The sequence below is a fragment of the Lemur catta genome, chromosome 22 (assembly GCF_020740605.2).
Source record: "Lemur catta isolate mLemCat1 chromosome 22, mLemCat1.pri, whole genome shotgun sequence".
Classification (NCBI taxonomy): Eukaryota; Metazoa; Chordata; class Mammalia; order Primates; family Lemuridae; genus Lemur; species Lemur catta.
In genome coordinates this window covers 24706175-24850353 of record NC_059149.1, presented here as the reverse complement: position 1 = coordinate 24850353, position 144179 = coordinate 24706175, and the positions used below count along the sequence as shown (strand labels likewise).

Below are 144179 nucleotides of genomic sequence, written 5' to 3'. Positions count from 1 at the left end.
CTAGAACAATGTTGAACCAAAGATCTGGGTACTATGGCCTGGCCAAGCTGATGCATAAAACTGACCAATCAACAGGTGCACTCACCTTCCGCCTCCCCAGGACTGCCGGGCATCCTCTGTCGTGCCTGTCCGAGAACCTGCTCCATTCTCTTCCACGCTGGGCATGATCCCGTTTCCTACTTTGCCATGCTGATGAATGCGAAGAGACAGTCATTGTTGTTTTAATTTGCATTTCTGATTACTAATGAATTTATGCATCCCTTCAAGTCCTTGTTAGTCATTCCCTTTTCTCTTTCTGTGATTATTCTCTTCATAACTGTTGCCCATTTTTCTATTTAATTTTTTGTCATTGATTTGCAGATTTGCTCATATATTCTGGATATGTTTTAAATGTTGGAGATGCCTTTCCCAGTCTCTTACGTTACTAATGCCTACTTATGTTATCCTCTGCTTAAAAAAAAAAAACTCTTTATTTTGATGTACTAAATCCATCATTGTTTTCCCGTATAGTCTGTGCGTTGGGGTTTTTTTTTTTTTTAAAACAAAGACATCATTTCCCTACCACTAGGCCACAAGGGTATTCTCCTATATGTTCTTCTATTAGTTTTACAGTTTTGCCTTTCACATTTATATTTTTAACCTAATCGAATACAGTATAATATAGAAATTTCAATTTATGTTTCTCAAAATGCTAAGCCATTTTTCCTAACATCTTTCTATCTTTGCCTCCTTGATTGGTAGTGCTATGTTTATCTTATATTATCCACCAAACATATTAATATAACCCCACCTAGACTGGGTCTGCCTCTGAGCTCTCTATTCTGGTCTGCCAGTCTATATTATCACTTATAGTATGTCTTAATATCTGGTTGGGTAGGGACCTCTTTTGCTCTTTTTTCCAACTTGATATAGCTATTCCTAGACCTTCATTCCTGCATGTGAATTTTAGAAAAATTTTGTGGAGGTCCTCAAAATATGTATCTTGAATTTTTATTGAGATTGCACTAAATTTATAGGTTAATTCAGAAAGAAATGCCATCTCTATAATGTTTAGTTGTCCCATCCATGAAGAGGAAAAGTCTCTCCACTTATTGAGACCGTCTTTTGTCTTCTTCAATAGAGATTTAAATCATTCTCCATAGAGGGCTTGTGTGTTTTTTTTAATATCATAGTTATGTACATAAAATTTGCTATAAACATTTTTAAGTATACAGTTCAGAGGCATTAAGTATATCTACATTCTTGTGCAACCATTACCACCAGCTCTTTCTAGAACTTTTTCATCTTCCCAAACTGACATTACAAACCCATTAAAAACTAACGTTACATTGCTCCCTCTCCCAGGCCCAGGCAACCCCCCTTCTACTTTCTGTCTCTATGAACTTGACTACTCCAGGGACCTCATATAAGTGTAATCATGCAGTATTTGTCTTTTTGTGACTGGCTTATTTCACTTAGCATAATGTCCTCAAGGTTCATCCACGTGGTAGCATGTGTAAGAATTTTCTTCATTTTTAAGGCTGAATGATATTTCATTGTAATGTATAGAGCACATGTTGTTTATCCATGCACCCTTTCGTGGACATTTGGGTTGTTCCCACCTTTTGCATATTGTGAATAATGCTATCAACATGGATGTACAAATATCCGTTTGAGCCCTGCTTTCAATTCTCCCGGGTACTGTGTATTCTTCAGTTTCCAGAAACTTTATAGCCTGTTTACTATCATGAATCACATGTCATTTTCTATTTTCTAGTTGACTGTCACCCTTGTCTCCTCTCTTTCTCTTGTGTCCCACACCCAATCTGTCAGGAAATGCTGTCATTTCTACCTTCAGAATCTGTTCCGAATCTGGCCATTTCTCGACCCCCCACCAATCGCACCAGTCTGAGCCACACACCCCTCACCTGCGCTATTGCACTGGCCTTCTAAATAGCTCCCCACCTCCACCTCTGCCCCGACAGGACACCCTCTTTCCCACAGAACGGTCAAGAGCTCCTTTCAAACACAAATCAGTTTCGTGTCACTCCTCTGCTCCTGCTCCGGGGCTCCCATGTCATTCTGAGAAACCAGAGTGCTTAGGAAGGGGTCACAAGGCCTGTGTTGTCTGCCCTCCTCGACGGTCCCGGGGCCTTGGCACTGGCTGTTCCTCCCTCCTGGGACATGCTCTGCCCAGAGGGCCAGCGGCTGTCGCCCGTCTCTCTTTGGCTTTGGTCGTGTTCCCCAGAAGCAGAAGGCAAGATAAAGACCTGCTGTGAGCGACTGGGGAGCGAAGCACGGGTCCCGGGAAGGCAGGAGGCAAACAAACTCCCCAGCAGTCTTCGGAGCCAGTGAGGGACTCCGGGTCTCCTAGGGACACACGCATGCGCGGTTGCGGTTCACCCCCGACCCGGGCTTTCAGAGAGGCTCATGGGAGATCCGCATGCGCAGTAGGACTCAGGCGCCTAAGTGTCCAATCAGGGTGGTTCCGTGGTGACGTCGCGGCCACCGGGAGGTTCTCTCCGGCCACTATAAAACAAGGCCCAGACCATACCCAAGACCCCCCCCTTTTTTCTGTTTTTTCTCTTTCTCGTTTGCTTTGACAACGGGTCGGGTCGTCGCCTGTGGCGTATTTATCTTGCTCTGTGAACCTGTATCTTTCCCTCCTCAATTAACCTCATTCTCCCACTTGCCTTACGTGGGTGCGTCTGGTCATTCTTCGGTCACGAGCGCACCAAGAACCGACACGTCAGACTGCGACCCCACAGCAGGTGACTGTGGCTCGCCCACACAGAGGAGCTCCAGAAACGGGGCAAGGGCTCAGGTGTCATGAGCACGGGAGGTCTGTGTCCTTGACCACGGAGCCAGGCACTGGTTAACTCATAGCTCCTGGGGCAGCCAACGTGCATGGACGTGGTGAGGGGATGAGAGGGGCAGTGGGTCCCCTCACCATCTGTGAGACCTCCCGGGGCTGCGTGACTTAGAGCTGCCCTCTCCCCACCCACCTCCAGTCCCCGGCTCCTGGGGTACTTTCCCCACTGCACGTGCATGTCCCAGCACGTCCCAGCACGCTGTACCATCTCTCCCCCAGCTAGAATATAAGCTCCCTGAGGGCAGGGATTTTTATCCATTTGATTTGATGTGGGTCCCCAGCACCTAGAAGAGGATCTGGCAAACAGCAATTGCTCATAAATAATCGTCAGGGAAATTATTATGCTTGGGCATGTCTAAAGGCCTGTGGGACTAGGCATGGTGGCTCAGGCTTGTGATCCCAGCACTCTGGGAGGCTGAGTCAGGAGGATTACTTGAGGCCAGGAATTTGAGACAAGCCTGCACAACATAACTAGACCCCATCTAAGCAAAAAAAAACACAAAAATTAGCCAAGCATGGTGGTGCACACTTGTACTCCCAGCTACTCCAGAGGCTGAAGCAAGAGGATCTCTTGAGCCCATGAGTTGGAGGTTGCAGTGAGCTATGTGACGCCACTGCCCTCATGCCGGGACAACAAAGTAAAACCTCATCTCAAAAAAAAAAAAAAAAAAAAAGAATAGAAAAAGGAGAGAGTTTGTTACTCACAGTTCCAAGAGGAGGGGGGCGTCCCACTGCCATGCAGGGCCACACAGGGAAGCACCAGTGTGGAAGGGTGGGTGGGAGGCAGAGGGGGCAGAGGGGAACGTGGGCAGGAGCCCTGATTGTGGCTGCCAGGGAGGAACAGGAGAGGCAGGTGAGCAGGTGTAGGATTGGCTAATTTGAATAATTTGACTGGTCCCTGGGGTGTAGGCACTGCCCCTAGTTGCATAGTAGTAGATTCTGGGAGATCAGAGCAGGGGAACAGTGACTAGAGTGTAACAGCCTGATAAAGGAAGTGGTGGGATGTGGGCCATACATTGGTTGGTTTGCATGTGAAAGGCCTGCTCCCAGGTGAGTCCTGTATTACCTCTGGGAACTGGCTAGCTCTGGGAGAGGCAGCCCCTCCAGTGTCAGCAAGTCCCCAAGATGTCAAAGTATCAGAAGGAACAAACATGCTTAATACTCTCATCCCCTCACTAACCAATGAGCACCGCTCGCCCCACACCCTGCTCTGAATGCCCACCTTCCTGACTGATGCAAAGTTGGATGTGATGGGAGCCCCCCACCCAGGAGGGATTAGGAAGACCCCACACCCCAGTTTCATCCCAAATCAAGCTCCTGGATGCAGCAGCAAAGACCTCAGACTTCCCACCACTTCCTGGCTGTGTGGACTTGGAAACATGAATGACCTCAGGGCAGCCAGAGATAATGGTACTCACTGACCTCCCAGGTGGTTGGGATAATAGCTGATTTCCTCCTTCCGGCACTTAGAGCTCCAGCCTTGGAAAGAGCTCTATCCAGTCTTGGAGTAGAAAAGCCTTCAAAAGGTCCCAGCTTTGCCACTTCAAAGTTTTGTGAGCTGGGACAAGTCATCTAATCACCCTCATTTTTAAAATGGGCTTATTTTAAAAATAAGGATTATTGCCAAGGGTTATTGCCAAGTCCAAGTGAGATGGTGCGTGGGAAGGCATTTGCAAAACACTCAATACTTTAGACGTGTAAAGAATGTTAAGCACTATAAATTCCTTCACTTCTATGAGTCTTTCCTTCTAATCTAGTCTAAATTTATCTGGAAAGGCATTAGCACTTTCACAGAGCTTGGAATAAGGGATTTAATAAGGCTTATCTGACTTTCAAGGGACTAGAAGACCTGAACTGTCACCTGGGTTACACACTTTATGAAAAGAGAACAACAGATGGCAAATAAGCATAGAACAGATGTGCAACACCCCATGTTATTAGGGAATTGCAGACGGAAACCACAATGAGATACCAGTACACACCCCTAGAATGCTGACATCCCCAAATCTGACAGTACCAAATGTTTACAGAGCAACAGGAACTCTTCATTCATTGCTGGCAAGAAATGTAAAATGCAAAATGATACGCTACTTTGGAAGACAGTGTGGCAGTTTCTTACAAATTTAAACCTAGTCTGACCATACAATTCAGCAATTGTGCTCCTAGGTATTTACCCAATTGAGTTGAAAACTTATGCCCATATAAAAGAACTACATACAGATGTTTATAGCAGCTTTGTTGGTAATCACCAAAAATTGGAAACAACCAAGATGTTGTTCAGTAGGTGAATAGATTAAACTGTGGTACATCCAGACAATGAATACTATTCAGCACTAAAAAGAAATGAGCGATCAAGCCATGAAAAGATATGGAGGAAAGTAAATGCTTATTGCTGATGGAAAGAAACCAATTTGAAAAACCTACAAACTGTATGCATCTAACTATATGACATTCTGGAAAAGGCAGAATTATGGAGATAATAAAAGTATCAGTGGTCACCAGGGATTTGGAGGAGCAGGGCAGGAGGGGGAACAGGAGATTTTTAGGGCAGTGAAATTACTCTGTGATACTACAGTGGTGGACTCATGACATTATACATTTGTCAAGACACATAGAACTGTATAACACAAACTGAACCTTAATATAAACTACCTGACTTTAATTAATAATAATGTATCAATATTGGTTCATTAATTGTAACATACGTACCACACTAATGCAAGATGTTAAAAATAAGGGAAACTGCTGGAGTGAGAGTATATAGGAACTATCTGTGCTGTCTGCTCAATTTTTCTATAAATCTAAACCTTCCAAAAGATAAAACTCTATTAACTAAAAAAAGAGCAAATTGACAATGTTTATTGCTTTGTGATAGAACTATGAGTGCCATTATTTTTGTTTATATTTGTCTATAATCCCAAAATTTCAACAGTGAGGTTTTGTTTTTATGTTTTGTGCATTTTCTTAGATCACATGATTGATACATTAAAAACTTCCTTATTGAAAAAATCTAGAATGCTAAAAAAATACGTAGAGTGAAAAGTCAATCCTGTTTCATTACTGAGCCATAACCCTACATACAATTTGGTATGACTCGTCACAAATTTTCTCTCTGCATTTACATAGATGTACCTATACCAATATGGGGTCGTATCAGTTAGGAATGTGTTCATCTAGAAGCATTCACTAAAAGTGACTTAAGTAATTGATATTTTTATTTGACTCAGAATCCAAGAATTCTGAACTTAAGGAGATCCAAGAGTTAGTTCTGTAGCTCACTGACGTTTGGTGGCCCCAGTGTCTGGATGATTTTCAGGGACTTTCCTTCACGTTTGTGACCTTGTGGCTGCAAGATGAGTGTCCCCCTCCCGCAGTCCACCTGCTACATACCTGTGTGTTCAAGGCAGAAAGAAGAGGAAAGGGCTCCTGTCTCTGGCTCTTTTATCAGAAAAGCAAAGATTTCCCAGAAACCTGCTAACAGACTTCTAAGTTTCATGTGCTAACTGTGTCCCGCCGCCCCCTCTGGTCGCCGGGGAAGCTAGGAAGGGAAGTATTTAACTCTGTCAACCACTAGAGGGAACAGCACCAAAAAAGGCAGTTGACAATTGCTTTTGAGATGGCCAACAGCTGTATCTGACAAAACAGCTGCTTTTCATTTGTATATGTTTTCAATTAACAAATATGTCTTAGAGAGTCTCTAAGTCAGTACACAATTCTGCGTGATGTCCCATGGTATAAATAGATGATCATTTGTTACGAGTTGATAAACATTTAGATTGCTCCTAATTTTCTGTGATTTCAAACAATGCTGCAACAAACTCTTTGCACAAGTTTCTTCAAGCAGATGTGAAAGTGTTGCCAAAGAATAACGATAAATGCAGTTATTCGTCAAAAGATAAGTGTGTTGGAAACTCTGATAGATTCTGCTGAATTCCCCTCAAAAAAAATGGAGCAAATTATATCCCCACCAACATTATATACATAAGTGCCTATTTCTCGCATCCCTATCAACAGTGGAAAATCTAAATTTTGTCAAAATAAGGAGCAAAAATATCACATTGTTTTATTCTTATTTATTGGATGACTGGGTGTTTCAGTTGATTCTGTAGGTTGTTTATAGTAGATAATTATAGTAACTGCAAATAACAATCTTATCTCTTTTCAATGTTTGTACTTTCTATTTGGACTAGCGCCTTTCTTTATTTTGGGGGTGGAGGGTGGGCTGAAAAGCCTTTTTCAGTTGAATGCTTAGTTCACTTTTGTTGCCTTTATTATTGTCTAATTGGTGCATTTGAGGCTGTACATTTACCCAGGCTTTCTCATCATGCACAGCTTTTGCTACATAATGATTTTTGTGACTTTATTTCCAAATAACTTTTCTTAGTGTTTTTTTTAATTGGACGAAGAGAGTTTATTATGTGTTCATTTGTTACTTTTTATACTTGTTACTTTAAACAATTCAAAATTATATACTCAATAATGAAAAATTCAAGCAGCTAAATGTAAAAATTCCATACTCATCTCCAATTCTCTTCCCTGAAAATAATCACTACTAACAATTTTGGATTCTTAAATTACTATATGCGTAATTTCTATTTTTTATTTTTTCTTTTGCAGTCTTTTTGTTGTTTTGGTCATCCTGCAATTTTGGAATGTGGATATTCTTTGTGATGCTGCCCGATTTTTATTCATGTATATTAAGTATGTAAAAATAATACAGTCTCAGGCTGGGGCACAATGGCGCCCACTTGTAATCCCAGCACTTTGGAAGCCCAAGGCAGGAGAATCAGTTTGAGGTAAGGAGTTCGAGACCAGCCTGAGCAACATAGTGAGACCCCCCATGTCTACAAAAAATAAATAAATAAGGAAAATTAGCCAGGCGTGGTGGCACATGCCTGCAGTCCCAGCTATACAGGAGGTTGAGGTAGGAGGATCGATCACATGAGCCCAGGAGTTCAAGGTTACAGTGAGTTGTGACTGCGCCACTGCACTACACTCCAGCCTGGGTGACAAACCCTCTGTATTCTTCCTTAATTTTTGTTTATTTGTCAATATCTGAGAGCAGTGAATTTTTTCCATCTCCCACTATGAATATGGATTCATACATTCCTCTTTGAACTTCTGTCAGTTTATGCTTTATTGTTTTGAAGCTGTGTTATTAAGTGCATACAGATTTATAACTACAGTCATGTGCCACACATCAACGTTTTGGTCAATGACGGACAACACATATGACAATGGCCCCATAAGATTATAATGGATAATGGAGCTGAAAAATTTCTAATGCCTAGTGGCCTAGTGACGTAGCCATTGTAATGGTGCCTACAAGCAATAGGCTATACCATATAGCCTAGGTGTGTAGTGGGCTGTACCATCTAGGTTTGTCCAAGTACGCTTTATGATGTTTGCACGACAAAATCGCCTCATGACACATTTCTCAGAATGTATCCCCTTTATTAAGCAATGCATGACTGAATTATTAATATAACTTCTTGGTAAATTGTACCTTGTATAACCAAAAAACAGAACTCTTCTCTTACAATAATTTTCATTTGGAACTTGATTTTTATCTGATACAAATAATGCTCAACATTCTTTTTATTAACATCTGCTTAAAAATATTTTTTTCATTTTTTAAAAGTTTTATTTATTTTAATTTGATAAATAATAATTTTGTATATTTATGGGGTACAGTGTGATGTTTCAATACTTGTTTACATTGTTTCATTCTCTTTTCATTTTTTTTTCAACTCTCCTATAACATCTTGTTTTAGGAAGATCTCCTATAAAATGTATAGTCTCAGATTTCCTTAACCCAATCTGAGAGATTTTAATAGAAAATTTAAACCTATTTTCAGTTATTGTGATTATTGGTGTACTTAGATTTATTCCAAATTATCTTTTATATTTTATACTTACCATGCTTTCTTATTCTTTATTTTATTTCTTTCCAACTTTTACTAGATTGCATTTTTCTCCTAATGATTTGGAAATTCTACATTATGGTTCTACATTTCTACTTGTACCCTGTAACTTTAAAATCATTGTAATCTATTAATATCTATTGCTAATCAGAATATATGTTATTCCGAATAAGTACTGTCAGTTTGTGTGGTAGGGAACTAAAGACTGAGCTTGAAGGACCTCCTTATTAAAGATATATTTAGATATAAATTATAATATATTTAGATATATTAAAGATATGTCATTTTATGGGATTTGGGATGGGAAGAGAAATAGATACATGTACTAGGTATGCCATTTTGATCCATTCTCTATTCTTCTATATAAGAGGAAAGTAATTGAAAAAACTTATTTTAAAACAAGCACCCAGGCATGGTAGCTCACGCCTGTGGTCCTAGCACTTTGCGGTAGGTGGGCAGCAATTGCTTGAGGCCAGGATAAAAGTGAGACCCTTTCTCTATAAAAAATAGAAAAATTATCCAGGTATGGCACCACACACCTATAGTCCCAGCCACCTGAGAGGCTGGGGCAGGAGGATTGCATGAGCCCAGGAGTTTGAGGTTGCTGTGAGCTGTGATGATGCCACTGCACTCTAGCCTGGGCAACACAGCAAGACCCTGTCTCAAAAAAAAAAAAAAAAAAGATGAGAAGAAAGGAGAGGGTCATATTCAAGGGAAAGGGATGATTTGGTGATGGGAAATAGTCAGACATCGGAGTGCAGTTTATTTGGTGACTTGGAGTCTTTCTAGACCAACTCAAATTACGCTGTGAGATAATTCCAATTGTACTCACCACTGCTTGTTGTGTCTGGTTTGACTCTTGGCCAGAGAGAAATGAAAGAAGACAGCCTGAAGAGTCCGATGACAGGGTCACCTTTTGGCTAAAGAGTTGGGGCCACTGGCAAGGAGACAAGTCCTACCCTGAGTGCCACCAGATGTTACCAAGATTTGAGCTGAAGAGAGGCCAAAAGTTGTTGTAAACTGTGTCCAGGATTTGTTTTAATCAGGTACAGTGAGACACGCAGACATGAAAATGACTGTCACGAAGGAAGAAGTGCTTTGTGTACATCCCTAGACACAGGAGGCGTGGTCCGCCACACGGTGCCACACGGGGCAATAGCAGGGTGGATCAGGGGGCAGAGGGAGCAAGGTTAAAAACAGGGGCAAGAGCCTTTATTGTGGTTTCCGTGGGAAAGGCCAGGCAAGGCAGGGTGAGCAGACTGAGGACTGGCTGGTTTGGGTAACTTGAGTGGGCTCTGGGGCCTAGGGGCTGTCCCTAGCTGCCTGGCACCTGGCCCTGGCGTGGTTGGGCAGACGCTGGCGTGTCAGACCTCCATCAGGGAGGCAGCTGGGGGCATGGGCTCTGGCTTGGCTCGTGTGCCCATGGAAGGCACTTGCAGGCAAGTATCTACCATCTCTAGAAATGAGCTGGCCCCGGGAGGGGCAGTCTCTCCAGCATCAGCAAGGCACCAAATGTCGAATCATCACAAAATACTGAAAATAAAACAGCATGATTAATACAAAAGTCTCAGCTCAAAGTGGGGACTCAGGATCAGGAAGCAGGAACAGGATCAAGGTGTTGGCAAATTGGAAGATAACTATTTATATGGGACCTACCAGCTCTGCAAAGAGGACCTCTGGGCTGCTTTCGGAAGGCTGCCCGCCGCTCTAGCCTTCTGATGTCGTATGTCTGATGTCCCAACGGCCTACCTAATGGCAATGCCCAACATTGCTCAGAAACAGAAAATCGTGTCCCCTAGTCTCAGTTCCCCGCAGCTCAAGTAACACAAAAATAAAGGCAAATGTCTGTGCAAAGGATTTTTTTTTAAATTGGTGAATTTATATGAAAAACTTTACAAAGATATACAATTTAAATCACATTTAACTGTCACATTTAGCAATTCATCTCCATTCCAAAGAATAAAATAACAACCATCTGAGCTATTCCAGAAAGATGCAGCATTGAGTCAGTCTGTTCCTGTGCGTGCTGGGACGTCTGGTTTCCACTAGGCAGTAGATGAGTCCGGCTCCCTGCCGACGAGCTTCCGAGGAGAAGGCCGACAGGAGAGAGGCTGCCAGGCCCGCAGAAGGGCACACGTACAGGACGGCAATGTGCAAACCCACCCACGAGGACCAGCCACATTCCCTGCCATCTCCAACGCGGCCAAGTCCAGCTGAGACATTAAACAGAGAGTCCGTGGTGACAGGAAGCCAAGGCAGCCCAGAGCCAATGCGTCGGGTCTAATTGAAAAGGCCTTTGGCTGGGGGCACTAGAGGCAACAAGTGCAGTTCCCTGCCATGGCCGAGCAACTCCTTTGTCCCCTTCCTCTGCCGTCCTGGCAACTGCACTTGCTCCAGCACAAACGCTGAAGCGGCAGGACGGCTGTGACCCAGGGGTTACCATTCATAGAGGGCGGGAGGAAGACGGGCTCTGTCAATTTCCTCTCCGCTTCCCACCGGGGAGGGAGGCAAGGAAGCCTGTGGCTGTGGTTCTCAGCCATTTTTATAAACATCAAACATGAGTGCGCCCCTCCGAGCCAGATCCTGGGCAACGCAGAGTGGGAGACGCAGAGAATACAGCCTAGACTGCCCTGCGATGAGGTCAGCATCCAAGACCCGGGCAAGGAGGGAAGGGGAGCAAGGAGCACCCCCCAAACCAGGAACTGCCACCTGCTGGTTGGACTGGACTGTGGTGGGATTGGAAATGAGACACGCCCTCCCCACCCTCAGGAATTCTAGCAGGAGAGCAAGGAAGGAACGTAAACAAACAGTTCTGAGCCAAAGCAGAGTAACGTGCTAGGAGTACGCAGTGAGCACAGAAATAGCAGTGGGGCATTTGAGCTGGGAAGTACAGGAAGGATTTCGACAGAGCAGAGAGGAGAGAAGGCTGGTGGTCCAGCCAGAGGGAGCAATGTCTGCAAGGGCAAAGAGGCAGGATGTTCAGCGCATACCCAGACTGGGTGAGCAGGTGAGGACAGCTGGAGGGAGGCTCCGCAGGGCCACGGTGCAACACCCGGTCAGAGCGACCAGGGGTGGGAGGGCCCTGAGAGCCAGGCCAGGAGGTGAGATGCAGTCGGTTCATCCATCGGTCATTTTTGAGTGGGGGTACGATGAGGTCCGAGCGGCACTTTGGGGGAATCTCTCTGGCAGCGTAAGTGAGATAAGGCAGACAGGTCCAGAGGCAGGAGATGGGGACAAGGCTTTGGCAGTGGTCACCCAAGAGGCAGGGACTCTTGACCAGGGGTCGTGGCAGAGGAAAGGAGGGCCAGGGAGAGGGAAGAGCTAGACATGACTGGAGTTGCAAGCACAAAACACTGAGAAAATAGGGATACAAGGAGAAAAACAGGAAGGCAGGAGGGAAGGCCACCGTGGGGAGGTTCTAAGTTGTGACAGGTGCCCAAAGGGGAAAGGTCACTGATAGACGCAGGGCAGGTGCCCCGAAGGGAGGTCAGCGCAGGGGACAATAAGGACACTCATCTCTAGAGCACTTTATTCACATGATGCCCTGACACACTCATGACACCTGATAAGGTCAGGCAAGCAGGTGAGTGATGAGAAAACAGGAAGTGCAGATAACAGGTCAAGGGCACATGCATGTCAGACCCAAAGCCTGGGTAAGCTCCCGGGTCTGGGTCTAGTCCAGCAGCCTCTTCCTTTCCTGAGTTAAAGAGACTTGTCTCGGACCACACAGAGGGTCCAGTCAGCCATTCATTCATTCATTCATTCATTTGACAATTTTTTTTTGAGTGCCAGGTAGCGTTCTGGGTGTTGGAGATTCACTGATTAACAAAAGAGATGGACGCCCCTGCCATCAGGGAGGGTACATTCTAGCGAATGGTAGAACAGAGACAGACCAGCTGGGCTTTTGGCAGTTTTCCTGGAAGCCCAGAGAATTCCCCAGGAGAAGCGCCCCAAGGCAAACCTGCGCCTCACGGATGAAAGCTGTTCTGCTACGTCTGTCATTGTAACTCAAGCTGGAAGTGTGTGCAGTCTTGGTAGACGGTTTTCAGAACAAGAGCAGAGGAGAGCATTGCCTAGAATGAGTGCTTAATGCATAGGCACAGAGGCTACCTCTGGCTGACCTGCAGGAAGAAATGTAGCATTCTTCTCTCTCTGTTCTCTTTCCTCCTATTCAAAACTTGCCAGCCAAAGTCTTTATTCTTCACTAAGCACCAACAATTGATGTCCACGAAGGGGGTCTCCCGCACACCTATCTTTACAGCAGCACTATTCACAATAGCCAAAAGCAACCCAAGTGTCAGCCAACAGATGCACGGATAAACCGAACATGTTCCACCCCTACAATGCAGCAGTATTCAGCCTTAAAAAAGAAAGAGGTTCTGACACATGCTACAACATGGATGAACTTTGAGGACATTCTGCTAAGTGAAAGAAGCCAGACACAAAAGAACAAACATCATACGATTCTACTCACACAAGGTCCCCAGAGGGGTCAAATTCACAGAGACAGAAAGTAGAACGGGGGTTGCCAGGGGCTGGGAGGAGGGGAAATGGGAGTTATTTAATGGGTACGAGGTTTCAGTTTAGAACGATGGGGAGAGTTCTGGAGACAGTTGCATGACAATGTGAATGTGCACTGTCCACTTAAAAATGGTTAAAATGTAAATGGTACATTTTATGTGTGTTTCATTACAATATTTAAAAAAAAAAAAAGAAAAAGAAAGGGAGATTTCCAGGCTGCCAGGAGGGAAGAGTGAATCTGTTCCCCTGTCTGGTCCTGAGTGTCATCATCTTCAATAAGAGGGGCCGGACTAGAGGCTGCCGGGTCTGCAGTCTAACGTTTCCATGGCAACCACAATAAGCAGCTGCCTGGCGGGCAGGATCTCACCCTCCCGGCCTCCTTCCCATCCCCTCCGTTCTCTAAGCTGTCACACACAGAACTCACATCTGTGTCAAGTCTTGCGCCTCTCTCTGCATCTCCTGCCACCACCCAGCAACGCCGAAGCTCGGCTGTCCACGCCTGCGCTGCCATGGTTTGTCTCCAGGCAGCCACACACGCCCTTCTCGCCATGCTAGACCCCCTCCTTCCTCCTATCACACCTGCCCTTAATCTTGTTCCTTTTCCGGCTCCTCCTCTTCCTGGGCATTCTTCAGGGCGCAGCTGGAATGTCCCTTCCTCCAGGAAGCCTTCCTTTCCTGACTGCCCAGATGACGTTACATCCTCTGTTACACACTCCTGAGGTACCCTGCCTCCTCCCAAGGAAGACAGTCACAGAACAAAACACCGTGAGGGTGAGAAATTTCAGGCTGCAGGAGAAGGGAGGGTCCTCCCCAGATGCCTTTTATCTAAATTAGAGAGATGCTTGCAAGCATCGACTTTGGACGCAGAACCCACAGGACTGGAAACCCCAGCTCCCCGGCTCTCCAGCTGTGTGCCCTTGGGCAAGTTACTTAACTGCTCTGAGTCTTGCTCTCCTCTCTGTAAAGCTGGGATCAAATTTCCTAACTCTCCAGGGTGTTGAAAAGATAAAGGGTGGTGGCATAGGAAGAGAACACATCCAGGCAGCTGGGGACATGGGCCACGTTCCCACCTGTTTGTCCTCACCCCTTCCTACCTAGACTCCCAGATTTCAGCCTGCACCCTGCTTTCTCTCCAGCTAACTTCCCACGTTGCAGCCAGAGCAGCTTTGTAAAATGCATGTGCCATAAGCCCCTGCTTGTCTCTAGTGTACTCTATTAATTTCAGGATAAAATCCGCATTCATGGCTGGCTCCCCACTGACCTCTCACGTCTCTCTGCTGGCCCCTGCACCCTGAGTTTGAGCCACAGTCTCCTGCCTGAGAGTCTGCACACACGTCTTCTTCCATATGAAATACCATGTCCTATCCTACCCTTCTTTGCCTGGCAACACTTGGTCCTCTTGGTCACCTCTTCTGAGAAGCCTCCCCTGCCCCTGCCACCTGCATGCACAGCTCTACCTTATGCCCCCATAGAGCTCAGTGGTTTTCATTTGCCTGGCCCTTATTAATTGCATTTTTGGTGTGCAATTTAATTTTTTTTAATTTTGGCTTTAGCAGCTTTATTAATGTACAATTGACATACTGTAAACTGCACAGAAGTGTACAATTTTATACATTTTGACACATGCACACACCCGTGAAAGAATCACAATCAAGATAAGGAATTTGTCTATCACTCCCCAAAATCTCCTCCTGACTCTTGGTAATCTTCTCCTCCTTCCTCCCATCCCTCTCTGTCATTTGCAAGCAACCATTGACTGGGGGTCTCTGTTACCAGACATTAGTTTCCATTAAATGTAATCATACACCATGTATTCTTTTCTGCCTGTTTTTTTTTTTTTTTTTTTTTACTCAGCATAATTATTTTGAGATTCATCCATGGAGTAGCAACAGTTCATTTTTTTTTTAATTGTTGAGTAACATTATAGTGCATGCATGTGTATACCACAATTTGTTTACTCACTTACCTGTTGATGAGCATTTGTGTTGCTTCCTCTTTGTATGAACACATGCTTTCATTTCTCCTGGGTAAATACCTAGGAAGGCAATGGCTGGGTGATAGGGCAGTATATGTTTAACTTTTTAACAAAATGTCAAGCTGTTTTCTAAAGTGATTTTGCCCTCTTACATGCTCACCAGTAGAGTATGAAAGTTCCATTTGTGCTATATCCTTTTCAACACTTGGTTAGGTCAACCTTTTTCGTGTTAGCCATTGTAAGAGGTGTGAATAGTGTCTTACGATGGTTTTAAGTTGCATTTCCCTAATGACTAATGATGCTGGGCATCTTTCATGTCCTTTTTTGTTATCCATGTACTTTGTTTGAAGTGTCTGTTCAAAAGAAGTGTAAAAAAGAAAAGAAATGGCAAAAGCTAAACCTGTTATGTCAATTTTTTCATGAACTTAATTTCTATGCTTTGATTCCACTATGTAAAGCTATTATCATAATTTTTTACATTTAAAAAATCATGGTAAAATACATATAAAATTTAACATTTTAACCATGTTTAAGTGTATGGTTCACTCACATTAAGAACCGAAGGCAAGGAAAAAATAACTTCCTCTCTGCCCTTCATAGTTCTTAGGTAGGACAGACCTCTGTAACAAAAGACAGATTAACAAGAGAAAAACAAACAAAAGTTTGATAACATGTATATGTGAAAGATGCCGGGAGAAATGAGTAAATCTCAAAGAGGTGTCTTAGACAATCAGTTTGAAATGCCATCTTCACCTGAAACAAAGAAAGGAGGATTTGGGGAAGGCCAGTTACGGGGAGATGCCCAGGAAAAGTACAGTAAACAGGGCTTGTACACTGAGTTAGGTCCTTGCCTTGTCCTCGGATAAGAGTCTCTAGCGATTTAGAATTACACTCTTCCTGGTATTGAGACAGCCTTGAAATGAAGATGTCTTGTATAGATCTAAATTTCCCTTACAAAGGGTAACTTCTACTGTGTTTTCAGAGCTTCTCCTGTGTCTGCATTTTCTCAAAATAATCAGCTCAAAATAATCTTTAAGCCAACGAGGCTTATTTTGGGATGGCTATACTATACCCATGTTGTTGTGCAATTATCACCACCATCCATCTCTAAAACATTTTTATCTCCCCAAACTGAAACTCTGCAAGCTTCAAACAATACTTCTCCATTCCTTCCTTCCCCCCAGCCCCTGGCAACCACCACTCTACTTCCTCTTTCTATGAATTTTTCTACTCTAGGTAGCTCATGTAAGTAGAATCATACAACATTTGGACTTTTGTGACTGGCTTATTTCACTGAGCATAGAAAGTCCCTCAAGGTTCATCCACGTTGAGGTGTGTGTCAGAATATGCTTCATTTTTAAGGCTGGATACTATTCCCTTGTATGTGTCAACTATGAATACATTCTGTTTATCCATTCATCTGCTGATGCACACTTGAGTTGTTTCTACCTTGTGGCTATTTCGAATAATGCTGCTATGAACATGGGTGTGCAAATATTTGTTCAAGTCTCTTATCAATACAATTTTTAATTTTTCAATTCCTTGCCTTTGTTAATGGAAAAGAAGCCAAATTCTGTAAAATAATTTAAAGAGGTTTATTCTGAGCCAAATTTGAGGGCCATGGCCCCAAGCCACACCCAAGAAACCTTGAGCAAGTGGATTGGCTGCGGCTGGGTTACAGTTTGATTTTGCACATTTCAGGGAGACAGGAATTACAGGTAAAGTCATAAATCAATACATGGAAGTGTACACTGGTTTGGCCCAAAAAGGTGGGACATCTCAAAGTGGAGGCTTACAAGTCATGGGTGGGTTTAGGGATTCTTTAACTGACAATGGGCTGAAAGAGTTAGGCTTTGTCCAAAAGACCAGGAATCAGCAGAAAGGAATGCTTGAGTTAAGATAAGGGTCTTCTATCTTTCCGATGATGGTCTACCAGAATCAGGTTGGGAAGCAAACCACATCATAAAAACCTGTTTACTGAGATTGGATCATTTGTAGGAGTGACTCAGTAGGCCCGCTTAGAAAGGAATTTGGGGGGGCAAAGAAAAGATCAGAGATCAGTCCTCACCTTTCATCGATGACAACAGTGCTTGACACATAGCAGGCTCTAATTATTAACAGCCAAATGAACGACTGAGTCAGTGAATGAAACAGCAAGTCCCAAACTCTACACCAACTCAGAGACAGAGCTGTGTTATTTGTCCTGTAGGTACCAGTCTAGGTCTCCCGATGCCAAGCTGCTGAGTCAGTTAAGAACCCGACTCTTTGGATCTCGTTCAAGAAGTTAGGAAAACAAACACTTCCCCTGCCTTTGTTTGTCACCCTTGCCTTAGATTGTTGTCTCGTGGGAGGCCCAGCTACTTGCAAGCTCTGGGTGAGCAACAAGGTGGTAACCTAAGGGGAGCACAGCTGAGGCTACTCAGAGAAGGAATTCTTTGCTCTGAGGCATTTGGGGCCCTGCTAACTACATTCCAGACCGTGCAAGCAATGACAACATTACTGCAACTAACATTTTCATGTGCTTCCTCAGGCACTCTGTAGGCAGTATATCATCCAACTGTTACCCCAGCCTGCATTAGGCACTGTGAGACCCCCACTTTTCAGGATTCAAACAAAGGCACAGAGAAGTTAACTTGTCCCTGGTCACCCAGTTGGCAAATGGCAGAGCCAGGGTTTGAATCCAGGCACACTTGACTCTAGCACCTGCCAGGCAGAAGAAAAAGGTACAACCAACTGACAGCAGCTTCCAATGAGTTAGAGTCCTTTTAAAATAAATTTTTTCTAAATCTGAATAATAAATATGCATTTCATACATTTTGGAAATGACATTTTTTTTTTCAAAAAAATCACATAATCCCACCCAAAGAGGTAACCACTGTTAACATTCTAGAGTGTTTCTTTCTAGTGGCTTCTCCAAACTTAGTTATTTTAACTTAACGAGTGTCTTTATTCCCTTAAGAAAGAGGCATCAGCCCCCCATCTTGGCCCACCTGCCCCTCCCACCCACTCCTCCTGTGTTACTCTCTTCCATAGGTCTGTGATGAGCTCCTGCTAGGTGACCCAGTAAAAATGCAGATGTCAACTTGTGATACGGTCTTGTGGTTTATAATAAGAAATACATACCTGCTCTTGGTCCTGTTCCTGGCACGGAGCTCCTAAAACACTTGGAATTTCCTGAGTTATTCATAACATGCCCCTTTCAACCAGATTTTATGCTAATGAGGTGACTCTTGGAGGTTGGGGGGCCAGTTGCCAGAGGAACAAACCCTGTGATTAGAGGATTGGAACTTCCAGGCCTCCCACCCCCAGCTGGCGGAGAGGGAGGAGAGGGCCGGAGATTGAATGCAGCCATCACTGGCCGATGATGTAATCAGCCAAGCCTAGTGAGGAGCCTAAACAAAAGGTGGAGTCAGAGCACTGCCCGGTTGCTGAACACAGGGGCACGGGGCAGGAAGCTCCAGCCACCTCCCCATGCCTTGCCCTGTACATCTCTTCCCTCTGTTTGTTCCTCAGCTGTAGCCTTTACAATAATGGCTCAATGTAAATAAGCCTGTCCCCTGAGCTCTAAGAGCCATTCCAGCAAATGACCTACTCTAAGGATGGGGTCATGGGAACCTCCAATTTGTAGCCGATCGGTCAGAAGCACAGGTGACAACATGGGTTTGTGACTGGCGTCTGAAGTGGGGGCAGTCTTGCTGGACTGAGCCCTTCACCTGTATGTAAGGTCTGTGCTAACTCCAGGTAGTGGCAGAATTGAGTTGGATTTTAGAACGCCCAGCTGGTGTTGGAAAATCAGTAATTGGGGGAAAGGATCCACACATTTAGTGTCAGAAGTGAAGTAGTAGAGTAGTTGAGAGTAGAGAGAAAAACCCTATGTGTGTTTTCTTTACACATTTAAACACAGCTCTTCTGACACCAGATTTTCTATTAGGAGAAATTTTTTTTTAACTTTTTGTAGTTGCTGTTGTTGAGACAGAGTCTCACTCTGTTGCCCTGAGTAGAGTGCCGTGGCGTCATCATAGCTCACTGCAACCTCCAACTCCTGCACTCAAGTGATCCTCCTACCTCAGCCTCCCGAACTGGTGGGACTATAGGCGTGCAGCACGCCTAGCTACTTTTTTTCTATTTTTAGTAGAGATGGGGTCTCATTCTTGCTCAGTCTGGTCTCGAACTCCTGACCTCAAGCGATCCTCCTGCCTTGGCCTCCCAGAGTGCTGGGATTACAGGCGTGAGCCACCATGCCTGGCCAGGAGGAAATTCTTAATATCTATCAAGACACTTACTTAACCTATGCCCCTAATGGACAGAAATTGAGAAAGTAAACTATTATCAGAAATGAAAGCATTGTAGCCTGACACAGAGACCACAGGATGGCACCAACAGTTGCTCACGTTGCCTCTGGTTGCCCCAGGAGCATTGGGATCCTGGCCTCTCTCATCTCCTTCCTTCTTCGTCTCGTCCTCCCATGGGGCCTCCATCTCGCCACAGCATCCAGCCAGAATCATGAGCCCTGGCTCAGGGCATCCCGCAGTTCCACCAGGTTTTCAGGCTGTAGCTGGAAGAGACACAGATCTGGCAAGCTGGAGGGGCAGGGGGCAGCGGGAGTATCACGTAGAGGAAAATGGACCCTTCTTGGCTACTTCAGGGTGGAATTCTAACAGACACACCTGTCTCGATGAGGTAGTTTGGTTCAATAAATGGCCACGATAATCTTTCCCATGCTGCAAGCCTTGTGGTATGACTCTTGCCACTCCTATAAATCAATGGACCCCACGTCCCTCCTGCTGAGTCCTGGCTGGCCCTGTGCCTTGCTTTACTCCACAGAATGCAGAGGAAGTGACAGCGAGTGACTCCCAAGCCTTGGCAAGAAAATGCCTCGCAGTGTCTGGTTTTGTCCTATTGGAACCCAGCTGCCACACTGTCAAGCAGCAGACTGGCCCACAAAAAGGATCGTTTTTCTGTGGATGGGAACCGAGGGGCTCCAGCTGACAGCCAGAGCCCCCGGCCAGCCGTGGGAGTGAGGCTGTCCCAGACTTCCCCATCTGGGCTCCCATCCAACGTCAGCCAGGCAAGTGGCCCCAGGCAAGAACGTGCAGCCAAACTGCCCACCTGAGCCCAGTGCAGATGGCAGATTCATAAGCAAAGAAACAGTTGTTTGAAGTCACTATGTTTTGAGGGCTGGGTGTTATTAACCTGCAAAGATAAGTAAAAACTTGCTGAACAGGAGTTTGAGGTTGCTGTGAGCTAAGCTGATGCCATGGCACTCACTCTAGCCTGGGCAACAGAGTAAGACTCTGTCTCAAAAAAAAAAAAAAAAAAAAACTTGCTGAAGCTGACTCCTTTTCTGAGCCCAGTTCTAATGTGTTATTATAGTAATGCCTTTTCCCCATCTTACCAAGAACCTGTCTTATCATCCTAGCTTGGCATGAGCCAGGGTCCCAGGAACGGGTGAGATACATGTCCCATCTCAGGAAGAGGGTAAGGGGAGAAGGAAGTGAATTCAACCTACCATGGTTATATTTGTAAGTACTGAGTGAGAGCCTGAAATACATTCAACATTGTTTTGGGTGCTGTAGAAATACAAAGATATTAATATATCTCACAGCATCTCTGCCATCAGGAAACTTAGGTCCCAGAAGAGAAGAAGTTAAGACTCATGAACCTAAAAATGGCAGGTAACTTACGATCACACGTGTGTGAAACGACTCTGAGTGCTATGTGAGCTCACAGGACAAACCTTAAGGATGGGAAGGATTGATTGAGAAGGGAGAGATTATTTTTAGGTCTCCTGTAGGTATAAAGACATAAATGAGCTCTCAGAACACAGATGACAAAGGCTCTCCCAAGCCATTCCACGCTGCCCTTAGGGGCCGCTGAAGTGTTTCAATGACATGAGAGCTGACACCAGCATTACATAAAGCTCTGCCCAGAGACAGTACCTCTAGGAATGAGCCTGTCATCAAAGCAGGGCCCCCTGGAGTAGGAAACCAGGCTGGGGCCAGGCCCAAAAGGGCGTGGCGACTGGTGCACTCACAAGGGAAGAAGGTGTACACACTTGTTTGCATTTCTGGTCGTCCTCTGTGGCTCAGCCACAAGTAGCTCCCTAACCAAGCTACTTCCTAAACCAGTTTCACATTTGGCACAAATGGAAGCTTCACCTGCCCTGGCCGGTGTCTGGGGCATTCACAGGGCCACACTCTGCCCCCAGGGAACCCCAGTGCGGTGAAGTCTCCCTCTGGGAAGGGTTGGCCACATCGCTCCAACTTCCCTCCTCCCCTCCCTTTAGGGGACGACGCCACCCTTCCTGCCAGGCTGCCTCCTGGGTCCTCTGTGTCGCTCCAGCCATACCAGGGCATTGATCTCACCAGCAGGCTGCACCTGCCCCATCCCACAGAGACAACATTCCCGCCCACCAACTGCCATGATTCGGGAGGAGCTATTTAAAATGGCACCTATCCTAAGGGAAGTTAAACAGCCAGTGTCCTCCCTCCCAAATTAAATATGGAGAAACTGAGTCACCACAATGACTTACCGAGGCATTCTCAACACCCCAGTGACTCAGGGAGGTCAAAATCCCACAACGCCTAACCCACAAGCTGTGTGCCTTCAGGCACGTCACCCTGCTCTGTGCTGTGTCCTGGACATGGGGCCAGGCTGGTACCAGCACTTGTGCCTATAGTTCTCCCGTGGACCCAACTTTCAGACCCTATTATGTTGTGGCCACTGAAGCTGGAATCCTGGCTGAGGGTGGGTCTATCTACCTAGGAGAGAGACGCAGCCATCCAATGTGTGTGTGTGTGTGTGTCCACTCTGAAACAGACAATATCAGTACGTTCCCTCTGTCGTGATAAGAATCCCTAACAAATAACCAGCAAGTCTTCCTCAGACCCAGTCTGTAAGGGAATTCTTATCCATCCCCCAAAAGCACCTGTTCTACCTGACTCTTGTCTGATGAGCTTGGGAAGTGCCAGCTAGTGGGGAGCATTAAGAGGTGTGGGAAGGAGAAGGGACCGCATTTATTCGGCAGCGCCATGCTGGGAGCAGCACTGCAGTGTCCCGTGGGCTGTGACTCTTCACCACACCGAGATGGGGCCCGAATTGCAGATGAGGACGTCGAGGCTCAGAAGGCCCCTCCCAGGCCGTACGGAGGTGAGGGCAGAGAGGCCTCCCCACTCCCCTCCCGCCCCTCTGTCCTCGTGCCTCCATCACCTCGGTCCCCCTCCTGGGGGCCCACCTCTCCGGCCACATCGTCCCAGCTTTCAAGGCTCACACCGACCACGGCCCCTCAACCTGCGCTGAAGCTCACACACCCGCAGTGGGGCCCCATCCAGGACCCCTGCAGGCAGCGGCCCCTCTGTCAGGGTCCTGGGGGGCCGGGTGTTCCTGCCGCTTCCACCATCCCGAGCATCCCGGCCGGCACCGAGCACGCGGTCGGTCCTCGCTCCGGGTCACTGAGTGTCCCCTAGCCCGCCACCTGCCACCGAGGACTGGGACAGGCCCCGACGTGCGGGGCAGGGCAGGGGCGGCTGTGAGCAGGGCCTGGGAGGCAGGAAACGCCCAGAAACGTGCCATGCCCGCAACCCGCGCGGGCCACTGCGCGCAGCCAGGGATGGGGCGGCTGGAACCTGGTCGCGGGCTCGCGCCCTCCCGGGCCACGCACCCCCCAGAGCTCGGGCGCCTGCTCTCCCCCAGGGGCCCACTAATCGTTCCCCAAGGACGAGGGTCTCCGTAGCCAGGGAGGACCCCCAGCCCCCGCCCCTCCCCTTCCGCTGGCCCCTCCCCCACTTCGCTCCGGGTCCCTGTCTGCCCCACCCCTCCCTTATTCTGTCCACACCCTGTTCCTCTCCCGCTTTCCTCGCCCCCACCGTGGGCTCTCTCCGCATCCCGCCGCTGCCCCTCCAGGTCACCCAGCCCCGCCCGCTCCAGGTCACCCCGCCGGTCTCCCGGCCCCTCTCCCCTCTCCCGGGTCCCCGCCCCGCCCCGCGCGTCACCGCTCGTCCCACCCTCGCGGCCAATCGGGCCTCTCCTGGCCGCTTCCCCCGGGAAAAAACCTGTGTCCCGGGATGCGCGATCGAGTCCCGGGTGTGTCCACGCGGTCACCGTGCGAGCGCAGCTGCGGGGGCAGGATCGAGTCCCGGGGATGCGGCAACTTCGGGCGCAGAAGACACCAGGGGGCTGGGGCGCAGGCGGGGCGGGGGTCCACGCGTCCCCCCTGGAGCCCTAATCGGCCAGCCGAAAAGTCGTCACGTGTTGAGCACTTTGGCACTGAGAGCTCGCCTTCCCAGAAATGACCTCACTCGGGCCTCAACACAACCCGGGGAAGGGTCCTTTTCACAGGGGAGGAAACGGGGGCGTGGAGAGGAGAGGTGACTCCACCAAGGTCGGGCTCATGTCGTCCTCCTCAAGGCCCAGGGCAAGGTGGCCACAGGCGATGCCTCTGTCCGCGCCGCCCGGAGCCGCTGGCCTGGTGGTGCGGGAGGGGACAGGGAGGAAGAGCTGGAGTGGAGGCGGAGTTTAGGCAGGGATGTTTAGACCGAGGAAGCCCAGGGAATAGGGTCGTCTTGGACTTTAACCTTCTGCTACAAGTGATAAAAGAGGAAATCACATTTTCAAAAGAAAGGCAAAGACAGAAAAGCCCCGGGAGCTGTGATGGGAGGGCAGAGACCCGGGTGCTGGCAGCGTGGAGCTCCGGGCATCCCGGGCCTGGCCGTCCCGCAGGGCCGCGCTCGGCAGGGCGCACGCACGCACGGGCCTGGGCAAAGACCTCGAGCTCCTGCCTCGGTGCCTGGGGGTCTTCGTATGAATATTTGCTACAGAGCTTCAGTTCCTCAACCGTCAGATCTCTGCAGAAAGGCCTCCCCCCGCAGCCAGGCCTTCCCCAAACCCAGGGCCAAGATAGACATTCCCTCCGGGTCTGGAATGGAGGGAAATGGGGAGAGAAAGGGGTGGACAAAGTCTCCAGGAATCTTCGTCCTAAAAGTGGGGGATTTGGAATCCGGGAGCTCACTGGAGTTTCTCCCAGCAGGTCAGGGAGCAGCTGAGCTATCAGCGGGCTCGTGCAGATGTGGGTTGATCTGCGATCCCCTGGGGAAACTGCCACGTGGGTCCCTTCCTCGTAGCCACTTGTTAACAACAATAACAAAAAATTGCTAGATCATATAGCAATTCTATGTTTAATTTTTTGAGGAGCTTTCAGTGTTTTCCATAGTGTCTGCACCATTTTACAGTCCCACCAGCAATGCACGAGAGTTCCAATTTTTCCACATCATCAACTTGTTGTTTTCCTTCTTTTTTTTTTTTTTTAAATAAAAGCCATCCTAATAGGTATGAGGTGGTATTTCATTGTGCTTTTGATTTGCATTTCCCTGATGATTAGAGATGTTGAGCATCTTTTAATAAACTTCTTGGCCAGTTGTATATCTTCCTTGAAGAAATGTCTATTCAAGTCCTTTGCCCATTTTTGAACCAGGTTGTTCAGTTTTAGTTGTTGAGTTGTAGAAGTTATTTATATATTTTGGATATTAACCCCTTCTCAGATATATGATTTGGGAATATTTTCTTCCATTCTGTGGGTTGCCGTTTCACTCTGTTGATAGTGTCCTTTGATGCACAAAAGTTTCTAAGTTTGATAAAGTATAATTTATCTATTTTTGTTGTTGTTGGCTATGCTCTTGGTATCACATCCAAGAAACCATTGCCAAATCCAGTGTCATGAAGCTTTTCCCATATGTTTTCTTCTAAGAGTTTTATAGTTTTAGGAACTCTGTATTTACTTTTACAGAGAATATATATTCTTTTTAAAAACTCGATACATTTCAAAAGTAGAAACTGTACAGGCTGCAATAATATCTAACTGCATTACAAGAAAACTAGTAATTAATGACAGAAGGTTAAAAACACTTGGAAATTTAAAAACCCTCTCTGGAACTCTTAGGTCAAGGAAAAACTCAAGACTAAAATGATAGATTGTTTAGAAAATAACACAGAGAACACTTACACATGAAAAATAAACCTAAGGAAATCAAAAAGAAGAAATTAATGGGGATAAGGAAAAAAATAATTATTTAGGCCAGACGTGGTGGCTCATGCCTGTAATCCCAGCACTTTGGGAGGCCAAGGTGGGAGGATCACTTGAGCCCAGGAGTTCAAGACCAGCCTGGGCAACATAGTCAGACTCCATCTGTATTAAAAATAATAATAATTATCATTATTATTTAGACAATTAAAAAATAAAGTTTTTTTTTTTAAGAAAAATGGATATAGGGAATAGGCAGGAATTTGGGGAGAGGCGTAGGTTGTGCAGAAGAGAAGAAAGAACATAATATTCATCCTCTTCCCCCAGCTGCCTCCACGGCTGAGGCTGCCCCACTTCTGGCTCAAGCAGGAGCTCACATATGACAGTGCTCACATGTCCTAGGCTCGGAAACGTGGACAGATTACTCAACCTCCCTCTGACCCGCAGGATGTTCGTGTGCACACCTGTCAGGTGGGACGAGTAAATGAGCTACTGATCCATCAGAAAGGACCAAATACAGGTTCTGGCCCAAACCAAGTCCTCAATAAGGGACAGCTGTTATTATTACTTTGCTGTTGATGATGATATTGTCAATGAGAATACTAATATTTTTCTTCACTGCATGGGGGGCCCTAAATAAAGAGAACATGGATAAGAAAGCCCAGGGCCAAGCCTGGGGCCCTGCATCACCTGTGACAATGACAAAGGGAAGAAAGGCATCCAAATGGGCAGCAGGTCCGCCCAGTCCAGGAGGCCAGTGCTGCTCAAGACACACCTGTGCTCCTCTGCTCCGCCCACACGGGCTCTCAGGTGGACTCTGGTTACAATGAAGGTCTCCCCATCTCTACAGGGAGGGGCCTGCACTCGATGTCCTGGGTCTTTCTCAGCTCTGCTGGCCTGTGGCCGTGGCCATCTGAGGGTGAACAACACTGCAGGGAAGAGGATTGCCGGCTTAGATGCTGACAGCGGTGGTGATGGGGGGTGTTAATGAAGTCACACTCCAGGCATAGACCTTGGGACGGTTTTAGCTTCCTGCTGGCCTGTGCTGGGAGAGGTATGAATAGGTGGTTTGGAGCCCCAGGCAACTAGGGGTTCCCTGCACCCCGAAGAGGCCTGTGAAAGGAGAACCAGATATGTGGCAGGTCCCAGAGAACATGGTGCAAGGAGCAACACCCAGTGGCCAGCCTTCCTCAATGCCATGGCCCCAGAGGCCAGAACAGTAAAGAAATTCAAGAAATCCAAGGTGCTGAGTCCAGCTCGCTTGCTTGGGCAGCCCGGCTCTTGTCTCTCGTGGGCAGGTGAGGAAACGGGGGCAAATGCCGGCTTCCCGAGCAGAGTGGTGTGAGGCCCGCCAGACGGGCGGCCACGGCGGAAGCAGCGCCTGTGCAGTGTGTAAGCCGCCCACACGGCCGGCGTCGCCAGGAAGAAGCTGGGGTTTCCAGCCGGGGCTTCCTCCCCTTGCCCTCAGTTGGGCAGCGGTAGAGAAAGAGCACCGCCTGGCATCGCTTTGGGAGACTCATCCCCACATTCCAGGATAATCCTGTTCCGCTGTTATGATTTGGACGAGGCTGGCCCAGGCCTCGAGGATGGGCACGTGACCCCTGCTGCCCGGCAGGATCCTGTGCGGCCCGGACACAGTGACCGGGTCAGGCTTAAGCGTGTGATGGGAGAGACCAGACCCCTAGTAAAGGGGTGCTATGGACTTTGGGGGAGATCTTTTCTTCTGTAATTAGCCAGATGTAACCAGGGGGTCAGAGGGTAATCTTAGCCACGTAACTCAGGTAGACTCAGCTGCAAGGCATGCAGAGACCTCAGGGACGTGGGATGGTGGGGAAATGCAAGAGGTGGGCAGACCCAGTCAGGGTTGTAGGGCTAGGCTCAGGTGTGGGCAAAAAGCATAAAGCCTGGAACATTCCAAAGGCTGGGCACAGTGGCTCACACCTGTAATCCCAGCATTTGGGGAGGACAAGGCAGGAGGATGGCTTGAGGCCAGAAGTTCAAGACCAGGCTGGGCAACACAGCAAGTCCCTGTCTCTACAAAAAAAAAAAAAATCTTTAAAAAGTATCTGGGCATGGGGACACGTGCCTGTAGTCCTAGATACTTGGGAGGCTGAGGCAGGAGGATCGTTTAGAGCTCAGGATTTTGAGGCTGCAGTGAGCTTGAGCTACGATCACACCACAGCACTCCAACCTGGGCAAGAGAGTGAGACCCTGTCTCAAAAAAAAAAAAAAAAAATTAAAGAGACTTAGCATGGGTTCCAAATCAATGACATGTAAACACTATTTTCTGTCTTCCTTTTCCTTCTCTCTCTGTAAGGTAAATGTGATCCACACTCGTTTCCCCAAGCTGCATCCCAGCCTCTCTGAGCCTGTGCTAACATGCTCTCCCCTGGGTCGTCGTTCCACAGATAATGACCTCCGGGGGCAGACGCGGTAAGGAGCCGATCTCTGCACACCGGGACAGTGGACTGTCGGGAGACAGCCCTGGCCAGGCCTCTGAAGCCCTGTGCTCCAGCGGAGACTCATCACTGCTCCACTGTGGGGCCCTGTGCGTGGCAGCCACGGGGTCGGTCACTTTGCCACCCGCGGACCAGATGTTGATTTTCCCGCGCTGATTATTCACATTCATGTGCCGAACACCAGGCCAGGTGACTCAGGACAAAGGTAAAACTGCCACTGTGCAGCGCAGAGGGGGATGAGGAGGAGGAGAGAGGCCTTGCGAAATGAGGTGAAAGACCATGGCCACCAGACTGCACTGTATGACCAGACGCTGTGCCCAGGCCACCGCGGTGTCACCAACACGGATACAAGGCTGACACCTGGCCTCAAAGTGCGTCAGCTCTGCAGCGCGGCTTATGTTCTGGAACCTTCCCTTTGTCTATTGAGCCAAACCTATGCTTTCCTTGAGGTTACACCCTTCTGGGCCCCAACCCTTCCCCATCTCTCCTGGCTTCTCTCTCTCCACGACAGCTTTTCCCCGGAAGGGCTCTTTCAATAACTCATTTTCGTATATGCCTTGGGGTCTGCGGACTTGATCTAAGACAGCGTGGTGCTTTCAGTCAATAAAAGAAAATGCCACCGAAGGATGAATGTGTGAGAGCAGACGTGTGTGGGCGGCGACCGTAAGACAGGGGCTAAAGGGAACTCAGATTTGTTTGAAAAAAAGAAAAAAGAAAAGGCTACAGAAGTCCATCTGTGGGGGTGGGGGTGCAGAGAAAGATCAGCTTCCTGTTTGTCCCCAGAGGGCAGGACGCCCAGCAGTGTTTTGCCTGGTTCATTTCCAAAGCCTTACAGGGCGGCTGAGACCTTCCCCGACACGGATGCTCCCATCTTCCCAGCCGGCCTGCTCAGTGCACTACCTGACTCGTGCCGGGAGTTGGTAGGTAGGTCCTCATTCTCATGTACTTGTCTTAAAATCCACATGACAAGGGAATGATCAGTCTCCAATAACGAGTGGGTCCTTTTCCTTTTCAAGGCCAGACTGATCTGTTGACAGTCCAATACAAACATAGCCACGGAGGCCAACATCACCCAGCCACCGCGGCCACTGAAGTTCCGACCGCGAGGACCTGGGGAAAGTCACGCCCAATAAAAAGCTGCTCACGTGCCGATCTCGGGCAGGTCCCTCGGCTATTCCGCTGTGCTCCTTAACAGCAGAGCTCTGAACCACTGCGACGCATTCCATTCCTGGCTCTGCCCTGTGGTGTGTATGTGGCCTTGCCTCAGTGTCCCCATTTGTCAAATCAGGAGCTGATGTGTTATTAAATGCATCAATACATGGCATTAGCTGAAAAGTGTCCAGCACGCGGTGAGGGTTCAATACATGTTAACTCACTATGCTAATAAGCAATGGCCCATTCAAGGAGGGACCTGGGTCTCCACCGTAAGTAGCTGTACCCACCTGGCAGGAACACTCAGGCACAAGGCTTGGCAGGATGCCCTCTGAAGTCCTTTCTGGATCTGAGGTTGGGTGAGTTAATGACTTACTAATGTTAACTTTGAGCTCAACAGGGTGCCAGGTCCTGTGCTGTGACTGAAACCAGAACATTTTCCTCATTTATTCGCGAGACACATCCATGCTCAACAGCCAAAAGACACTGAACCCCCAGGGATCTGTTTAGATAAACAAAAAGGTCAGGGGTGTTGTTCATCTTTTAAAAAGAGAGAGAGAGAAAAGCAGTAGGGAATAAACTTTGAACATCTCAATAGGTCTCATTGTTTTACAGCCCATCTTTGTCCGTTTTGTGTTCCTGTAACAAAACACTTGAAGCTGGGTAATTTTTAAAGAAAAGAGGTGTATTTAGCTCACGGTTCTGCAGGCCGGGAAGTTCAAGGGCACGGCCCTGGCTTCTGGTGCTGAGTCATAACAGAGTCGAGAAGGTCAAAGGGGAAGTGGACACGTGCAAGGAGACAGAACGCAAAGGGCATCTGGGTTTTTAACAACCCAGTGCTCGGGAACAGTCCACTGGGAACTCCTCCAGTCTCGCCAGACCCAGAACTCACTCATTACCAGGAGAAAAGCACTGAGCGGTTCCGGAGGGATCTGTCCTCAAGACCCGGGGGCCCCCCACCAGGCCCCACCTCTCAATGCATGGTGGGTGCAATTTCACCCTGAGTTTTATGGGGACAAATTCAAACCACATCCAAACCCTACATGGTGCATCTCTCCTTCCAAAGAGCTTAAGTCCTTCCCAGGGATGAATTCTTGCCACCTCGCTGGTGCCACGGCAGCCAAGCATTCACGGCTGACCTCACCTTTTGTTTTAAAAGGGGGAGTGTCGGGTGGCAGGAGGGCCCCAAAGCCCCAAAGTCCCTTTGAAGGAAGCTGCTCTTCCTTCAAACCGGGGTGCATTCCTGCCACCCACACGGCCTGAGCCCCACTTTTCCCTCCGTCGCAGGATCACAGCATCCTCCTCTCAGGAACGGTGTGAGGTTCGAATGACGGAATGCATGTATGTTGCTGCCCTGTGGCTGCCGCAACAAACTTCACCACACGCTTAGTGGCTTAAAACCACAACCATTTATTACCTTGCAGGTCCAGAGTTCATAAGTCTGCGATGGTCCCGTGGGAAGGCTGTTGGGCCCCTTCAGAAGGCGCTCAGGGAAAACCTGTTCCCCGCCTCACCCAGCTGCCGGACGCTGCCTGCATTCCTTGGCTCACGGCCCCACGTCCCTCCGACCTCTGTTTCCACCAGCACGTCACCTCCTCTCATGCCCACGTCACCTCCTCTCATGCCCACACTCCTTCTGCTCCTGATACGGACCCTTGTGAAGACACGGGGCTCCCCCGGGTGATCCAGGGTCACCTCTCCACCTCCAGATGCTTAGTTTAACCACATCTGCTGAGGTCCCTTCACCGTGGAAGGTCACAGACTCACAGGTCCCAGGACTTAGGAGACAGACATCTGTGAGGGGCCAATACCTGTCAAATACCTGAGCAGGTGCCAAGCACAGAGCAGGGGCCTGAGACATAGCCGTTACTTGGCAGGGAAGACACAGTCCTGCAGAATTAATGGAAGACAAGCAGCATTCAAGGTCAACTATTACACTCATTGCCAGACCCTGACATAAGGCTGGGCATTCGAGGATCTGCGGGTCACTGAGTAGGCTGATGCAGGTGCCAGCAACAGCAGTAACACCACTGGGGCTGTCACCAGGGGATCAGGGAGCAGGAGGAGGGCCACTGCCCGAGCCCGGCATGCCTTGCACCATCACCCAGCCCGAGCACTGCTCAAGCACCTCCGGCCCCTCAAGGCTGGCTGGGATTTGTTCCCTGATAGGGGACCCAGATCGCCCAGCTGTCCTCAGACCGTACAATACACAAGTGGCAGAACCACTTCCAAGTACTGTCAGCTGAGTCTTGGCTCAAGTTTTGTCCACAAAGCTGATTAATTTGTAACCAAGGTTAAGAACTCTTAAAACCAAGTTAACCAATTCTGCCTGTTTTCCTGGGGAGAATGAGAGACACTTGAGAATTAACTGTGGTGGCCACTGGAGGCCACATGGGGGCCGTGCGGGACGGCCCAGGTGGTGGCCTTCTGAGGACAGGTGTGCATCTCATCAACGTGAACGTGTTTAGGAAATAACACTCGCGACTCCCGGGCGCTGCTCCACGCTCTTGACACGTATTAGCTTAGTTCATCCTTACAATAAACAGGTACTATTACTATGCCCGTCCTTTTTTTAAATAGATACCACAACACTAGAATCAGAGAAAACATATGCTTTTTTTTTAGAGACAGGGTCTTGCTCTGTCACCCAGGCTGGTGTGCAGTGGTGCAATCATAGCTCCCTGTAGCCTCCAACTCCTGGGCTCAAGCATCCTCCTGCCTCAGCCTCCCGAGTAGCTGGGGCCACAGGCACTCGCCACCACGCCCAGCAGAAAACTCAGCTTAAGACAGCAATGAGATACGATCACTTGTGTAACCAAATGGCCGAGATTAAGAGGAAGGGACAATAGCCACGGGGAGGCGTGTAGATGTGGGACACACCTTCTGCAAAGCAACTTGGCGTGAAGTCCTTTAGAGTTCAGTGTTCCACGGGGTGGGCAGGCTTCCTTAAAGAAGTGACCCGGAGGGTAATTCTTAGTCAAGTGAAGAGGGACAGAGGAGGCGGCGAGGCAGAAAGAACAGTCTGGGTGATGGCCGGGAAGCCTGAGAGCACAGCGCCTTCCAAGAGCCAGGGGAGGACGGGGGGAGGCGCCTGACCACGCTGTCCCTCTCAGGGCACGGTCCCCACAAATGTCATCTCAACCTCCCCAAACCCCACCTATGATGACATCTACCTTCACATCTAGGACATCACCCTGTTTTCTATCCCTGACTGTATTTATCTCCTGAAATGGCCTTTGTTAAACAATGTATTGAGATTATCTGTTTATGTGCTTGTTTCCCCCGCGCCCTGTATACAAACGGCAGCAGTGAGCCCCCGGAGGGACGTGAGTGATTCGACCAGGTTTGCTCTGCAGAAAGATCACGCCGGCTGCCGCGTGCAGAATCCTGGCCGCGGGGGGAACGTGGAGGCAGGGGGCCCATCCGGAGGCTGCTGCGTAACCCAGGGCAGAGAGTTTAAGGACCAAACCGGGGGACGAGCAGCGGGGAGAGACGAAAGCAGACGGGCCCTGGAAAAACTGCAGAGTCAGAGTTGACAGGCTGGTGACACATTTAGACGCGTGGTGAAGGGACGAGGAGGAAGCGTGGGTGGCGCCAGGCTTGGGCTTGAGCAGGTGCGTGGCAGTAACTCCTCCCAGGGCAGGTAAGGAACAGGAGGAGGGACTTGAGGAGCACTGAGTTCCAACTCAGACGTGCTGAGTTTGAAGTCCACTGAGGGGCCCTCGGGAAGTCTCAGGAGACAGTACATTTTAAAGGTATTATTTATATGAAGTCAGAACGAGAGGCCAAAACTTATGTTGGGATGAGGTTGCCCACACAGGCTGTTAAGGACCTGCCCACGCAGCCCCAACCTCATAGCTGTGACCACTGGGGTCCCAGAGCATCAGGAATTAAGGCAGAGGTCACGCGTCTGCCCGAACATGGACATGATATGGGCTTCCCGGCGTCCCAACACCTTAGAAGTTGAGTGCTGTCCCTAGATAAGGCTGATTCTGAGGAAAGGGCTTTCACAAATATTTTGTAGGATCCAAAAATGATACTGGAGCATCTTCCGTAGAGGCCTTTCCGGGATCGTTCTTCCCCGCATCCCAACATGGAAACCACTTCCCCACGGATTGGAATCAGGGAGGGCGTCTTATAGGAAGAGGCAATTTTTTTCTCTTTGTCGTATGTGTTGGAAAAACTTTTCCCAGTTTATCATTGAGCTTTGTTTATGGTATTTTTCCTACACAAGTTTAATTTTTTTTGGCGAGCAAATGTAAGCCATCAAATATTCTCCTCGGGATTTTTGAGGTTAAGCCTGGGGCTCCCAATGTTTGACAAACCCCTTTTTCCTTTGTTCTTTATGAATCGGTTCTGAAAATCATACAAGATCTAGAACTCACGAGGACAAGATGGCATCAGCAATAACTTAGGCAAAAGATTCTATTTTCTGCACTAGCCAGGCTGTGGTTTGTCACCATTGTTTAAAAATTCAGTGTTATATTTATTTTAGGGATATTGCATTTATAGGACATTGTGGACTTTAACACCTCTAGAGAAAAAAATCTCTCAGGCATCACTAATCAGAACTATGGCTTGCTTTTAGATTTTTGGACGGTGTGAATGATGTATTGGATTGTGTTTGCCCCATTGCATTGGACACTAGGATGCTCAGACCAATTATTTTTTATCCTTCCTTAAACAAAAAGTATAACTTCATAAAGCTTGTGTTTGGGGAATTAATAATTATCTGCTCTGACTTTGCATTTTTTCTTCTTTACTTCCTTACCTTTCTTTCCAATTTATTTTTTAATCTTATACTCATCTTTGATATGGCATATCAAGTCCTTTTTGAAAGGGGATTGGAAAGAAAAAGAATGAGAAAGGGTGGACGAGAAAAACGGGAGAGAGAGAGACAGAGCGTGCACGAGAGATAACTATGAAAACATGTACTTAGCAATTGGATTAATTATTTACATTACAAAATTACATGTAACTTCACTGTGGGGTTCCTTTTTGTATAGTTTCCAGAAAACATTGACATTTTCATTTGCTTTATTAAAAAACACTTCCTCGTGTGCACAGTATCTCTTCTGCTCATCTACCGTGTAAAGTGAATTTTATCTGTATGTTAAAATAGAGAAAACCACCCCAGCCCAGCGGCGTCTCCAGTGTGAAGTCAGCCACCTGCACGGCCATCTTTGTCACATCTAGCCCAGCCCTGCTTGTTTCCCTTTATTTATTCCAGCTGGTGCTTGTGGTGAAGCGTTTGATACATGCCAGCTCCAGCTCTTTTACATGCATATTTCTTTTAATGCTCACTAGGAAGAGACTGAGACCCAGAGAATTTACAGGATTGCAATAGTCACCCAACAAGTCTGGGGCAATTAGGCTGGATTGTCCATGAGGTGGCGGAGGCTGGTCCTCTGAGGATCGCCTGAGGTCAGGAGTTCGAGACCAGCCTGAGCAAGACTGAGACCTCCGTCTCCACACAAATAAAAAACATTAGCCAGGCGTGGTGGCACATGCCTGTAGTCCCAGCTACTTGGGAGGCTGAGGCAGGAGGATCACTTGAGCCCAGGAGTTTGAGGTTACAGTGAGCTATGATTGTGCCACTGCACTCCAGCCTAGGCAACAAAGTGAGACCCTGTTTCTAAAAAATAAATAATAAAGGAATATTTGCAACGACATAGATTCAACACTTGCAAGTACACCACACCCCAGGTATAATTAGTATGTATATATTAAGTTTGTCCTCTCCATCCTTTTTTTTTCTTGAACAATTTTGTCAGGTGACTGCTATAATATAGCATCCAAAACTACCACTGATTGAGGTTGTTTCCAGTTCTCCAACCAGTATTTTGTTTTTTAAAATGAGGATGTGGGAATTTTGGGGGGTGATGGAGCTGTTCCGTATCTTGATTGTGGTGATGGTTACGCAACTATACATATGTCGACACTCACAGAACTGTCCACTACACAGAGAAAGTTTTACTTTATGTACATCTAAATTTTTAAAAATGGAAAAAATAATAAGCATAGGTTTCTCACGTGCTGTCTCCGAGTTACAGTTTTGACCCAGTTATGAAATTCAACGTCTCTTTGAGCGCACCCCAAATAATCCACTCTGTCTCTGGGATGGGAGATTTTGTGTGGGATAAAGAGAGGGAGAGATTTACGTCCCAAAGCCCTTCTCAGTTAGAGAGCATCTGTTGCTCTTTCCTCTTCCTGTCTCTTCCCTTGTCACTGGGAACCCTGATCTGACACCCAACCTCAAATTCCTCTCCCTGATTATAAAGAACAGTTTAGCTCCCTTGGCTTAGTGTTATCAAACTCACATACCAGCCATGGTCGTAATTCCAAGTGTTGGATGTAGTTGCAAATATGTCTTTAAAAATCATTTTACAAGCCATATTTATTGGTTTCAATGGCACGGAAAGTAAGCACATCACTGTTCATTTGCCTTACAGAGCCATTAGGGCCTTGGAGCTGAGGGTGCTCAGTGGAGGCTTCATGCTTCCCTGTGTCACAGGACTTAATGTGTCAAAAACCAAACAAAACCCTGTCCCCTCCATCCCTCTTCATCTTCAACACCTCTCTGTGCTGGTGAACTCATGTGTCAACTTGGTTGGACCCCACTGCCAATATTTGGTCAGACATTATTCTCGGTGTTTCGGTGAGGGTGTTTTTGGATGAGCATCACATTTAGATTGGTGGACTTTGAATTCAGCAGGGCGCCCGCCATAATGAGTGGGCCTCAGCCAGTCAGCTGAAGGCCTCAAGAGAACAAAAGAACTGAGGTGTCCAGAGCAAGAGGGCATCCTGCCAGCAGACACGGCTTTTGGTTCTTCCCTGGGCCGCCTGCAGATTTCTGACTTGCCGTTCTCCGTAATCATGAGCCGATCCTTTATAATGAATTTCTATGTCTACACAAATCCTGTTGGTTCTCTTCTCTGGAGAACCCTAATCCACAGCCTCCTCACTAATATTTAAATATGCTCAAATCTGTTCCATCCTAAAAAAACAAATCCTTCCTCAAGCTCTATCTCCTCTACTTATCATCCTATGTCTCCTTCAGGGCCACGTTTTCCAGAAAGGGCTGCTCGTTTCCGTGGCTTTCCCTCTTACTCTCACTCTAGCCTGGATCCCGTCCCCAGCAAGCTTTAGAAAGGGCTGTGGCTGAGATCAATGGTTTCCACGTAGATGAAACCAACTAATGCTACGCGGTCCCCCACTGACTATCTTAGGACATTTGGCATCACAGCTCTTGAAAAACACTCTTCTCTCAGTTTCCACGGCCTGGTTTTCCTCTCAGCCTTCTTTCAGCTTCTCCTCTGTGCCAATCCTTCATCACCAAGTTCCCTGGGGCTCTTCCTAGACCTCCTTTCTTCCCCTTCCCTCTGCCCCAGGTCACGTCATCTACTGTGTGGCTTTGCCTGCCACCGAGAGCTGATTGGGTCCAAAGTCTCCATCTCAGCCAGCTGCCTTCCGAATTCCAGACCCCGTGTCCGACCGTCTGTTCAGCAATTCTACTTGATCACCTGACAAGCCGATCCCGATGTCACTCTGGACCACCAGACTGATGTCCCTCAGGAAATGCAACCATCATCCAGAAGCAGCTAGGAGTAACCTTGGCCCTTCCAGGTGACATACCCCACCCCTCACTCAATCTACTGATTTCATTTCCTGGATATTTCTCAAATCCATCTGGGTTTGTTTTTTTTTTTTTCATCTCCACCACAAATTTAGCTCTAAGCCACTATAATCTCTTCCTCCTAATTGGCCACCTCACATCCACTCTTGTCCTTCTCAAGTTCATTCTCTAAGTTCAAAAGAGTGTTCTTTTAATAACGCTAATCTACGCCAATTGTTCTCCTGTTTAAAACTCTTCAATGACTTCCCCGAACTCTTGGAATAAAGGCCATAATCACTGGCCTGGCCTTCAAGGCCCTAATCCCTTTGCTGTCTCTCCGATTTTTCCCCAACGCTCAAAATGTCATCACTCTTGGGGTCTTTCAGTTACTCACACGTTATTTGTTTCTTACCTCAAGAGCATATACCGTTCCCTTTGCACAGAATGCTGTCCACCCTTTTCCCCGGGCAGCTGCGGGCATCTCAGCTTTCAGGGCTTGGTTTAAAGGCCACTTCCTGTGGGCCCTCATATTCACTTAAGTCCCCATGGTACAGGTTCTCAGAGTTTTCTTGAACTCTCCCTAACACTTATCCTAATACTTTGTTAGATTATTTATCTGTTTACTTTCCCTGCTAGACTGAAAGTTCCATGTCTGTTTGATCCAGTCATAGGCGACATTTACCTTTCCTTTCGGGCCACTCAGCATGTGAACTTCTTTCTATGCCAGACGAATCAAGCACTTTATGAATCCTGGTGGTGGGGCAGGAAGGAGAAAGACCATCCCAACTCCACTCGCTTTCCAAGCCTCTCCTGCAGCCGGGACATTAGCAATCCCCCCATCAGACGCACCCATAGGGAATTTTGGCTCAAGAACGGGCAACACAAGAGGAAAGGGTCGGGAAGCTCACTTCTCTGCACCCGGCGAGAGGAGGACGGGAGTGCTCCAGGGTGGGCTCCCAGGACAGAAGCAGTGGTGGCTGCAGCAGCGGTGGTTGCAGAGTGAGGTCCTAGGAGAAGCAGAGGGCCTGATGTCTGGAGGTCTCTATCCTTCTGCAGACCTCATTCTGTCAGCTCGTAATAAAGTTTCTCACAGACTCTTACGTACATCAGTGTGACCATACCAAATCCACTGGGCAGAGGTGACTGATACAACGGCTATACATCTGGTTTCCCATCAGAGCCCCTGCCATGTAGTACGTGCACAATGGATATTTGCTGGCTAAAAGAATGCATGAAACAAAGGAGTCACGTGTGCTTTTGTGGACTGAAGAAGATCCCTTATTCTTACACAGAACTAATTTTTAAAACATCTGTCTTACATTTAAATGGCAAAGATTACAAATTGTGAAACCAAAGTTTGGAAAACACTATTCATTGATATTGGAAATTTCTTTAAGACTGTGCTCCCTGCATTAATACATCATTTCTTTTCCCACTAGAAAAAGAAAACAAATCACATCCACCAACGAACGAAAAGTTGACCCAGCAACCAGGGAGAGTGCATGACGTGAGAGACAGTTGGAGGGTTACCCAGCTATGGACACAAACCCAGAGGAATTCGAAAGCTGCTCCACGGGAAAGAATGCAGGGCAGAAACCTGGTTCATTTTAATTTTCTCTTCCACAAAACCTCAAATGGTTTGGGTTGCGAGGATTGGAGAAGGTAAGAGCTCGAAACGCAAGGGCTGGCCCGGGGTAAGGGCTCCCTCAACGTTTCCACGTTTCCTTCCTCTCCGCTCTCCTCGGCGCTCGAAACGGTGGTTTGTTTATTAACTCACACGGCCCACACAGCACTGTTGAAGAAACCAGCGATACTGACGGTTTTTTTTCAGGCTCTTCTCACTCTGACTTACAGCCCCCCAAATATGGATTCTTTGGCAGGAACATTATAGCACTTAAAAAAGCACAGATGATATGAAAATTAACTTTCAGAAACGGCTGAAATGCATATGGATCTTTCCTCCTCAGATTTATTCCTAACACTGAATCTGGTAATGCCCAAATGGACAGATAGCTCGAAGCTCAAAATCTATCTTTACACAAGGAATATGAGTGTTGCCAAATATACATAGATCAAAATATGCCACGCTGACAACACTGCCTGGCGTTTGGTACAGGGCTGTTATCTGCCGGGTTTGCCATTAGAACCGCTGACAAGTATTTACAAGACTATTAATTACTGCAGTAGTTAATGTTTTGGTTGGAAGCTGTGATTTTCAGGATATAAATTGATACTAATGAATTGTTTTGGAAAAATGAAGAAATCCCAGATGCTCGATTTAAAAAAGAAAGACTGGTGCCTAGAAAGTGCTTTTGCTTTGAATTGGCATCGCAACTCTGTAATTTATTAATAGTGTGGTAGGGGCAAATTATTTAACACTGCTGAGCCTGCAGTCCTTCATCTGGAAAACTATCTATTAGGACTGTTCCTCTAATAGCTACCTTTGATGCTCAGCAAAAAGAAAGTTCTCAACAGATTTTCTCAACAGGCAGTGGAGATAACTTACTGGGAACACTGATAAACAAAAACCTTCAGGGTCTCCATGCCTTTCTCTGCAGGCTGAGTTTTAGTTCAAACACCTCCGATGTCCCATTTCAGGTCATCTGAGGCAACCCCAGCCCGCAGACGATGTTATATGGCTAAAATTAATCACAGTCCCGTGTTTAATGTCAGAACACAGATCAAAATCAGTTGAGTATAGGCTGGATGCGGTGGCTCATGCCTGTAATCCTAGCACTTCGGGAGGACAGGGCGGAAGGATTGCTTGAGGCCAGGAGTTCGAGACCAGCCGGGCAACATAGCAACACTCTGCCTCTACAAAAAAAAAAAAAAAAAAAAATTGGCCTAGCCAGGTGTCATGGCACAAGCCTGTGTAGTCCCAGCCACTTGGGAGTCTGAGGCGGGAGGCTCGCTTGAGCCCAGGAGTTTGAGGTTGCTGTGAGCTATGATGATGCCACTACACTCCAGCCTGGCAACAGAGCAAGACTGTCTCAAAAAAAAAAGAGAAAAGTTTCAGATCTTGGACCATTTCAGATTTCAGATTTTCAAGTTAGGGACACTCAATCTTACCTCCAATCCCATCATTAAAGAAAAATGACCACCCGGTACTGTTTTGCTTTTGACTATTCTAATACAAAATTCAATAGCAGATGGGACTACTCTTTGTAAACAAGGCACCTAGCTGGGATAGAAAGAAAAGATTCTGGATGTAAGCAGAATTTTAAACAATTAGTTTTGACCCAGGTGACTTCAGGAGATTTCAGGTTTCCATGAGTTCTATTCTTTTCCTTAATTGTTTCTTAAACATTTTCCTCTTCTCTCTCAAAAGTGAAAATTTTCACAAATTTCACGCCACTCTATGCAACTTGCCTTAGAGCTCAATCATTCCTGATTCCTAGGTTATCTCAAAATATCTAGCTATTCCGCTTCAGGTAAATCCAATAAAACTGCCTGAAACAAGTATTTTGAGGTTGCAAATAAAATTCAGTAATTTTCCATCAGTATTTTTAGCACGCATCACGTGAGCACTCAATTCTGGGATATGGAGGGCGAGACACAGCACTTACCTGGAGTGGCTCAGGGTAACTGGAGCCCGGTGTTCCTGGGAGGTCCCAGGAGAGGCACCTAACCCTGGTGGGGGTGCGCCGTGAGGGTCACCAGGGAAGCTTTCTCAGAGGACGTGACCTCTGAACTGAACCCTGAGAAATGAGAAGGGGTGAGGGCTGTCCCTGGCGAGGAGGCAGCATTTACAGTGGCGGTGCATTGTGGAACAAGAAGACATTTCAGTCTGACCTCAGTGGGCAGGAGTGAGGGGAGGGCTGAGGCTGGAGATGGGTGGGCCTGGCAGCCACTTTGGGGAACTTGAACTTTATCCCCAAGACAACAGGGACCCATTTAAGGATTTTAAGTGACACAGTGATAGGATCAGATTTGCATTTTGGGACGATTACTGCAGCTGCTGAGAGAAAAGTACAGCTCAGAGTGATCCCACAGAGGGGCTGGGGCCTGGATTAAGGCAGTGGCAGGTGGGAAGGAGGGGACACCGAGTGGTGTTTTGAAGGTGGCATTAACAGGCCATGGCGGCCGGGCCCATGTGTGAGTGGAGAAAAAGGGTAATCGGCGAGGTTCTGATCTGGGCAATTCGCAGACAGACGACATGGGAAGGGGACACCTGGGAGGAAAGAGGGAGTGAGCAGCGGGGGCAGTTCAGGACGTGGACATGTGGAGGGCAGGTCTGACAGGTCGCTGGCTGTGTGGGTCTTGGGTTCAGGACATCTGGGTGGATGTGCACTGACCACAGTCCCGGGCCTCATTCCCACGTACCTGAGGACCATGAGCCGCACCTTGGCTGGGCATCAATCACTCTCTGAATTCTTTTTCAAACTGTTTCCTTACTAACCATGTCCACAGTTTCTCCTTACTCATACTAGTAGGTGGAGTAGAGGACAGGACATTGAGTAAGTGGAGTGGAGGTAAAACCCATCGAGGTGGAGGAGATAAAGAGCTTTTTGGTTTTTGCAAAGCATTTCAAAGAATGAAGTAAGCCGCGGAGGAGGTGTACCTTTTACTAAGTGGTAACCAAATAACTTGGTAGGACGTTTCAAACAAATAATTTCTGATCTCTTCCCTCACCCCAAGTTTCCAAGCCTGTTCTGCTTTGGGCAAACCTCCAATTTGCATTTCAAAGACGAAGAACCTGACCTGAGGCTTAGCCATCTATCACCACTCACCCCAAACCCTTTGAATATTATTTCAGTTATTTACAGGACTTGCCATTGTCCAGCAACTTCTGATGAGCTCTGTTTTCTCAACCGGAGAAATGAGGCCTTTGGCAAATTTGTTTTTCCCCTGATTTGAATTTATAAACTGGCTAACTTCACGACCTTTATATTTTTATCACTCTAGGTAAGAAACAATAGTGAATTAAAAGACACGGTAATCTTTACAAATTCTTCCCCCCCTCCAAAAAAATTTCACTACATTTTATAATTAATCTACAAACGTGGTAATACCTTGAACCGCACACCTTTCATGGAGCAGAGATACAATAAATCACTCAAGGGCTAAAATATTAATACAGAAAAGTTAAAACAACAAGAATGGGGCCTCTTTGGGAGGCTGAGGCAGGAGGATCGCTGAAGGCCAGGAGTGCAAGACCAGCCTGGGCAACAGAGCAATACCCCATATATCTTTAAAAAAAAAAAAAAAGAAAGAAAAAAGAAAACATGAATGAGGGCCCACTGGCTTACTGAAGATTAAGCATTTGAGATTTGGAATCTCAGCGCATCTAACCCAAAACCTAGATTTTTCTCTGCATTCTGGTCCATCGTTTTGGTCCATTTACCAAAAGGCATAAAGCAGACATTTAAAATAAACATACACATTCTTGATCCACTATTGAATGTGAAGTACTATTTATAGATGTCCATAGTGTCCAGTCCCAATCCTGCTTTTTTAGCCTGACCCATAACTTGCTAACAGCAAATACAGAATTCAAAGGTCCTCAGAGAGCACCTCATCCAGCCCCTTGGCTTTAAAAGCATCAAGTGGACCAGGCTGCAAGGTGGCAGAGCCAGGCTGGGGCTTCCCGCCCGTCCACTTGACCTACGAGTCTGGTTGGGCTGGAGGATGAAGGCAGGAGCCATTCAAGGATTTCCACTTTCATTATGGCCTCCTCGATGGAAAACAGCCCCATCTTCCTACAGTGTCTACCACCATCCTCCTCTTCAGACGGTCCTCATGGACAAAACGGAGCCCCCAGGGGTGGATTTCCTCAACTTACCACTCCACCTCTCTTCACCCCTTCTCGCCCACATCTTCATTTCCTACTGTAGATGGGTGGGTTTGGGAACTCTCCCTTCCCAAGGTTCACCTCCCATCCGAGTCCTCACCACAGGCCCTCCGCTGCCTCCAGCAGCAGGAGGGAGTGTGTTCCACTGTGTCATTTTTCCTCTGCTCTGTGGCTCCAGTATTTCCCTTTGCTCTCTCTCCTTTGCCTATGAACTTGCTCCTGTCTCTTTACCACGACCTAAGCAAACAATCCTCTCCTCTTCAGAAACTCCCCCCTTGTGTTCATCACCAAGTTTACTCAGACAAGCCAACGTTTTCTTGCTGTTCACTCTGACCCAATGCAATCTTATCCGGGATCTCTCCTCTACTCCCACAGAAAATGCTCTTGCAATAGCACTGATCCAATTGCCACAGTCAAGGTTCTCTTCAATTCGTCTTACTTAGCCACTACATGTGACAGGGTTGGTCACCTCCTCCTATTTGGGGGGGGGGGGAGTGGTTCTCCTATGATATTAATTATATTATTTACCTTCTTGAGCTTCTCTTCTGCTCACTCTTCAAATGTCAGGCTTCACTGTTGTTTTTATTTCGCTATTATTTTAACAACTTTTCTTCGTTCCCGGTGGTCAATGTTTAAACATCATATAACATATAAAGCACATGCGTCTGAGTGTTTTCTTTCCACTCCAGACCTTTCTCCTGAGTTCTAGTTCTACGTAAGTGTCTGCTGGTTCTGTTCAATCAGATGTCCCCTCGACACTTCCTATTCAGTGCACTCAAAACTGAAATAATCTTTCCTCCCCTGACCCCATTTCTTCTCCTGTCCTCAATTAATGGCATCAATACACATACTCAGGCCACGCACACAGGCGGGAGCACCCGGCCCTCCTCCCCTCTAACCACCTTCTTACCTGTCTGCTTCAGCTTCATCCCTCACCTGTACCCTGGCCCACCCTGCTGTCCCCTGGCTACCGCCCAGGCCGGCCCTGATTCCTCACCTGGAGAACCGACTGGTCTCCTTGCCTCTGCTACTCTTTCTTCACTGGACAGCAAGACCATCTAAAACATAAGTCTAAATCATTTCCCTGTTTAAAAAAAGTAAACCCCCAAAGGCATCCCACTGACTACATGATGAAGTACTACCCCTAGTAGGGCAGGTAAATTTCAGTCTGGTTCACTAACCTACATTTTCAGTTTCCTCCCTATACATCCTGTCTTCTAGCCACACTGAACTCCCTGCTATTTCCAGAATATCTTTTCACAGGTGTCAGCAGCCGCCGCCATTCCCTTACTGGGCAAGCTCCCGCGTCCCTCCCGCCCTTGTCGAACGCTTACTCGTCTTTCCCTGTATCGTCCCCTCTGTACCATCCTGCCACTATCTGGGAGAACAAACACTCTGAATGTTACAGTCCCAGAATACTTCACACACGCTGCTACGACAGCACTTACAAAAAACCACACTGAGTGGTGACCGTCTCCCCGAGGGGAGCCCCGTCTACTCTGGGGCGCAGTCAGGCAGTCCAGCGCTGCGACCCTAACAGGAAAGCTTTGTGTAGGCAGGGCAGGCCTCGTCGCCACGAAACTCCCAGGCAACACGCGTGACATAAGAACGATATACTGACAGGAAAGGTTTTGTGAGAGCTTTAATGGCACAAATGTTTATAGCTACAGGTTATACATGTATTGTAAACTGTATATGATGATACAAAGTGCTAACGAAATAGATGGAGAATGCATAATCACTTTGGCTCAGTTAATTCCGATAATTTCTACAACTGGATCATTTAAAAATTCATCTGACTGGCTAAGTCTTGGATTTTCATTTTTTTAGAATAAATATTTTTACTGCAATCAAGGGAACTTGTTGCACTTTTCACTGTGCAAGTTTGTGCAGTTTTGCTTTTGATTCTATTTACAAATATATTAAGCTAGTTTTCATGAAACATATGAAAAATGAAGCCTGCCTTTTTGTCCCCAAATTGTAAACAGGTGTAAAGCTTTTTAAACATTAATCTTAAAATTTCAACTGTTAAATTGTTGAATTCTCCTTTCCAATCATACAATCTGTTTCCGTTCAACGCAAAGCTAAGCAGGAACAAAAACATCCAACCCATATGTTAGGGCTATCAATAAATACTGCATGATCTCATCGTACAGTAAGTTCTACTGTCATGATATATTCGTGTTTTAAGTAATATTCCATAATTTCACAGACACTTTAAGGGAAAAGCTAAACTTATTTTCAATGTTGAAAGAAGGAAATATACCCAAGTTCAATTGTACTACTGATAGAATTGCTACTGAATTTGGAAAGAGCGCAATGTGCTGCTTGTAAAAAGCTGCTTTTATTTAAAGTGTAATTTTACTTTTCCCTCCCATGATGCCAATTGTAATACAAATTGTATACTGTAGCAGTTTAGCTATTTAGTTCTCCTAACTTCATTAGCCTTTCCAACTTTATTCAGGATTTTCAAAATCAGTGGGCCATCAGGTTTCCTTTCTCCCTAAAGAAATTCATATATGAACACTTGAAATAAATAGGTTATAGAAGGCAAATCAAGTGTTACCAGTTTCAAGAGTAAGACAGAAACAAGGTATAATAAAAAGATATCCAAAATTATTTAGACATCAAATGCTAGAGGGAAAAATAAACCTCAGAAAACTACTTTGGATATATCATCTTTCTTAAAGATAGCCAGCTATACTCTTGAAAAAAGATAGAAAATTTTTTGTTGTTTAATCTGTATGTTACTTTCCACTATAACATCAATGTTACAAACCTTGATGTCAGAGAGAAGAGTTAAATAGTTTCTGCAAACTGGCAAACTTGGTTGTCATAGTGTTTTTATTCAAGTCAACCTGATGCACTTTATACATTGCTAGTTTTAAAATTAACAATGCTTTTCTAAATATTCAATAGCAATGTCTATACCATAAACAGTAATTATTTATATATAAAACATATAGTAGTGTCCTTCAGAGTCATGCCATGTGTTCTGAATGCCAATAAAATCTACTTGAGATAACTGGTAATCCTGATGCTTTCTAATAATTTGGTCCTAAAGCTTCACATTTGAGAAATAAAGAAGTATATAATTGAAGGAATTTGTTGAGTGTTCTGGAATTTCAAGAGTTTAATATAACTGAAAAGACAGCTACATAAGAAAACCAGCAGTTTCCGCAGGACCACCGGAATCACCTTGGGAAGACTGTAGAGCAAACACCAATAAGTGAGAGACTGGAAGGAAACAAATGGCATCTTTTCAGAACCTTGTCAGCTGTTCCCACCACCCAAGTCTGTTTTCCAAAGTTGCACAAGTGCTTGGAATAACTCTGAAACAATTATCTTCAGAGTTTAAAGGCTTCAGAGTATAAGTGATGCTTCCTAAAACAAGAAGCCTGTATTAACATCACAAATTGGAAAAGCCTCTTCTTAAAAGAAAAAATGAAGAAATAAAAAAAGTTTAAAGAAAGTCATGAAAAATTCACATGCAGCTAATAAACGTAAAAATACCAAACACACACACAAAAATCTCAAAAGCAATTTCATATATTTCTAGGCCTGAGACATTCCTTATCAGAAGAAAGATTCTACACCATAGAAAAGACAGCATTACAACATACTAGTATTAAAATCTGCTGATGTATTTTAGTTCTTATCCTATTTCATACCTATCATTTATACAGCTTGCCTCCTATAAATTAAAAGGCGCTACAAGGAGGCTTAGACAAAAAAGTGGCTCCAAAGCTGGTTTAAAATAATTTTTTTTATTGCCCAGGATATTTTTTTCTATGTCTTGCTTTTTTTTTTGTTTTTGTTTTATTTTTAATAACTATAAATTCAAGCTTAGGGAAGCTTGCCTTTGTCTTAAAAAAAAAAAAAACCAAAGCTTTTTTATATCATTTGCTAACCTGATCTCATTTTAAGGGCAAGATGATAGTTATGTTGCAAGAATAGAATTTATGCCATGAATGATACAGGTCTAAGTCTGGGGTACTAACTGGAGATAATAGCATTGTTGACAAAATTATAATCTGCTGGTGGCATTTACGGAAAAGAAGCCCTTGCAAATTTCTAAACAACAATAAACTCTGTTAGGAAATTCTAAGGTGTCTTACAGGCCAAAAAGGGAATAGGGTTAGTAAAATGCCTCAACAGAGTTTGAATAAAATACTGGATTTGAGAGTTACTGGAATTGGATATGTAAAAATAGGGTGGTAGGTTGGGTCATGCTTACAATGGTCTCAAATTCAAATAAACTACTGTGACAATACACCACTTCACAGGTCACACGCATTTCCAGGGCTTTTCTTTCCCTCAGTAGGTGCTGGCAGAAGGTGTGCTCAGTCGTTTTCCAATATAGATGCTGAAAGGAAGCAGAGTGTATCATGTTTCATCTGTTTCAACAGTTCTGCACCAGTTTGTCCACAGGTTGAACTCTACGTAAAAACTAAAGGTATATGTGCACAGTTCCTTGACACCCTGAAATTACTGCTGACTTTCTTAAAACCAGTCTCCAGCCCCGCCAAACTGGTTTTATATGATTCTGTTTACCCATCAAGTCAGGAGTGGATAGCACAGGGGCAGTGATTAGACAAAGTAAAGCCAGAGAGAACAGATCCCTACACAGAGTAAAGTGGAGCCAACCTCCTTTGAGATGTTCCTTTCAGTGGGCAAAAAGTTCTAATGATATTTCACATTTACAGTAATATGCCAAATTATCTTAGTGCTCTATGTAGAAAAACAATTTAAAGCTGCCAGTGCTTTACAGATAGCTCTTACTAATAATTCTTAAAGATTATGGGCCTAATATTACTTTTCCATGCCAAGCAAGTATTTGGCCCCTTCAACATCATAAGTAGAAGGGGAGCTAAGGAAATACTTACCTAGCTCCACCCCCAATGAAATAAAAGCAACCAAGTCTTTTAAACTCTTTTTACATTCATCGATACCAAGAGTCACACTTATAGCAAGAGAAGCAGTCTGAAAATTCATGAAAGAGACATTGCAAAGTACAAAAACCAACCTCCTGAGGGCAAATGACAGACCGTGCAATCAGTAATTCCTACCCCTGCCCACACCAACACCACCCAACATTTACACACTGTCCTTCCTCACAAACCTCTTCTACGCTGCTGTTTGTGATTACTGTCCTGGCCCTCACAAAAGCAAATCACAAAACCAACTGAGATAAAAGCAGTGGGTTGGGAAGCTGCATGCACGTTTCTGTGTTTGTGATCGGAAATCTCTGACACGCTGAGCTCCTCAACGGGAACATATGGGATGATCCATCTTTTGCAGATCATATACTGAGAATGACCCACGAGGCATGCTTACAGAGTATAACAGATATGTCTTGAAAAAAGTTAAAAGCTATGGTTTAACTCCTAAAATCTTTCAGAAGTGTATTTCCTAAATTGTTCAAGCTAAGAAAAAAGCAATTAATTTAAGATGTGTCTAGAAAATTAATGAATTACCAGTAAATATGAGGTCAATTTCAGCAGAATAAATGAAAATGCTACAAAATTAAGAGAGAAAAAAACAGCACCAACCAATTTACCAGTTTCACTCACGACTATGATGTAATGGTTTATTTTTCCCATGGGAAAAAAAATATTCACATCAATCCCAAAATTTACATGTTAAAGATTAGTTTACTTTATAAATTACTCAAGATTAGCTAAATTTTAAACAAAACCCAAAAAGAAAAATCAATCACAGAAAAGTCCACTTAAAAATTATTGCTTAGGGGATTAATATGAACCTCTTATTTTCAAATAAAGAAAAAAACCGGGCTATTATTAAAAATGCTTATTTATAGACCATTCATGTACCAACTTTAATAATTCTTAAGTTCATCTTATTTGTACCAAAACAATAAAAGCAAAACAATACAAACTGCTTTCACATATATTTCTTACATATGAAAATAAAGTATGAGGATAAAATGAATGGAAAAAAAACTTTAGTTCATTAGTACTTACCCTAGCCCCAAAGCCAAAACATGAGACAGGAAGAGAGATGGAATGAACACCTTCAGAAATTCTGCAGAGAAAATACCCCCTTTCTTCATGGCTCCACTTTTCCTCATGCTTAAAGACACAGAACGTTTAGGGTGCCTGAAGTGGAACTCCCTAAAGAGAAAATTCAGAGGTAGGTGTTAGAAACTCATTTGCTGAAAATATTTTGGGCATTACCAGGTCCACTGCATATAAACGTGTGCAGATCAGCTGTGTGCACTGACAGGAAACATGCAAGAACTCACTTGGGTGGAATGTTCTCAGGTCTACTGGACCAGTCTGATACCCAATCTGCACTTTTCTTCATAGCCTCAACTTCCTTCTCTCCTTCTACAACTTCTTCTTCTGACTGTAAAGAAAAATTTAAACTTAAAAAAAAAAAAAGAGGAATACAAAGACAAATCTGGACAGAAAATATACTAAACTCAAAAGGTTGTATATATCAGTAACTTTTATGTAAGAAACAAGCTGTTTTTCTAAAAAGGATAACAAAATGATCTAGTATCAGAGTATTTAATATCTTGCAAAGAACTCAAGTGAGCTTCACTATTATATTTAAAAGCACAGAATATGAAATTGAAAAGACTGGATTTCAGGATATAATGCTAATTAAAGTGTGGAAAGTATGAAAAATCTTGATAATTGTTGAATATGAGTGATGTTCACATGGAGGTCCACTGTCTTATTCTCTTTACTTTTATATGTGTTTAAAATTTTCATAATTTAAAAAAAAAGGAAACATAGCAAAAAGGATATGCTAAAAAAGTAACGGGAAGTAAAACTAAAATAAGTGGAAGATGTGATAAAGAAATAAATAACAGTATTTATTGAGCACTTAAAGAGACAAACATCATTCTAAGCACTTTATATTGATTAACTTTTACCTTGCAACAACCCTATAAAATAAAAACTATACTATGATGGTTGCATAGTTCAGCAGATCGAATCATGAAGAGATTTACCCTTTGTCTGATGTAAAAAAAATAGGAACTATTAAAATCCCATTTTACAGATGAGGAAACTGAGACTTAAGATTAAGTAACCTGCCTAAGGTTCCACAACTGGCCAGTAGTCAAATCCAGGGAAAATGTCTCCATACAGTCCCCACTCTTAAGCACTAGGCTTTACTCTCTGGAAGGAGATCATATTTTTTAAAAACTGCTAGATGAACATTTCGGAAGGTTTTGAAACTACGTTAGCCAAAGTTTTTTGGAATAATGTATGATAAACTGAGTCAGAATTTAACATCTATCATATCAAATAAATGAAAAAGTACTTCTTTTTATTGCTAATGATAACCTGAAGTTTCAGGCCAAGAATAATTAAAATTTCCAAGAGCTTCACTTTTAATAGAACACACAGGAATGAGAAATTCCTAAAAATGACACAGTATTATTTATTCAGTTTCAAGAAACGTGATCTTATGACCCCAAACCAAAGGGCCTCAAAGGTAAGAGGTGTTTTGACTTTTTGTTTTGTTTGAATAGGATTCACTCTTTGACCAAAGCCTTCATTCTTTTCAGTAGGCAGGTAAGAAATGCTGAGCCTGACATATTCATATGATTCTTTTTTGACAGGTCCAGTCCGTTGTGAAATAGCTGCCCCAGGAAGGGAGCTTCAGTCTGTCTCTACATATGGATAGTCCCTTTTACTGTCAAAGCCTAGGTAAAATCCCAGCGGATGCTTGCTGCTCATTAGTACCATTCTTATCTAGTTCTGTTGAACTTGAAAAATTCCACCGAATGACACAATGTAGCATTTAGGACTGGAGTTTTTCCATTGGCTAATGAGATTACTCAGAATCATGAGTCAGCTCTTTGGAGTAACACTGAAATCATCCTAAATCAAAAACAATAAATTGTTACAATTTACTTAGAGATCAGTTTGTGTGCACACAATATCTGACTATATTCGACACACTGCGGGTCATTTCTGTTTAGATTCCTACTCTGACTTCACATGTCTCTTTTAAAACTCCTCAAAGATTTAACAAGTTAATATTTTATACTTTCAAAAAAGTAAGATTTTATGCTCTAAATATTTTTTTCAAGATGATGTAATTTTCTCTCAGTTGAGTGAAGCAGAGTTATCTTTGCATTAGCATTTAAAAACAAAACTTCAAGTAGTTTTTTTGAAGCGTAAAAAAAAGAAAAAGAACTCCATATATGTTTCTAAACATTTTCTCTTGCTTACTTTAGGAATGAGGGCCACCTGCTCTCTTCAGTTACTATTGCTCTGTGCTTCCCTTATTAAATTTGCCACTTTTGGGTTTTAAATTGCCTTCCAATTCTTGGAATTCCAGAATATGATAAAAATTGCACTTAATCTATATAAGATTCATGCTTTTGACGGAATCAATAATCCCTTGAGTTTCCATTTATAAACTCAAGGAACTAGCCTGGAATATTGGAATTATACACTATACAGAGTCAAAGTATGCACAAATTGTGCAGCCTTCTGAAACAGAAAGAATACTGGGTGGATTCGAGATAATACATAAAAATATTTCTAGTGCTAAGGGACCCACAACACTGCACAGGGAGAATCCCACAAAACAAGGTTTTTGTTATTATAACGCACTTAAATATTCAATCAATACTTTTCAAGCACCTTAATACAGGAGGAAAAGAATGGTTTCTGTCCACAAGAATTTGTGCTATGATGACACTTTCAGGTGATCTGACACATCAATAAAGTTAAAGGCTACTATACGTATTCTAAATCATTAGCAACAATTATATACAAATATTTGTAAGATTTAAATACTATATCCATCTATATTTCCCCCAGTATCAACTCCTAGTGAACTATATTTATCTTCAACTTAAGGATCCCACATAATTTAGATAAATTTTTATCTCTAGCTCTTGAAATTCATATCAAAAGTCACTGCTTTGATTTCAGATGCAGAAGAAGTTTTTACATCTCATTCTAACACAACCTTCATTTTCATTTATTTTGTGACCTTAAATAAGCCATCTGTCTCAGTTTTTTCCATTTATAAACTCAAGAAACTACTCTTGAATATTGGAATGATACACTATCGACAAGAATTTTCCAATTCTTTTTATAGTGACAGGGCCCAGAATCCTTAGTTGTAAAGGAGTGCAGTAAGAACTATATCATCTCAAATAAATTTCAAAATCAAAAGTTCAGTAACTTAAAATAGCTTCAAACTACTCTTGAAAGTCTTATTCTTTAGTATATTGTTTAAAACATGTTTGGGGAATTCGCGTCTTTCCTAATTATTTATTGTACATCAGAACAGCACACACACACACCTGAGAGCTGTGGTCCCTGCTGGTGTGCATTTCCACATCAAACATGATCTGCCCATCTTCTTGCGGGGAAGGGCTGGAAGAGAATTTAGCCATTAGTTTTAATTCTCATTTTGTTAAATGAATTAGCCTCTACCAGAAATCAAAAAATTAAAAGTTACAGCAGTATGACTCTGAAAAAGCAGCAAATCAGAAAGTATATCATGACCCCACACAAGAAAGTTTTATGTACTGTTAAAGGATTAAAAGGAATAGAGCATTCTTATTTCCAAAATGTTCTGGACTTTTTCAGGGTGATGAATTCCTTCACAAAGATAAATTTGCAAAGCAACTATTATATAAAAACACAAGATTGTCACATTTTCTTCCATCTAATATTTTCTCAATAAAGGTAAAATGATCTTCAAATTCAGAAATGTAGTTTGGGGTTCTTTTTCCCAAAGTTCTTTAATCATTAAAGAATTCACTGTGAGCTGTACTTAAAGCATGTAAAGTAGTTCTCAAAGACTCTTTCAGAGGACCTTAGCGGTTAAAATTGCTTTCATAATACTATTAGAATTTATTTGCCTTTCAATCTCATTTTCAAGAGTGCATAGTGGAATTATCCAAAGGGGTACATGATGTGTAATATCACAACAGATCAAATGCAAAAGCAGATGAGGATCCAGCTGTTTTTGAGTAAGCTAGACAGTACAGAGATTCGCAAAAATGTAAAACAATGCCACTATTCTTACCAATTTTTTGGTTATAGAAAATAGTTATTTTTCATTAAAAAAGTATCATTTAGGCTGGGCGTGGTGGCTCACGCCTGTAATCCTAGCACTCTGGGAGGCTGAGACGGGAGGATTGCTCGCGGTCAGGAGTTTGAGACCAGCCTGAGCAAGAGTGAGACCCCGTCTCTACTAAAAAAAATAGAAAGAAATTATCTGGACAACTAAAAATATACAGAAAAAATTAGCCGGGCATGGTGGCGCATGCCTGTAGTCCCAGCTACTAAGGAGGCTGAGGCAGAAGGATCGCTTAAGCCCAGGACTTTGAGGTTGCTGTGAGCTAGGCTGACGCCACGGCACTCTAGCTCGGGCAACAGAGCAAGACTCTGTCTCCAAAAAAAAAAAAAAAAGTGTCATTTAACTTAAAATGTAATGGTTTTATTTTTTTAATAAGTAAATGCATACTTTTAAATTTTCTCAGTTTTAATTTCTAATATAGTAAATATCAAAATATATAAACTCACAAACAAAAGCTCTTTGGGGTCCCTAATAATTTCTAACAGTGTAAAGGGGTATATAAAGATGAAAAAGTTTGAGAATCACTATTCTACTTATTTTAGAAATATTTGCTTGGAGATATTTCAAAGTAAATTATGTAAGTTTACATATGAACTTAAAACCTTCATGACAGTACAAAATATATTCCCCAAACTACAAAAATTTACAGAAAAATTCTTAGAAACACATGATCACAAACTGTACTTAGTACAATAGATGAATAGATGTTCTAAGTTCATTTCTTAGCTTCATCAATGATTCCTTGTGTAACCACAAGTCACTGCATCTTTCACTACACATATAACTCCCTCCTCCCCAAATCTAAAATAAAATAGAGATGAAAAATATGCAGGGCTTAAGTTGCTCAAAGGGATAGACATTAATTATTAAAGTTACCAAGAGCATACATACAATGTTAATGTATAGAAATGTTCGTGAGACTGACTCAAAAATAAGATCACCAGAAATTTATAAGACTGATTAGGCCTAGGAGTCTTAGACCAGTGCAACTGACACAGGAGATTCTTAAATGGGAACAGCAAAAGGGCAAACAAACATCATATGTATTTATGAAATTTTTGTCTTGAACTAGGAATGTCAGGCTCTAGCACAGGAGCCAAACACAAGCAGGCAATATTGTGGGCCTCAGTTTACTGTCTTTGTGCTTGTAACACTGCTGGGTTCACAGCCGGGCATCAAGGTAAGGGTCAACCTTACATAGCTGTGACCAGGTCAAGGAGGTCAGAGTGACAAAGCCAAGAATCCTCTGCAAACACTGCTCTGTTTCTGTATTCTTCTTTACTGCTGGCACCAATCTTGCTTAGAAAAACACTAAACTCTTCACTGAACTGCTTTACTACCCCTAACAGTTTGGAATGTATTAATATTAGATTGTTAACCCTGGCTGCTATTCAGATCAGCTGGAGAGCTTTTAAAATATTCTGATGTCTCTACCCTGCCCCTGAGAAGCTCTAGAGATGAGGTTTGCACATTAGTATTTTAAAAAGCTCCCTGGGTGGATCTAGCATGCAGTCAAGGTTGAAAACTCCTGTGATAGGGTGGAACACAAAAGAGAACATATAGCAGCTATCTTTGCACAACCACTGCAGTAACAAAACTACAGCTATCGAATACTTTTTAAATTGAAAAAAATATGTAAGTCAGCTCTAGGACTAATATTCAACAATCCTAAAACTTTTCCATCTACGAGAAATACTTCCCAATAACTTCAAATATAGAGCTGCATGGCAATTCAAGTAACATGAATTGTGCGTGAAGACTTTTAAATGGTACAGTGTGTCAGATATCCCAGGAGAGTATTGATGCGACAGAGCTCTAAGCCTCCTCTGAAAGATGACCAGTAACCCAGAGCTTGAAGATATGCAAGATGAAAGATATACGAACTTGTTTAAAGAGGTTTGCCGTACCTCTTTTCACATGTTTAGAAATCTACACTTAAATATGATCATGGGAGGGTGAATTCATATTCAATGACATGTATAACTGTAACCATAAAAAAGATGACCAGAGAGGTAAGCAGGTGACTTTTTCTCTGTTCACTGACAGCACCACGTGAACAACAGGTTAATGGATATATTGGTCCCAATGATCAAGGCTCATGTACTGGAATGCATAGTAAAAGCCTCATCACACAGGTGGTAACATGTGGACAACTTCAGAAACTCAGGCACAAAGCTTCAGAAACTCATCAGCGAGTTCCCTAATATAAATATAATATAAAATCTTCATTCTGAAAGACAGACTGATGCTGTAGCTGCTGGAGGCAATGGCAAGCTGCTCAGAAGGGAGCCATCTGCTCTGGTTCTGCTTATGACAAGAGCCTTCCCAGGCTCTAAGAAGCACAGGGACAATGAGAGAGGACATGGGGGTGGCGGGGGTGCGCAGCATGGCACCAAGCCAACAAACCAGTCCTCCGGCTGCCTTGGTAACACTAGTGGATCATAAGCCACACAGGAAGTCTCAAACATAATTTAACTCTTGTTTCTCCTTTTTTTACTTTCTCTGATGAGCAATAATATGTGCTATCTACACAATTTCTACAAAATATAAAAATGTTAAGAAAAATATCCGTAATTCCATTCCTCAAGATAATCACTGTTTATATTTTTAAATGTTTCCTTCATCTTTTTCCTGTGCATTTGCATTTTCTACATGGTTACTAGCAGTTAACTGTTAATTAACCAGAAGATCATCCACTACCCCATAATGCTAACAGTGTGGCTGTCACTGTACTAGGAACTTTTAAATGTCATTTAATACCTAGTCCCTCTGGGGGGAAAAAAAAAAAAGCTTCTACTGAAAAAGGAACTGACTTGGTTTCATTCTATGCATGCATCTTACTATATTCTTATGCTTTCACCATAAGCAGTTCCTAATCACTGGAATTAGTTTCCCCAAGTCAAATATAGAAAAATGAGGCCTGAAATGAAACTTTCTCTGAAGAAGTGGAATGGCCTCCAAAATTAACTATCTTTACAGACCTCGGCTGCTGCTTCCACTGAGCAAATACTGCTGTAACGTGAATCAACTTGCCGTTCCTATGAGTCAAACATCTACAGAGTGTCTACTACGCACTGGTACCATTCCTGTGAAAGTAATAAAGACAAAACATGACCCCTGCCCTTCTGAAGCCTCACATCTAGAAGGGAAGGTGGATATATGCAGAGGTAACTGTAATTCAAGGCAGACTGTGATCTGTCAAACAGGGACATAAAGGACAAAGGAAAATGGGAGAAAGATTAATTCAATAAATTAGCATTTTCACCACTGAATTTTAAACTGATGAATTTCTAAAAATAATACAATCTGAATAAGAAAATCTGGGGGAAAAGAGTGGATACTCAAGTACCACTTGAGCTGACATGAATACACATGCTGCAATAAATCAGGAGGCAAATTTTGTAAGTGAAGATTTAAGCAAATGAGTTTTTCCTAATGGGAATTAGCTTTGTAACCCATCTGTGTCCTAAATTCTATCCAAACAGGGATCTCACTTACCTGTCACAGTGAGAACTGCCTCTTGAACTACTCTGTCCTGATTCATGTTGTGCATCCAAAAGAATCTTCTCCATGTCTCCATTGTGGATGGAGGATGAGGACGGTACGTGTTCCAGTCCCCCATTTTTCCCATTGCCATTATCATTGCCATTGCTGCTGTTCATCGGTAGCTCCACCCAGGAACCTGTTGGACAAGCCAGATAACGTAACCACAGCAGAACTGAAATGTGTCACGTGCACACATGTGAATATGGTGAATTCAGATAAGATTTTTTTTTTTTTTGAGACAGAGTCTCACTGTGTTGCCCAGGCTAGAGTGCCATGGTATCAGCCTAGCTCACAGCAACCTCAAACTCCTGGGCTCAAGTGATCCTCCTGCCTCAGTCTCCCGAGTAGCTGGGACTACAGGCATGCGCCACCATGCCCGGCTAATTTTTCTATATATATTTTAGCTGTCCATATAATTTCTTTCTATTTTTAGTAGAGACAGGGTCTCGCTCTTGCTCAGGCTGGTCTCGAACTCCTGAGCTCCAACGATCCGCCCGCCTCGGCCTCCCAGAGTGCTAGGATTATAGGTGTGAGCCACCGCGCCCGGCCCGGATAAGAATTTTGACTGGCCTCGAACCAAAACCATTCTGAAGAAAATAAACAAAGAGTAGTAAGTCCAAAACTCTATACAGTTCTGTTCCTGAAGTCGCTCATGCAATCAACCAATTGAGAAGCTGTATCTCTAAAACTAACATCTTAGAAAATGTATCTTTCGGCCAATTTTCTCTCTGGTCAAAACTTAGTTTATAACAATCAACACTTCATTGAAAACTGAGGTAGCTTTTCAAAAAATAAATAGCTGCTTTATCACTAAACAGGCAACTTACCTTAATATTTTAATAATATTTTGTAAATATATAATTACCTACTTTTCTTCATCATCCACCTAAACTATATAGCTGTATCTGCTTCACAAATGAAATAATAAATGTATCATTTAGCAATTTCATAAAGGTCTACATCAGTTAACAACTATATCTTGATTAGCACAAACTGAGGAGCTCCTGAAAAGGGAACCTAAATCTAATCACAAAAATTTCTATTTTATAGAAATCTGGAACATAAAATTAATGCAGCTGGTTCTTAACTAAATCAGGTGATAAATGCTAAAAATTCAGAAAAAAGCTTTAGTTCTATCCCACAGATTAGTTTCTTCCTTTCCTTTATACCTCACCCTTTCTAATCTGTCTCCTTTTTTAATGCACTAACATACCTTGTGAACTTGTCTTTTCTCTCTTCTCTCCCACGAGTTTCTACTTTCTAGGGTTTTCATCAAGCCCCGTTGGTTTCGGAGGCAGAAACAACTGCACATCAGCTACAGGCAGACACGCAAGTTTTCTTAGGTGAATTGTGGAAGGGGGTGGAGTCATAGAAAAAGGGGACGTGGCACTGGTAATCTGCTTAGGTCTCGAAAATATTTATTGGCCCAATGAAATTGCTGAACATATTAAAGTGCCCAGTAGATGGAGGATGCTCAGTTACATACTAGTTAAAGGAGTTTATATTTACAAAGAACTTAGAACAGTGTTGGCTAAATAAAGTTATCCTTTCCTTTCTCCTGGGGCAGCCCCAGCGGCTGTCCCAGCCCCATAACCACCACCAATTCCTTAGGACTGTGCTGGCAAACACCGCAGTTGGACCACATCTCCGTGGCCTCATTTTATACACACACGAAAATGGACACAGACCAGAGAGAACTCAACATGGATTAACACATACAACCAGCAAAGCTAAGAGAGATCTAAGATTGAAGACAATTTAAATATTTGGAGTGCCTCTGGAGTGTATAAGAAATATGCCAAAAGCATCCCTAAATTTAGAGCTCTGCAAAATATTTCAACTGGGGGGGGCGGGGAAGAAAAGCAGGGAGAGAGAGAATACGTATATGAAAAACAAACTGTTTTTTCCTTACTTCCACTGTTTCTAGGATTTTCTAACTTATTTTTAAACCAATGGGACCAGTTCTTCTTGTACAGAAGCCCAATGTGTAAAATAAACAAAAACAAACAAAACCCCAGAGCTGCTCTGGCAGAAGCAGAGCTAAGGAACCAGGAGTTCCAGATGGGTCTCTGTGGAAGCCAGTCTTCCCTAAAATACAATTAATGTTCACTTGAAGTATCTGATCAAAGAGAAGAAAGGCTGAAACAAACAATACCAGGTTCTCTGGCTCTTACTCTTTTGAAGGACTTTCAAACCAATATCTGAATTCTATTTCTTCATTAAAAATATATAAGCAATCATAATCTAACATGTTTGGGGAACTTGAAGATATACTTAGAAAAGCTTACTAAAAGCAATCTCTATCATGGCTTCCATAGATATCTGCAGCATAACCGAAGGCAATTCTACTTCAGGCAATTTGTATTTGGCACATAGAGGTTAAGAGCTCAGACCGAAGCCAGACCCCAATTCTTATCAGTTCTAGCTGTTTCACCTGGGATACAGCACTTACCCTCTTTGTGTCTCACTTTTCTCATCTGTAAAATAGGGATAATTGTATCTACCTCACAGAGTCGTTAGGAAGAGTAAATGAATAAAGCACATAGACAAATACGAAAGGTCCCTATTAAGTACTATGTAAGTGTTAGCTACCATAATTATATTCCGTATCTTTTAAAAACAATTCCTTTCTGTAAAAATAACGTGTTTCTTGAAAATGTAAACATCAGTACATACAATTTAAAAAACTTAACATCTCTCCTCCCACCTTTCATTCCTACTCCCAAAAGAGAACCCACTTTTAACAGTTTCACATGGAGACTTCCGGAGTTTTTCCAATGAAATATAGCTGTTTTTTGCTTTTGTTTTTTATAAACAAATGGAATTGTACCATACACACATATTCTGTAAGTAATGTTTTTCAGATGTCTTTTAATGTCAACACACGGACATCCATTCTTTTGAACAACTGCACTGTATCTCATCCTTTATAATGATATATTAAGAGGCTACATATTAGCTTTATCTTTTGCATAACACACAAAAAAGCACATGTGTTTTTCTCAGCAAAGGAACTGCACATGCCTTTTTGCCCATCGCCTCATTCCAGCCTCAGAATTTCTTCATGTTCTGACTCTACCAATCCTCACAAAGTCCCTTTTTACTTGGAAAGGAAACAAGGCAAGATAAGAGGATTGTGCTGTCCAAGCAATACAAAGTGAAAAACAACCTCAGACTGAATTCTCTCAATCAAGCTTCAAAACTAAAAGCAGGAAGCCTTCCCTATTATTTTAAAAGACTATTTACAAGCTAAAAGCTGTTCCTTTATGCCAGTTTGTACATGTACATAATGACATATTTTCTAGTTTTAAGTGTTTGGGAATGGCCAGGAGATTCACAGAAGCATGCTTCTCTATTCTCTAATATAGTAGATTGTGAAGGTTGGTCCAATAATTGTGATTACATTCATTACCGCAGGCTGCATACGCTTTAGAGTTTTGTAATTACCAGTTCAATCCTCTTGCAAGGAGGGGAGTAGAGGATCTTCGGGACAAGGAAAGGAGAGAATGAAGAGTATTTCTCCTTATTTTTTCTCCAACTTTTCAAGACCTCACATGTAACTTATCCTAACCAGGGATGACATATTTCATTATATTTATCTTCTTCCCTCAAAGGCTTTCTTTTGTAGGTTTCAAGTACTTGATGCTGGAATCAAGAACAGACCAACAGTCACTGGCATCCTTCTAAAAAAAAAAATTGCTGGTCTTTTTGCAGAAGTGGATACTTACACACCAGTTACTTATGTATTCAAAACACTATTATGAGGCAGTGACATTTCATGAGAGCCTTAAGAGCACTCTGGCCATAATGGGAAAGCAAGTACCTCATGGTTGAAGATGTTTAAAAAGACAAAAAAAAAAAAAAAAGGCTGTACTTCCCAACAAGAATTATACTACTACCTTGATTTTCGTTATACTATCTACTAAATTTTATGACATAAATGACTTACTCAAGTATTCTTAAGAAACTTGATAGTTTTTTTTCCATTGTCTTTATTTGGAGATTATTGATAGTTTCTTAAAAATAAAACTAACTGGACAACATCCCTTTAACTTTGGAAGTAGTTTGGATATTTGCCCTGAAGTGTCTCCCTAGAGTGGTAAAATTATAAAGAAAAAAAATCAGAGAAAGGCTTTACTATTTCAGATATTTCAATAATTTGCTATTAAAACTCTGCTTTGACCCTTGAACTGAAGATAAAAATCCCAAACCAGAGATAATCTGTACAATAAGTTTCATCTCCTGTTTTTCACAGTTGTGCAACTTTATCCAATAAAGTACTTCAACTTATCAGCAATTTGGACAGTATTAGATGCCTGATTAGGCTGTTTTGCCCAGTGCCCAAAAATCACTTCAAAGAATCAATAAGGCTTCTTGTTTTGTTGAGTCCAGTGTTGTGTAATGAGCTAAAACAAGGAACAGACTAAGAAGCAAGAGGAGAGTAATTAAATATGGCATTATCTAAACACTTTTCAGTAACTTTTAAAAACTCAGCCTACTCCAAATAAAATACTTTCTATCTAGCAGATTTCCCAAAGCAACATTTTGATATCACATGCAGGCTGAGTGAACTTCCACTTCTGTAAGAGCTAATGTAAACGTAGCAGGAACTGATTGGCCAAAGACATCAAACACCTCAGAGGTCTGTCACACATCAAGATAAACAATCACATAGGAGCTCAACCCCATTTTTTTGTTAAAGGGTCAAAGGAAAATTAAAATCCCTTTGCTTTCTGTGAACTTACGTACACATACCAACCAAATCTTAACTCATAAGGAAACACTCAGCACAATTAAGAACAGAACACTAAAACGAGATGGACAGGTGGGCCACCTGCATACATTAGGTAGAGTAACACACTGAGAGAATAAGAAACACATATCATTGGGAGATTCTAGACCACTGTCCTGAAAAGAAGTGTCCTGAAAAGAGCACTAGACTGGCTGAACTGTTGGAACCTCGGCTCTAGGTCCCAGCCAGCTGTGAACCTGGACAGGAGCCTTTACTCTAACCTGTTTCTTCACTGGTAAATAATAGGGCATAGTTAGCTCTGAAGTCTCTTCCCATTCTAAAGTCCATGTTTCTAAGAGTATGTTAAAAATAAGCAAATAATTTGAAACTGCACATTAATACGTGATACAAGGGATATTTATGTTAATTCTAGTTTACTGTTGGAAATACAAAAAGCTTACATTTTAGAACATAAAATAAGACACTTAAAAGGTTAAAAAAAAAAGGTCAACATTTAGGAAATTAACCCATCAAAACATGGAGCTGCAGCATCCATCTTAAAATATCCAAATTCCATCCCCACATTTCGAGGACAGGAATTCTCTTCCTGAAATAATGTTTAGGTCATGTTCAAAGTACTTCCCATCCTATGAAAGATACCGCATGACCTTTAAGCCTCCAAATTGTTTTCAAAAGATTTCATCTGGCCATATGGTAATTGCCCCCACCACATCTTTCCTAAGAGACGAATTACAGAAAGGTTAGGCAAGAACCTTTCCAGGGCGACTCCGAGCTCTCACGACAACTGGGAATAGCCTTAGGACAAGATGTCTGAGCACAAGAATGTTATGAAAAGCAGCTGGAGTTGGTGGTAACTCAGTTATGCCCACAACTTTCAAGTGCCCGTCTGGCTGCATGAGTGTGTTTTAAATTCCGTTTCTGAAAATTCACCGCCCCAGACTCGGTGATGTGTGCCATCCCGGGTGGTTCAGGAGGCCGTTCTTCGACAGCTTTACCAGGCACACAACCCCACCGTTAAAAAAAAAAAAGAAAAAACAAAAATCACTTGGGCAACTTCGAAAGATCTCAAAAAAAAAAAAATGAAAAAGAGAAAAAAGAAATGCACAGCCTCCTCACCCCCACACGTGATTCAAGCAACCACCAAATTACCAAATGGATTTTCCTGACCAACATGTGGCAACAAAGGGACGCAACCAGAGGGCTCACGTGCCGGCCCCGGAAACGCGGCCGCGGGGTGTGCTCGGCGGGCGACCCGGAGCTCCCGGACCCCCGACACGGCCCGCGGCGCCGGCCGCCCGCGCCTCCCCGCCCGCCGCGTCCATCCCCCGGCGGCCCCGCCGCACGTCCCCGCGGCCGCCCGCCCCCGGCCCGCCCCCTCCCCGCCCCGATTGGCTCCGCTTCTGGGGGACCCCGGGCGGGACCCGCGCGTCCCCACCGCCTCCTGTCCTCTCCCAGCTCGCCCGCGCTCCCCGCCCGCGACCCCCAGCGCAAGACCCCAGGAGGGAGCGGAGACAGGCCAAGAGGAAGCCAGGGCCCCCTCCTCCTGACAGGTGACGGGCGCTGTCAGTCAGCTCAACATCCTCGGCCTTGACCAATGGGCTGCCTTCTCCTCCCGCCCCCCGCGCGGCGCCGGCGCCGGCGGCCGGGCCAGCCCCTCCTCCCCCATCCCCTCCGCCGAGCCCGTCGGCCCAGCACTCACTGTTAAGGCCGCCTGGCGGGGGCAAAGGCTGCTCCCCTTCCTCGCAGTTGTTGTTGTTATTGTGCAGGGGCGGCGGCGGCTCGACTAAGTGGGACGACATGGCCGGGAGACTGGCAAGCTACGGCCGCAGCAGGACCGTCTCCGGTTCTCCGGCAGCAACACAACAAGCCGAGTCCCCCGCCCCCTTTTCTGCGCCTGCGCAGTCCCTCCCCCGCCCTGACGTCAGGGCCCGCCCGGGCCACGTGATGACAACACAACAAGCCGCGGGGCGGGGGGCGTCGCCCTAGGCCGGAGACCTGCGGACGCTCGGGTCGCCCTAACCGGCGAGCCGGGAACGAATTCCTGCGTGTAATTGGACTGACCGGACAGCGTGAGTTATGCGGGTGACACTGGGCTGGAGGACAGGGAAGCGTGTGTAATGAGGACGTGTGCTCACGTGTTGGCGCCCACATGCCTCCCACGCTGGCAGGACCCACATTGTTTTCTCCGGTCCCTGAGCAGTGCTTTTTCTGCCGTCTGTAACGACTCACTCCTGGAATAGGTACTGTGGTGACACAAGGGAAGCCCCAACCCCCAGTCATAAACCTGAAATAAAGCTGGTGGAACATAAATACTTCCAGTGGGAAACAACATAAGGCCCCGCAGACCTTTTAGTTATTACAGAATTTTAAAAATTTTAATAACAAAGGTAACACACTGTCATTGGAACACCGAGACAGACAGACAGACATCACCTATCCTATTCCTGGGACGGGACATGGGAAGCCATGTATCGTGTGGTGGTTGGCACTAAACTTTACACTCCTAAACACTCCACCTACTGTTTTCTAAAGCTTTAGCCGTTCTAGATAGTTCATATTAATGGAATCATACAATATGTGACCTTTTGTGTCTGGATTCTTTCACGTAGCATAATGTTTTTGAGGTTTATCTACATTGTAGTTTCCATACCTTCCTTTGGCTGAGTAATGTAACATTGTGTGTATAGACTGTGTTTTGTTTTTCCATATATATATTGATAGACATTTGACCCGTTTCCACCTTTTGGCTATTGTGAATAGTGCTACTGTGAACATTTATTTACAAGGATTTGTGTGAATACCTGTTTTTAATTCTTCTGGGTATATACCTGGGAGTGGAATTGTGTCATATGGTAATTCTCTGTTTAATTTTATGACGAACTGCCAAGCTGTTGTCCACAGGGGCTGTACTATTTTACGTAAAACCACCAGCAATGTACTTGGGTTTCAGTTTCTCTGGATACTGGACCCTTATTCTGTAGAGTTGGTCCTGATTATTCACACCTTCTGTATTTGCAAATTTGTATACTCGCTAAAATTTATTTGTAACCCCAAAATCACTACTTGCAGTGCTTTCATGGTCATTTGTGGACGTGGGAAGAGTGGCGAAAAATTTGAATTGCCTGACATCTGACATGTATGTTCCCAGCTGAGGTCAAACAAGGGAACACTCTGCCTTTTTGTTTCAGCTCTCATATTGTGAATAAATGCCCCTCTGGTGGTCTATTAAATGCCATTGTTTTTGCATTTTGTGCTTTTTGTTAGTGATTTTGTTGTTTAAAATGGTCTTCAAGCATAGTGTTGAAGTACTGTGTATGTCCCTCAGTGCAAGAAGGCTGTAATGTGTCTTACAGAGAATATATGCATTAGAGAAGCTCCATTCAGACATGAGTGATAGTGCTGCTGGTTATGAGTTCCATGTTAATGAATCAACAATACATATCTTATAAGATGTCCTTAAGGAGAAACACACATAAAACAAAATTATATGTTAATTGGTCAATGAAAATGTGACCAGAAGCTCACAGGAACCTAACCCTGTAGTTCTCCTAAGAGCAATGGCTTGGTATTGGTAATTCACTATTCTCAGCAACTTTATAGAATGTAGCTACTGAAAATAATGAGAATGAATGGTATATGATGTGCAAATATTTCTCCCAGTCTGTAAGTGACCTTTCACTTTCTTGATAATGTCCATTGCTATACAGGATTTTAATTTTTACATGGTCTAGTTTATCTGTTTTTAGGTCATAAATATTTACCCCTATGTTTTCTTATGAGACATTTATAGATTTAGCTTTTATATTTAGGTCATTGATCCACTTTGAGTTAACTTTTGTATATGGTGTGAGGTAGGGATCCAGCTCCATGTTTTTGCATGTGAGTATCCAGTTTTTCAAGCACCATTTGTTTAAGAGGCTATTCTTGCCCTCATTGGATAGTCTTGGCACCTTACAGAAAATCAATTGGCCATAGATGTGTGGCTTTATTTCTGGACTCTCAATTTTATTCCAGTGGTCTGTATGTATACCTTATGCCAGTACCACTGTTTTGATTACTTACATATAGTAAGTTTTAAAATTGAGAAGTGTAAATCCTCCAACTTCTTTCTTTTTCAATAACATTCTGTCTATTCAAGGCCCCTAGAACTTCCATATGAATTTGAGGATCAGCTTTTCTATTTCTGGAAAGGAGGCCTTTGGAACATTGATGTTCTTTCATTGACTGTGTAGATCTCTTTGGGTAATGTTGCCATCTTAACAATATTAAGTCTTCCAATCTATGAACATCAAACATTTTTCCATTTATTTAGAATTTTCTTTAATTTCTTTCAGCAATTTTTGTATGTTTCAGTATATAAGTCTTTAACCTCCTTGACTAAATTTATTCTTAGGTATCTTGTTTTTTTGTGTGCAATTATAAATTGTTTTCTTAATTTCCTTTTCAGATTATTCATTGTTGATGTATAAAAACAACAGGGATTTTTGTGTGTTGCTCTTGTACCCTGAAAGTTGGCTGCATTTGTTTACTAGCTCTAGTACCTTTAAAAAAGCCTTTGTGATTTTCTATACTTAGGATCATGTCAACTGTAAGTACGGATAGTTTTACTTCTCCCTTTCTAATTGGATGCCTTTTACTTATTTTTCTTGCCTAGAACTCCCAGTACAACGTTGAATAGCAGTGGTGAAAACAGACATCCTTGTCTTTTTGCTGATCTTAACAGAAAAGCTTTCAGTCTTTTACCACTGAGTGTGATGTTGGCTGTGGGTTTTTCATACATGCCTTTTATCATGTGAGGAGTTTCCCTTCCGTTCCTGGTTTCCTCACATGTCTGGGGTGATCAGTATACTCTGCTGAATACTCAGGGCCTTCTGCAGACCCCTGGGGTTTCCTCTGTGCAGCTGTCATCACTCTGGCGCTTTCCCTGTGAATGCCAGTCACCTTGGTCTCGGCAGCATCCCCTCAACTCAGCGAGTTTTTCAGGCTCCACTTCAGTGTCCTCTCCTTGTGCCACAGTCTGGAAGCTGTCACAGGGTAATAAGCTGCAGCAGTCATGGGACTCACCTTGTTGGAATTCTACCTGTCAGGGATCATTGTCCTTTGTTGCCTAATGTCCAGTGTTGTCAACTCCATTGTCTGTGTGTGTGTTCTAACTTCACGCAGGAGGGTAAATCTAGTCCCGTTTGCCCCATCTTGACTGCAAATGGCTATTTCTTTTAGATTTTAATGTCTGACAAAATCTAACACCCATTCATGATTAAGAACCCTGAGAAAACTAGGAATAAAAAAAATCATTCCTTAGCCTAATAAGGCATCTACAAAAATTCTAGAACATAACAGAGTTTAATGGTAAATGCTTGCCCCTAATATTGGTGACAAGGCAATGATGTTTGTTGTCACTTCTATTTAACATCACACTGGAGGGCTTATCCAGTGCAGGAGGACCAAAAAAAAGAAAGAAAGAAAGAAAAGGGATTGGAAAGAAATAAAACATTTATTATAAATAACCCGCAGATGTTATTGTCTACATAGAAAATTTTTTAAAATCTACGTCAGTGAATTTGGCAAAGGGTCAGGATACAAGGTCAATATACAAAAATCAATTATATTTCTATATATAATCAATGAACAATTAGTGAAATTTGAAAAGTCCCATTTACAATAGTGCACATAAAACTTCATGAAGTATAGCAATATATGCGTAAGAATTGTATGCTAAAAACTAAAAACGATAAAAGAAATCAAAGACCTATGTAAATGGAATTATATACATTCATGGATTGGAAGACAAATATTGAGATTTCCACTCTCCCTGAACTGATCTATGGATTCAATGTAATTATCATCAAAAGCTAAGCAAGTGTTTTTTGAAGTTAATAATCTGATTCTAAAAGATATATTTAAAGGCAAAGGAACTAAAATAGCAAAACAAGTTTGAAAAAACAAAATTGGGTTATTAACACTACCTGATTTCAAGACTTATGTAAAGCTACAGCAGTTAAGACAACGTAGTGTTAATGAAAGCACAGACATGTACATTAATGGAATAATTCAGAAATAGACTCATATATCTGGTCAATTGATTGTCAACAAAGGTGCATAGAAAAAAAATGAACCTCAACCTACAGGTGATACAAATAATTTGTATATATGTATAAATGCAAATGGTCATAGAACTAAATATAAAAACTGAAAACTATTAAACTAAAAATAACCTTTGTGACCTTCAATTAGGCAAAGATTTCTTAGCTATTACACCAAAAACATGATCCTTAAAAAGAAAAAAAATGAGAAAGTGGACTTCATAAAGAATTGAGAACTACTCGGCCGGGTGCGGTGGCTCACACCTGTAATCCTAGCCCTCTGGGAGGCTGTGGCTGGTGGATTGTTTGAGCTCAGGAGTTCGAGACCACCCTGAGTGAGACTCCATCTCTACTAATAATAGAAAGAAATTATGTGGCCAACTAAAAATATATTTTTAAAAAAAAATTAGCTGGGCATGGTGGCGCATTCCTGTAGTCCCAGCTACCCGGGAGGCTGAGGCAGTAGGATCGCTTAAGCCCAGGAGTTTGAGGTTGCTGTGAGCAAGGCTGATGCCACAGCACTCACTCTAGCCTGGGCAACAGAGCGAGACTCTGTCTCAAAAAAAAAGAAAAAAAAAAAAAAAGAATTAAGAACTTCTCTTCAAAAGGCACTGTTGAGGTTGGTGCAGTGGCTCATACCTGGCTAATCCTAGCACTCTGAGAGGCTGAGATGGGCAGATTCCTTGAGGTCAGGAGTTTGAGAGCAAGAGCCTGAGTAAGAGTGAGACCCCCATCTCTACAAAAAATAGAAAAATTAGCCCATGGTCCCCCCAGCTACTTGGGAGGCTGAAGCAGGAGGATCACTTGAGCCCAACAGTGTGAGGTTGCAGTGAGCTGTGATGATGCCACTGCACTCTATCCGGGGCAACAGAGTGAGATCCTGTCTCAGAAAAGAAAAGAGGAGAGGAGAGTAGGGGAGGAGAAGGGAGGGGAGGGGAGGGGAGTGGATGGGATGGGATGGGAGGAGAGGGGAGGAGAGGAGAGGAGAGGGGAGGAGAGGAGAGGAGAAAAGAAAAGGCACTGTTGAGAGTGAAAGAAAAGACAAACCTTAGCATCTCAGCTTGGGAGAAAATATTTATAAATATTTATAAAGCACATGTCTGATAAAGGTCTTGTATCCAGATTATGGACATGTTAGAAATATGTAAACAAATTAGATTTCCATTTTTGACTTTTTCAAAGTCACATAAAACATGGGATTTTTGTCCAATTAATGAGTATGAAAATATGGGCAATCATGTATACTCACAGAATTTGTTAATATGTACCAAATCTTAAATGTCAGTATATCCGTATCACTTAATATAGCAATTATATCTCCAGGAATGTATCTAAATAATTTTGCACGAGATCGGTAAGTATGCTGATTATTCTGCTGGGCCTAGTGGCTCAACCCTGTAATCTCAGCTACTCAGGAAACTGAGGTAGGAGGATCATTTGAGGCCAAGAGTTCAAGACCAGCCTATGCAACATAGTGTCAAATAGCGTTTTGAAACCCTGTCTCAAAAACAAAACAAAAAACAAGCAGGGACTGGCTAAATAAATTATGGCACATGCATAAATGTGAGGCTGCATAGACATGAAAATCTTGCTTATAGTTGTTTGATATGGGAAACTGCTCAAGTATGGTTAAGTGGATAAATAGTATATTAAACTGCCCACGATGCCCTTTTCTATAAAAATAATTATATGCCCAGAAGAGAGAGAATATATGGGAGTTTATTCTGATATTACTGGTGAGGTACTTCTTAAAAAATACTTTCCAAAGAACATGTTTTCACAACCCTATTTCTAGAAAAAGAAATTTAGAGTTATATCAGCATAAATGTGCAACATGAAATTCCTGGTCTCCTTTTAAAAGAGGGAGCAAGCTGATATGGCACGTATGATTTTGCAAAGAGATGGGCAGGCTAGGTAGTCTATGATTGACAGCTCAGAACCATCTTCCAACTTCACTTTTGCTGCTTCCCCAGTCAAGACTGGCTATGCTAGACATCGCAGGTGGTGTTTGGGTTCCCCCGCTATCACTGGGTCCTCAAATGCTAGGTTATTAAGTATGAAATGTCCGATTTCTTTAAGTACTAAATTAGACAGTTGATATTTCTGACATTTCACCTTGACACTTGTTTCATTTTTATTGTGAAGGCACATCCTCAGTCTTGCAAATGCACATTTTGGCTTGTGATTATCTTTCAAAAAATTTTTGAACAATTTATGTGAAACCATGGATAAGTAAAAAATGCGTGTCATTTTTGAATATGAGTTCTGTTGTGGAACCAATGTGCAGATAGCTGGAAATGTCAATGAAGTGTTTGGGAAGGGTGTGGCTAATGAACGCATAGTACGTTGATGGTTTGAGAAGTTCTGTTCTGGTGATTTTAATCTTGAAAATGAGCCACGTGGGCGACCTGAGACCAAGGTGGGCAATGATGAGGTGAAAGCTGGAGTGGATGTGAATCCATGTCAGCCTACGTGTGAATTAGCAGCAAGGTTTGATGTTACTATTCCACCAATATTGGACCATTTGGAACAAATGGGCAAGGAAAAGAAGCTGAATAGATGGGTTCCACATGAATTAAAGAAGCATCAGAGGAATCATCTCGAAGCTTTCCTTTCTTTGCTGTCACAACATTAAAGGCGAACCATTTCTACACCATATTGTTACCTGTGACGAAAAATGGATTTTTTTTTTTTTGCCAATCACAAGCATTTAGCACAATGGTTGGATAAAGATGAGGTGCCGAAACACAGTCCAAAACTGAATATTCATCCAGAAAAGCTAATGGTGTCTGCTTGGTGGTCCAGCACTGGTATTATCCACTACAGCATCATGAAACCTGGTCAGTTGATTACAGGGGGGTGTCTCCTGCAACCAATGAAATGATGAAATAATGAGGATGCTTGTGATTAAGCAGCTGAGATTGGTCAATAGAGACAGGCCAATCCTCTTGCAAGACAACACACATGTTGCACAAATGCTGCTCAGACTATATAGGCTGGACTTGGAAACTCTTGTCATCCACCGTATTCACCAGACCTTGCACCAACTGACTACCACTTCTTCCAGGCTTTGGACCACTTCTTACAAGGAAAAATATTCAATTCTCAACAAGCCGTGGAAAACGCCTTTCGCGATTTCATCACCACTCACTCTCCAGGCTTCTTCCCTGCTGGCATAAACAAGCTACCATTAAGATGGCAAAACTGTTATCAATACTTTAGGCACACACTTTGTACTGCTTACTGATTGAGATATAATAAACTACACTTGATTCATAATCGGACATTTCATATTTAATGACCCACTTACTCCAGAGTCATGTTGAATTGTGGCTTTATTTACATATTTTGGACTTTCCATTTGGTCCCTGATTTGACTTTTAATAATGAAGCTCTTCCACTACAGAAACAGAACTCCCCCGTTTATACATTCCGGAAAATACCTCATAAATGCCATTCAAGACTTAACCATTGCCCCCTAGTGGGAAAGTCCTCAAATAACTTGTTGCTGTATTACCAGAGTGTAAAAGTAGAACATAAAAAAAAGAAAGACAAATATTAGCTTTTCCCCTTATGCCAATTTATCTTGTTACCAAATCCCTCCTTTTGGAGGAAGCTAAGTTTTGTAGGTACCTTCTTATTGATAAGAACTGTGCTAGGGAGGGGCTTACTAACTTAGGTCTGTCAGGTGAATGTTTGATTCTGTATATAGAGGTAGTAGGTTCCAGTCTAGTAACAGCACTATGCAATAAAATGTTGAGGGAAACTTAATTTTAAAAAAGTATCTTTAGCACACGAGAACACCTCCAGACTTCATAGATTCACTAAGCACTTGACTAATATTAAAAGTCGGGTGTATTGTTTTGATCTCCTATGTATAATTACAAAATGAAGCAGGGTCATTTCTCAAGGCTTTTTGGGGAAGGAGAGGTGTGTGTAAAAAACCCTTTTTAACCACCGTAAAACACACACCCACACACATGGGGCTTAAACCATCAACCATCGGAACAGATAAAACTAAGATACCCGAGTGGTGCTCTCAATACAAAAGTAAACTGACTTGATTCCTGATTAACTAGCATACGCCTTTTTGTGGGGGGTGTGGGGAGGGGTTGCTCTGTAAGTACACGTTACTATCTCCATTTGACTGTGTGTGTGGTAGAGAAAGGATGCTGAAGCAATATTCCCTAAGGCGGCAATGGTTTAATTATCACTAAAAATTCATCAGTACTGCTTAGCTTTCACATGTGCACAATTTTGTAATAATAAACATCTTACTCATAAAACAGTTACACACTAAAAGAAACTCAGTTTTCATATTTCTGGTTTTCTTTAGGAATATCTCTAACTGGAACAACTCTTACATTTAAGGTTTTAAAAAAAAGCCTGTTAATTCTGAAAGGAAAAATGCATATGGATGTATTTTTTTTTATTCCAAGAGACTAAGGGCTTCACAGAAGCTTAATATCCAGTAGTTAGCTGTTATATCAACATGTGTTTATATAGAGAATAAAATAACTATTCTTATTGCCCAGCCACTAAGTAAAGATGAAAGGAGATTAATAGAACTTCATTTTCCTACCATAATCTTTTTAAAAAGGTTAAGAGAAAGGATGAAATATGTGTATGTATATTAGTGGCAAGAGAATAGAAATAAGAAGTAACTTGACAAGACTAAGTTTATTCTAAGTATAATTTTTATTAATAAAAAGATTAACCATGACCATATAAAATGAGTGGCTGGGCTTATAGTTTGCTACACCAAAGAAATTAAAAAATTAGTATTTGAGAATAATGTTACAATAATTTATAATAGCATTCCTTGATAGAGGCATTTTAATTTTAGCAATTATGTTTCTCTTAAATATATAAAACTAACCCTTAGTGTCATGGATGAGAACCATCACAGCTACTGATGAATCAAAAAAGAACTTCCAAGAGCTGTTTGGTGGTGTTATCTCAAGACATACAACCAAACTGCAAGGAAACAACCTCCCAAAGAGATCTTCTGGAAAGTTGTCCAATCAGAATACAGGAAGAACATCACTGTTTGATACTTCTGGCAGGGCAATATCCTACTTGCAAGTCAAGTGTGAAGAATAACACAAGTTACAGATGCACCCAAGATCCCCAAATAAATTAGTAAAAGTGCCATTAAGAATTATCAGACATATAATCAATGTGTTTAAATACAAATTCAAATTTGTTAAGTCCAAAAGATACAGTAATTTTATTACATAAAATTTCTCCTGTGCTAAAAATGTTAACTTACAAGACATAATATTTGTAATAGTGTAGAGGGAATCATGGCTGATTTGTTTAATCATTTTTCATTACTGAAGAATAGAACGGACACATAAGCACTCAAGAGTCCTCTAAAATTCCAAGTTGTTACATTACTGCTCAACCAAAATAGACTACCATTCTCTAATAATATAAATGCCTGCTCAATTCATCTCTTAAAAATAAAGTCCATTTTTTCTCCATTAAAGCTTCTGCAAGACTGACAAAGGTACATTCTACCTATTAAATATAGGAGTACTCTTCATCTTTGGATAAGATATCACCACTTAGGGAAAATGTAGTCATATATAGATTACTAAATTTTTATTTGAGGCAGCTGTTGGAGTTCATTAAGCACTTTTTGAACACTGTACCTTTAAAAGTTTGTCTTTAATATAGCTTTGGAAAACCAAAAATAGAAGAAAAATATCTATGGCAAAGTACAATTCATTCTGATAGCAGTAAAATACAAAAAAAAAGGTATTTAGTGCAGTGTCAGTTTTCTCTATGTAAATCACCTGTTAGTTTTCTGCTTTATTATGATAGAATGACCAAAAAAAGTTTTAACCTGTTAAAAACATTTTTTAAGTCTTTGACTTAGTATAGTAAGGCAAAAATGAAATTAAGCACTGTAAAAACTCTTTAAAAATTAAGTTCTACAAATTTGGTTCCCATTTACAACAATTTCATTAACAGATGAGTTAAGTATAGATACAATGTATCCAATACTCTCACATAACTACAGTAAAAAAAAAAATCTCTAGTAGCATTTATGTATTGTGAAATTCTTAATACCACCAATATATTTCAAAACATGTTCATACAGAACCAATACCTCTCCTTCTCCATGTAAAAGAACACTTGTTAAAAGTAATTAACAGAAATACCAATAAAACAATGGAAACCCATTTCATTTCACTGCGCTCAAAGGTATGACACAAAATATTGGCTTAAAGAGGTAGGTTAAAAAGAAAAAGAAAACCAGATTCTCCATTCTTTGTCACTTTTATTCAGTAGTAGTTTTTTTTCCTTATTTTCAGTGCCAGACATGGCAAGGAGTGATTACAGCCAACTGTTATTAAAACATTTGTTCGCAACATATACCCCCTTTATAACCACTGACCCCAAACTGACTCATTTTGTGTGCTTTCATTCTTTTTTTTTAATATACCACCACCAAGACTGGGTGGAGGGGGCAAGGGTAAGAGAGATGAAGGGGAAGAGTCCAGGAGGCCAGGAGAGGAGGAATGCTACAAGCCACAGTAAGAATGAGCTGTATTTAATTTAAAAAAGGGGGAGGGGTGTACCCCACAAATGATACAGTAATGAGGATACACAATTAAATCCCATAGCATGACTGAAGGCTTTCACTGTGTTTGACGTCATCACAATGGAAGGCATAAAAAGTGGAGTAAATCAATGTTGATACAGTCCAATCTAGTCCATTAGGCAAGATGGTGCAAGAAGTCATTTAAATTAAAAGTGCCCTACCCTTACCTAAATGGCTAGCAGACATGGAGAACACCACAGTGATGAATCCACAGAGCTTTCTCCATGTAGCTATAAAAATGTGTTGTCGAATGGCACACTGTCAAACACTGGAAAGGGGCGCCACAATGGACCTCTCTCTTTTATAGGTACGAATGCTAGATTCAACTATCTCAACTAAGCAGGAAGTGGGTTCTTCTGCTAGGAATGCCAACCCTAATTCACTTTGTCTTGAAATATATACAGATTGTTTGTAGTAGCTACAGCAATGATATTTTCCTTGGGGTGCCATGCTGTATGAAGGATTTTCTTGTTGAAGTCTAGGCTGTCAACACTTATTTCATCTTTCTTTCGCTTGCCGCTTGCACAGACTTTGCGTGGCTTCAAAACCGTGCGAGGCTTATTGTTTTCCCGTGATGCTTCTAGGGTTATGTCTCGCTTTGTGTTCCTGTCAAACATTCTGAAGAAATTATTGTAAGATCCAGTCATGACAACACTGTAAAAAGAAGACAGAACACACAAATAGTCAAACAAGCAGAACAAGAGATTGTTTTTAAGTAAAATGATTCAGTGATTAAACCAAGTGCAGTACTCCACAGGAAACAGCTACTGCAAGCAGATCTTAATTAAGGGACAGGGTTGCTGTCACCCAGTCACTGGAATAAAACCAGAAATACAGTAAGAGTTAATTAACTTTGTTTCCTGCCAATTACTCCTTTTCATGACTACTGAAACCATCACTAATGCTGATAGCATCCTCAAGTAAAACTTCTTAGCAGTGCTTAATTACCTTTGAGTATTTTTGCACCTACAGGCCATGTGGTCAACCAGACCAGCCAGCTTCTTGAAATAGCAATCATCTGTGGAACTCACATTTCTAAAACCAAAAACCAACTTGCATGAAATAGCTGTTCATAAGAAACCAATGCTTTATTTTTATCATTTAAATTATAAGCTATTTAATTTGTTCTCAGGGTGTTGTCTGGTTTAGATAATCACGTTTTATGAATGCTTACAATGAATCTGCTCCTGAGAATGTTAAGAAAGTGGCATATAATATTTTTATTAACAGAAAGTCATTTTACTTAAACCATAAAAGACATTTTAAGCAAATATTTTAAAAAGTATCAGTTCAAAGCAGTACCAAATTCAGAGCCTGCCTGAGATACTTCCCTGCCATTCCTATTTGCTGTCCTTTACTGCTCAACTTATTAGTAAGTATCCTCATACACTAAACTTCACAAGTTTGAAACTCTTTAATAATCTGGAAACTGGTGCTACCACTACTTACCACATGGTTAAAATTATTGTAAACGAGATTACAGGATACTAGGGGGTTGTTCACAGTAATATTTATATGCATAGGTCATTTATTAGATATAAATGGTTACCATCTAGTTAGTACTGTCAATCCCCTCCAAAGGACACCTGACAACAATTGTAATCAAACTCAAGTTGGTGCATGTCCCTGGAAAATAAAACTATATATATTTAAAAATGGCTTATGTAATTTAGATTGGCATCCCCATGGATTAGACAACCAGGCTATGGCTATTTGTAACTTTTAAAAGGCATCATTAGGCACCCATCTCTAAGAAAGCCCTGATAAAAATGTATAACTTGAATCTCATCATAAGGAAATATTAGATAACACTCAAATTAAGAAATATTCTACAAAATAACTGGCCTGTGTTCTTAAAAAATGCCATGGTCATGAAAGGCAAGGAAAGAATAAAGAACTACTCCCAGAATAAAGGGGACTATCAAGATATGACAACTAAACATAACATACGATCTTGTAGTGGATAGTGGACCAGACTGTTTTTCTGTGCCATGAAGGACAATGACTGAGATAACTGGTGAGTTTTAATGGATGTGTGGATTAGATGGCAATATTGCATCAATGCGAATGTTCCTGCTTTAGATGCTTGCACTGTCGTTACGTTGGAGGGTGTCGTTATCTTTTAGGAAATATTGATTAATGAAATTAGAGGTAATAGACATCTTGTTTAGAGTTTACTTCCAATTGGTACACAAGAAAAGGTGTGTGTGCACTTATATAGATAGATATAGCTATAAATAGACAAAGAGAGTTAAGAGACCATGATACAGCAAATAGCAACAGGGGTAAGGCTAAATGAAGAGTTGTATTATTCTATCAAATCTTCTCTGAGTCTAAAATTATTTCAGAAGAAAATCCTTTTAATATTAAGGAAAGTAAATAACTTCCTTCTGATGATGAAACATACTACTACTAACAATATGCTTAAACAACATGAGGAAGAACTCTACTTGTAGCACTGCATCATACCCTAGAGTATTATCAATGTCTTCTTTCTCTTTGCTTCTTCCTTCTTGATGTCTCAGGTTTAGCAGTGGCACCCAAAGGCAATGTTTGCTTATCCCTACCAATGGGACTCTAGGTTTACTGTGGCTAGCCTATTACTAGTCTTCATGTCAAAATCAGATAATAACTTTAAAAATTAGACAAAAGAAAATGTTCCAAGTTCTGTTATCATCTATAGCACCTAACATTATAAAACCTGAATCTTATTCAAGCCGCGTGATAAAACTATTGTTAAATAAAGTACCTCTAATTACGTTAAATGCAAGTTTAAATAATTCCAAAATGTTTTACTATTTTCAGTTCTATTGGAACTCAGCAGTTAAATATTGACAACTAAAAGACAGAAAGACTTATTTATCTTTAGAAATAATGGCATAAATTTTGATAACACACTAAAAAAACAAATCATGCTATAGCAAAATTAGAGATTATAAAAAGCATAATGATAATACGGTTAAAATATATACAAATTATCACTTCTATGAGGTGTTAATGCAGTAACTAGAGACTGGTGTGTAACAATCCAAATGAAATAACTTCTGCCTAAATATTTCTAACAACCACCAAACTGCGATTTCACCATTTTAAATGTTAGCATGTCAGAAATGTCATTTATCTGGTTCATAAGAGGGAAAAATTTCAAGATATTTAAATAATAGTTTAGATCTCTAGAATTTTTTGTGTATTTCTACATTTACTAGTAAAATACAATGCTTAAAATTTATCTTCCAGTATTGTTATGCTGTAATATCTAAGATTACTAAATTTATTTCAAGGAATCTTTGGGGGAAAATGAAGTTAAAACGTAATGGAAGTCAATCTAAAAGAAGCTGGCCATATTTTTGGTGAATGTGGCAACCGTACCAGCAGGAATGAAATACTAAGTTTCTTTCCTCTAATAAAATTCATATTTGAATGAGAAGTTTGAATTAAAGTCAATTACCTGTCAGATCCATTCCAGCAACATTCAAATTTGTCAAATATGCAGTCATTTTCATACAGTGAACAAAGTTTACTTCTGAGGTATTCATGCACCTGTGGAAAAAACACAAATATACTGCACATAATACTTGGTTTACCTCAAGATCTGTCCACTGAAATTAGGAAAATGATTTAACAAGTCAAGAGCTTAAAAAAGGGGGAGGGGAAAGGGCAAAGAAAGACACATATGAACACTTTTGAAAATTATTAAATCTCAATCTTCTTAATAACAATAAAGGCATTTTATCTTTTTACAACACATAAGCCCTTGTCAGGGAGGCACATTGTCCTTTGTACAACAAAGACAAACTCCCTTCTGGGCATGGCACATACACCCTTTATAAGCCTGAATAAAACATTTAGGCCACAAAACATTTGAAAATGGCACAGATGAGAGACTACCAAAAGAATATTGTAGCAATATTTGAATATCACTGCTTGGCTTTCAGGCCATTAATTATTGATAATAACACTGAACATTTTACTTACTTCCTTTTTAAATACCATCTTTTTGGGCATAAATTTAACTGACACCTGTATTTTCAATTAAATGCATATGCTATGCATAGCATAACCATGCCCTGGTTTGGTGATAAATTATAGGAATACTTTAGATATGCATCATTAAAAATACCATAGTATCAAATGATATTACACAATGTCAAAATGAAAATGTACCTGTTTTTTAAATTATAATTCTATATTTACTAATATTTCACAAAGGATAAAGTAATAGTTAAACGTATCTATTATTTAAAAAATAGTCCATGAAACAATACATTTCAACATTTATATTGTTAAATTATAAAGAGAAGTTCCAAAGTATTTGTTGTGATCAAAGGAAAAAGAGGAATGTCTATCTTACTCCCTTCTTCTTAAAGAGAAATAATGATAGATGAGAGTAGGTATCCCCCCTAAATGCTTACAATTCTCTATTCTGTATGACTCAACTAAATTCATTCTCAGAGTCCGTTTTAATGTTTAGTGGAATTACTCAGGCCATGTCTGTGTGGCATTAAGTGAAAATCTGTAATATAGAGTAACTGTAACTCGTGGGGTTAGGATCAAAAGTGAGCATGTAATGCAAAAAATTAATAAGACCAAAAATACCCCTCAATCACACAAAACTCAGCAAGATGCTTGTACAAATTCAATACAAATACTTGAATCTACAGAAGCTACACTTGCATATGATGTAGCTCTACTCTCAGTCACTAATCCAATTCAGCATAGGCAGGAAATGGCAAGTAAGGTAAAATTAGGCAGATCATCATAATTCAGCAACATTTTAGAATGCACACAGTACAAGGTTTATCGCCACACAGAGTATGAAGCTAAGGTTAAATCAATTATTCTCAATGGGAACGAGATGGCGATGAGGATAACTAGAATATATATCAATTTTGGCAGTTACACAAATGTACAGTTGTGCCATGTTATATGCAGGGGATTGTTTCCAGAATCCTCACATATAGCCAGACCTGCCCATACTCAAGTCCTGCAGTTGGCCCTGTGGAACCTGTATGAATGCAAAGTTGGCCCTCCGTTATATGTGGGTTTTGTATCCCTCAGATACTGTATTTTCTCTCTGCACTTGGTTGAAAAAATTCTGTGTCTAAAGTGGACCTATGCAGTTAAAACCTGTGTTGCTCAATGGTATACCGTGCTTTGAAAACAAAGCAGTTATGTCATCTCTTTGGCCTTTGTTTCAATGTCGCATTTATTTTGAAATTTCAAATTCCATTAAAAAGAATCTTGAGTGGTTTATGTTTGTCAAAAGGGATTTCAAAGTTTGGACAGGCAACTCCTAAAGCCATCTGTTGGGCTTTCAAGCCCTTCTCCTTTAGCTTAAGACAACAGTTACTTGACAAAAGGCAGAATACCAGTCCATTTGACTCAGCATGCTAGATTTAAGCTCTAGTTCAACTACTCCCACACATACGCCACAAAGGAGTATGGGCACCTCTCCTAGGACTGACCATTCTCCTCGATCCTCTTCCTGCCCAGACCTTAATGAAGAGTGTTCTTCCTCACTTTAAATGTACACAGGGGAAAAAGTTGTCAACACTAAACCAAGTGGGTAGCAAATCACACTTTAAGTGGAAAACTGAAGAGACAACACAACCTATTAAGTATATATACATTTTAACATAAGGAAAAGCAACATTCTCATGGATCTCTGAGGGAAAAGGCCTAATGGTGAATGGTGAACAAACACCTTATCAGGATTAACACCTAGTACAAAATCCTTCTCTATAAACACTTGAAAGTAAATAGGGTGTATCTCATTGAAAGAAAAAACTGCAAATACCTGGTATGTTTCCACAGGCCTGTTTTCCATATTTAAGTCCCAAATTTTGACTGACAAATAGTCTCTAGTCATCATATATCGACCACTATGGCTGAATTTTACATCAGAAATAGAGGAGATGATTTCAGAAAAAAATGACCTGTTACTGGGATCTTCAGGTTCTTCAAACACTAAAAACAAAACAAAACAACAAAAAAGGGCAAGGTGTAGAATATTCTGACTTGAACAAAGCATTTCCTGAAACACCCATTCACAAACTCCCTAAGAGTAAAGTAAAATGACAGGCTAATAAAAAACAGAAAAGCATCTCTCTGTCTAGCACCATGTAATCCCCTGAAACTTTAAGAGAATGACTTAATATTGAAGTTGAAGGTACAAAAGCAGCAGTACACTTCCAGAGTCGTGTGGCTACTTTAGCAGAACCAGACTCACCCAGGAGTTCCGACTTCAGTGCACCAGGCTGGTATATTCTGCCATATACCTCACTGACTTTGCCTATTTCATCACCATAAGAAACACACTATCTTCACCCATCCAAATTCATACCGGGATTTTATTTTCCAGTGGCCAGGTAAAATTATTTTTGTAAAAAGCATGTACCAATTTTCAGGAGTTTTAGAAATAGTCAACATGAAGACAAGACTATTGCAACCCCTTAATTTTTTAATCCAATGGTTTTCAAACTTTTTTTTGGAAGCCAAGAAAACCTCTCATCAGCAAAAATCTTCCTAGGAAGCTCAAAACAGGAAAGGAAGAAGGCAGGAAATGAGGAGGGAGGGCAGGAAAGAAAAGAACTACTACTGTACTTGAACACAATGTTGGAGAGCCCAACCATAAGTTCCCAAAGAACAGCACTAAAAATGTATTCACTGGGAACCAACAGACACATGCCTCCAAGAGAGCCTTAGTATGTGTGCTTCCGGATGAATAGCCTGGAATGTCTCATGTGGAGGTAGGCAGTTTACCAAAGGGTACAACAGGCCTTGGACACACAGGTTTAAGACTTGTAAACCTCTGTAATTGTACTTACCATGTCTGAGGCTCGTGTCAGACAAACAGAATATGTTATCATTTTAAAGAAAGACTCAATAAACTTACGTTTAGAATGCCTATCACAGAGAGCAGATGCCCTCATGTCACATAACCGAATAGTTCCTTTACTGCTGCTGTATACAAATGTATTACAGCTGTTTGGATGGAACTCTGCTGCTGTAATCACCTCTGTCAGCTCTTCCATATTGGCAGGCTTGATATCCACAATATCTGGATAGCATTTTATTAAGGAATTTCCACTTAAAAAAAGGCAAATGTAATATCTATGTTTATCAAACCTAAAATCCATTCACAGACCTAACCACAAGTTATTAATTCTGAATTGCTCTCTACTCTTTTTTGAGTATAAATCCCAGAGGGATTAAAACTTTTAATGCTAAAAATCAACCAAACAACTATTAGAACACAGGAAAATTTTAAATCATTCCAGGATGGAGAGTTTAATCTCAGAAACTATTAAGAAAAAACTGATAAATTTATCTTCATAAATAGTAAGAAAATTCCAAAACAAATAAAAACCTCAAGAGGGCAAAAAAGGGAAAACTATTTGCATCACAGATAGAACTAATTTACTTAATACAAAAAAGGAGCTAAAAAAGAAATCAATAAAAATATATGTAAATCCAGTGAAAAAACTGGAGAAGAACAAATAGAAATACAAATGGTTGATGAACATGAAAAGCTCAAATCTACTCATGATGAAAGAAATACAAATGAAAACAACAAAAGAGAATTTTTCACTAACTAGAGTAGGAAAACAGGCTTTTACCAACATACACACTGTTGGTAGAGTATAAACTATGGTAAAGCTTTGTTAATTTTTCAAGTGACATTTGGACAACATGAACATTGACAGCAGTAGTAATAGCTAACATTTATAAACAATTTTTTTAGAGGATACAAATGTCCATACTACCCAAAGCAAACTATAGATTCAATACAATCCCCATCAAAAAATCCCCAACAGCATTTTTCACAGCAATAGAAAAAAAAAATCCTAAAATTTATACGAAACACAAAAGACCCAGAATAGCCAAAGCCATCCTGAGTAAAAAGAACAAAACTGAAAGAATCAAATTACCTGACTCCAAATTACACTATAGAGCTGTAGTAACCAAAACAGTGTAGTACTGGCATAAAAAAAGACACTTAGACCAATGGAACAGAATAGAGAACTCAGAAATAAATCCACACATCTATTATAGTGAACTCATTTTCAACAAAAGTGCCCAAGAGCATACATCGGGGAAAGCATAGTCTCTTCAACAAATGGTGCTGGGAAAACTGGATATCCACAGGCAGAAGAATGAAACCAGACCACTAACTCTTACCATATACAAGAATCAAATAAATCTAAGGCCTGAAACTATGAAATTACTAAAAGAAAATATTGAAGAAATACTCAAAGACATTGGTCTGGGCAATGATTTCTTGAGTAGTACCCCAAAAAGGACAGGTAACCAAAACAAAAGTGGACAAATGGGATCAAAACAAGCTAAAAAAGCATCTGCACAATAAAAGGAAACAAGTGAAGAGATAACCCACAGAATAATGGGAGAAAACATGTACAAACCGCCTGACAAGGGATTAATAACTAGAACATATAAGGAGCTCCAACAACTCAATAGGAAAAAAATAAAAAATCCAATTAAAAATGGGGAAAAGATCTGAATAGACATTTCTCAAAAGAAGACATACAAATGGCCAACAGGTGTATGAAAAAATGTGCAACATTGTTAGTCATCAGTGAAATGCAAATCAAAACTACAATGAGATCATCTCACCCCAATTATCAAAAAGATAGGCAAAAGCCAATGCCAGTGAAGATGTGGAAAAAGAACCCTGGTACACTGTTAGTGGGAATGTATATTAGCGTAATCACTATGGAAAATGGTATGGAGATTCCTCAAAAAACTAAAAATACAACTACCATATGACCCAGCAATCCCACTGCTAGGTATATATCCAAAAGAAAGGAAATCGATATATTAAAGAGCTAATCTGTGCAGCACTATTCATAATAGCCAAAGCTTGTAAACAACCTAAGTGTCCATCAATTGATAAATGCATAAAGAAACTGTGGTACATATATGCAATGGAATATTATTTAACCGCAAAAAATAAGGAAATCCTATTATTTACAACAACATGGATAGAACAGGAGAACATTATGTTAAGTGAAATAAGCCAAGCACAGAAAGAGAAATCTTGCATGTTCTCACTCATATGTGGGAGCTAAATATTAAAACAACTGATCTCACGAAAACAGAGAGTAGAATGACGGCTACAAGAGGCTGGAAAAGGTAACTGGGAAGAGGTACAAAGTGGGGCTGGTTAATGAGTGCAAAAATACTGTTAGAACAAACAATATTAGCACAACCAACTGACTACAGTCAATTATGGTATACTTTAAAACAACTAAGAGAATGGAACTGGAATGTTCCTAACACAAGGAATTCTTAAATGCTTAAGGTGATGGAAACCCCAATTACCCAGATGTGATTATCACATATTGTATGCTTGTATCAAAACATCACATGTACTGTATAAATATATACAACTATTATGTACCCATAATAATTAAAAATTAAAAAATTTAAAAAAGGGAGTGAGATCTATACCTCTGCAGTTCTGGAGTATTAGAAAAACAAACATTTGTAGATTCAAAATCAGAAAAAGAAAAGAATTTTTTAAAACATACTTAAAAACAAATATATTCATATACATTTCTGTATTTGTATGTATACACTATATGCATGTGCACAGGTATATATATTTATCACACACTTGTATATGCACAGAAAAATTTCAGGAGAATATAAACAATAAAAAGGAGGTTTGGAGAAAAGTGTTTTTTTACTGTAAGCATTTCTACTGACTTGATCACTCATCATGACTTATACAAATTTCGTTTTCTAACCTTAACAAGACCATTTTTATAATTAAAAAACTTTTAAATAACTCCATGAATTTTATTATTTAAACAAAAATAACTTATAAAAATATTCCTATTTTCATAGGTACAATAGGAAAATTCCTTAAAATTCCATGAATTCAATACATTATATGCCCTTTACCAAATAACTTACCCAATGTTTAATCATTTAAATACAAAGAAAAAATAAGCAGCCACATTTATATTAAAAAAGACACTAAGAAAAGAAGGAATTATATACATTAAGGAGAAATGAAAATAACCCAATATGGGCACAACATGCCTTCTTTACCAAACACCAAAAAAGGAAACCAAATGGATACTGAAACTTCTGTCCGTAATTTCCAGATGCCAAAGATTAATCCGCAAATCATCTGCAGATAAATATGTTTCATAATCACTATTAATAGAAATTGAGTTGATGTGGTATGTATGAGCATTGGCAAATATTCTTCGTGGACTGGCCTCGACCATCAGATCCATGGGCCTAAAGACTGGCACCTGTCAATAAGACACACGAGAAACAGAAATTACAAAAGGCTCATTGTTTCAAATAGCAGTTAAGGTTCAGAAAATTTCATTATTTTAGTTTTTGAGGGAACATAGAACAGTACAATAGTATATAAATTTACTTTTAAAAGGCAACTGATGTTGATCCTTTAAAGTGTTGAAGCTCGAAGAAGAAAAATGAATTTGGGCAGTTTACCTTCTTTTACTGGTAGCAATATTAGAATTTGCAGTTCTTCTTAGTACCAATCTTTTGCTTGAAAAGTCTTGCCAAGCTAATAAATGTTTATGGATCAAATTAAAGATGCTAAAAAGAAAACCAACCCACTGCATCTAATTCTTGGTATGTTTTTAGCTACAACTGTAAGATTTGGTCTATTTCTGCTTTTTTTATCTCCAAAGAAAATTAATCTTGAAACTCAATTTTATAATAGCTGATATTCCAACCATGAGAACAAAAGAATGTGGTCTAGTATAAAAGACAATCTTGTATTTGAGTCCTGCTCCTGTCCCTGGCTACAGCGAGACCTCTATGTATGACAGTTTCTATGTTTAACACCATGACTGCCACACTAGAGAAAAAATATTTTTCCTTGGGGCCGTGGTGTTTTATTATGAAAACAGAACTTCGAAAACAAAAAGATTATAAATTTTTCATTGTTTTGTGTTTTTTCCTAATAAAAAAGTAATACAAAACTTGAAAATTAATAATATAAAAAGTAACGTGAAAACTTGAAAAACAGTTCATAAGGGTAAAAGTGTTTTTCTTCACTTGTCAGGCTTAAGTGTAATTTAATGGTAAACATAAATACAGAAAAAAATTATTGACTTCATTTAATACACATTTTTAGAATTAAATTGACGATATTAATTGTAACAATAAGAACATCAACAAGATTTTCACGAACCAACTGCATGGTTTTGCCCAGGTTTTACTTCATGAGTCCGGGGCTCAAACTAGCAGGAGTTAAATACAACTCACATGGCAGTTAATGTGTTAAATGGAAATTATTCAATGTCCTACAACGTGATTAATTACTGGGGAAGAGGGATAGACTGTAATTATGCCTACTCAAGTTCTGTCTGGAAATATGTTATATAATATAAATACAGGTAACTATTATGAACTTACTCGTAGTGTAGTAACCGTAGTAGGATCTCTATACCTTCCATCTTCCTCTTTCAAGTTATACCCTTCTGGTCTTTTGTCTCTTTCACTGATTTTCCACAATTTTATTGTTTTATCTAAGGAGAGAATAAAGAAAGTCCTTAAACATAAAAAAGGTAATACTGATAAAAAACATTTTACGGCATTTAAAATAGGCCATTTCATATTTTACCTAAAAAGATTCCAAGAAAAAACCCATTATCTTACTAAAAACTTTCCTATTATCAGGTGAATAAAAACACATACACATATAAGTATAGAAATCACAAATTTATACATTAATGGCACTCATAAAATGCCACATGATATTCAAATTAAGTCACAGCCAGGTCTCTATCCTTTAAACATAATTAATGCTAGAGGGAAAAAATTGTGTATACGTATGTATATGCAAACACATATGTCTATATATACATAAACATATATTAATACATATACTCATGTATATTCAATATTTAATTTTTAAAAATTTAAAGAGAATAAACAATGTAGTCGTTAAGACTGCCTATTATTTAGACTCAAAATCCTATGAAAAATCTCCCTTGGTCCCACCTTCCCAGCAGATCCTATCAAAGACTCCACAGAGTCCTTCACAGGCCTGGATGCTTCCTTCTAAAATCTATCTTTGCCCCTCCTGTGTCAGGGATTCATATGTAGAAAACAGGGTCTGAAAAAAAACTGATTGAAAGGATACACTGAAGACCTTTAAGAAGACAAAATTCCTAGGCATTTAAGGATATAAATAAAGACATCTTTTTAAAAATAAACTTTTATTTTGAAATTAAATTTACAGAATAGCTGTAAAAATAAAACACTGTTCCTATACACCCTTCACCCAGTTTCCTCTAATGTCAACATCTATGCAACCATGATACATTTGTCAAAACTTAGAAATTAATAATGTATACTACTATTAACTAAACTATACTTTACTCAAAATTTCACCAGGTTTTCTACTAATATCCCTTTTCTGTTCCAGGATCCAATTAGTTATCAAGTTTCCTTAGTCTCTCTGACTTTAACAGTTTCTCACATTCTCCTTATTTTTCTGGATCTGGACAGTTTTGAGTAGTGGTGGGCAGATATTTTGTAAACTATCCCTCAACTAAGTATGTCTGCTGTTTTTTCATGATCAGACTGCGACAAAGGGTTTTCAGGATGAATAGAGAGATGAAGTAACTTCTCAGGGCATCATTTAAGGGGATACATGGTATCAACATGACTTATTGCTCGTGGTGTTAACTTTGGTCACTTGATTAAGTGTCTGCCCGGTTTCTCCACTGTACAATTACCATTTCCCCCTTGCCAGACTCTATCCTTTGGAAGTGAGCCACTAAGTCCAGCCTAAACTTAAAGGAAGAATTAAGTTACACTCCCTATAGGACAGAGTATTTATTCACACATACTATTTAGAATTCTCCAACAAGAAGCATCCTTTCCCCCTATTTATTTGTATCACTATGGACTCATGTATGCTTATTTAAAACTTTGTGCTAAAATCCTAAAACAGCATTCTTATATAAAAGCACCACATTCCTAATGATCTTTCATAAGCAAATGGGTGTAACAAAAGTTTTTGAAATAGTGTATAAAGGCATTTTATAGTAGTTAAAAACAACTCAGAGACGCCAGTGACCCTTGAGCCCGGTAACCCAGAGAACATGATAACTGCTCCATGGATGCCCTTCTCAAGTGTAAACAGAGAGAAACTGCTAACTTTAGTAACTTATAATCTATTAGTTCTTCTAAACCCATATAATCTTGTTTATAATTATGTCGAAGTAATATGTGTTTTCTGTGTGCTATTTAGTTTACATACATTTACATATTTTATATATATTAATAGATATGAGCCTAAATTCTGTACTTGGGGAGAAGTAAATATTTGTTCTAAAGTCGCTACATAAAGATGACAAGTGTGACAGCCCCACCCATCCCCACAATTATCTTGCCTTGTGGGCTTGTTTAAATCCATCACCCTTATTAAAGATCCAGATAAAGAAACCACAATATATTTATCAAACTTTCAGATAAGATGAAATTAGTTTTTGGTTTCTAATAGTGTTATAGGAAGAAAACTCTTGAACAAAAAAACTGAAAAACCGAAATACCCCTGACCAAACCACTGGAATTCCCAGTGGTTTCTCCTTCCACAGGCCTTTGCAGTGTTCAGTGACTAGAAAGGCTCCTCCGGTGCTTACATGTTGCCAGAGGAGCACATGGAGGCCTCTATGGAAGACATGTATGGATAGAAAGAGAATTGAAAGATAGTTAAGATTTAATGTATATGTGAGTTGAGCTGCGATTTGCTTCCAAATAACACTGCGGGGAGGGGAAGGAGAAGTACCTAAGAAACAAATTGGCCATGAACTAAGAATTGTTGAAACTGGGTGAAAAGTATGTGAAGCTTCATCAGACTATTCTCTCTACCCCAGCCTACATTTTAAAGACATTTCCCTTTATAAAAATTAAACCAATTTAGCCTATAATAAACTGCCATAAAATATTCCAATACAGGAAATGTATAACATAAGACTTCCGAACATTTACTTCTAAAAGTACAAAGTATATAAATAGTGTAATTATGTATTATTTGATTATTTGATATTTTCTAAAGAAAAGAGCAGTGTCTCCAAGTGCTATTTGAAATAACAGTTTATCATATAAATTAAAACTGATCTAAGTGAAGCCAACATGTGACAGAAGTAAACACAGTTCCTCCATCTATCATGCTGTGAGTTAAATAGTTTAAATAGGCTTTAGGTAGTTATTTGTTTATTTTTTTTTTAATGAGGAGGAGAGGGGAATGTAGTTTATTGTGAAAAAAGGCAGAGGGCACAAATTTCGATGGGTTGGTTGGAAACAGCTTTGATAATCAGAAAAATGAGCACCTAGGAGGAGGCAAACACTTGCATCAGCGAGTGTGGCATCATTTGTGGACTGCATTTCTAAGAACTCAACATAGTGGGCTCTATGGCATAAATCAGATGTAAGGGGCACTCAATATCTTCCACCATGTCACACCCTAGAAGTCACTTGAGTTTACATGCTGCAAATGGCAAAGAACGGTAAGGTCTAGGTGCTAGAAATTTGCTTCTATTAACAGGAGATAGGATAACCTTATGCCAACCTCAAAAAGTTTTAGTAACAGATTTTTATAGACCGTGGCTACCTGGAACTCAAGTATCCCTTCAATCACTCTAGTGATTCTCTTTAGACTCAAGACCCCAACCAAGTAACAACAACTCATAGTAAAAAAATTTAGAAGAACAAAATGATATCACCCAATTCTTTCACTTGTCATAAAGGACTTCTAATTCAGGTAGAGTCATGAGTCATTACACAGCTCTAATCCTCACTTAGTAACTTTCCCTGGACAAGTGATCTTCTTCCAGCCACGTGGCTTGTGGGGAAGAAGGCAGTATGGTAATGGGGTCAAGTAGGAAGAGGCTCTCCTAGAGAGCATCCTGAAACGGAGACCATCATCTGACAAAAGTACTTTGTATTTATAGTTTGAAATACTCTTTGTAGAATCTAAGAACACTTAAAAAGAAGGAAAGGAGGCCGGGCGTGGTGGCTCACGCCTGTAATCCTAGCCCTCTGGGAGGCCGAGGCGGGTGGATCGCTCAAGGTCAGGAGTTCGAGACCAGCCTGAGCGAGACCCCATCTCTACTAAAAATAGAAATAAATTATCCGGACAACTAAAATAAATATACAGAGAAAAAAAACTAGCCAGGCATGGTGGCGCATGCCTGTAGTCCCAGCTACTCGGGAGGCTGAGGCAGGAGGATCGCTTAAGCCCAGGAGTTTGAGGTTGCTGTAAGCTAGGCTGACGCCACGGCACTCACTCTAGCCCAGGCAACAAAGTGAGACTCTGTCTCAAAATAAAAAAAAAAAGAAGAAGAAGGAAAGGAAATTAACATTCATTGAGCACTTGCACTCTTTATGTATGCCAGAAGCTATCCCATTTACTATTTGCAACCATACTATAATACAGAAATTACTATCTCCAGTTTGCTGAGGAGGAAAAGTCAAGTCAGTGTTAGGAAACTGCCCAAGGTTAGTAAGCTGAGAAGTGGCAGAAAGAGCCATGTGACCTAACTCCAGTGGGGTAGCAGCCCATTCTTCTCACTACGAACTGGGTGTGCTAAGCAAAAACTTGGTCCTGAGAATCTTTCAGATAATCTAAAAACTATAACTGAACAATAAAAAAGGGAAAGAAGTAGAGTTTATATTCTGTATAGGGAAGGAAAATCTCCTTTTCAGAGGACTCTTAAACAATGATTTTTCTGAAAAGAGGAGAGTATCCTCTATGGGTTATGTGCACACAGTGGGCACATGAAAAGAAAAAATGTACACTTACCATTGGTAGACAATAAAAACTGAGCAGCATTTTTCTGGGGTAACCACCTAATTTTGTTGATCTTTTCTTCTATTTCTAAACTTTTCAAGTAGTCAAACTCTGGTTCATGGCTCTGGAAGGTGCTGTAAACATTATATTCTCCTCTGCTATGAGACTGGATTTTGTTCTACAATGGAAACAAAAATATTTGGACCATTGTTGAAAGGTATTTCAAAATAACCAAACGTAATCAATTCCAACAGACCCTGTAAATTCTAAATAGCTCATTAGCTTTATCTTACATATAATTATATTCTTTATATGTAAAGGCCTTCAAGGAATAAATAAGAAAGCTTAAAGAGAAAAAAAGGCTAAGTAAAGCTCAATAAATCACCCCAAGTCATTAAGAAAACAGTGACATTAAAATATGAATCAATTTAATTACTAATTTACTGTTGTATTTTTCATAGCATGGAGGCCTACTGATGAAAAAAACTCTGAGCAGCCATAATGAGGGAGTTCACCTAAGAAGTAAGGATTAAAGCTTGCTCAGAAAGAGATGGCTGAGGCAACAGCTCTTTCTCTCCCCACTCTAGGGTCAACTGCCAATCTCTTATTTAACATTATGTACCTTTTCCTTTCTGATACTTGCCTTTCCATTATTTCACTCCTGAAAAACTCAATATAGAAGAGCTCTCATAAATGCAGTGATAGTGACACCATTTTATTCCTACCTCGCACCCCAAGACCACTGCTACAGACAACTCAGTTACTGATCAAGCCCATATTCAGCACTACCCCACAATGGTCCCATGCCACCCCACCAACGACTGCTTACCCTCCTTGAGTTAGCCTTCTATGGGTCTCACACACACTAATGATTAATTTCATTTAGTATCAGTCTGAAAGAATATAATTTAAGCTACTGAATAAAGAGACTATTTGTGAAGGATTTCAGTTAACACTAATACCTCAGCAAAAGTGAGAATTATAATCATGTTCAGAATTTCATCTTTTGACCTATCATCACATGATTAAAAACCTTTTCATCAGAACCACTAAAAGTCTAGTTCAAAGAAGAACCTACAGAAAATAGTATAAATATAGAATTCAGTATTATTGACAGTCAACTATTTTAAGTGAGTTATCCAGTCAAACATTTAGGATTACTTAATAATAAAAATAGATTATTATTCTCCATATCAAAAGAAAACCTCCTTGAATCACCTTGAAAGTGCATGTTTTGGGTTGTTTTTCCCATTAGCTGGATGATCTGCATTGTTCATGTGCAGTTACATTTGACCTCTTTGACAGCAGTATCACTTATTAGAGACTGGGTCTGTCAATGCTAAGAATACCGAGTGCACCACAAAACATAAAAGCCACACCAGGGACACACAATGGGGTAAAAATCAAACTTAGAGTCTTGGTCTCATTACCATACTTATATACCAAATTAGATAACCAAATCCATTACACATATATACTCAAATATCACTTTAGAAGAAATTTCATTATTCTTTCTCCTAAAATTACTCACCAAGTCCTACAAGGTTTATCATCATACTCTGCAAGAAAACTACAATGTGCTAAAAAGCAATTCAATTTTTATTTTTTTAAAAGACAGTGTCTCACTCTGTCATCCAGGCTGGATGGAGTGCAATGTGTGATCAAAGCTCAAAGTAACCTCAAACTCCTGGGTTCAAGTGAACCTCCCACCTTAGCCTCCAGAGTATTTGGGATAACAGGCATGTGCCATCACACCCAGCTAATTTTTACATTTTTTTGTAGAGATGGGGTTTTGCTATGTTGCCCAGGCTGGTTTTGAACTTCTGGCCTCAAACAATTCCCCCTATCTCAGCCTCCCAAAGTGGTACGATTACAGGCATGAGCCACTCAGCTTCAATTTTTAATGTTACATTTTAAACTTTGGTTTTTCATGTAATATTTCAAAGAGAGACTAGAGTATATACTACAATGTACACCAGGTGCTAGTGGGATAAAGATTTAATAGCACAGAATTCTCACCTTCAAGTAACCTGTGTCCATAAAACTTTAGTCAAAAGTAGAAATTAAGATCCATACAATTGAGGTGAGCCATATGAAGTGCCAAGGGCAAGCCAAACACTATATTTGATGAGTAAAGAAAAGGGCAAACCTATGAAAATATTTTCTGAAACAGAACAACATCACCCTGAAGACTCAATAACAACATTGTCAATAGACACGATCTATTACATGATCCAAAACCAAAACCATAGAGGTGTCTGGCAGACTCAATGGACTTCATGAAGCACCATCTCTTTGCAACACAAAAAAATTATATCACACAGGGAGAAAATTATGTCTAAAAAAAGATGTCAGACTGAACACATACATTAGCCTCCCCTCTCCTGAAACTCCACTAAAATTACAGTAAAACAAATTTTAAAGACAAGCCTACAGGACAAAAAAGAAAAAAAAAAGGCAGAGATGACAGCAGCAGTAACAAAATAGAAGAGGCTACAAAACATGCGTATGCCCAGTAGTAGCCCAGTAACCCTGTCATAGTGTCAATACTACTGAGAACAGAGCCCTCAGCAGCAGCAGAACTTTTCCTAACACTTGGGGAAGGGCTATTTAGATTATAATGACTGTGACGTTGTTTCCTGCAGGAACCAAGGACTGTGAGCAAGTCTGAATACAAAGAAACACAATCTTATGTCCTCAACACTGTGCCACTCAAATGAGAATGCATCAAAGAATGCATTTTTTATTTTTGCTTTAAAACCTCACCTATAGTCACAGAGAATTTTGATACATCTTTGAAAGCTTCATATTGGGGTTTATTTACCTGCACTGTCTTTTGACCTCCCTCTTTTTTCTTAGCTTGCCTTTATGATAACTAAGAGAATCTATTTTCTTGACCATACAATCTATTTGTGTGAAATTTTCTGTAACAAATTTAGAAGTGCTTTATCTCCAACACCTATAATAGTGCTTTGGAATCTTTGAAAAAGACACATCTGACATACATTAAAAACACAGTACACAAAAACATAATTATACATTTTCAACATAGATGCAAACAGAATTCACAACTATATAAAGGATACTATATTATAACCAAGTTTTAAAGCAAAGTAACGAAGACAGTGTGGTACTGGCACAAGGACAAATACGCCAAAGAAACAGGCCCTGAAATAGGCCCAAATTATGACAAAGGTGGCTTTGCTATGCACAGTCTTTTCACTAAATGGTGTCAGGTTAATTGACTATTCATAGGAAATAAAATGCAGCTTGACTCCTACCCTCAAACCACTTGTGTGAACTGATTCCAGATGAATAAGAGATACAAATGTGAATGTACAAAACTAAGCTTTTGGACAACACTGTCCAGCAGAACTTTTCTGCAATGATGGCAATATCTACATCTGTGCTGTCCAATATGGCTGCCACTAGCCACACATTGAGCACCTAAAATGTGGCTACTGTGACTAAGAAAGTGAATTTAAAATTTTATTATTAGTAGTTAATTTAAATGTATTTATTTTCATTTATTTTAAAGTGGTAAGGCAGACTGTTTTCAAAGAGGGCCATGGAGATAGGTATAGGGACCACTCCAACAGGTCTTGCAGTAGGGGAGAGAGACTGGACTCAATTCCCGATTAATTTAAATATAAACAGCCACATGAATCTAGTGGCAACCATACTATACAGTGCAGTTCTAAAAGATAATATCTTCCTGGACCACAGAGTAGAAAAGTATTTCTTACACAGGACTGCAACCATATGGAAAATATTGATCAATTACACTATATTAATAACCTCTATTTATTAAAATTCACCATTCAAGTCCCACAATGGAAGATACTTCCAACGAATGTAACTGACAAAGGGTTCATATGCAAAAAGTATAAAGAAACGCCTACAAATCAGTAAGAAAAATGACAAACAACCCAGCAGAAAAACAGATTTTAAAAGGCACTTCACAAAAGATATCCAAATAGTCATAAACACATAAAAACCTCAACTTCAATGTTAATCAAGAAAGTACAAATTAAAACAACAAAATACATTCACAACCCCAGAATGTTTGAAATTTTAAGACTGATAATACAAAGCATTGGCAAAGATGTGGGAATAGCCAGAAAATTCCTTACTGCTCTTGAGAATTAAAACTGGCAGAACCACTTTATACTGTGATGTCTACTAAAAACAGAATGCCTACCCCCATGGCACACTAATTTCATTCATGACTGCACACCAAAAAACATGAGCAAGAATGTTCACAGCAGCATTTCTTAATGGCCACAATTTCAAACAACCAGAATGTCTGCTTTCTACAACACAATTGTGGATTCCAGTTATAAAAAAGTTCTAAAACTACAGGCCTAACTAAGTGTGAGAAGACACTCACATCTTCCTCTATGAGAAGACTCACAAGGAGAGGAAGAGGTAAGAGAAGGTTTAATGGAAGTATGGGAAGCTCTATTTCTTCACCTAGATGTTTGCTATCTGATAATCTGCTGTTTGGTGCACTTTTCTGTGTATATTTAGTTTTAAATAAATTTTTCTCCATGTATATTTAACAGAGATTTTAAAAATACACCACATCAAATGGTGCAGACACTATAGAAAACAATATGGAGGTTCAAAAAAAAAAAAAAAACTACACAAAAACAGAACAGAACTACCACATTAGCCAGAAATTTCTCTTCTGGATTTTATCCAAAAGAATTGAAAATGGGACCTCCTCAGAGAGGTATATGTGTAGCCATGTTCATAACAGCATTATTCTCAAGAGCTAAACGGTGTAAGTAACTCACACGTGCATCGACAGATGAATGGATAAAGAAAATGTGGTCTATCCACACAACGGAATATTACGCAGCCTTAAAAAGCAAATCCTGACTGCATGATTCCACTTCTAACAGCTATCTAAAGCAGCTAAATTCATAGCAATGGAACAGTAGCATTGTGGTTTTGTCAGGGGCTGGTAGGAGCAGAAGGTGGAGTTCTTGTTTGGTGGATGCAGAATTTCAGTCATGTTGGACTGGGGCTGGGATGTCCTGGCAATCTGTTGTACAGCAATGTGCATGTGTTGACAATATTGCACTGTAACTTGGAAACTGCTGGGAGGGTAAATTTTGTGTTTTTGGCAACAATTTTTAAAAAACAATACACAGAAACAATATACAAACGCTCCTCAATTTATGATGGGGCTACAGCCCAATAAACCCATCATTCAAGTAGAAAATACATTCAATACTGACAACACAGCAGACCTTGAATTCTTTAATATGGTTATGATGAGAGAAACAGAAAAAGTAGGTTCTATTTTTCCTACCAGTGGCACTTCTCAAAAAGTCAGGTCATTTGACTTATTTCTTCTTACAAGGGCATGTATTTAAAATATTAGCACTTCAAAATCTTCAGTGGAATTTCGGAAAAGAATCACAGGAGATGACTATTCTTTAAAATAATTTTTTGGGTCGTATTTTCTAATACAAGTAAAATGTTTCAACCATTTCAGTAACTACATGTTAGACCTTCAATTCCAAATGAATATATTCCTTACAGCATTTAGGAAAATACTAAATACTAACACTTTGATTATGTCTATTGAACCCATACTACAGCAAAAATTTCCCCCGTTAAAAAAAAATTCCAGCCATCTTTTTCACATTTGATTTTGACTTTAATAACAAACCACCACCTACAGAAGATGAAAATGACTTCGTTCTCAAGCAAAATATCTTTTCCAAATTAGCTTTTAATTGACAACTTATATTTTAAAATAACACCATGTCCTCATTAAAAATGAATCTTCCTGAAACCCACAGAATGTTAAGCCTGTGTATTATCCATCAAGATTAAACACGGTATGCAAAAGGAGTTTGTACAGGTTTTTCTCCAAACACCTTTCTTTAAAACAAAACCGAAATGTAGAGAGCCATCACCTTTCGGTAAAAAAAATACATTCAAGGGCAGAGAAAACCTATGGGAAGGCCCGTTCTAAATTCTAATTAAAATTAATTTGTCTATAATTTGTTTATCTAGCATGAAAGACAACAAAGAATACTGAAAAGATGACGTCAGAAATTCTGGGTTGTGGTTTTTAGTTCTGCCACTAAGTAACAAAGTGATTTATTTATATCTTGACTTTATCATTAGTAAATAAAGGGAAACTGTAATATCTTTAAGGTCCCATGTTATCTCAGAATTCTTATGGTCAAATTTTTAGCTGCTTGAAAACAGGAACGAAAAACTTATTTAGTTCCCCCTTCCCACAAGACCATTCTCTGTCAAGCAAAGCTTGAATCTTATTTTCTTCCAACCAAAAAAATAAATAAATAAATAAAAAATAAGTAAATAAAAGGAAACATTTTTAGTGTTTGTGCATCTTCTAATCAGACACTATTAACCATTTCTTTTAAAATTAAATTACCTACCTCACTGGGGTGTTGTGAGGATTAATTCATTAGTGTTTGTAAAGCACTTTGAGATCCTCAGGTCAAAGGCGCTATAGAAGTGCAAAGTAGTAGTATTATTACTAGATTCTTTGCTTATTTAAGGAATTTCACAATCCTTTAAAACCTAACTCTGTGTAATGATTTAGACAACTACTGGTAAAATCCTGCAAGTTATCTACATTACTTTAAACTTTTTGAATATATTATAGTCAGGGGCAGATGTTGCAAAGCATGATTTTAAAGGTTAAACTCTGATCTACAAATGGAGGGAGAGAGTAAGAAAAAACCCAGTGTGACAAATCTTGTTTAGCACAAAATTTTGGTGAGAAATCTGGTCTATCAGGTTTAGAAGTGTGCCTAAATTTTAAGAAAAACAAAACAAAAACTCACTTTAATTAGATTCTGAAATTTTCTCTTTCTTCAAAGAGAAAAAGAAACAATCTCCCATCAACTCCCGTTAAAAGCTAGCATTGCACTTATAAATTACATGCACATACATGCAACTGTCATTTAAACCTTTATATTTAAATCACTGTTACAGTATTAGCATGAACTAACGTCATAACTGAGCTGCTTTTTCTTTAAACTGGCCTCCCACCTCCAATTACACAAAGCAAACTAAGCATTGAGAAGAGGTCAAAGCAACTTTGCTCTATGGAGCTTTAAGAAAAAAATTATAACCGAGGGTCAAGGCTTCAAAACTGGTTAAAATCTTCGATTATTCCACCACTTCCCACCCCATTCTCTAACCAAATCTTTTCACAATTAAAGTGTGTTTTAAAATCAAGACAGCACACGCACATGTACACACATGCACACAAAGCTTAGAGAACAACAGCTCTCTATATATTGGATGTTCTACTCAACACACACTTCTTTAAAGAAATTCCAACATTTTCTGAGGAGATTCTCCAGTACAACACAAGCCCCAGTCCCAAGATCAAACTGAATTTAGATATTAAATTTTAAACACTTACCTCCTGCTCCTGTTGAAAGATGACAACTCTGCCACCTTTATCCCCTGTTGCTAGTAATTCTCCAGAATGATTAAATTCTACTGTAGAAATTATATCTGCTGTGTAATTGAAACAAAAAAAAAGACATTAGTTTTTCTTTCCCAACTTACTAGTTTCAGAACTTAGAATATTCTTCCTAACAATCAGTATCAACCTGCCACCAAAAAGTGAATTTAAAGTTCTTTTATAAATATTTTGAACCACCAAAAAAAACCTCCCCAGAATAAACCAGTATGAAACTATTTTAATGAACAGAAACACAACAAATAATAAACACTAGTAGTATATTAATATTTCACTAAATTCATGAATGCAAAGAAATCAACAACCTGTGAAACATTCTATGACAGCACCCTTAACCTATAATTATCTTTCTAATTTTCTTTCTTATATACCTAAATTAAAGCAATTACAACTCCTTGTTACGTACATGAGCTGTTATAATTAATACTGAATTAAAAATGTCAATGATCATGACATGACTAGCCTCTCTGCCAAGCAGCAGGAAAAGCTAGGTGGGTGGGCTTGTTGCAGGACAGGCTCAATGCCTAACAAGGGGAATACTTTGACCTTCTTTCAGTGAACTGGCCACGGAAAACCTAAAGTCAGTCAGGAAAGCATTTACAGCATTAAAAGGACTGAGACCTGGGGTTAGGGGATGAGGTGAGGAGGCATATTCCACACCTACTTTATCCTAGGAAGACAGAACCAGAATCAAGTAATAAAAGCAAGCAATAGGGCACAACACCCCAAATGGAAAACAGTACCAACTCACAGAGCTAGTTACAGTGCGATCTCTGAACATGTGATTGGGGTGGGGAGGAGAAGAAAAAGAGTTTATGGCAAGATGCAAAAGAAACAAAAAGACATCTGCTCTAACTATGTGTCATTTCTTATGCCAGGAACAAATACTTTATGATGAGATTTCCACAGTAAAGTGATGTGGTATGTACTTAGTAGTGCTGGCTTGTAGCAAGGTTACAGTATTTTAAGAGGCACTCTTTAGACAGGCTGAGGAATCCGAGAAACAACTGGCCCAAATATCAAGAGGCTGGACAACGGGAAAGGACAAGAATCGAAGATTTATACCATAAAAGTCAACTCTTTCTAAAATCCTTGAGACAGATAAATACTGGGTGAATGCATTACCTATTTACATATTTTCTTAAGACCCTGGTGCTTGTAACTATTTATCTTGCCAAAAGCCAATGAACAAAGATAAAGTTTTAGAAACAGCCAACCAAACCACTGCTTAGCTGAACAGTGTAGAGGAATTTTATTTGGGGGAGGAGTGGGTGGACAGATTTGTGGCCTTCTTGTTGAGATTTTTATACTGCATATATTTAATAAAGCCATATTTCAGGTAGAAGAACTATTTTTCTGGTTTGTATAACAGAATTCAAATTTATCACTATGTCATGGTGTTCCTTCCTCCTTTCCCTCTAAAATAAGAAAAGAAAGGCCACATACATAAACACCTATTAAATCTCCAAGTTTATGGAGAATGGTTTCAAAGTTTTTCTGAGTTGTAAAGTGCCAAGATCCCACAAGGTCTTGCTGGGAATGTGACATATAAAAATGATGAATAAAAAAACAGAATGAATTCAAGTTTTGCTTATAGGGTTGGGGACAGTGGTGCACACCTGTAATCTCAGCACTTTGGAAGGCCGAGGCAGGAGGATTGATCGCTTGAGGCTTGGAGTCTGAGGTTGCAGTGAGCTATGATGATACACCACTGTACTCTACCAGCCTGGGCAACAAAGCAAGGCCCTATCTCAAAAACAAACAATTTTGCTCATAGACTAAGAGGAACACCCAGGAATGAATTATGGAGAACATTCTGAAACTGAGCTTTGTGCCACTGCATACTGGTGTACCAAGAATAGATTATGGGTCTGCCTGGATATCACACAGCACCCAATCTGCAGCCTCCAGTAGTAAGCCCCCTCCTCTGTTTATCCCAGCATGCCATACAAACACTACTGCTTTCCAGGTGTGCCATAACATGTGAAAGTTAAGGAAGCACAGTTCTGAAAACAGTGACCCTATATTATACCATACCCAAACAAGGCTGGGCAAATATCAGTATCTATGTTTTTGGAAAATAACAATAAATCTATTGCTAGAAAATACTCTTCTCATGTTCAGATACCCATAAGCAGTTAGTGGCTCCATACTGGATAGCCTAGGCCTCTAAAACAGTACAGATAGATACTGAATTTTATTGCAAATCTGAGAATGCTGGAACTAAGAGAATTCTTAACCTGTTTTTCTTTCTTTTTTTTAAAGACAGAGTCTCACTCTATTGCCCAGGCTAGAGTGCCGTGGCGTCCGCCTAGTTCACATTAATACATCAAGTAGAGTTCTCAGGCGAGTATCACCTTGGTAATGCGGCTAGATCAGCACTCAAGACTGATTTTGTCTTAACAAAGTTTAAAAACAAACATGGAAAGGATCCAATCAAGCCCAAGTACTTTAACTATATGCTAGGACAAAATCCAACACTCAACAACATAAATTCACCATGTTTGGTTTCCAGTCTATTAATAAATTACCAGAAAGATAAACAAGAAGGAAAATATGACCCATAATCAGAAAAATAAGCCAACAGAAACTAACCAAAAACAACAAAAATGATGAAATTAAGGTCCTAGCAAACCCAGACCTAAAAACAGCTACTGAAATATGCTCCATATGCAAAAATAAATCATGAACATGATGAAAAATGGAAGACAAACGACAAAAAAATGGACGTCTAAAAATGAAAAATGTACTATTTGAAATAGAAGATACAATGGCTAGGACTAACAGATTAAATACTGTAATAGAATAGATCAGGAACTTGAAGACCTGGCTATAGAATTAAAATGAAGCAAAGCGAGGGAGAAAACAAAAGACATGACCTGTGGGATAGTATCAAGTGTTTTAACAGTCCTGGGGTGGGGTAGAGAATATTTGGAAAAAATTACGACTAAAATGTATATACGCAAGCACGATGACACTGTATGTAATCAACACAAAGGGGTCAGTTATAAATCCAGACTTTTACAGGTATACAGAGGCAACACAAAAACCATTAGCAGCCTTGCCCTGGTGATACGATTTTACAAAATTACAAATTCTTTGTAAAATTCCTGTATTTCAAAGTATAACCTTCCCTTGATTTACAAAGTAAATTTCAGTATGTACATTAAGCCCATGCCCTGGTTTGATAAGTAAAACAGAATTGGGTTTTAGGCTTAGAAAATAAAGAAGCTTTTTTTGGTATCATGAACATTTGGCAGAATATTTTAAGTTATGCAGACCATGGAACAATCTTTTCTTGTTGAAAACTGTCCTACAAACTGCCAACTAGCTAGCTATCACACTTGGCCCATGCCTAGTAAATGCCAACAATGCCCCCAAATGATTGGTAGAATTAAGTTAAAAAAAAAAAAAAGAATTCAATAGGACAAAGGGGTTTTACAGTGTGTATATATAAATAGATGATATGATGAAACTGTAACAGACATTAAGTCTTTATGCTCAAAGAAGATTTTTACTTTATAATTTTCAAGGTTATTAGGAACAGAGGAGTTGACAAAAATCTAGCGGAAGACTGATATACCCCTCTCCAACCCCGACAGATAACAAGAGTAGGGAAAGAGGTGAAACTTGGGGGGGGGGGAAAGGGATAGACACCTAAAAGATATAACTGACACACAAATACAGATTCATACCAATATGAAAAGTATGTATTTCTTCTAAAAAGGTATGCAATTCGAAAACCTCATACATTAAGCCACAGAGAAAGTCTTAAATAATTCCAACTGTAAATTTAAAGACCACATCCTCTAACCACAATAAAATAGCTAAAGATTAATAACCAATTGTTTAATCAACTATTTTGTAACCTGAAAACTCTATTGTTATAAAAGCACTTTAAAAAGATTTACAGGAATCTCGGCCGGGCGCGGTGGCTCACGCCTGTAATCCTAGCTCTGGGAGGCCGAGGCGAGTGGATCGCTCGAGGTCAGGAGTTCGAGACCAGCCTGAGCAAGAGTGAGACCTCGTCTCTACTAAAAATAGAAAGAAATTATCTGGCCAACTAAAAATATATATACAAAAAAATTAGCCGGGCATGGTGGCTCATGCCTGTAGTCCCAGCTACTCGGGAGGCTGAGGCAGGAGGATCGCTTAAGCCCAGGAGTTTGAGGTTGCTGTGAGCTGGGCTGATGCCACGGCACTCACTCTAGCCCGGGTAACAAAGTGAGACTCTGTCTCAAAAAAAAAAAAAAAAAAAAAAGATTTACAGGAATCTAAGTATGTATGTATTTAAGATAGCATTGTTTTGTATAATAAAAAAATGACATCATAATCACCGTAAACTAACCAACTTACAAAAATTAAAGAATAAGAACCTTGAAATCCCACCACTGAAACACAACATAGGGAACAGATGAAGTCTTTTGGCAAATTCATGCAAATTATTTATCAGATGTATTTATATACAAGATGATTTTAAGAGATTGTGCAATAATGAGATCACGGGTCTTTAAAATTAACTTCACTATTTTTTTAATCTCACAAATAAACTACTTTGCAGAAAAAGGGTAATCATCACTCTTAGCCCACTTCTGGGAAAACCACTGTTATCTTAGTATATATCCCTTCCGAAGGCTGTCCACATGTAGCTGCACATGCTCAGTTAAAAAAATAACAGATCTGTATTGAGAAACATGTGGACTACGATACACCACTGAGTTAAAAAAAAAAAATTACAAAGCAAAGGGAATTTCGGAATAGTGACTAGAGCTTAGGAAGGGAGATGAGGTAACAGATATGTAACAGCCATTAGTATAAAAGTTACCACAGAAACCTTGATAGATGAATCTCCATGAGGTGGAGAAAGTAAAGATATACTACTACATACCATTCAAATGACTAAAATTTAAAAATCTAGCAATACCTAGTGCTGGTATTGAGCAATTACTCACATATTACTGATGAGAATGCAACATGGTGGGGCATATAGCATACCCAACTTTGGGGTGGAAAAAAAGTTCAGCAGTTTGCAAACAAACACTTACCTGTGACTCAACAACCCAAAAGACCCTCGAACTGGGAAATGAATAAATAAAATGTATTAGCCACACAACGAAACACCACTTAGCAATAAAAAAGAAACAACTACTGATACAAGAAGTAACACAGATAATGCAAAATGCATTATGCTAAGTGAAAGAAGCCAGATTCAAAAGGCTATACCCATACTACATGATTCCATTTATACCCTATTCTAGAAAAGGCGTAACTAGAAGGAGAGAAAACAGATTGGTGGTTGTTAGGGGTAGGGTGGGGTAGAGACTGACTACAAAGAGGCCTGTAATTTTGAAAAGTGATGGAACTTCTTTGTATGTTGACTGTTGTGGTGGCTATATGACTAGGTTTTTGTCAAAGCTTGAAGAACTGTGCGCTAAAAAAGGTGGATTTCACTGTGTGTAAATTGTAAACCATACCATAAGAAAACAAAAACAAAATCTCATTCCAGGCACTCTAAAATCCTAATCTGATGTTTTCCTGATGTAAAAACCTTCAAGGGTCCTCTAAAGACCATAATATTTTAAAAGTTCTGCTTGGTTGTCAATCTTCTTCATAATATGAACACTTTCCTTAACCACACAAGAGCATTTACCAAACTGTAATAAGGCTAATGTTTTAACCCTACCACGTGTAAACTGATGCCCATCCTCACGCTGCCTTCTTTTAGCTTGGGTGTATTTCAGCCTTGCCTGAAATACCTCCTTTCGTCTCCCCATTCCTTTCTGTATATGGCTAGCAGGAAAATAATAATTCATACCAGCTCAAAAACGTAGAAATACACCAGAATGTAGCTATAGATCTAATAAAAGTATAATTTTTAAACAATAAATCAAAGATAAATAGACTAGAAAAAATATTTACATTTTCCAAAACAGTTCATACAACATTCCTCACAGAAGAGGAGCATAAGGAAATATGCACTCACATTAAATTCAAGACATTTTTTCTCTCTCAAACTAGAGGAAAAATTAATACAAATTGTTCAAAGGCTATGATATTTGCCTATGTTATAGTCAGCAGAATGCATTATGACAATCTTTTGGAAAACTATTTCTTAACTTGTATCAAAAGCCACAAAGCATTCAAACTCTTAGAACTTCATGTCAGAAGTTAACCTACTGAAATAGTAAAAAGACTTCAATGCATAAAGATGCTCACTAATGTCTTTAGATTCTCTAAAGCGTTAGAGAATATAAGAGAAATATCAAATGTTCTTACCCTGTCAATATGCTTTTTTTCACATTTTGGTCTAATTTCTCCTAAAACCCTCTTTTCCTTTTTCTTACAAGCTCTAGCTCTTCATTAACCATCAGGCCAGGGCAACAAGATGCTGGGGATATAGTGGCAGCTAAGTCAACTAATCTTTATGAACTCCAAATTTCTCATTTGCAAAGAAACATGGGTAGACAGTCTCTGTCTTCAGAGGATTTATCTTTCATAGAAGACATACAACATCTATCCAGACACTCACGTAACTCAAAAACATCTAGGGGAGGAATAAAAAAGAATCATGGCTGGAGCAAAATAACATGCTTTCATTGTGAAACTTCTAATACGAAAAATTAAAGACCTGAAGCGACAACACGTCTGCAAAAGCTGTGTACTTCCACCCATGACCATGAGTCTCCACTAGAGAAGCTGAAATTGATCAACAACAGTAATCCAATGACGACACTAGAATGGAACTGAGGTGATAAAGTCCAATACTTTCTCCTCTGCTCCAGGAGCAGCACTGCTGCAGCAGTAAACCACGGTAATCCTGCCACCACCTATCACACTACACTTTCAGGAGATGGGCCTTTCCTCACTTTTATACATCAAAGTCAGAAACTACGTATACACATGTAACAGAAAGTTCCCCATTTTTCAAACATAACCAAAAATAGCAGAAAAGTTACCTGATATCAATCTTTTTTCGTAACTTATTTTTAGCACAGTTTTAGACTTACAGAAGAGTTGAAAAGAGAGTACAGGGAATTCCCTTATACCCCTCACCCAGCTTTCTCCTTTTGTTTACATCTTGCATTCCTATGGTACATTTGTCACAACTAAGGAATCAACTAACTCCACAGTTCATTCAGATTTCACTAGGTTTTCTCTAGTGTCCTCTTTTGGTTCTGGGACCCCACCCCAGGATACCCCATTACATTCAGTCATCATGCACGTGTCCTTAGCTTCCTCTGGTCTGTGAGGGTTTCTCCCGACTTTCCTTGTTTTTGATGACCCTGACAGTTTGAGAACTGGTCAGGGACGCTGCAGTATGTCTCTCAATTTGGGATTATTAAATGATTTTTTCATGGCCATGCTGCAATTATGGGAGTTGCTGGCAGGAAGACCACAGAAGTAAAGTGTCATTCTTATCACAGCATTATCAAGGGTATATCCTACCAACATGACTTATTGTGATGATAACCTAGATTACCTGGGCTAAGGTACTGTTTGCCACTATAAAGTTATTCCCCTCTCCCTTACATACAATGTACTCTGGAAGAAAGTTAATAAGCACTGCCCCCATTCAAGGGATTTAAGCTCCATCTCTTTGGTATCTACATAAATTATTTGAAATTTTTCTGCATTTAAAGTTTGTCTCTTCTCCACTATTCATTCAAGAATTTATTTATCAGTATGAACTCATGGATATTTATTTCATACTCTGGGTTATAATCTAATGCTACATTATATAATTCACTACGTTGCTCAAATTGTTCCAGATATGGTTATTAAGAGATCTTTCAGGTTGGCTTCTGGGTCCCTTTTACATACTTCCACCTTTCTGTTTTTTGAGCCCTTATGGAATGGAAAAAAAAATTTAACTTTTATATATTCTTATTACTACCATAAATTTAACATTACTTATAACTCTTTTATTCTGTAGTTACATACTAAGTCTTAAGAACTGAACTCTCTCAGTGAGTTCTGTAGAGAAGTATAAATGTATCAAGAACAAAAGGACTAAGTAGGGTAAAGGTTAGAACCATAACTAACTCCTCTGGGTATCTGACCATAACTAAGATTTTCTTTTCTGGAATAGATTAATCATTTGGTTTGCTGAGGTTCTGAAAGTTAAGAAACTGTTAGCTTACTTAGAAGTTTGAACATATGCCTCCAACTTGCATTTCCTAATATTAATCTTCTGGTATTTATTTTCTTTTCAGATGTTGGGTGGTGGGGGAGGTGAGAACACAGCAGGTACACAGATCACCTTTACCTCTGTTCAATTCAAGGGTCCACTGTCAAAACATTGTGGCACAGAGTAGCAGAGAAATGTGATTCGCATTTTGATCTGATTTGTTTTAACCCTTAGAATTCCCATTAAAGAAGTATGCTATTCTGTTAGGACACATGACCCATTTTCATGATCTTTTCACCTTTATTTGTCCTGCATATTCTATACAGCAAATGATGAACTTTACAATTAGCCCCCCATAGCTAATTAGAATATGATTAGCCTAAATTTCTTCTCAATGGCACTAATTTCTCCCCATATAAGAGAACATTTTGGTGAATAATACATCTATAAAATGCTAGTTTCTCATTAAGGAGTAGCCTAGCATTAGGTACAGCTATTTCCCTACAGACGACTATGATGCTCTTTTATCACTGGTGGCCTCTAGAGGGAGCTCAAAGTTCTTATTATTTTTCCCAAAGGTCAGGACACTCCTCCCACAAATGAGTTAGTTCAAGATTTAAGAATGGTTTTATTACAGCTCCCCGAAGAGTAAGTTAAGTTTGTCGTTTAGGAATCTCTTCCTTCTCAGAAGTAAATAAGGCTTGACCTGCTCACCTGCTTCTGGGGAGCAGGCCCCAATCACTTCTTCCTCCCCCTTCAATCTCCCTTCCTCTCCCTGTGACTCTCTTCAAACAATCCTTTCCCACTTGGCACTGACTATGGCTGATTCCTGTAACCTGAGAGGCTGAAGGAGGACAGGACTAGTCACCAAGGGTCAAGTGCTCCCTCCCTCTGGCTTACTCTGGTTACTTTTAGTGCAGCAGGTCACAGTGTTTCCACGTTCTTCAGAGGGAGCTGCCTATCTGCCCAGGCACTCTCTCCCAAGGGCTGAAGGATCTTTACCTTAGCACACCTGTAATACATTCTTAGGGCCACATCTGTAATAACTCATGTAGGAAATGGCCTAAAGTCAGACTGTCAAATCCCCACTTCACCACTGCCTGTATGACCGTGAAGAAATAACTTAGCCTCTTAAAAGACTGTTTCCCCATATTTAAATACCTGCGCCTCATAGAGTTGCTTTGACGTACATGGTAAGCACTCTCGTAAGCTTAAATTTGCCAGTGTTTAGGTTTTGTTACAGAAAGCAGAAACAAGCATTAATTGTTTCTAGGCTGTTCCAGTCAATCTAGCTTGGTAAAGAAGTTTTCCAAAAGGTCCAGCTTAGCTCACTGGAACCCAAGGCTAAAGCTCTGCTGTCTCTGCGTGTGTGCTCACAGAGGCCTCAAGGGCAGGATTCTGTACTCCTGTGCCTCTTGGCCAAAATATTGCCTCAGCTTCACCATGATTTCCAACAACCAGATTATGGAGAAATCTGCATGGAATAAAATTAGTGCTACTGGCTTTTTTTTCTTCAACCTCTGACTCAGTGAACAGGAACATGTTACGGGATAAACTCAGCAAAGAGCACTGGCTACTGATGCTCATAACAGAACCTACATTGTAATGCTGCCATGAGAGTCAGGGTCCATAGGGTTATTTCCAGAGATGTGTTCTGGAACCAGTCTCCCTTCTTTATAACTTGTTCCTGGACAATCTGATATCATGTTTGGATAAAATGGAATGGAACCATACCCTCCTGCAACAAAGAACAGAAAGATAAACAGTTGCTGATACATTTAGTCTACATGTGTGATTTTAACAGACAATAAGCCTTGGTGTATAACTGTTTTGTGTTTTGGAAAGAAGAGCTACAAAAGGGGCATTCTAAACTTATAGTTACCATCTTCATTAGATGCTCCCCAACTTTTAACTGGCTCATAATTAATTCCACAAAGCAAATCACCTCACATTCAGCTGCCTTATCAAATATAATGCAATTAGTTTCTCATAGAAATTATACAAACAAGTAGTATTGCACAAAACTCCTGTGTCTATGTATGCCTCATTAAGACATTTTTATAATCAAGAGGGTTATCTGGTTATTAATATCTGCCTAAAATCTTTACAAATTTTGATTATTATGGCCAAGTTATAAAAATCAAAAAGCACTACCAGTTCTACAAACTGGATACAAAGAGGCAGAATATTTAGAGAAAAAGGCTAAAGAAATCTTTAAGGAGTATTACCAAAAAATTTATAGACTTTATTCCTTCTTTTTTTTTCAATGATCTTTTGTCACTGGATATAGACTATTCCAATAGCAATTTTAAGTAAGAATAATCCAATTAGATATGCACCTTAGATTATTGAAACTGAAAAGGACTGGGATTTGGGAAGAATGTAAGTAGAGGGAAAACTGGACAGCAACCTGGAGTTACTGCAGAAATCCTGGTAAACACCGATAGTGATCTGAGCCAGTCTAATAAAATATTAATAACAATGTTCTCCTACTAGCAACATTTGAAACATATGTACAGTATGTCAGGTCTTTAATCCTCACAACAAACCTATAAAGTTGGTTGTATTAATATACCCATTTAATAGATGAAGAAACAAAAGACGGGACAGAAGTGACAAATTTTAAAATACACTGATAAAGTACATAAAAGGACTGAAAAGGTGTGGAGAGCTAAAAACGAAAACCAAGAATAATGTCCAGGTACTCATGCTGTATGACTGTTCTTAATATCATTAATAGGTAGATATTAACTTTACATTAAGTATTATCTAACAACATTGAAATGCCAGATACAACTTTAAAGAAAAAAGATAAGATTCATTGGCTACATAATCCAAAAGATTATGTCAAGAATGGTTTCACCAAAAGTCTTAACCAAAAGGAATACCTCATATACCATTACAGAAAAAGAAACTTATGAAGAAAATTCTTTTTGTTTATCTTTTCTTTTTAAAATCCTTTCCCTCTAGTTTTAGTAGGTTAAGTTAGCTCAAGGTGATAATTTCCTGATCTGGTTTGCAACTGCCTTTAAATTGCAATTCATTGTCTCCACTATCCTTTTAAAACAACTGTAATAATGCTTTTCAAATGACTTGAAAGTATTTTCACAGGATTTCTTTTTCCAAGATGGAATTTCTCTTTCACGAATCTCACTGAAAAGGAGAATTAAACACTAAAGGTTTTCTCTACTTAACTTAGTTCTTAAAATGGATCTTACTTTTTTATAAATCTTGTGAATTTTTGTTTTGTTTATTCCTAGAAAGTCATTCCTTTAATAAACATTTTACTAAGTATCCACTGCATACGAGACACTATTTCCAGGTGCTAGGATTCAAGACCAAGACAAAAATCCCTGCCCTCATAGATCTTACATTCCTGTGAAGACATACTATAAACAAATAAATAATAAATATAAAATGTATCAGGTAGTGCTTAAGTGCTATAAAAATATAAAGCCCAGTAAGAGAATAGAAAGTAATGGGGTGGGGAAATACTATTTCAGGTAGGGTGGTCAGGGAAAGCCTCTCTGAGATGACTTAGGCAGGAACCAAAATGAAGAAACAGGAATGAGTCACCCGAACTTGTATTCCAGTGAGGGGGCCCAGCCTAAGGGGGAACGAGGTTGGCAAACTTGGTAAAAGCAAGAAAGCCCATAAAACCAACGCAGAATCAGCAAGAACAGTGGTGGCAGAAGAAACTGGAGGACTCCGCCCAGGCCAGGCCACATCGGCCTTATAGGCCATGTGGGCTTGTTCTACGTGTGATGAGAAGCCACTGCAGAGTTTCTAATTTATGTTTTAAAGTGATTACCTGTTTGTTACACGAAACAGTGCAAAACTGGAAGGAAAAATGGTTAAGTTATTGCAGCGGCCTAAGCAAGAGATGAGGAGGGTGAGGACTCAGGAGGCAGCCACAGAGAAATGCATGACTTCAGGACACATCCCAAGCACAGCACTGCCAGAACTGGATGGACAGAGTTGTCAAAACCAAGGTCAATGAGGAGAAAGGCAACATCATTTAATGAGTGAGACACTAGGAAAGACCAGATTGAGGTAAGAACAGAGTCAAAATTTCCATTTTCACATCTTTGGTGTAGATTTCAACTGGACACGCAAGTCCAGTTGGCAGTGCGACATTAAAATATGTATATTTTGGTTCCAGGCTCACAGCTCCTATAATCCTTGTAATTTCCTAAGTGACAAGAGCAATGAGTATCTTTTGTTAAAATATTTCACCTTTTACCCTTGGTTCCTAAAACAGCTCCAGAGTGGTAACAAGCCCCCTCTCAACCATGGGGAGCTTATGTTAATGAGGTGATTTTTGGAAAGTTCCAAATAAACACAGGATGGGGGCTGGTTGCCAGGGAATCTAACCTTGTGCTCAGAGGGTTAGAACTCCCAGTCCTCCCCCTGCCCCCTTGCCCATCCACCAGCTCTGGGGAAAGGAGAGGTACTGACCACTAGGTGGCCACTAACAGCCAAGGATATAATCAATCACGCCTAAATAATGAAACCTCCATAAGACCCCAAAAGGACAGAGTTTATGGGTCTTCCAGGATGGTGAACAAGAACACATCCATGAGCTGGGAGGGTGGCACACCCCAATCCACAAGGATGGAAGATCCTGCATTCAGGACCCTTTCAGATCTCACCTTTCAGATCTCTTCATCTGGCTGTTTATTGGTATCCTTTAAAATACCCTTTATGATGAATGAGTAAGTGTTCCCTGAGTTCTGTGAGCCACTCTAGCAAATTAATCAATCCCAAGGAGGGGATTATGGGAACCTTGATTTATAGCCAGTTGGTCAGTAGCACAGGTAAAACAACCTGGGGTTTGTTGACCGACATTGGAAGTGGGGGACAGTCTTGTGGGACTGAGCCCTCAACCTGTGGGATCTGGTGCTCTCTCTAGTTAGTTGTGAAACTGAACTGGAGGGCATCCAGCTGCTGCCCACAACAGAACTGACTGCTTGATGTATGGGGGGGGAAGTCCCCATATAGCTGGTGTCAGAGGCATGTTGTGAGAGTGTAATAGAGGAAACTCACCTTGCTTTTTCTACATAGGCAGCTAGATACATTTGACAGCAGTTTAAGGGAAAGGAGATATAATAAGGGCATCATCAGCCCAGAGAAGACATTTAAAGTCATGTGACATTTCAAAATGATTTGCTAGCACGTGTACATAAAGAAAACCACTGGCCTGGTCACAGGGATGAGCCCCGAAGCCCTTCCACATTCAGTGGCTGAAGAGAAAGAACCTGGAGAGGTAGGGAGTTTTTCTGGAAGCCAGGGAAAGACAGTGTTTCTAAAAGGAGGCTGTGATGAACTGCATCTGAAAGTACTTACAGGTCAAGTAAAGCAAGGGCTGAGAATTAAACTTGGTTTTGGTGACATGGACTTTTTGTGGGTGATTCCAACAAAAGTGGTTTCAGTGGATTAGCTTTAAAATACAAACTGCTGTTTCCTGGGGCTTTATTTTATATTAGTAGTTGTCAAAATTAGTTGAATTGTCTAGGTTGAAATCACTGTTCTAATACAGTGTGAAATTTGGCTTATTAAAGGCATGCTCTTAATAACTGTCATAGATGAAGATTTCCCTCTACTTTTACCTATCTTGGGTTACTCTGGGAAACAGGATGGAGAGAGTTAAACAACTTCCAAGTTGACTCATCATGTCTTGTGTGTTGCTGACCTCTCACAGCTGGGTGTATTCAGAGTAGTAGTTTTTTTCAAGAATAGTACTTGAGTGATATACTCTGAGTCATTGCAAGCCTTAAAAAATGCCATGTTGTTGCCCTGCCTATGTGAAGGATAGCTTCACCAATTTTGGATTCTTAAGTTATAACAGTTTTTTTCTTCAGAGTTCTCTGGATGATAATCTACCATCTTTTAGCACAGCACTATCCATCAAAACTTATGATGATGGAAATGTTTTACTGTATACTGTCCAGTATGGTAGCCATTAGCCACACCAAACTACTGAACACCTGAAATGTGGATACTGCAACTGAGAAAATGAATTTATTTTAATTAACTTAAATTTAATAGCCACACATACCAAGTGGCTACCATACTGGACAGCACAGTTCTTCCCATAGAGAACTGAAAAGGGGCAGCCCAACATGGAAGCCACCAAAGCCTTCTTGTAACCTAACCTCAGAAGTGACAGCCCATCACTTCTGCCATGCTTGTAGAAGCAAGTTGGGAGGTCTAGCCATATTCCAGGGAAGGGGATTACACAAAGACATGAATACTAGATGGCAGGGTCCTTGGCGGCCCATCTTAGAGGCTGCCTGCCATATTTCTTTGGTCAGCTTACAGATTCAGTAATATGTGACCAGGTAGTAGTGCTGTAGGCCAAAGGAGGCAGCTTCAGAGCAGAGTTTCAACTTAGTGCTTCATGGTTAAGTCTCTTTCCTGCCATCACTGAGTGGACCCTCTGAGGGCCATAGTCCCCTCGGTAAGAGCCATTCTGAGCTATTTTGTTTTTAATCCCAGCCTCAAAGTACAAAATACATCAACCAACTGCCCTATGGGTCACCCTTCAATTTGAACTTTGGCTACTCAAAGTAGGAGGGCTTCACAACTACATAAATCAACACTAAGACAGTCAGTAAGGCCTTCCTTCACTATGTTTCTCATTGGTACTGGTGCCTACCAAAATTCTTTTTAGGTTAGTTACGGCACCCTTCCAGGGTTTCCAAGGATACTAAACTCTCCTCATTATGCCTATTGGTCATTTCTGTGTGTTTGTCTGTTTGTTTTAACACATGGGCTTAGATAACCATCCTCCCCGGGAAGTCAACACAGCTATTTAAGTAAGGCACTTTATACACATTCTTTAAGAGACTCTGTTTTGATAAATACGACAGGAAATGCTTATTGTTTTTCCCAGCAATATAATTCAATTCCATTGTTGGATAAAACAAAGATGTTTTAATCTACACCATCAATTTGCAGGATATTTCCTACTTCGGTAATTTAAGTAAGTGTTCATAATTTCTTTAAAAAAAAAAAAGTAACGTCACCAAACTTAGTTCAGTTTAAAATATTACAAAAATTTAGCAAGCACAGCAACATTTTAACAATATCTACAATCTTAAAAGGAACCAGAGATACAGCTGCTCACCAGTATGTACTAATTAAACAGCCAGGAGGAACTAACCACACAGATTTATAAAGAAGTACCCAAAACTACATGCCCAGCAGTGAGCGACTAGCATTGTGGAATGTGCATAATACTTACAAGACAAATCTTAAGTTAGAATACCAACAGTATTTTAACTCACAAACCAAAATATCCACTCTTGGCTTAACAATTTAAAAAACTTTCCTACACCATATATTAATAGCTCCTCTATAACATCCCCCACCCCACCAAAGATAATTTATTCACCCTACCTCCTGAGAATACTAATGAAGGCGATAGGACGAAAAGAATCAACAAAAACTGAATCAGACAGCAACAAATTTTCTGATCTGATACCCTGGTACAAAGTGTACAGTCTACTGGTGTGGATTCCTTCATGCCTAAAATTTTGGTCTAAAAAGCAGGATATAGTATCTTATACACACGCTATTATTTTAATTTTTTTCATTTTTTGCTATGAGGAAAGTCCACAATTTTGTAAAGCTTAGTATATTAAGAACAATAGTATACCAGAATTTAGATCTAAGAAAACAATTAAACCTACTTTTATATGAATTCTATGAATTTCTCTTTTCTATGGCAGAGAAAGCAAAAGCTAAGTGTTCTTGGACAAGAATAAAAAGGGATTATAAACATTTTATTGATATACTTGTTAAACATGGAGATGCAAAACACAAGCATTTATCTCTCCTCTCTAAATCCCACTAAAATGGCAGTAAATTAATAAAAACAGTTTAAAAGAAAAAGAACGGGCCGGGCACGGTGGCTCACGCCTGTAATCCTAGCACTCTGGGAGGCCGAGGCAGGTGGATTGCTCGAGGTCAGGAGTTCGAGACCAGCCTGAGCGAGACCCCATCTCTACCAAAAATAGAAATAAAAATTATCTGGACAACTAAAAATATATATACAAAAAAATTAGCCAGGCATAGTGGCGCATGCCTGTAGTCCCAGCTACTCGGGAGGCTGAGGCAGGAGGATCGCTTGAGCCCAGGAGTTTGAGGTTGCTGTGAGCTAGGCTGACGCCACGGCACTCACTCTAGCCTGGGCAACAGAGCAAGACTCTGTCTCAAAAAAAAAAAAAAAAAAAGAACGAAGAGTACATACAAGGAAATAGCACAAGGAAGATGACAACAAATGTGTGCTGGAAAACAGATAACTTAGCAGAATAAATGAAACTGAAACCGCTGAGCATGCAAAAGGGGTTGCCAAGAAAAGGAGAGCAGATTCACTGCACAAGAGGGCCAGGAAACAGAAGCACCAGGTACCTAGGAAAGCTGGCAGTGAGGGATGAGACTCACAACAGGGCTAGCGGTTGCATATAAGAAGCAGGTAAGTTCCACCCTAAAATAGAGAACAAGTTTACTTTCTGAAGAAACTGAAGGGAAGAAGGTATCCGTTGGAGCTGAGGCCAGTGGTGAAAACCAAACTGAAAACAAGATGAAGTGAAAGGCTGCATACTAATCCATGAGCTGCCCCGCCATCTTCCTGGCTCCCAGAACGTCAACAGCCCGGCTACCCACTTCCCTCTAAGACAGGACACTGAAGTTCCTTCTCACACAGAGACAATGACATTGAGAGTCCCGGGCTCATCACCCCACACTGAAGCCCACCAGCTGATTATCTCTGCCAGTGGACACAATGCTTCCAAACTACTTCTTAGCACCTCCTTCTTAAAGACTAAAAGACAACCACAGAATACCAGATACCAAAAGGAATAGGAAAAAAGAAACTCAAAGAAATAGAATGCTAAGATTAGAAAATTAAAACAAAACCAAAAAGCTATTAATCCTCTCTCAAAGAGAAGATACGCCATTTACAAAACAAGGGCGGCTAAACAAAACAAAATCAAACAAAAAGACTCTAAAAGAGAACTCTTAAAAATGCAATAACTAGAACTGTAAAAATCAACAAAAGTTGAAAACAAAAATCAAGGAACTCTCCCAGAAAGTAAAACAAAAAGATGATGGAAAATAGAAGAATAGAAAACAAAAATTAGAGGTTCCGTACAGAAAGTCCAAGATCCACAAAAGGAGTTCCAGAAAAAAAAACAAAAAACAAATATAACAGAGAAGGAAAAACCTGAGGGAAACAAATCTACAAGTTGAAAGGGTCCAATGAGTACCAGCCCAATGAATAAAACAGACCCATATCAAAGCACGTCATCCAGAAAGGAAAAAACAGCAAACAGAACGGCATCAGGCTGCTACAACTGCAACACTGGAAGCTAGCAGACAAAAAAAAAAAAATGCCTTCCAAATTCTGAGGGAGAATGTTAACCAGCCAAACCAGAAAGGCATCTCTTCCAGGCAGATAACATCTCAAAAATTTTTACCTCCCATGAAATCTTTCTCATGTTGTGATGAGAAAGTACTGGATGGTACTTCTGGTACTAGATGCTGTGCACCACAAGAAAATGACAGCATAAACCAAGAAAGAAAAAGATATGTGATCCAGGAACAAGGAGAACTAACAGAGGAGAGGCAAAAGGAATTCCCATGGTGATGATTACGAAGATAATAATGAAGGAAAATCCCAGGACAACAGCTGTGCACACTCAGAAACCGCCCAGATTGAAGCAGGCGTACTGGAGGGACAGAGCTCAAGGCAAAAGTAACCCTGATAGGACATCTGATGTGCTTCAATACAATGAGAGGAGATCAGACTCCTTTGAGAGGATTTGAGGATGATTTTGTGATAGACTGACAGAAAATGAAACAAAGCACTCCAGAATGAAACATGATACAGAAATCCAGGAAGAACATGAAATGATTCTTATAATCATGTAGAAATGTACACCGAGGCCAGGTACAGTGGCTCATACTTGCAATCCTAGCATTTTGGGAGGCAGACGCGGGAGGACTACGTGAAGTCAGAAGTTCAAGACCAGCCTAGGCAATAGCGAGACCCCATCTCTACAAAAAAATAGAAAAATTAGCCAGGTGTGGCGGCGTGCACCTGTAGTCCCAGCTACTCAGGAGGCTGACGCAGGAGGGCCAGCTGAGCCCAGGTGTTTGAGATTGCTGTGAGCTATGATGATGCCACTGCAACCCAGCCTGGGCAGAGTGAGATCATGTCTCAACAACAACAACAACAACAACAACAACAAAACCAATAAAAACCCCAAACCATTGAAAGGCACAGAAAGGTGATGGAAGATTTAAAAAACCAAACAAATGAATTAACAATGTTATAATAATAGAAAAAAAATCAGAATTCATTATATAGCAGCAGTACATAATACTGTCCACTCCTGCATTACTTTCCAATGGCTGTTTGCAACAAATTAGTACAAATCTGGTGGCTTAAAACAACATAGATTTATTCTCTCACAGTTATGGATGCCAGAAATCGGAAATCAGTTTCACTGGGCTAAAGTCAAAGTGTCAGATGGGCTGATTCCTTCTAGAAGCTCTAGGAAAGAAGCAGTTTTCTTGTCTTCTCTAGCTTCCGGTGGCCACGTGCACTCCTACCTCTTGGTTCCGGTCTCACATCTCCTACTCCTTCCCTCGATTTTCTTGCCTCCCTCTTATTATAGGATCCTTGTGAATACATTTAGAGCCTATCCAAATATTCCAGGATAATCCTCCTATCTCAAAATCCTTAATTTACTCACATCTGCAAGTCCCTTTGCCATATAAATTAACATCCATAGATTCCAGGGATTAGGATATGGATTTCTTTTGGGGGGCCACTATTCAGCCTACTACAACTCTGAACCTTGGCTTACACAATAAAAATGGTGTAACAATACTGAGAAACAGGAGAAGAGCAGTAAGAGGGGCAGAACAGAGCTCAAGTCTTAGCTACCATTTACATCTGTGGATAGCTAGAATTTATTTTTAAAGAACAGCTGTATGAGCACATAGTTTATAAATACGAAAGTAAATACTATTAAATAAAAGCAACAACTAAGAGTCTGGGACAATTAAAATGGATTCCACGTAAGGATAGGTGAGAGGAACAGTTCATTTTACTCATAAGCATTGTAAAACTATTGACTTTTTAAAACTACGTACATGAGCTACACGAATAAAGTAAAAATCAATCTAAAACAAAGCTAAATAAACTCAAATGGCTGGGAAAGGAGAGAGATCCTGATCTGTGATCAGAGATTGAAAAGGTGGCTCAAGGCTAACAAAACTAACAAAGAATCACAGGGATAAATATTAAGAGGTTACTTCCAGTTAAGGAGTTAAGATTTCATTTCTTAAATTCAACCTTTTCTTAACACTGCAGCAAATCTACTTGAAAAGAAAAGGCGTATTACTAACAAAGTAATATGCCTTTTAAAAGGTACAGTAAGATTTTTGTCCTGAGCTAAACTTGAAATACAAACACAAATTTAACAACTAGAGATGGCTAATGTGGATTAGGATGAAGCAAACTGCTCTTTTAACAGCAAGTACAAAGCTCTCAGGGAAGTGTTTTACCCATTCATTGAGAACAGTACAATGGATTTACTCGGTCTGTCAGAAATGCTGAGTAAAAAAATTAAGATACTACCCCCTACCTGGTCTCCCTTACCCCTAAAACAGGCCATAAAAGCTGCCTGGTCGCTCAAAGTGCAGTGCACAGAGCAGCAGCAGCCAACGCAGGCATCACAGGAGCTGATTAGAAACGCAAAATCCACGGGCTCCCCCCAGACTTAAATGCAGAATCACAATGTGCATTTTAAGCAGATTCTCAGGACATTCATACGCACATAAAGCTAGAAAAGTACTGACATCAGGCCAACACAATTCTTTTGACAAAACAAACAGCACACTTCTGAATAAGGAATGGAGAAGAAACAGGTCCTTCACTGGTACGATAAAACTTGCTTTCTATTCTCTTCAGACTCCTGTAGAATGCTCTAAGGGCTCTAAATATGTTTTCAGCCTAATCAAAGTTCTGGTAAAGGCTTCAGATCATAATACAAACAACTGAGTGGAAGAAAGAAGGAAACAGAAAATATTTATTTACAGAAAATAATTATTTACAGAATACACTGCTTACAACATCACCTTAGGTAGTAGCAAGGAGAGAGAAGAAGGCTTTTTAGAGCCTCAGCAGCTAAGGGTCAATACTCCTCTAACAGGTTTACTTGACACCATACCTTGAGACGCTCCCAAATTCCATCCCTACCTGCTTTTAGACACTGACACTAATAGTGAAGGATGCTTTGCACCCTAGGTCCACCGGATTTTATTACTCTTGAGAGAAGACACAAAGTATACAATTAAAGGAAATAAAACATTGGAAGATCTTGAGGAAAAAGGGAAAACGAGATTAAAAAATAGAAAATGAAACCAGCTTCGGTTGCCACATATTAATTTTTGTTTGTTTGCATTTTTTTTTTTTTTTTTTTAGAGACAGGATCTCGTTACGTTGCCCCGACTGCAGTGCAGTGGCTATCTGGCACAATCCTAGCTCAATACAGCCTCAAATTCCTGGCTCCCAGCACTCCTCCTGCCTCAAGCAAGACTCCTGCACGGCTGGGAATACAGGCATGCACCACTGCACCAGGCTCCACACAGTAATTTTAGTTAAAGCACCAGCCCCTAGCCTAACCCCAATTCTCATGAAACCATGAAACCAATCTTCTCTCCCTGGCTTTCCCAAACTCCTTACTTACCCAACTGAGTTAAAGAGCTATTCATTAAAGCAACAGATATTTACTGAAAGTGCCTAAAATGTGCCCCACACCTCAAAAAAATCTAGTTTATCTTGATTTGTGGACTAGAATAGGCTTCTATTCTTCTGTTAATTGTCAATCTGTTAATTTTGTTAATTAAGCATTAAATAGTGAAATAACTGTACCAATTAAATTTTCTGAAGGTTATTATGTGTCCAAACTAAGCACTAATGTACTTTAATCCTCTAAATAACAAGGCAAGTACTATATCCTCATTTACAGATGAGAAAACTAAAACACAACAGTTCTCAAGTTGATTTCCTTACTCTCTGCCTTCCCTTCCTTGTCCAAAACAAAAACAAAAACTACTTCATTTAGAAAGCCTTTCCCACATACTGTAGACCAACTTATTTCTTCCTTGAACTTCCATACAACTCTCCATAGCTACAATGTATGTATGCTTCAAAGGGGGAAAAAGGCTGACATCACCAAAGAAAAATAGACAAAGAACATGAACAGATACTACACATTTAAACATGTTTTAACAAATAACTGGAAAAGATTTTTCTGAATGGTTGATACTATGCCAGGTATTGTCAAGAGGTCAGGAAATGGACACTCCCATTCACTGCTGGAGGAAGTGAAAAATCAACACCAACTTTCTAAGGCAATTTGGCAATATACGCCTTAAGCCATTAAAAAAAAAAAGAAAGAAAGAAAAAAAAATCACACCTTTTGACCCAGCAATCCATTTCCAGAAATACATCCTAAAGTAATAAAAAGATTCTCAGAAGGACACTCATCATAATATTAATAGCAAATATCATACACAACCTAAATGTCTAAATTAAATACACTAGACATCCAATTAAATACCATGTAGCCATTTTTATCTTCTCAAATATATTAACTGGAAAAAAGCATAACACAAAACTATCACTGTGATGCCAGTTCTGAAAATATATATTCACAGTGGAAAAAGGACTATATACTGGAAATATCTACGCCCAAATGTTAAAAGATGCTATCTAAAAATGGTGAGATGATACAAGTACATCTTGTTTTATTGTGCTTCACTATTTTGTGCTTTGCAGATATTATTTATTTATTTATTTTTTTACCAAATTAAAGGTTTGTGGCAACCCTGTGTTCAGCAAGTCTATTGGCCCCATTTTTCCAACATGTGTTTGCTTTGTGTCTCTGTGTCACATTTCGGTAATTCTTGTAATAGTTCAAGTCTTTTCATTATTATTATATCTGTTATGGTGATCTGTGCAATTGTACTTGTCTTCAGGCACCAGTGACCATGTCTATATAAAACAGCAAATTTAATCGATAAATGTGTGTGTTCTGGTTGCTCCCCCAATGGGCTGTTCCCCACCTCCCTGTCCTCTGGCCTCCCTACTCCCTGAGACACAACATTGTTGAAATTGAGCCAATCATAATAATAATCCTACAATGGCCTCTAAGCATTCAAGTGAAAAGAGTCACACATCTCTCACTTTAAATCAAAAGCTAGAAACGATTAAGCTTAGTGAGGAAGGCATTTCAAAAGCTGAGATAGGCTGAAAGCTAGGCCTCTTGCACCAAACCATTAGCCAAGTTATAAACACAAAGGAAAAGTTCTTGAAGGAAATTAAAGTGCTACACCACTGAACACTCGAATGATAAGAAAGTGAAACAGCCTTACTGGTGATACAAAGACGTTTTAGTGACCTGGAGAGAAGATCAAACCACCCACAACATTCCCTTAAGCCAAAGCCAAAGCAAGGTCCTAACTCTTCAATTCTATGAAGGCTGAAAGACGAGGAAGCTGCAGAAGGAAAGTCTGAAGCTAGCAGACGTGGGATCATGAGGCTTATGGGAAGGTGTCTCCGTAACATAAAAGCGCATGGTGAAGCTGCAAGTGCTGATGTAAAAACTGCAGCACACTATACAGAAGATCTAGCTAAGTTCACCGATGAAGGTGGCTACACTAAACAACAGATTTTCATTGTAAATGTACCAGCCTTACACTGGAGAAAGATGTCATCTAGGACTTTCATAGCCAGAGAGAAGCAGCTAATACCTGGCTTCAAAGGACAGGCTGACTCTCTTGTTAGGGGCTAATGCAGCTGGTGACTTTAAGTTGAAGCCAATGGTCATAGACCACTCAGAAAAGGGCCCTTAAGAATTATGCTAAATCTACTCTGTGCTCTAGAAATGGAACAACAAAGCCTGGATGATAGCACACCTGTTTATAGCATGGTTTACTGAATATTTTAAGCCCACTGTTGAGATCTACTGATCAGAAAAAAAAAGGCTCCATTCAAAATATTGCTGCTTATTGACAAATCACCTAGTCACCAAGAGCTTTCTGATGGAGATTAATGTTTTCATGCCTGCTAATACAACACCCATTCTGCAACCCACGGACCAAGGAGTAACTCTGATTTTCAAGTCTTATTATTTAAGAAATACAGGCCGGGCGCAGTGGCTCATGCCTGTAATCCTAGCACTCCGGGAGGCCAAGGCGGGTGGATTGCTCGAGGTCAGGAGTTCGAGACCAGCCTGAGCGAGACCCCGTCTCTACTAAAAATAGAAATAAAAATTATCTGGACAACTAAAAATATATATACAAAAAAAAAATTAGCCGGGCATGGTGGCATATGCCTGTAGTCCCAGCTACTCGGGAGGCTGAGGCAGTAGGATCGCTTAAGCCCAGGAGTTTGAGGTTGCTGTGAGCTAGGCTGACGCCACGGCACTCATTCTAGCCCGGGCAACAAAGTGAGACTCTGTCTCAAAAAAAAAAAAAAAAAGAAATACATTTCGTAAAGCTATAGCTGGCTAGACAGTGATTCCTCTGAGGAATCTTAGTAAAGTCAATTGAAAGCCTTCTGGAAAGAATTTACCATTTTAGATGCAATTAAGAACATTTATGATTCATGGGAGAGGGTCAAAATATCAACATTAACAGGAGTTTGGAAGAAGTTGATTCCAGTCCTCATGGATAACTTAGAGGGTTTCTTGAGATGGAATCTACTACTGGTGAAGATGCTGTGAACATTGTTGAAATGAAGCAAATAATATTGAGAATATTACATAATCTTAGTTGATAAAATAGCAGCACGGTTTGAGAGAATTAACTCCAATTCTGAAAGAAGTTCTACTGTAGGTAAAGTGCTATCAAATAGCATCGCATGCTACAGAGAAATTTTTCATGAAAGGCAGAGTCAATCAATGTAAGAAACTTCACAGTTGTCTTATTTTAGGAAACTGCAACCACCACCCGAATTAGTCAGCAGCCATCAACATCAAGGCAAGACTCTCCACCAGCAAAAAGATTACAACCTGCTGAAGGCTCAGATGATCATTAGCATTTTTAGCAATAAAGTATTTTTAAATTAAGGTATGCACATTGTTTTTTTTTAGATATAATGCTATACAGACTATGTATACTTAGCAGACTACAGTATGTGTAAATATAACTTTTATATGCACTGGAAAACCAAAAAATTTGTGACTTTATTGCAATATTTGCTTCATTACAGCAGAGGGGTTGGTTACAGTGGTCTGGAACTGGCCCTCTCAATAACTTCTGAGGTATGCCTGTAAGTGATTTAATTTTTTCATTTACATATGGTATGTGCGCTTTGAATTCAGAAGAACCCTGGTCCAACCCCTGCCTCCCCCCCACTTACCAGCTGTGTGACCTTGGGCAAGTTACTTTATGTAAGCCTCAATTTTCCTATTTATAAAATGAACATAGTAATTTATCCTCAGAGGCTGGTTGAGATGATTAAATGAGATAATGCATGTCAAGCACTTACACTGACAGGCGGTCAGCTCAGTTTCTCGAACACTTATTTTAAAAATTTATCAGACATCTTATGCTTATAAACAGAAAGTTATTTTTCCTTTAATAAAATTTAAGATTAAAAAATATCTGCATAGCAAAAATTTAAAGAAGCTTTATTCTCATCAACCTGAACAGTATACAAGTCATGACATTTTAGCTTTTTTTTTTTTTTTTTTTTTTTTGAGACAGAGTCTCGCTTTGCTGCCCGGGCTAGAGTGAGTGCCGTGGCGTCAGCCTAGCTCACAGCAACCTCAAACTCCTGGGCTTAAGCGATCCTACTGCCTCAGCCTCCCGAGTAGCTGGGACTACAGGCATGCGTCACCATGCCCGGCTCATTTTTTCTCTATATATTTTTAGTTGGCCAGATCATTTCTTTCTATTTTTACTAGAGACAGGGGTCTCACTCTTGCTCAGGCTGGTCTCGAACTCCTGACCTCGAGCGATCCACCCCAATATCCTCTAATCTGATACTTTCATGTTCTATCTCAAACATCCCAATTAATTATAGAAAGTACTTACCTGTTCCTTCCCATAAAACCCCAGCTATATTAAGACTAGGAGCTCACAAGAGCTAAAAGGTGGAGGCAACCAAAATGTCCATCAAAGGATGAACAAATAAACAAAATGTGGTATACACAAACAATGGAATATTATTCAGCCTTAAAAAGAAAGGAAATCCTGTCACATGCTACAACAGGGATGAATTTTGATGACACTATGTTAAGTGAAATAAGCCAGTCACAAAAAGACTGTATGATTCCACTTAATATGAGGCATCTCAAGTAGTCAAATACACAGAATCAGGAAGCAGAATGATGGCTGCCAAGAGCTAAGGGGAAGGGAAGAGAGGAGACATTTAATGGGTACAGAGTTTCAGTTTTACAAGATGAAAAAATTCTGAGGATGTGTTTCACAATATGAATACAGCGAACACTACTGAAATGTACATTTAAAATTGGGTAAGATGGTAAATTTCATGTGTTTTTTATAATAAAAATGCATAAAATATTAGGGAGCTAAAAAATATTTCACTAAGAACTGGTTTCTTCTAGAGACAAATTAATAATACTCTTTTTATGTCAAGGGGGAAAGAAAAGACTGGGAACAAGTAATCCCTTTGCTACTACTACCAATTCCTTTAGGCATTTTTGCATGCTGCATCCCTAGACACAGAATTTAATAAGGATTATTTATTGCTAGAATAGCCTGTTTTCTCTTGACATAGAGCCTTCCCACTACCTTAGAAACTCATCTAGTCTAGGCCCATAAGATCTTAACCTTGTGGTAAGCTGGAAAAACACACATGGCGTAACACCACAAAGCTACTTTCACTTAGAGCACACCTACAATGAACTGCAATGGCAGGTTCTGAAAAGCAACACTGTTCTAGATCTAACCTTGTTCCAGACCTTTAGAAAATTTTTAACATTTTGCCACCAATCCCTTTTACCTACTCTGGTTTCTCTTAACACAGGCTGCTGAAGAAGAATTTAAACTCCTGAATGAAGGATGAAATGAGCAACTGGTTCAAAAATCCAAAATACCCCTCAAGTATTTTTAGCCATGAGAGACAGCAGTTTTTAATTAAAAAAAAAAAAAAAAAAAGATGGGAACACCCTCAATCTGTCAAGTCCGTTATCTCAGAGAAGATTTTTCCCTTCACCACTGTATCAAGAATCAGTGACAAGAGGATTCTTAAGAAAGAATACCCTCTTAATAGCTTAAAAATCATCATTGCCATACAAAGTATCTTTGATTCTTCCAAATTTAGAGTCTAATAGAAGAGTTTAAGTAGGCATGTAACCACAGGCAAAACTATAGATTAAAACAGAGGTTCTTAAACAGGGTCATTGGTCCATAAACCCTGTGAACTGTATAAAAGAGATCAAAGACTTCAGAAGTGAAAATCTCAGTTGATATTTAAACATGCAGAGAGGATTTGACAAACAGAAACTAAAGTTACAGGAATATAACCCTTGGTATCACAGCATATAGAAGTACTCAACAATGATTTGCCAAGGAGTCCACATATGCCAAGAGCAAAGATCTAGATGAAATTTTAATCAACTATTGCTAATATTAACTAAAAACATTCATACTAATTTTTTAAAATTAGCTGAGTTTCTTTTTTAATATACCCTATGTTTAAATCTGGATGGAAAACTGTTACAGCTAGTTTAAAGTCCTACATACTTTGACAAATTGTTTTCAAAAGAGTAGAAAAAAGCCACAAAAATATTGAAAACAGTAAGCAATAAAGTGTTGACACTACATTTTTAGAGTGGGAAACTGTGTAACTATTTTAAAGTGGAATTATGTTGTACTTTAGGATTTACAGAAGAATACTGTTCCTTCTCCCCTTCCTCCCTTTAGTAGTTTAGAGTTGGGAAAGAGACAGTTACCATGCCAATTTTATGCCTTTCTTTGAATAAAAGAAAACATATTAAACTGTTACATGTTGGGCTCAAAATAAAACACAATGTCAAAGTCACCAATTTACTTCCAATGACCAAGCAGCCAACCCAGAAATGGTACTAAACTAGGCTCTGAGAATTTCAGTAATCCTACATGAAGTGTTACTGATAGCTGGATCTGAGCAGAGACATTATAGGGAAAACCCTAAAAAACTTTTACGGGTAAATTATTTTGGCAAATATGTTACTGATATTTAATCTCTATAAGGGAGCAGTAAATTTAAAAATAGATAGTTTAAAGTCCTAAAGGCATCCTTTCTTCACCAAGATCACCAAAGGAAAGAGCTTAAGGCAGACCTAATTTGGTATCTAAAGAACAGTGAAGTAGGCTGAAACAATCCCAAGTCACAGAAACCACTCTCATAGGAAAGCTTTACAGACATTCCTGCACAAAAGCAGTATACTATTCTGATCACTTAACTTGTGGTTCATGAGACTTTAAGGCACTATTAGTAAAATGAAATGTATTAACAGACTGAATCAACTGTCAAATTTTTTGATGGCAGTTATCACCTTACCCTATTAAAACACAAGAACGCCAAAAGACCTTTTAAATTTTAAAATATTCATTCATTATAAAATAGTAAACCTTACACATTAAAAATGTTATGACAAATGACTATAATCCCCTCTCCAAAATTAGTGAGAATGGCATTGTTTTACATTGTTGCAAATCTCTGTAATATCTAGCCTAAAAGATTCTCTTAATTGCTTCTGTATTCAACATACTGTATGTATGTTGTGTCCATACAATATGTTGTGTCCAGTTAAATATATGAAGAAAATTTAGCCTCACTCAGATATGTAGTTGGAAAGGGAGGAATATTTTGATAGGTGCTTCAGGAAGTTATGGATATCCCTTTGATACTGCACCAAAACTCCACAAGTGGTAGTTTCTAAAAGGTTTACGAACTCCAAAAGCATATCAGTAGTCTATTACATTAAAATTCAATGCTCTAGCTTGCACTTTTACTTATGCATGACTGTGTAACATCACATGCATTCGTCATTTGTAAAGATTGATTTCACTGAGTTACGTGGCTCTTTCAAACATTCACACATTTCAGTACACAGTATCAAAAATCACAATCATTAATATTACTATCGATTTCAGTTGTACAGTCTTTTAAGTAGTGGGAAGCTGTCAAGCTCACGATGGCAGATATGTTTTCCAAAATTCTAATTTTTGCATGAAAGCTCAAATTTTATGATGGGCAACAAATATTGTCCATTGAGGCAACAGGTACACTGCTCATTTGAGAAAAATGTCTGCCAAATATCTAAGTCTGAATAACCATAGTTTGTCAGTAGTTCTTACAAATATTAATAAATAGATGTATTCAAATAGACATTTAATAAAAGTAATAGTTTTTACTACTTCATCACGAACATTCTAAAGTAAAACTGGCATTTTTTTTAACTGCCAGCACACGGTGATGAAGATTATCTTGACTATGGGTACCATTTGGTGCCACTGCCTTGTTTCATGCTAAGACTCCAGCGGCTTTACCCACATGGCTTTTGCACTGCTGCTGCAAATGTCAACACAGTAAAAAAGGCAAATATCATCTTAGTATTATTATGAAAATAGTTTCAACTTCACAGACCTTTTGAATGCGTCCAAGGGTTGCCACACCACACTTTGAGAACCACTGGACTAAATGATACTGGTTCTGACATTGATTATGAACTCTGACCAGAAAAATGCACATATGTACAATTGCACACAATACAATTTGACATACAACTTCAGAAGGTTCCCAAGCCCTTATAACCCATTTATAGCATGCCCCAATTTAAGAATGCCATTAGCAGAAAGCTCAATCTCCAAATTAAATTTAATTACTTCAAGACAAAATAATCTAGTAGGCATTACAAATAAACCTTGTTATTCCAACAACCTAAACACCTTCACCTGAACTAAGAGATCAAGTTTTGAGATAAATAAAATTACCATAGCAAAATTAAAACGTTTGAAGAATCCTAGCTTCACTATCTGCTCAACATTATATAGTTAATAAATTAACCTTCTCAACAAGGTCTACTTATTTCATAAGATTTTTCTGAAGAGTAATAAATTAGTGCATATAAAGCACCTGAGCAGTGCCTGGTACATAGTTAAGTACTCAAAAAATGCCAGTTGCTGTGATTCCTTAAGATGGCTATGTTATCTCTACCTTACACTGACTATATGGCAGTTTATTTACAAAAAAAAAAAAAATCTAATTCGCATACAGGCCTTTACTTCTCTACTTGAAGATCCTTGATTACTCAATTATAATTTCCATCATCATCTATAAGAAAGGCAAAGAGATTATAGTTGAGGATATCAGCTAATAAATATATCTATTTCCAATCCTTCAGTTTTCCTATTTAACAGCATAAGAAACTTAAAATGTACTTTTCTTCCTACAACTCAACTTTAACATAAACTAGACAAATATACATGTGCAAATACATAACATATGGGAAACTCTTCATTGATTTAACAAATTTTTTGCTTCAAACTATCTCTCATTATTCTGCTTATTCCACACTTTTGAAGGTCTTGACTTTATTTTAAAATTTAGTTCACTATTAAAGAGTATTAAGAAATAACCAAGTATTAAGAAATAAGCCAATTTTTGGCTTATTTTAATAACTTAAGACAAAATGTCAGCTAATATGCTTTCAGCGACCATTATCTCTCATAATTTTTTAATCAATAAAGGAATGAGAAAAAACTAAGTATCTTAAATACTAAAAGAAATTGTCTAATACTAGATAAATACTGTCATTCTAGTTATTTGATAGCAAATTTACTCCTTTAAGTGATTGTACTGAGTGAGCTCTACTAGACTTCAGTCAGTAGTAGTAATGCTAGTGTTAAGCCAAAGCAGTGTCACATGTCATTAAAAGTAAAAATGTTAAGACCTCTGCCATAGAACATTAGGTTTTGGAACACAGCTGATGTGCCACTATTTTGAAATCTGCAAAACAGGGTTTTAGTATTTTTTTTTACTACCTTAGTGGCTAAATCTAACATGCATACTATTCTAAGAAACACATAAGGGAAATGATTTTAAATTGTTTATATTGTAGCATTAAACATTATGGAATAGATTGAAAACCATTAAATTTTGTGTGATACCCTAAGGATTATTTGTGTCTCAATAATCCTTATGTCCTTATTTGGGGTGTATTTAGACTTTACCATTTAAAAAATATTTTCCAAGAACCAGTCCACAAGACTAAATCCTACCAAAAAGAAACAGGAAACAAAGAGCTGAAAAGATACAATACATTTGGATCCAAATTTCCTAATAAGGCTTCATGTAATAAAATCATATCCTAAAATAATTTCCTATGAAAGAAAGTTTAAGATTGTCAAATATGGAGATGAGGAAAATTACACTTACATTAAAATGAAAGTATTAAATACTTAATATTAAAAATTATTTAATATTTTTAAATTATTAAATAATTAAAATCTGCATTAAAATAAAGCAACTATCTTGAATGGCTAATAGTTCTATATTTTGACCAAATATACACTTCAGATTATCCACATGTATTTGAATTTTTAATAATTTACTCCCACAAGTGAAAAAAAAAAAAAAATGAAAAAAATTTTTTTTCTTTTAGAGAAAGGGTCTGGCTCTGTTGCCCCAGCATAGAGTGCAGTGGCATGATCATACCTTTCTGCAACCTTAAACTTCTAGGCTCAAGCAATCCTCCCAGCTTTGCCTCCCAAGTGGCTGGGACTACAGGCACTCACCACCACACCTGGCTAATTTTTATTTATTTTTTGGAGATAGGGTCTCACTATGTTACCTAGGTTGGTCTCGAACTCCTGGCCTCAAGTGATCTTCCTACGCTGGCCTCTCCAAGTGCTGGGATTGCAGGCATGAGCCACCACACCTGACCCTACAGCCTAGTTTTGAATGCTTTTTGAAATTTATTATTAGTGGAATCAAAGAATATGTATAAAACACATATACATACCATTCCTTCACTCTGGCCAAGAAATATTTAGTAGCTTTTAAAGATAACTCCCTAGTTTCCCCATATTCCAAGGATTCTCCCTTACTTGCTAGAAAAGTTCAAATAATAACAATATCTAAATCCTCATAAGGCTCTTATGTGCTGGGTACTGTTCTGTTTCATATGCATAAACTCATTTAATCATCAAAGCAACACTGTAAGACAGGTTTTGTTGTTACCCTCATTTTACAGAAGGGGTAACAGGCACAAAGAGATGAATTAACTTGCCCAAGATCACACAAGTAGTAAGTGACTGAACAGGATTCAAATCATGCAGCCCAGCATCTGAGTCTGTGCTCACACCTACTGTCTCATGACAGAAAGTTGTAAATAAAGGAAAAATTAAAAGTACAGAATATATGCTTCACTGCTACCATGAAGACTAAAATGAAAACTTCATGACATGAGAATACTGAAGTGACAGAGATTTTAGTGCCTCATTACATGCAAACTACTTAGGGTGCCTGAAGACAACCTGTGTACAGACTGAGTATCACAATATAGGCTGTAAATGCTGGGAAAGGGCCTCCGTGGGCCAAAAGACATGAGAGTATATCGTCAAACGTTAAGTTTTGTTTTAGCTGTCTAATGTAATTAATGAAAACTTGTGAGTCTGGGTAACTAAGGCCAGTAATGATTTATTTTAAATTAAGGCCTCTCTGGATTCCAGTATCTCAAACAACTTAACAGTAGTAATTATGTTGGGCTGTTTCTTTCTAAGACATCTTTGGAAATTAACAAGATCAGAGTACAAGGAACAGCAGAAATCACCTAATCCAGTCTTGTCATTTCATTGCTAAGCACACAGGAACCCAGGGCAGTACTTATCCAAAGTGATATACCTTGTGTTAGAGCTGGGGTAAAAAACCCAAGGCCTCCTGACCTCTTTGTATTATGTAGCTGTGTATCATCAATCCAGTTATAAAAAGCCTGCCAAACAAATAAAATCCATGATAGCCAGAAGTACATCTCAATCACCCTACCTTTCACCAGTTCTCTTCCACTTTCAAAACTTAAAAACAACAGCAACATTTATATTCCTTCATTCAACAAATACTCAACACCTACTATGTGCTAGGCATTGTTCTAGACAGAGCAATTTATATAGGATGCCCTGCACAAGGCACAAAGATAAATTAGTTCTGCACTAAGCTTACAGTATTAACAGTAGGGGTTTGGGGTACTAAATATGATATCTACATAACAAAGGAAATGTAAAAAATAAGTTATTTCCAAAAAAGGCAATTAAGTAAAAGGGTTATAGAAATGATCAAAGGATGAGCAGGATCCTGGTAAGAGAACTATGGGAGGAGCATCAGGCAGAAAGGTGGGAACAGCAAAAACAAGACCCAGAAGTAGAGAGTATAGAACTTGTTGGAAGAACAGCATCCGTTTAGCTGGACTGTTAGCCACAGCAGCAAATAAACTTAGAGAAACACAGGCAATCCTGGAGAAAGGCTGTACATTGTAGGCTGGAATGTTTCAATGTAATTCCTAATCTAGTGGATGCAGTGATTCACTTAAGATTTCTGAGGAAAAGGACAAAACTGGGACTGCGTTTAAGATTAATTTAAAAGCTACCTGGACACCACTGAGCCAAAATTAAAACACACACACACACACACACACACACACACACACACACACACAGAGATTAATTTAAAAGCAAAACATAGGATGAAGCAGCAGGGAATAATTTAGGAAGTTACTGTAACCAGATGAGAAACAGTGCGAATCTGAACAAAGGTGAAAGTGGGTATAGAGAAGATTAAGGCATTACGGAAGGAAAAATGATATGCCCTGGCAGCTGACTGCATGTAGATGGAAAGAGAGACAATTTGGAGCCTTTGACAGGAAAGAAATTGAGATGTATCATTAACAGAAAATAGGCAAGCTAAACTAAAGGTTGAGCTAGATGTAACCTGTTTAGAGATTATAGTCTAAACCTAGGGGGAAAATGTATCAATAATCTTATTTTACTTGAGAAAAGGAAATCTTCCCTTAGTAAAATAAATAGACTATGACATACAAATCACAATATGCAAGAATACCCAAATTAAAGCAGTATAATTGCAAAATTGGATGCTTTTTATGCTTAATACATTTATATTGACATAGGTACTAGAACAAATCATGATTTTACTAAAATATACATATTTGTACTAAAATGTACATACTAAGTCTCAGCATTTTAAGATGCTCAGAATGTGCTGTATGTTAAAATATTTAACCACAAAATTATTAATGAATCAGCAGCAAAATGCAGCTGCTAAATATTACCAGAATGGTAACTGATCCATCATATACAGTAAGTCCTGACTTAACATCAATAGGTTCTTGCAAACTGTGACTTTTAAGTTGTTTTGCTCAACTGTTTCGTTGTATTAGGTCATTAAGTATGAAATGTCCGATTTCCTTAAGTACTAAGTTTGACAGCTGATATCCCTGACATTTTCATTTTAACATTTCTTGTTTTATTTTTATTGTGAAGGTACATCCTCACTCTTTCAATTGCATAGTTTTTGGCTTGTGATTATCTTTCAAATTTTTTTCCAAAGCAAATTTTGTGACACCATGGATAAGTTAAGAATTCGTGTTATTTCTGAATGTGAGTTCCACCATGGAACCAATGCAGCACAGACAGCTCAAAATATAAACGAAGTGTTTGGGAGGGAGGTGGCTAATGAATGCACAGTACATCAATGGTTTGCGAAGTTCTGTTCTGGTGATTTTAATCTTGAAAATGAGCCACATGGGCTACCTGAGATCAAGGTGGACAATGATGAGCTGAAAGCTGTAGTGGAAGCAAATCCATCTCAACCTATGTGTAAAATTAGCAGCAAGGTTGGACATTACTACTATTCCAACAATATTGGACCATTTGAAACAAATCAGCAAAGTAAAGAAGCTGGATAGGTGGGTTCCGTGTGAATTAAACAAGCATCAAAAAAAGAGAAATCATCTTGAAGTTTGCCTTCCTTTGCTGTCACGATATAAAGGCGAACCATTTTTACACCATATTATTACTTGTGATGAAAAATGGATTCTTTTTGACAATCTTAAGTGTTCAGCACAATGGTTGAACAAAGATGAAATGCCAAAACACAGTCCAAAACCAAATATTCACCCAAAAAAGCTAATGGTGTGTTTGGGGGTCCAGCACTGGTATTATCCAATATAGCTTCATGAAACCTAGTCAGTTGATTACAGCGGATGTCTACTGCAACCAACTGGACAACATGATGAGGATGTTTGCAATTAAGCAGCCGAGCTTGGTCAATAGAGACAGGCCAATCCTCTTGCAAGACAACGCTCAACCACATGTCGCACAAACACTGCTCAAACTGACACAAGCTGGACTTGGAAACACTCTGTCATCCACCATATTTAGTAACCTTGCACCAACTGATTACCACTTCTTCCAGGCTTTGGATCACTTCTTGCAAGAAAAAATACTCAATTCTCAACAAGCTACAGAAAACACCTTTCATGATTTTATCGCCACTTACTCTCCAGGCATCTTTGCTGCTGGCATAAGCAAGATGGCAAAACTCTGTCGATAGCTTAGGCGCATACTTTGATTAATTGTACTGCTTATTGTTTGAGATATAATAAACTGTTGATTCAAAATCGGACATTTCATATTTAATGACCTAGTAACATTGATGAGAGAAAAATTGGTTATACATCAGTTTCGCTTAAAGTCACAGTTTTCATCAAGACATTAACTGAGGACTTACTGTATATCACAAGTTATCATTTGGTTCAGTTAAGGTAAGTGATGTTCAGTTTGGAACATCAACTTCTTCTAATCGAGTATCCTCAGTGATCAGCATTTAGGAGACCTTTGATAAAGGGAATAAATAAAACTCAATCAAAGAATGTTTCCAAATACACAGCACTTTCATAACTTGGTGAGTATTACACAACAGCAATATTTGATCCAATATTTGAGTGCCTACTATTCAGTAAGTAATGGAGTTACAAAATGAGTAATACCCAACTCCTCCCTTTAAATTAGGATTTATCTCTCTAAACAAGTCAAACACTTAAAGCTTTGCCTTAAAGCCTTAATTTACACTACCATCTAACCATCCACCACTGAGTATCTTAACTTCTGTAAATTTGTTTTCTCATCTGAAAAACAGATGAGGATTCAACAGAAAAGGAATGTAAGAGAGCCCTGTAAAATATGACAAGTATAACGTATGCCAGTTGATTCCCCATAGAATTCGCCACACTCCGATCAGATACTTCATTAAGAGTGACACTGACATAAGCAAATAAAAGCATTCAACTGCCTCAATACAAAGCCATCATCCTACCATCACCTGAAAACATCCTCAAAACAAACAGCATTCTACGGACAGGTCAGAAATATGATCTTAATATGAAGACAATACGATCTGGAGAAAGATTTATAAATTTTCACTACACAAATCTTTAAAAAATAAAAAGTACATGTTTTAATTTATCTGTGGATTGTTTGGAAAATTCCTACTGCAATTCAAGACAATACTATTAAAATTCAAACTTTAAATAACATTTCTGAACAATGAAATAATGCAACTACTTTGTGGTAAATAATGCCTCCACCACCTAAGACCATCTCAAATGAACGCAAAACCTTCAAGTTTCAAAACTTTACATGAAAAAAAAAATTTTTTTTTAATTTTTTTGAGACAGGGTGTCACTGTCACCCAGACTGGAGTTCAGTGGCACCACATCTCACTGCAACCTCAAACTCCTAGGCTCAAGCAATCCTCACCCGCTGTGGCCTCCTAAAGTGCTGGGATTACAGGCGTGAGCCACCACACTCAGCCTAAATAAACTTTTGAAATACATTAGTAAACAAATTTTGGAGGAAAATTAGACTTAAGCACTTAACTGATCCAACAGTTCCTAACTGCACAAGAAGAGAAGCTCACCAGAGACAAGCTATATAACTATAGCATTGATACTTTCTTATCCACCTACTCAACCTCTGAAACACAAATGAATAATTTGAACCAGCATTTCTTCACAGAATATGACAACACCACTCTCCCAAAGTAGGCAAGTTCAAAAGAAGCTAAAAATCTTCCCATAAAATGAAAAGATGCCGTCAAGAAGGTTTTTGAGCTAAATGTTGAGGGCAGCTACTTCAATTTTATTATCTGAAAACACTGTACAAACATGAAAAATGCATCACCATTTATTTGTATGTGGGATTTATATAACAAGGAGACATTGATCACAAGGACCTCAGACATTTCTTGTGATGGTTTTATATGTATCATCATCTACTGCTTTTTTCATTTAAATCATTTTCTCCTTTCAGGAGAAAAAATAATAAAGCATAAAAAAGAGATTTAAGACTATCTTTCAGGAAGGATAACTTTTAAAACTGTTCTTTTATTTCTTGGACAATAAACAAAATATTCTTGAACTAAAAAAGACTCAACTTCAAGGAAATCTCTCAGTAGTCAAGATTTTGAAAAGATTCTATTAATATATTCAAATTTTGCATCATTAAATACTTTCTTACCTTCTGCTACATCATCATCTACTGCTCCTTTCACCTGAGAAAAACACCATTGAATATCATTCCCTCCTCCAGCTCCTGGAAAAAGAAAACATACCAATTAAAACTGAGTTCTGTTCATGTTTACTCTCGTAAACACAGAGATGGTATCCATGGCTGGCATGATACTAACAGCCTAGTACTACCCACACATACAACCACCACCGATAGAACCAATTTGGCAAAAGGTAAGTCTCCAATAGTTGGTACTGCATTAAAAAGAAGGAAAACAAAGATTCCAGGTATGAAATATTTGAAGACGCATGTTCTATGGTTTTCATTGTGTATCTGTTCAAAACTTCCCTTCCATTTTCCCTTCCCCTCAAAAACACAGTAAAGAGCCTTACATTTAAGCAAGACCTACCAGAAATAAGTAAATACCCACAGTTAAAGAGTTTTCCTTAAGTGTACAAAAAGCCTGCAGAAGAGTTAATAAGGTTAAACTACCATGAAACATAGAACGAAGAGAAAACTTCGGGAACATTACTGCCGGGGTGAGGAGTAATGATTCATATGAACTCTATCACCAAAGCGCACACACAGCAAACACAACACCCATTTCTTTGCATTCATTACCAGCAAATCACTGGCTCCAGACAGAGAGGAAAAGAAACTGAAATGAATGCTGCTTGAAGAGATTGTCAAAGGAAGCTTGTTCTGCCTTCCCTTCACCTCATCCCTCAGAATCCAAAGGACCTGCCAAAGAATTCATTTTGCTAATTTGCCATCAACTTGTGCAAAACAATTTTAATCTCATTTCATTATTCGACAAGGCCAAAGAGCAAACCGTAAGTCAACCCAACATGTTAACTTTTTAAAAGGTTTATCTATCTAAACATTGGAAAAAAGCACAGAAAACTGATTTAATCTCGGAAATGTTCCTATTTCACTCCCAAGTACTGAGGAGTAAATGGGGAAAATGTCCTGGCTCTATGGAGAAAGAAACTGAATCTAAATCTAACATTGATTCTACTAAATGAAACAAGATATTCAGCAACACCAAAATGTACGGAAAGAATTCTCAAAGCAATTATATTGCCTGTCTCTCTCTTCCTTTACACTCCTTCTCTGCTAAATCTATTTCAACTAGGTTTTCTCTCTACACCCCTCTGCCCCCCCTTGCAAGCTTCTACCTAAATCTCTCTCCCCTTGGCTATTTATATCACTGAACTCCACAACTATTTTAACTAACTCTATGAAACCCTTTTGGGAAAAGGACATCTGCACAAAAGCTAACATGCAAAACGGAAAGTTTAAATTATGTTTTTCATGCAACTTGCTGTACATCAAAGGCCTTGCACTCTTTGGTGGTAAAGGGTAAGAAAAGGAACTGGGAGATGGTTCGAAACAAAATACTCAATAGTGTCAAAAAACATACGTACCCACAGTGGGGGGGGAGGAAATACATACAAGCCCCCATTGTATTTTAACTTGTAAAATGCTCTTCCTTCTTAGTGCAAAATATGTTTGCACATACAGCCAGCAAGGCTGCAGCAGGGGAAAAAACAGGAATTAGATGAAGGAAGATCCGAAAAAAGAGCCGAAGGGCAGGGTGGGGAGGTCACACCGGGATCCTCAGCAGCGGGGACAAATCTGCACTCGCCCCCAGCCCGCCCCACCCACGCCTTACCCCACGGCGCGCCGGCACACACCCCGCCCCCACCCATGCCCAGGTTCCAGCCCTCAATTTTAAAGCCATTCCCATCTCCGGGCGACCACTCGCCGGTCCGGAACCCTCCCCGCCCGCACCCCACCCCACCTGACCAATGCCCAGAAATCCGAGGGGCGCCCCGTGGCTCCACGAGAGGCACCGGCGGTCGCTAGGGGGTGATGGAGGGAGGAAGAAGGAAGCGGTGCCTTGTCAGGGGGCGAGGGGAATTTCTCCTTTACCTGCCATGTTGCGCTGCAAATGGTGACCCTGCTGGGTTCCTCGGGGTCTCCGCTTCCCGAACTCACCCCCCTCACCTGGGGATGGGGGGGTAGGGAGGGTGGATGGCGGCGGATGGCACCTGTGGGGGGAGGGGGCGGGGGCCGGGGGAGCAGGAAGGAGGGGCGGGCAGACCGGCCGGCAGGATGGTGGCTTTCACTCGGGGGCTTCCCCGCTCCTGCTCCTTCTCCGGCGGCGGCGGCAGCGACGGCGGCTACGACAGCGACGGCGCCGGCGGCAGCAGGGGCAGACGACTCCACTTTCAAAATGGCGCCGGCTGGCCTGGCCAGTGACGTCACTCGCGGGGCGGAGCCGCCGGGCCGGGGCGGAGAGCGGAGGGGGAGGGGCGGGGAGCGGCCGGGAGGGCTGCCGGCCACGCCCCCTTCCTGCCGCGCTCCGGCCCCGCCCCCCGCGGCCCCGCGGGCTCGGCCTGCGCCGCGCCAGGGTGCCCTCGCTGTGCGCGCCCTGCCCGCGGCCCATCTGCGCCTCGCGGTGTCCCAAGCCGGGGCTCCAGGGCGGGCTCGGCTGTGCAGTTGCCGCTCTCGCCCGCAGGGGTTCGCGGGCTACCGCGCCTCTCTTACGAACGCCCATATTGCTGCTTAGGAAAGGGACGCTGCGGGTCCGAGTAGCCCTGAGGCCACTGAAATAAAGGGACCGTGGTGCGGACTCGCTGCTCCGCCAAGGTGAAGGTTCCCGGGGCTCAGAAGGACACAGTTGGGCCGGTTCCATCTGGGTGAATCAAGTCACCTTCGCGTGGGCCCCAGGAGCCGAAGCGACAGTCCCTAGCGACCGCAGCGCTGAGAGTGGCTGGCAGAACCGAGCGTGTGGTGAGCAGGACGTGGCCAGAGTGGCCCGGGTCTGGCTCCGAAGCCAGGGGACGCCGCGCCCAGCGAGGTCCCACCGTACAGGAGATTGTTTCCGAGATGAAATGACTTACTTTGAGTACGTGGTAAATGTTAGCTGCCTTGTCATTAGGTGTGTGTGGAAGGCGTCTTCGATAGAGTTGAGAGGGTAGAAGGGAAACAATGAACCGAAAAGGCTGGTCACCAGCCCCGAGGGGATGTGTACTTGGTTGGAAGGTGCGGTAGTGATGCAGCTACTATGCACACTTGACATCTCTTTCTCACTCTCCACAGTATACCTGCGGGGTAGGTATCCACATTTCACAGGTGAAAAATACCTGCAGAAACATCCAGAATTTGACCTGAGGCTGAATGGAGTGTTAAAGGCACTTGGAGACCAAGAAGGGGAAGTTTAAGATATTTACACATCCTCCCCCTCACATGTCCACTTTCCACCTTATTTCTGACTTCCAGAACAGTTCAGTGGTAACCCGATGTTTGAAGTTCCTCCACAAGGAACAGCTGCACCATTACATTAGTATTCCTCCATCTCTACACCAATAGTTCTGACTTTACCAATGAATCAACCAAAACTAAAACTCCACCCTGTATCTGTCATCTTTCAGCTGTTTGTACAAAATTTCAATGCACTGTTTGTTGTATTTTCTTCGATTTCGGTGGACTTCATAGAGGTGTTTCTCTGGGTATTACCTTTACCATTTGTTTTCCTTTTCACTTGCTCTGCCCTCATCTGATAGTTCAATCCCGGATTCTCTGGTGAGGGCTCGCCCTCTTACCCAGAATGAGAGAGAGACAGAGAGAATGACTATATAGAGCATTAAACCAGGGGACTGGTACCCCTGTAGGTAAATCATTTTTCTTTTTTGTGCTTCAGTTTTTGCCACGTGTAAGATTTGTATTGATATCTTTACACATCCTGAAAATGACTTGGTCTACATAAACAGTTTGTTCATAGAAACCAATAAAGCTGGCCTAGGAACTGGCATAATTATAACAAAAATTCATGTAGCGCTATGTGCTGAGTGCTGTTTTAAGAACATTGCATAGAGCCTCACAGGTACTACCTGCCTACAGAAAGTGCTCAGGTGGGTCTGATAAGCCAGGGTCAGTTTACCCAGGAACCCTGGTAGAAGTGACCTGGCACTTTTTTGGCCCTGAGCAGCCCCTTAAGAGGACCACACACTGCCTCCCTTTCTTCTGAATGAGATATTAAGTATTCTGTTGGGGGAAAAAGGTTCTACAGTCAAAAAGGTTGAGGAACACTAGACACAAAAGGATTCTTCACTCTATGATTTTTTTAACGTACATTGTGAACCTGCGGTAGATAAGAGCTACCATGCCACACTTGTGGGTCAAAAGACATTGATCCATTAACCAGCATTATTTGAGTATGATCATTCTATATTAACTTGCATGAAGAATGATCTAAACCCACATTTCTCCATCTTTTCTTTATAAATAACAAAATATTTCACTGCTATGCCTTTCTCCTTTTATCTTTCTCTAAAGATGCTCTGATATTCTTCTATTCATAGGCAGTGGTGTGCTAGAGCTAGAAGATGCTAGCTCAAAAGGGCTGATTGTTAAATGTTTAGGAATTGTACAAGCTGGTTGTTAAAAACAGACATTCTTAAACATTAAATTAAATAAACTTGCAATTAAATTATTTGTATTATAAACAAAAGTAATAAATATTCAAAGCTCATCACTTCCTCATTGTTTCACTACATTTTACTGCTATCTATGCTCTTGGGGTTATTTACAGCTATTGTATCTGTATGGTGGAAATTGGTCACGTGGTAATATTTACACTTCAGAAATCAGCGAATGCTAGAAATTGGGGTGTCTCCCCAAACCCCAGAAAGCTGGTGGCTAAACATTTACCCGCACACCCCTGCCTGTGGATTCATTGACTTTCGAGTTAGCAAGTCGCTGCCCTTCAGTTATACACAGCCTTCCTCTCTAATCAGTATATTTTACCGTAAACCATTTCCTCTTGCTGACATGTTCCAGTTATAATGACCCTCCTCTCTGTGATGAGTCTGACCTTTTTATTTTAAAATTTCAATGTTAGGATATTTACTAAAATATGCCTATACATCCGTTGTAAACCTTTTTCCTATAGAGATGGTAAAAGAGTGATGTTAGAATAGGTGTAGGCATGAATGAAGACCGATCCACGGACACCAAACTAAATCTATAAAGGTGGCTTTTGAGTTGCAATAATGACTGATTTGGACATGCTAGGGGCTGTTTCTTATTCATTTCCAGCTATGCTGCCAGCTAGTATTTGCTCCCATATTTCCCCCCAAGGTCCACAACTCTTCCCCATTGTTTGGCAATGCACTTTAGGACTTAAACTATTGTTTTTGTGCTTCAGCTTCATTTTGGACATCCATTACACTAAGTTTATTGTAACTTGCCGTCACTCACATCCAGCTCAGGGCATTCTGTGGCAAGTCATGAGAAATTCTTCAGTGCTAATAGCTCTTCCAAGGCCCCGTGGCTGGAGATTTCTGCATTGTCCCTCATTATTCCATTGGACTCAGTGACAACACTGATGGAACATGCTTCCATGAGTCCAAATACATTATTCACACACATTCTCAGCCATGGGGCATTCAATCCTAAATACTAGATCCTGTGATACTAGATCCTGTGATATGCCTCTGCCAGACCTTCTATTCATCAGTTTTGCACAGCTGTTGGGTCTGATAAACTCAAGAACCTAGGAGTTCTTTAACAGTGATTACTGCATCCTGTTCTATCATATCCAAGTCCAGCCCACGTTGCTTCTAGTCCTCTCAGAGCAACAAACAGTTCAATGGCCACTTAACTATATGGAAAGTAGCCTTTGATATTGGCACACACTTCACGAAGCCCTACACTCACCTATGAGGCCCCAAAACATGTCCTGATAGGGACTATACTCCTTATCTTTAAGACAGAACCCCCCCCAAAAAATAAAAGGTTATAAATGCTTCCACAAACACTTGAACATAGCTTTAGAGAAAATTGAAAGCTTAATGAATCAAGTCCTGCTTACGCTTAACAGACCTGCAAAAACCTCTCTGACATGGTATGTTGGTAGCTTTGCAATAAAAATTTAAATGTAATAGCTTCTTAATTTGGAAGGCAATAAAGCTATGATAAAAGTCGAACTTCAAGTTGCTTTCAGCAAGGGGAATTAGATGAGGCACCACTCTGCAAATGCTATTTGGAGCACCCACCTCCACAATGTAACCTCCTCCAGCATGGCAAAGTTCGCCGTCCCCACCAAGTTGCAGAAGGAAAAATGTATGATTTCTTTTGAAGGTCACATGAGGATGCTATTGAGTGTCCCACCTGTGTTCCCTGGCAGAGTCCTTTCCAAACCTAACATTTCCCTCTGGCACAGGTATCCACCTCCACAATTTAACCTCCTGCACCACAGCCGGTTTCACGGCCTAAAGCAAGTTATCCAGGGGAGAAAACTGTTTTGTGCCTGGGTGGGAGGCTAATAAAAATCAAGACGACAGCACAAGGCAGCAAGAGTTTCAGCAAAGTTGGGAGACAGTGCTGTAGCTCAAGCCCTGACATGTGCGAGAATAAATGGGCATAAGCTACTTCCACACAGTCAGAACCCACAAAAACAGCAAACTAACCGAGAAGTGCCTGCAGTTGGTAAGCTACTGAGAACTCAGATAATTGAACTAGCCAGCTGCCGTGCTAGGACAGCTGAAGGTGAGGTGGCAGCAGCTGAATGGACAGTGGAGCACTGATAACTGAAATATATATATGTATTATGTATATTTTTATAGGGATTCTGTAACCTTGATTGAATCTTCTTCTTGATTGGTCCTAATCTTGATTAGAAATAGAGTCCCAAAAAGCAATCTCAAAAATTTTTATTTTATTTTATTTTATTTTTTGAGACAGGATCTACTCTGTCACCCAGGCTGGAGTACAGTGACATGATCAGAGCTCACTGCAGCCTTGAACTCCTGAGCTCAGGCGATCTTCTTGCTTCAGTCTCCTGAGTAGCTGGGACTACAGGTGCGTACCACCACACCCAGCTAATTTCTCTATTTTTTGTAGAGATGGGGTCTCACTATGTTGCCCAGGCTGGTCTTGAACTCCTGGGCTTAATTGATCCTCCCACCTCGGCATCCCAGTGAGCTAGGATTACAGGTATGCACCACCTTGAAGACTGGCCAGCTAATTTATTTAAAAAAATTTTTTTTTTTTGTAGAGATGGGGTCTCACTATGTTGTCTAACCTTGAAGGTCAAGAGTTTTATAGCAGGAATTCACTTCATATCAGTGCAGAGAGATTCATCAAAAGGATTACCAATATCTCAGAGTCTGGTAACCACCTTGGACTCCTTGGGAAATAAAGCAGGTAGTGCAGGAGAGAGACAGAACGAGCCTGCTTGGAAACAGCATTCCTCTCATTTAAGAAAATGGCACTCTGTTCTTAGAAGAGTAAATTCTTAACACAGGAACATAGTAATGGCACCTCCAGAAAACTGCCTAGAGGTGCCATTGTTGTCGATGACCAATGTTTAGTGAATATTTATATCCACTCTGACCTGAACTGGGCCTAGTGTGGAAAGAAGACAGGCCTGTCTTTTGACAAGCAAAAAAGTCACAGAAATCAAAGCGTTGCCTTCTCATCAAGGAAATCTACTGAAGGAAGGAGAAATATTGCCCTCACCTGGGAAGCAACAGTGCTTGTTTGGGACAGAGGGACGGATGTCAACTCGGAGAGGCCTCCTGCCAAGTGGAGGTTTCTCATACACACTCCACGAGGAAGGAAGTGGAGAGGTTAGAGCACACACATCTGATACCTTACTACCACTGCAGGTGTGTTGCAGGTGTGTTTGTAAAACCCTTCTCCCAAGAGTCCAGGGTGTTTACCCTACAGGAATGCCAGGATCTAGATGAAAGAAAGGAAAAGAAGGAACAGGAGTTAGAACCAGGAAACTTTTCTTTTGATTGACAACTTGGAGTTCTCAACAGGAAGAGCTGGCAGGTGAATTAAAGGTCAGTGAAAGCTACTAAAAGCCACTCCCTACATACAAGTATCATTGGTAGTAGAAGTATCAAGAAGGTGACAAATCGCATCTAAAAAAGAAAGGTAGCAAATGGATTTGGGAAAGAAATAAGTCCAGGCTTGCCTATTATCCTCTGCTATGGTCTGCTATGTTTGCGTCCCCCTAAAATTCATATGTTGGAATCCTAAACCTCAAGGTGATGGTATTAGGAGGTGGGTCCTTTGAAAGGTAATTAGGTCATGATGGTGGAGTCTTCATGAATGGGATTAATGCCCTTATAAAAGGGACCCTGGAGAGCTAGCCCTTTGTCCCATGCAAGGACACAAAAGTTACCGTCTATGAACTCGGAAGCAGGCCCTCGGTAGACACCAAATAGGCTGCTGCCTTGATCTTGGACTTCCCAGCCTCCAGAACTGTGAGCAATAAATTGCTATTGTTTATAAGTTGCCCAGTTGATAGTCTTTTGTTATAGTACTCCAAATGGACTAAGATGTTCCCTTTCACTCTCGAAAGGGTCTAGGCTTAGATGATAAAATTTATGGCCACCTTATTAATAAGGTCTATTAGCTTTCTCTGCTCACCTGGTATCTCTCAGCCGCAGGAGCCTCGGTCGGCCTCATGTCATGGACGGTGAGCGAACACCCTGAATTCAGGAGGCCCACACTGGCCCTGCCCTGCCCCCACCCACCAAGCCGTCAGGCAGGGACGTCACCCACCTGGGTTGCTTTCTCATCTATGAAGTGAAAGAAACAGGACTGGTGTATCTCAGGGGTCTCTTCTAGCTCTAAAATTATGACTCCACCGGAAAACAAATTTTTTTTTGGCTTACTCAATCCCACCTACTCGGTCTTCACCTCCTACGGCGAAAGGAACATCACTCCTTAGATGTTTCCGCCTCGTGTCTCTGGACTTCTCCGCTCATGCAGATTTCATTGAGTCATCTACCTCCTCAAAATCAGCTTTCGGTTTTCTTCCCCAGCACCTCCTCTTTATCTTCTGCTCTTTTGGTAAAGCATTCTCACGAGATTGGATGGGGTTTGGTCACCCAGAGCAGCTTTTGTTCTTTCTTTTGCTTCTTTCTCTCCCCATCATAACCTCTGAGTTAAATGAAGTCTTGCTTAAGTGGCAGTTGAACAATATACTTCTTAGTGACATACTAAACAACAGGAGGTGAAAGACAATTATTAGCTTAAAGAGAAATGTGGTATACCCCACACAAAAAAGACTGGGGAAAGAAAATTCAGGTATTTGTAAGGGGCTGGGATGCCTGGATGGTCTGAATTTTTATCTTAATTATGGAGAGGAAGTACAGCTGTATTTTTCAACCTTAGTTGAACATCCAAATCATCGGGGGAGTGTTAAATGCTACTGCTGCCTTGGTCCCACCCTCCAGAAATTCGGATTTAATTCATCTGGGGTATGGCTTGAGCACTGGTGTATTTTTTTAAATCACCATATGTGATTCTAACATATAGCCGAGACTGAGAACCACTGCAAGTTAAAAATAATGGAAAAAATAATTGGATCCCAAGGTTCATCTTATGAAGGTGTGGCCCTGGAACTTGGCATTTGAAACAGTCACCATGGAGATGAGCCTCAAAGAATTTTGGAAAGAAGCTCCATTTCAGAACTTTCTTTTTTTAATTCTCCCATGTCTATAGCAGGGGAATCTTAACTTGAGGTTAGTGGACCTCAGGCTATTGCATGAAAAATATTCTATGCATATGTGAATGTGCACTGTTACAAGCAAAGGGTATGTATAGTTTTAATTATTCATATATATATATTTTTTGAAAAATAGAGATGGGGTCTCGACATGTTGCATGGAATGGTCTCTAACACCTGTCCTCAAGCAATCCTTCTGCTTCAGCCTCCCAAAGTGTTGGGATTACAGGCATGAGTTTGGCCTCATCGATTTTTAAAGAGGTCTGTGGCCCAAAATATTAGGAACCACTGATTTATTTTATTGGAAAGAAAAAATAATTTAGGACAGCAAATATCCTTATATTGGTAGAATACTGGTCTTTTAAGATTAGTCCCCATGAATTCGTCCTCCTGGTTAAAAGTACCGCTTTTAATAAAGTGTTGTATTTTTACTAGACCCTATGCACTGATTAAATAGTATCACTATGTCCATTCTGTCCCACAGGTGTGCTATGGGAAGCGCCAGCATGGCCACTTTTGCTCTTGGTGCTCACTAAATGAATTGGGTCCTTTCAGAGGGAAATAACAACAACAGAAGCAGCAAATACCTCCCTTGCACTTACTAACAGTGTCAGACACCGATGTAAGCCCTTTACATATACTATTAATAACTCACTTGTGCCTCACCACCCCCCATGAGGTAGGTACAATCATCCTCATTTTAGAGGTAAGAAAATTACAGTATGAGCAACTCCACAAGGTCCCTCAGCTAATAAGCATCAGAGTTGAGATTCAAACCCAGACAATGTGATGTCACAGAAATGAAGCGAAAGGGTAGGGAATATTTTAAAAAATTTTCACAGCTGTGGAGCTAGTGTTACTTTGTATCCTCATTACTGTTATTAGTGGGCTGGAAATTTAAGACGACAATAATAGGATTGGCTGTGTTAGGATGGCGACACTACAACTGAGGCAACTGGAGGAAAATGCAATGAAATGTGTCCTGTTTATTTACAACGGGCTTCAAGTCACTTAAAAGTTGCTGTCGAGAGCTGGGCACAGTGGTGTGTGCCTGTAATTCCAGCTACTCAGAGGCTCAGGCAGGAAGATTGCTAGAGCCCGGGTGTTCAGATCCAGCGTGGGCAGCATAGCGAGACCCTGGATCTAAAAAAAAATTTTTTTTTTTTTAATTTAAAAAGTTGCTGCCGAGAACATGAATTCTCTCCTAAGTGCTCATGG

General features: G+C 40.6%; 2 protein-coding genes and 1 non-coding gene across 9 annotated transcripts; 1 reads left to right on the top strand and 2 right to left on the bottom strand.

The window, feature by feature from the left end:
• Positions 1-43927: 43927 nt before the first annotated feature.
• Positions 43928-62700, bottom strand: BNIP3L (BCL2 interacting protein 3 like). 2 transcript variants are annotated; one of them, XM_045535799.1, is made up of 6 exons: positions 62388-62700; positions 55888-56071; positions 51605-51677; positions 48569-48672; positions 48288-48437; positions 43928-46669 (listed from the first exon to the last, which is right to left on the bottom strand). In XM_045535799.1, the coding sequence occupies exons 1-6, from the start codon at positions 62485-62487 to the stop codon at positions 46621-46623; spliced, it is 660 nt and encodes a 219-aa protein (XP_045391755.1). In that variant the 5' UTR covers positions 62488-62700; the 3' UTR covers positions 43928-46620. The 2 variants fall into 2 exon arrangements, with proteins under 2 accessions (XP_045391755.1, XP_045391756.1); XM_045535800.1 differs by lacking the exon at positions 62388-62700 and adding an exon at positions 57149-57154.
• Positions 49236-49303, top strand: LOC123626758. Its single transcript, XR_006730996.1, has one exon. It is a non-coding gene; the product is annotated as a small nucleolar RNA SNORD77 (small nucleolar RNA).
• Positions 62701-73043: 10343 nt separating the features above from the next.
• PPP2R2A (protein phosphatase 2 regulatory subunit Balpha) lies at positions 73044-135660 on the bottom strand. 6 transcript variants are annotated; one of them, XM_045535793.1, is made up of 10 exons: positions 135362-135660; positions 133436-133510; positions 96619-96716; positions 89208-89373; positions 84809-84921; positions 83493-83670; positions 80280-80444; positions 79182-79351; positions 76833-76924; positions 73044-74038 (listed from the first exon to the last, which is right to left on the bottom strand). In XM_045535793.1, the coding sequence occupies exons 1-10, from the start codon at positions 135366-135368 to the stop codon at positions 73759-73761; spliced, it is 1344 nt and encodes a 447-aa protein (XP_045391749.1). In that variant the 5' UTR covers positions 135369-135660; the 3' UTR covers positions 73044-73758. The 6 variants fall into 6 exon arrangements, with proteins under 6 accessions (XP_045391749.1, XP_045391750.1, XP_045391751.1 ...); XM_045535794.1 differs by having other exon boundaries at positions 96619-96713; positions 135362-135443; XM_045535795.1 differs by lacking the exons at positions 133436-133510; positions 135362-135660 and adding an exon at positions 106409-106563.
• Positions 135661-144179: the final 8519 nt, after the last annotated feature.

Bases quoted from the DNA above. Each gene is read 5' to 3' on its own strand.
- PPP2R2A (XM_045535793.1), bottom strand. The intron at 83,671-84,808 runs GTAAGTTCATAA...TCTTATTGACAG, and splicing joins CTACGGTTACTACACTACGA to GTGCCAGTCTTTAGGCCCAT. The intron at 79,352-80,279 runs GTAAGTTTATTG...TTTTGTTTTTAG, and splicing joins CTGTGATAGGCATTCTAAAC to TGTTTGAAGAACCTGAAGAT.
- BNIP3L (XM_045535799.1), bottom strand. From the start codon at position 62,487: ATGTCGTCCCACTTAGTCGAGCCGCCGCCGCCCCTGCACAATAACAAC. The intron at 51,678-55,887 runs GTAAGTGAGATC...ATTCTCTTCCAG, and splicing joins GGCAGTTCTCACTGTGACAG to CCCTTCCCCGCAAGAAGATG. The intron at 46,670-48,287 runs GTAAGTACTAAT...GCTTCCTTTCAG, and splicing joins GTTTTGGCTTTGGGGCTAGG to CATCTATATTGGAAAACGAC.